Here is a 144,179-nt window from a genome sequence, read left to right as displayed (position 1 = left end):
ATTGCAATAATAGAACTAGTTAGAAGAAAGTTAATAGTCCAATAACTAAGGTGCTAGGGACTTAATTTCTGAGCTGAAAGATGCAAGTTCTTTTTTTTTTTTTTTTTTTTTTTTCTGTGACGTCGACCTCTGTAGATCTTCTGCCACCACTTTCACCATATGGTATGAGCCTGCGTGTAAGTGGAATTGCGGAAGTGTAGAATGTGAGGAAAGGAACGTTAAGAATGGCACAAATACCCAGTCCCCAGGCCAGGAATATTAATCATTTACAATTAAAAACCACTGACTCGGCCGTGAATTGAACCCGAGGCTTTCGGGTGACAGGCCAGCGCGCTGCCCCCTACGCCGCGGAGCCGGACTGCAGGTCGTGTTATTTTACTGCTGGATGCATCAGCGGACAATGGATCTGTGGAAGAACTAACTAGCTATGGAAGTTTCGTAAGGTTCAACATCAAGGAAATTTTCCCATCACTCACAACTTTGGAAGGTGGAAGTGCAGCTGGGTATGTGCAAACAATTAAAAAGGAACTTGAAAAATTGGCACTACAGAATGGTTGTCTGGCTCAAAGGTAGTTGCCATTTGAACTGATCGAGCTGCTTCTCTGCTTGGTCCATGAAAAATCCACAGCCTGTTTTCAGTCATTCGACCGGGTCAGGAATGGAATGAATGAAGCCCCCATCTAGCGGCGAGGATAGAAAATGTGCCGGCTGCCGAAGCCTGTCCCACTCCTCTGGAGCTATGATAAATGACTGGCAGATGAAATGAAATGTTAATGGAGAGTGTTGATGGAATGAAAGATGACAGGGAAAACCAGAGTTCCCGGAGAAAAACCTGTTCCCCCTCCGCTCTGTCCAGGACAAATCTCACATGGAGTGACCGAGATCTGAACCACGGTATCAAGTGGTGAGAGGCAGGTGCGCTGCCGCCTGAGCCACGGAGGCTCGTGCTTGGTCCATATGATGTATTAATTCATAACATTAGGCGAAAGGTCGAACATATTGTTGCTCTGCACTGGATAGCACATAGGCTTCAATTGCGTGTATTTAGTTCTGTAAAAAAGATTGTGCACTATGTTGATTAACTGAATTCGTTACTAACGTCTCTCTACAAATCCGACCAGAAGTCCCCCAAGAGTCTAACAGAACAGTCAAGAGTTCAGAAATTTTCACTATTTGCACAGTGTAAGATGGGTGGCCAGAAAGTTTGGTTGTGTATCAGCTCTACTGACTTCCTGGAAATGTGTCATTGTGCACTTGAAAAATGTAAGATCAAGCAGCTCCAGTGGTAAAAGTTCGACTTAGAAAACTTACTGATTTTAAATTTATTCATATGCTACACTTTTTTCTGAATTTTTTAGAAATCCTGAAGAATTTGTCTCTCCTATTTGAGAAGGAGCAGCTATTTTTCAGCACTATTGAAATACATGGAAGAAGTACAATACTAACACTTGAATAAGAGATGTTTGTAACAAACACCTCCATTAGTGGCATTTTCGAAAATATTCAACTGAAAGGAGTTAGACAGTAGAACTCATTCAGTTGTATAATTCAGGAAAGTATCTGATACCGTTCCATGACCAACTGGAACTGATGTGGAAAATTATGGTGATGATGTCATCTCAATGTTGGCCAAACAAGAGAGGGAGCAACTTGCAAATGGTGAAAACGGCGGGAACTTCATATAATGCGTCCAAAATGAGTGGTATGAGTTCGAAGTTCTTTGAAGAGGGAAAAAATTTTTTCAAACTATTGGAGTTGGTAGGCAGTGATATATTTTCTATTCTGGGGCAGCTACTATCTAATGCATGCGTTCTTCCAGTCTGTACAGCGTCATGTGGGTGAGGATTTATTAGATAAATGTTATAAAAGACATATTCAGATAGTCATTAGGAACAAAACATTGTGTGTGATTTGATGATGTACATTGTGAATGTACCTTCAGTAGATAAATTTCATCCTGGAAGTGCTGTGGACGAGTGGTTTTTAGTAGCAAGACCAAAGGACACAACCATGGTTGCAAACGACCATGTAAGAATTAGGTCATAAGATAATGGTAATTTCGTGTGGCTATTTCTAGCCGAGTGCAGCCCTTGTAAGGCAGACCCTCCGATGAGGGTGGGCGGCATCTGCCATGAGTAGGTAACTGCGTGTTATTGTGGTGGAGGATAGTGTTATGTGTGGTGTGCGAGTTGCAGGGATGTTGAGGACAGCATAAACACCCAGCCCCCGGGCCATTGGAATTAACCAATGAAGGTTAAAATCCCCGACCCGGCCGGGAATCGAACCCGGGACCCTCTGAACCGAAGGCCAGTACGCTGACCATTCAGCCAACGAGTCGGACAGGTCATAAGATTGTAAGTCTGTTCAGTATCTTCTGAATTTTGTAAAACAAAACCGACACTAGCGTTTACAGCTAATAGTCCTGCTATAGCCTGTTAATTTAATATTTATGTTCCGTTTAAATGTTAATACTAGGAACGGTAATACCGAGGTCAACGCTAAGTATCAGTTTGGTGGGATTCTTGCTGGCACCTAAAATTTTGGGCTGGCTCCTCAATTCAGAAAAAATCTCTGCTCCCTTTCTCTAGATACAAGAACCTCCTGTAGCTGGCAGATTAAATACTGTCTTTTATTACAGGTATTATGTTTTAATATTTTTTTAGATTATAAATTATATTCGGAAGAGTGCCTAAAATTGTACTTTTATATCAAAGTTTCTCCTTAAAATATCATTACATTAATGATGGATGCTTTCAAGGATAACTTCATATAAAAGTCAAAATATAGGCAGGCATTTGCACAAGTGGAGAAGCATCATATACAGTATCTCTCCTAGTGCACTGTCGCTACAAAGGAGGCTTGTAGACTTGTTTCAACAATGTACTAGCCTCCAGTGTCTTGGAAAGATGTTCCAATACAAGCAGTGTTGCCTACACCACCGTAAATAAAGCCACTAAACACACACAAAAATCCACCAAATTTAACATAGAACCCACTGATTTTTTCTCACTCGCTATATATACCCCTCAATACCATTATTATAAGTACAATTTTATTAAGGTAGCATAAGGCCCCACAGAGCTGTTACAACTGAGAAAATTCAACATTGAACACTTACCAAAACCAGAAAGTTAATAAGTTACTTCTGCAACTCCATCTTTCTTCGATTTCTGAAGTGCCAGTAGATGTTGAAGCTCGTGCAGATGTTGCTTTGTAGGCTTGTACTGTCCCAATTTGTTTTAACACTTGCTGAGACATTCCAAATCATGGCAACATTTACTAAGCCGGTCAAGCTCTAACTGTCAAGAATGACTGCAATGGCTCAGTCCCCATCCTATTTCTAATTTTGGTTTTTATTATGGTCATTTGACTGAACATCCCTTCCACCTCTGCATTCGACCAGGACAAAGACAACATTGATAATGCAAACTCGGCTACTTCTTTAAATGGATTTATGTTTGATGTATTTCTATAAATAATGACTTCAGACCAAACACTTCTAGAACTGCTGACATTCTGAAATTTAATTAAGTTTAGTGCACTCCACTCTGCCTGTTTTTCCTTTTACTTCGGGTGGAATGCTAAACATCTCCATTAATGGAATGAAAGAGTCTTTAATTTGTCGAAGATGACTGGAATTAGTCGAACAGCAGTTGTTAATATTTCCATATTTTTAGGATGTCTTCTCTGCAGTTTCTTGATCAGAAAAACGACAAAACATGCACAGCATCTTCGAATGAACGGTTCATTTTTTGCGGTGAGATTTTGTTCCGTCTTCATCTTTCCTATTTTACGTTCACGTAAATAGCCCAGGTATGGTTTAGGGTTAAGATGGTTTTCAAAGTCGCTACTGGTATACTCAAACTTAAATTCCAGTTCTTGACGTTGACAGCCGTGATTCCAATTTTGAGCGTACAGTTTAACGTACAATTACGTATTTTTAACCATTACATAAACCCATGTAAACCCAAACCAAACCAAACCCCATGGCACTACAGCCCTTGACGGGCCTTGGCCTACCAAGCGACCGCTGCTCAGCCCGATGGCCTGCAGATTACGAGGTGTCGTGTAGTCAGCACGACGAATCCTCTCGGCCGTTATTCATGGCTTTCTAGACCGGGACCGCTATCTCACCGACAGATAGCTCCTCGATTCTAATCACATAGGCTGAGTTGATCTCGAACCAGTCTTTAGGTCCAGGTAAAAATCCCTGATCTGGCCGGGAATCGAACCCGGGACCTCCGGGTAAGAGGCAAGCACGCTACCCCTACACCACGGGGCCGGCACTTAAAGAACTAGCAGAGTTTGCAATATCAATGTTACCTTTGCCCTGGTCAAATGCAGAGGTAGAACGGTTGTTCAGTCAAACGAACGTAGTAGAAACGATTGCATTATTACACCCTCCAACATACTGCAAAAAAAATTGCATTGGAAAAGCCACCAAAATACACACTGCGATAAGCAGACAAAACGACTAGATTTCGAATTGCCCACCATATGTTATGATTGACCCACTGACAAAGAATAAAAAATACTATATTTAGTGTGAAAAACACCGTGTTGGCAACACTGAATACAAGTGAGGAGCTCGCTACCACTCTGGGGTGAAAAGCTGATAATCACTATTTTTTCAAACATTTTTCGCTTTTTTAATATTTCATTTCAAGAATAGCACTTTCGCCAAAAATTCTGTCCACGTTATAGTCAAGTGTCTGTGAAATATTCTCTCAAAGAGCTGTTCAATCGTCCTTGAAGACTTACGTCAAACTCAAAGATCAATCACCATCGATCTGCATTTAGGTCAGCCCCCCAGGTGGCGGATCACCTATGAGTTGCCTACCTAGTCTTTCCTTAAATAACTGCAAAGGATTTAGAAATTTCTTGAACATCTCCCTTGGTAAATTATTCTAATCTCTAACTCCCCTTCCTAAAAACGAATATTTGCCCTAATTTGTCCTCTTGAATTTCAGCTTTATTTTCATATGGCTCTCTTTTCTACGTTTAAAAACAACCACTGAAACTTTTTAAAATGATATATTTGTTCGTGGCGTCGACCTCTGTAGATCTCTTGACACTACTTGCACCATGTGATATGAACCTGCGTGTAATTGCAATTTCTGAAGTGTAGAGTGTTGAATGTGAGGAAAGGAACGTTAAGGACGGCACAAACACCCAGTCCCCAGGCCAGGGATATTAATCATTTACAATTAAAAACCCCTGACCCTGCCAGGAAACGAACCCGGGGTCGCCGGGGGACAGGCGGATGCGTTGCCCCCTACACCGCAGGTCCGGACCCACTGAAAGTTATTCATATACTAATGTTATTCTACGCCATATCTCTACTGACATCCCGGAACATACCACTTACCCAAACTTTGCAACATTTTGGTAACACTACTCTTTTGCCGGAAATCTGCCAGAAAAAATCGAGCTGCTTTTCTTTGGTTTCTTTTTCCGATTCTCGAATCAAGTAATAATGGTGAGGGTCCCATACACTAGAACAATACACTAATTGGGCTCTTACCAGAGACGTATAAACCCTCTCCTTTACAGTAATTAACACTGAGAAGATATTACCTTTTGCTGAAAACCACGACCTGACTTTTAACCCCGTTTATCATCATACACTTGTCTGCTCCCCGTCTCACAATATTGTCGAGGTTTTTTCAGCAATCGCTCACAATCCTTTTAGATTATTTATTACTCTATAGAGTATAACATCATCTTCAAAAAATCTTATCTCTGATCCAGTTCTTTGCTAATATAATTTATATGCAGAGTGTTCGGAAACGTAAACTGGATATATGAGCGTTAGAGAATTGGTCATACTGAAAAGTAATTGAAAAATAATTGGATATCACGCACCATTGGCATTCTATCAGCTGCTGAAGTTAGCCAATCACATCTCTCTGCGGGCGACTTCAGATGGGCTTTGCGAGGCGGTGTTGCTAAATTTTCACGTGGCTTATGACCGGTTTGAGAGCGCAAACAGAAGAAATAAACTTCTCCAGGGGAGAGACTTGAAGAAGGACCTCCCTGCTGATAGGCTTGTCCCACAGCAAGCACGCTACGGTGGCACTGGATGAAACCCACGGTGTGTTAGTGTTTGATGCTCATTTGTCGGCATGGATCTCAAGCCCAATCAAGCCATGTGCAGATTTAGCAACACTCCATCGTAAGGTCCATTCGATTTCGCCCGCGAAGCGATCTGATTGGCTAATTTCAGCAGCTGATAAAATGACAACGGGCGGCGCGAGATATCTACGTAACTGTTTCAAGTTACTTGCGTGTATTATCAATGCTCTATCCGCCATATACTCAGTTCACATTGCTTCCGACCTCCTTGTATATAAGGAAATATAAAGATCCATATAGAGAAAGAGGAGCCGATAACAGAACTATTCAAGAGTGGTATAAGCTCCCGGGTATATTATAACTACCTGCAAAGAATCTCGGCATGATAATACCATTTCTCATTTAGCCATTCCTTAATAAGAAGAAATATAGCTATAGATACATACAGTGAATTAATTCGCAATCGGGATTCAAATGAGAGCCATCAATTGATGAGGGGAGGATTACTCTAGGCGTATGATACTTCCACTTCATCACCTCTCAACAGCTACCGAATTATTCGCTTATGATTATAGTCCAACACACAACTCTAATGAGAATTTATGGACATATTATACGTAGCTCTCCCCATCCATACGATCTCGTCTAAACCCCCTCACTTGGTGAGAACACGTGCTACCGCATTCCCTCCAAAACAATGACCCACGCGCCAACAATTCCACGGTCATGAGCTCGAAGGAGGAAAATTAAATTTTATAGTGCCATGGGTATAATATGCATAAACGTGGGTAGCCTATGCATTTGATTATAACACACGATTCCCTCGACAGGCTTGCATGTCCCAATGAAGCAGATAGCCGAGCCGCAGGCGCAACCATATCGGATGGGTATCTGTTGAGAGACAAGACTAAGGAATGGTACATCGAAAGGGGGGTAGCAGCCTTCCGGAAGTTGCAGGGGCGGCAGTCTAGATGATTGACTGATATGGCCTTGTAATAATACTTAACATGGCTTAGCTGTGTTGATACTGCTACCCGGCTGAAAACAACGGGAAACTACAGCCGTAACTAACTCCCGCGGACATGCAACTCTCTCTGTATGAATGATGTACTGATGATGGCTTCCTCCCGGGTAAAATATTCCGGAGGTAAACTAGTCTCCCATTCGGTTCTCCAGGTGGGGACTACACGAGAGGGGGCGATTATCAGGAAGATGTATACTGACATTCTGCGAGTCGGAGCGTGGAATGTTAGAAGTTTGAATCGTTGTGGTAGGTTAGAGAATCTGGAAAGGGAGATGGATAGACTAAAGTTAGATGTAGTTGGTGTAAGTGAAGTATGCTGGAAGGAAGAACAGGATTTTTAGTCAGGCGACTGCCGAATTATCAACACTAAATCAAACAGAGGAAATGCAGGAGTTGGTTTAATAATGAATAAGAAAATAGGGCAGCGGGTAAGCTACTACGACCAGCATAGTGAAAGAATTATTGTCGTCAAAATAGACACCAAACCAATGCCCACCAAAATAGTACAAGCCTATATGCCTACTAACTCGGCGGATGATGATGAAATCGAAAGAACATATGAAGAGAGAGAAGATTTAATACAATATGTAAAAGGTGACGAGAATCTAATTGTGATGGGAGACTGGAATGCAATGGTAGGCCAAGGAAGAGAAGGTAATACAGTAGGAGAATTCGGATTGGGACAAAGGAACGAGAGAGGAAGTCGGCTGGTTGAATTATGCACTGATCATAATTTAGTCCTTGTCAATACTTGGTTCAAACACCAACAACGACGGCTTTATACGTGGACGAGACCTGGAGACACTGGAAAGCATCAGATAGATTTCATTATGATTAGGCAGAGATTCAGAAACCAGGTGTTGGATTGCAAAACTTTCCTGGGAGCAGACGTGGACTCTGACCACAACTTGTTGGTCATGAAGTGCCATCTGAAGCTGAAGAAATTTAGGAAAGGTAAGAATTAAAAAAGATGGGATCCAGACAAGTTGAAAAAAAGAGCGTGATGGATTGTTTCAAGGAACATGTTGCAAAAAGACTAAATGAAAAAGCTGAAGGAAACACAATAGAGGAAGAGTGGATAGTCATGAAAAGTGAAGTCAGCAGGGCTGCTGAAGAAATGTTAGGAAGGAAGAAAAGACCAACTAAGAATCAGTGGACAACTCAGGAGATACTAGACCTGATTGATGAACGACGAAAATACAAGAATGCTAGAAATGAAGAGGGCAGAAAAGAATACAGGCGATTAAAGAATGAAGTGGATAGAAAGTGCAAGGTAGCTAAGGAAGACTGGCTGAAGGAGAAGGGCAAGGATGTCGAAGGTTGTATGGTCCTGGGAAAGGTAGATGCTGCATACAGGAAAATCGAGGAAACCTTTGGAGAAAGGAAATCTAGGTGTATGAATATTAAGAGATCAGATGGAAAGCCACTTCTATGGAAAGAAGACAAAGCAGAAAGATGGCAGGAACATATCCAATAGTTGTATCAAGGTGAAGATGTAGATAATTTGGTTCTGGAACAAGAAGAGGCTGTTGATGCTGATGAAATGAGAGACCCAATTTTGCGGTCAGAGTTTGACAGAGCTGTGAGTGACCTAAATGGGTGTTCGTGTTTGTCCCAACTCTCTCCCCTCTACATTCAGGCAACGCACCACACTACCAACCACCAAGGAAACACGCAATAGTGATTACATTCCTCCAAATATCTTTGGTGTCGGGAAGGGTATCCGGCAGTAAAAAAATGGCCAGTTTATCAAAATGAACAAACTTCTAACACTCGTATGTCCGGTTACGTTATTTCAGATTACCCTGTATATTTTGCTAGTTGCTTGGATATTTTGATGGATGAACTTTAATGCGGATTATATATCGAGAAAACCGGCCCGTGAAAGATATTCGTAATCATAAAAGGCGTGCTTGAAATAAACAGTACTGATGGCGTACGTAATAAAGTGCAGGTGCAGCCATGTCGTGATATTACTTGGATGAAACTTTATATTAGCACCGGGAAGCAAAGTACACGTGATGGAGGAATACAGGCAAGAATGGCGTAAATAGTAGTTTGTCCCTTAGTTTGATGTCCTCTTACATCGGATGGTCCTCATAAGATTTTCTCCTCAAATATCCTTTGATGACTAGTTGAACACAAGGATATGTGGCTTCCACCTGGTTGAATAACAATCAGAGACACAGGTACTGCAAGTGTAGAAGTCGATCGTGAGTTCTGTTCATAAGAGGAGATTTTTTTAACAATTGGGAAGGAAGCGGCCGTGGCCTTAATTAAGGTACAGCCCGAGCATTTTCCTGGTGTGAAAATGGGAAACTACGGAAAACCTTCTTCAAGGCTGCTGACAGTGGTGTTCGAACCCACTATCGCTTGGATGCAAGCTCACGGCTGCGCGCCCTTAACCACACGGCCAACTCGCCCGATAAAAAGAAATTAATGTATGAGGATAAATACTGGGGTTTTGCTTCATTCAACAGTCGAAATGCAAGTGTTGCGTTGAGCAGATATCGTACTTTGTCGATATTTAACCTGGAGAGTATTATACAATACGGGGAGATATGAGTTGAAAATTTAATTGAAAATATAAATAAAATACACTAGTTCAGTGACTTCTGTAATGTCATTGTTTGTTTCATGGTCACATCAACCACTACAACATCACTGTAATTAAGTATGGGAAATACAACAGTCTGGATAAGTTTAATTTGCATACTGTGTGGAAGAAGTGATTGGCGAATTTTGAGTTATGACATGACGTTTCGGAACCCAAGTACTTCATCCAATCCTGTATGAGAATCGCTGGTCTGACCCAAAATCAAAAAAATACTTTTCGAACCGTGTGTCGACGAGGCGTCTCTAATCGATACACGAATATCACAACCGTCTCCAAGACGCGAGCTTCCGGGAAATGAAATAAATTTGTTTGAAAGCATTGCAAGCTGTGCAAAGCAATGCAGTGTAAATTACATTTGCGGTTCAGTATAGGTTATTCGATCTGTGCAGCGTCTCCGATCTCACTAGGCTCGTTCTCCCGTAACTCACTTTATCCTACAAAGCGGGAGAGAGAGAGAGACAAGCACCTTGATCTCCCCGCACTTACAATCTCTCATCGGTTTAAAGTCATTTCAGAAAGATAAACACCACACGGAAGAGCAGAGCTTTTTAACTATAAAGAGCCTCTAAATAGTGCCCGAGATAATGACGAGGGTTCTTTAATCGGTCAATATTTTATAAGATTACTTTGCGTCAGGATCAAATTGAACAATAGAAATTCCTCTGATAGACGGAAACAAAACGAACACATAATAACAGTAATAATAATAATAACAATAATAATTGTTACCGTGTTTTAGTGGATCGCAGAAAGAGGTGAAAGAAGGTGCCGGGGTGAATGGGTCTATCTACAATATCAAAATTAACTTGAACTGAAGGTTGTATTTCTTCAAAACAACAAACTTAACAAATTTTCACTTAGTGAACATAACAATATGTCAGGTATAAAAGCAGTCTTGAAACAAGATTAGAAAATCCAAGATTAGTGAATTTTACAGATTGGGTTTCAAGCCCCAGATTTACAAGTTCTGAGCTGCAAACTCAAGTTTACAAAATTTACGATACAAATTGAGGAATAATTTAGGCAAAGGAATCCTCCAATTCAAGAGCACTTTGCACCAAAAGTTACAATCTCTAGCCTTCCAGAGGCACTCCTCAATATTACCGATCTTTAGGAAAGAAATTACATGTTCTCCAAATTTAACAATTATTTTCCATCCCTTACAATCTCTGGCCTCTCTAGGCGCGATTTACAATAGAAAATAGTTTTACACAGTGGTATGTAGTACCCCACCTACTGGGCCTTCGAGGAAAAAGAATAACAGGATAAATTAATAGACCGAACACAACATGAATGGAGGCGTATACTTGCGCTCCTAGATAATGAAACGTTAAAAACCTAACAGGGCTCTCGGCCCGAAGAAACAGGGGCTAGTCCCAAGCTACTGAGGTGACTCGCATGGAAATAAATTTAATACATTACAGGAAAGAAAACAGTTACGAAATCGTAGTTACCTAAAACCAAGGTGAAGGGGAGCTCGAGAGGGTAACTCACTCTCTATCCCCGATTTACAGTTAAAAACCTTATGAAATTTTACATTAGTCGAACAAAAATTTACATTTAGAAAAGGTTTGTTATATAGTTAAAATTTCGGACCTTCCCCTCGGATAAGCCTGCGGAGGTACCTACAGAAGATTAAGTCTGGTGGTCATTACCTGGCTGATGTACTGCCTGCCGAAGAATGAGGCGTCCCGCCTCCTGCTTTAACACACACACTCAGAAAGACGACGATCAAGAGACAAGGTATCCAGAAAATCCGCAGTTTATATACCCGAAGGGAAGGTTCGAGAGGATTCTGGACTAATCCGGATGCACCCTCTCAATTGTATTGGCCGAACCCAAAAGTTACACTCAAAACCGAACAAGAAACTTGTGATAGGCTGAAAATTAATTATGGAAAATTTTCATTGGCCAGATTCAAAACTGGCGGAATGAGAAAGAAGTGTTGCAAACCTAGAATTACATAAAACAAATGAAAGTTGAGAAAACTAAACACAAAATGTATTTCAATGACAAATTGTTCTTCCTATTGACCTGACTCAGTCTCATCCTTGGCTTTGACAACATGAAAATGCCGACCTCAATTCGGAATAGTTCAGGAAGATGATGATTATACGCTGTGTAATATAGTAATCGTACAGGAATTCATTGAAAAATCACATAATAAAAAATAATATTATTGTATAGGTAGTATAACATGATTTTTAGGATTAACATGAAATGTGTAGATTATGCATTAAAGTGTACGGGCAAAATCGGACCGGCGTGCGTGCCCCTTACCCGGAGACAGTGGACTCGAGTCTCGGCCATATCAGGGATTCTTACCTGAGGAGGATTGGTTGGAGCTCCTCTCAACTTATGTAAGAATAATTGTGAAGCTACTTGACGGTGAGATAGTGGACCCGGACTAGAAAGGCGCGATAAAATCACGTGTCTGATTAATCTGTAGGCCTTCAAGGCTGAGCAGTGGTTTGTTTCTGAGTATGATTCGTGCTGTGAACTATCAAAATGAGTAGGACTATTTCGGGCATTGTTTTTTAATTTAGTGCATGATGGAAAATTTAGTGATCGCATTTTGGACGGAGACTATTTTTTTGCTATTGGCTTTACGTCGCACCGACACAGATAGGTCTGATGGCGACGATGGGACAGGAAAGGGATAGAACTGGGAAGGAAGCGGCAGTGGCCTTAATTAAGGTACAGCCCCAGCATTTGCCTGGTGTGAAAATGGGAAACCACGGTTCGAACCCACTATCTCCCGAATACTGGATAAGGCCGCACTTAAGCGACTGCAGCTATCGAGCTCGGTGGACGAAGACTTTCAGACCATAGTGAGGTGGATGAAAATACCTTTCTAAATAACTGAATTGGACATAATTTTGACCCTATATGGTATATAATAATGTTCTCAGTTTGCGACATCATAGCAATGCGGAAATGCATGTTTGCTTAAATTCTCTTCTTTCCCGGGTCAGTACCTGTATTATGCATTTTGCAAGTATGGTATAGATCATGTTGTTTGAATATTTTAGCTTTGTATTGGAGAGCCCGAAATAATAATAAGCACCGAGTGATTAATTACTTGTAATGGATGTGGTTAAGTAGCATTCAAAAGAGAGAGGTGGTAGGGGTGAAATACTGACACTAAAATAATTTAAATAATACGTAAACAAATGTAAAAAGTTCATAAATTTTACATAAGTTTAATGATAATTTCAATTTCAATTATTACATTTTAGGTTAATTTTGAATTATATAAATTTACTTTTAATTTTAAATTGCTTTAGTGTTCAATACATTCAGTTTATGCAGTTGTATGTGTTGGCTTAATAGCAGGCTTCAATCAATCACCACCGAACTGCACTTAGGACAGTTGCCCAGGTGGTAGATCCCATTCATCTAGACTTTTCTTAAATAATTGCAAAGAATTTGGAAATTTATTGAACATTTCTCTCGCTAACTCCCCTTCCTATAAATGAATATTTGCCCCAATTCGTCCTCTTGAATTCTAACTTTATCTTCATATTAAGATCTTTCCTGCTTTTAAAATCACCACTCATACTTATGAGTCTACAATTGTCATTCCGCCCCATCTCTCTGCTGACAGCTCGGAACATACCACTGGTCGAGCAACCCGTCTCCTTTCTCACAAGTCTTCCCAGCCTAACACTATTCTTTTGTCGAAAATCAACTAGAACAAATCGAGCCGCTTTCCTTTGGAATTTTAACAGTTCTGTAATCAAGCATAAATCGCAGCCTGAGTCACACCATATAATAAATGGCATAAAAAATAAGATATAAAAATTAAATAGCATAAACCTTTGCAGGTGAGCAAATTTCCGCCATGCTTGTAACGGTGTTTAAAATAGAGAGGCATGTATTGAGGTGTTAAAAGTAGCGTATAGTAACAATTACAGCACTATCACACATACTTTCATAAAATATTTAGTGAATATCAACTACAATTTTTCATTATAAAGAGTGTAAACTAATAATTGTGACATACAGTGCCCACAGGAAATGTCTTCTCGACAGGGACGTAATATATTTTTTTTATATATATATACTGGCAATTTCTTTGTTCTCCTATCTAAATTTCTATTTTTCTACGTTTTATGTTATATTCCGCGTGTGAAGTTTTTCCTTTTCACTCTTGCTGACTCCCAACGTAACTTCGCGGAATAAAAGTTAGTAATCGAACTATAAAAATGTCTTCACTATGAATTCATTTCCCTCTAAGCCTGTCGCTTCCTTTACGTTACTTGTTAACAGCTAAATGTCTTCATGGTGAATTATGCTAGAGTTATTACATTTGAAATTGTGTTACTCTGCACAAGTACGTGGGTCGTCTTATAAGTCATTGGGTTAACATCATAACTTAAAAGATGGACTTTTTTTGCACATGGCCACCACTGGAGACAAGACATACGTGGCATAGTGATAACAGACGCTGACTCCGTCCGAAAACATTGTCCTGGCTTCACCACCAGATAGTATTTCATAATCATATTTGTGTTTTTTTACGTATCCTAACGTTATAATTTTCTCTCATACTAGTTAGGGGGCCACGTTGTAAGTGCCTTTAAAAAGACCACGATCGACGCAGTAATGACTTCAGTTACAGTTGTTCAAAAGGCTAATCCAATGAATCCTCACGTGGGTCTATTGTACGATGTTAGATCCTTTAAATCGACAACCATCATCATCGTCATCATGACAACTTTTCGAAGAACTCTTATACTGTATATCGAACTATGCCATAAATGCATGAGAGTTCGAGCTTCTTTTTCACGGCGATACGAAATTATCAATGACTTTGTGCTGTGTACAAACATATGCACTTTGGTGGAAGTAACATCATGCCAATGGTTTACGATATTTATAAATTAGCATTGTATTACAATAGTTTCATCATGTGGATTAAAGTCGTCTGTAATAAGCGAAATCTCATTACGAATCACTCAGGACATTGCTCTCCTCTTTCCAAATCCACGCCTAAATTAGTACCATCACAAATACGCATGCCGTGAGAAGAGAATTTTCGGTTACCACTCATAAGACTTTGTTGTTTAATGTCTCTCTAGGTTTTCGGCGACGGAGAGATGGGAAAGGACTAGGACTCGGAAAGTAGCGACCGTGGCCTCAATTAAGGCACAGCCCCCAGCATTTGCCTGGTGTGCAAATGAGAAAGCATGGGAAACAATCTTCAGGGCTCTTGACAGTGGGCTTCGAACCCATTATCTCCAGAATGAGGGCTTAGAGCTTCGCGACCCTAACCGCACGGCCAACTCGCTCGGGACACATAATAATCAAAGCAAAGCTAGCTCCAAACAGGCTACGAAGACGTTTGGAGCAGACGAATGTCAAGGCTTCCACTGCCTATGTTAGCCCTAAGCCCAATTATCACTGCCCTCAGGTAGGTATTAACTTGGTACTCGTTATTGTAGTAGGCTGAGTGAACTTCTGCAGAAGTGAAAATCTCACCTCTAACTGTTTTGTCTTTCTGACGGGGTTTCGAATCCGCATCCTTCCAGAATAACCAACCACAACTTTATCAGGTTTAAATTAGCTGAAACGTAGCCTACTCTTAGCCCACATATTACAAAACTGCAGCAAATGTTGCATAAAGGACGGGAGTTCTCAGAGGATATTCTCCTTGTAGTTAGGCTAACCATCCTACACGCTACGACCTCGATCTACATATAAAAAGAATTTACTAAAAACAGCTTTGGCAAATCTGTCCGTCCATTCTACTGGGCTATTTGCTTCATTTATGTTTTCTTCTCTCCGTAATTACCTGCCGGTGAATCCTGAGGCATTGCTAAGTCTCTAAGTTTTCTTCTCTCCGTAATTACCTGCCGGTGAATCCTGAGGCATTGCTAAGTCTCTAAGTTCAACCAGCTTTGAGTAACAATAAAATGATCACTCCATTAATTGCAGGCGAAGGCCGATCCTAACCCACAATACATTCTGTACTTAGCAGGTTGATAAGCGACTAACACTTTCATTAATATTCTGATCTAACTATGTGATTTTTATCCTTAGTAACGGCATTGCATGCAGCCATGTCTGATCACTTCCTGTTAAGCCAGAGGGTATACGCTTCGTCTGATGATGGAAGAATACCATTCTCTGCTACATACTCTTTAATTCTCTGACCTTTCCTAGCTTCTCAATATACTCAACAGATGGCAGAACGTTCCTAATAACTCACATGCTACTAGGAGAAAACAGTCTACGTACATACAGACGGGAAGGTATTAAGTCGACTCTCCTTCTGTATGACCATTAATTAATAAAGCGCAGGGACAAACTCTTGAAAAGGTGGGTATCTACTTACCCGAACCAGTATTCAATCACGACCAATTGTATGTTGCAATATCTCGGGCAAGATAGTTTGAAAATGTGAAGAACCAGATACGGCAGAATGGTCGAAGGATAGAGAACATGTGTTTTAAACTATATTACTGGCATTAAATGTTCATAAAACTATTGAAAAACGGCAGGCAAAACAATATGACTGCGAGAATCATATCGAGACGAGTTACTTGACCTGTTCATAAGGAATACTTCGGAGTTGCACAAGGTCCTATAGTTATATATTAAAACGTTCAGATGACAAACCATACTACAATCTTTCATCATCACTTTCTTCTTGATTCAATAATATTATTCTTCGAGAGGTTATGCAAACATTAAAATAGATCGATTACTTCTTTATTAAGATCACAATAGTATTAACTAAATTAATAATGACAGGTGACTGAATGGTCAGCGCACTGCTTTACGGTTCTGACGGACCAGGTTTGCTTCAGGCCAGGCTGGAGATTTTACTGCATATGGCCAATTCGTCTTGATCGGGGATGGGGGTGTTTGTCTTCAACTCAATACACTTCTCTAAATATATACAAAACACACCTCACTACTTACCTCCACAGAAACGTGAAATAGCAAATACGTTGTTGTTCTAATGTTTTCATCATTCCCAACCCTGAAGGGGTGGGGAAGGCCCATTACAGGGTAACGCTCTCTCTCTCTCTCTCTCTCTCTCTCTCTCTCTCTCTCTCTCTCTCTCTCTCTCTCTCTCTCTCTCTCTTTGTTTGCACTGCATCACGTATCTTCAACGTCTTTAATCTTCACCGTTTCGCAAGTAACACTAACTGTACCCAACTAAAGCAGTTCTTAACATCTCTCTTTCTGGAGGAGTACGCAAGAGGCTGAGATCAGGCATTCTTGTGTCGAACAATCAGGAATATGTATATTTCGAAGAAAATTGTTTCTCTGCTTTAGCTTTATATTCTTTAAACCCATGTAGTCCAGAATAACAGAAGGGCTTAATGATTTACTTTCTTACTTATTATATAATGTATGTCTTAACCTTACTGGTTTTGGTATCTGTATTTTCATTTTTTTTTAGTTTCTTGTTTAGTTTAATACTTTAATATTATAAAAATGTAGTTACTGTTTTCATAAATCTGCATTGTATTATAAGAAGACGCTGCATAAAGGGACTTTTTAGTCTCAGTGGCATGTAAATCATGATCAATAAATTCAATTCAATTCAATTCAATTCAATTCTCTCACTCTCTCTATCTCTCTTTCTCTCTCTGGCCAGGCGAATACATCCCTCCACATAGGGTTGGCGCCAGGAAGGGAATCCGGCCGTTAAACAGGGGCAAATCTAAATCAAAGCCAATCCTGAAATTAAAATTAAGGCCGGGATGCAGAATAGTGATTGGTGTAAGACATTATATATAATGAATATTGAATTTTTACGACCGCATCGTAATCAAAATATAATGTCAAACTTTAGGTCGTGTTACGTACATATACAGTATATACACGGGAGACTTGCACGCACTCTACAGTTTGATGGCAGTAGTACCAGACCTGTAGCTTAGATCCTTTCCAACAAAATAAATGAGATAGGCTAGCATAGCTCAATTGGTAGAGCATCTGACGCGAAATCGGGAGGTTTCGGGTTCGGTTCCCACTGGTATCCGGTTGGCCATTTTTATTCTGTACTTAACATCTCTTCAACTCATACTGTTTGTACGGATCACGACTTAATACGTTGAAAGTTTATTTCGATTAAATTATATATACGTTGTGAAGTTCAAACTCGGTGGCCTGTGATGAAGATTTGAATCGATATTCGTGGACCAGCACGACGGTATAAGGCCACGGATGGCCTGCGATTTCTAATTTGGACGGCCACTCTCCTGAGAGTGGGAGTGGTGGGAGTAGTGTGAGTTGGAGAGGTGTTTTGACTCTGTAGCGCCAACACACATCCAACTCGCTTGTACTAACGCTTTGACGACATAAAAAAACGCATTAATGGAAAATAATTGAGTTATCAACATAAAAAGGACGTACCACTTTGGTCCCATTACCAAGCTACACTGTCGGTCGGTCTTTCTTTCTCTCTCTCTCCCTCTCCCTCTACCTATGTCATTTTATTCTCCCTTATGGAAAAACCTGCCAACATGTCAACAATCTATAACTACTTTTTTCTTCTTTTATTCTCCACCTAAATCTCGTTTGAAAAATTTCTGTGATGTACTCCCTCGCCCCTTTAGACACCCTCAACAGAGAGAATGAAGTCAAACACTTCACCCCATAGGTCAAGACAAATACGGTAGACGAACCAATTCAATGGATCTTATTTTACAGGTCGAGTCTTGGTGATCATAGGAAATATAATATTGCTCATTGTAAATCTGCGCATTCTGTAGATTGTAGTAGGCTTTAGTTCAGAGCGGCCCAGGTTCGATTCCCGGCTGGTCTAGGGATTTTAACAGCATGTAGTTATTTTCCCTTGCTCATAGAAGGGGTTTGCATTCGTCTTAATACGCAACACATCACTCTGCAATAAACTAAAGAAACACTGAGTAGTGAAGATATCCCGCCATATAGGATTGACGATAGGAAAGTCTAACTAAAATATGATTACAGTAAAAACTTTACAAAGTTTACTACCTTTCTTTCTTATAAAAAGTCGTCAACTTACACAACAATTTACGAGCTGCTTTACGTCGCACCGACAAAGATAGGTCTTATGGTGACAAAGGGATAGGAAAAGGCTAGGATTTGGAAGGAAGCGGCTGTGTCCTAAATTAGGTACAGCCCCAGCATTTGCCTGGAGTGAAAATGGGAAACCACGGAAAACCATCTTCAAAGCTGCCGACAGTGGAGTTCGAACCCAGTATCTCCCGGATGCAGGCTCACATTCGCGCACTGCTAACCGCACAGCCAACTCGCCCGGTCGACAACTTATAGGGGGGGGTCATGTTGAAGGTATGAAAGTATATAAGTAAACTATGCCTTTGCTGGCAAGCCCCTAGTGTTCACAGTGCAATACGTCTTCTTGTGTGGGCAAGAACAAATGTGTTACTTTCTTTCTCCTGTCTCAGTCTCATCCTTGGATTTAACAGCATGAAAGTGACCGAGGTAAGACCGATTATAGTAATGCCATTCCTAATGCAGCCAGTCCCTGTTATCAATTGTGTGAAAATGTAGCTCATAGCGTCGGTTGTTGTGGTCATTTCAGTGGACTTGGCAGACTGGTATGTAATAGCCACTCTGGTTCACTGAAAAAAGCAACGGGAAACTGCTTCTCTCCTTATTTCCCTGTATCTCTCTTCATTGACGTCTGGGACACCTATGACGGCTGATGGCGAAGCTATTGAGGTCCAAACCAGCCTCCGGGCTGAACACTCAACATACACGTGAACTATACCTATTGAATAAAACTTACGGCATAAAATATAAATTTTACATAAGATGCACATTATTATTATTATTATTATTATTATTATTATTATTATTATTATTATTATTATTATCAGTCTTGCCTTCTGGGCATAGGTAGATTGCCTCTTGTTCCGAGAACCCGGATTCAATTCCCACGGATTTTTACCTGCATATAAGGGCTTGCTTCAAGTTCACTCAGCCAACTTGAGAACAACTGACGAGCTAGCTAGCACTGAGATAGCGTCCCCGGTCTAGAAACCCAAGAATAACGGCCGAGAAAACTCGCTGCTCTGACCACGAATCATCTCGCAATCTGCAGGTATTCGGGATGAGCAAATGTCACTTCGAGGTCATGGCCTAAGGGCGTTCTAATTCCCCGCAATTTGCATTATTATTATTATTATTATTATTATTATTATTATTATTATTATTATTATTATTATTATTATTATTATTATTATTACTATTTTTGAACATTCCCAGTTTCCTTGGTCGAATTTCTGGCAATGAGGCTTTCGGTTCAAAATGTCCCGGGTTCGATGCCCGGTCGAGTCCGGTTAACATTCTCTGGTACAGGAATTAAGAGTTTGTTTTTATCCCACTACGCATCTCACATTCCCACGCAACACATCATTCTATTGCCCACCATAGTAGTACGACGTGAATACATCGCTCCCCACAGGCTGGCATCAGAAAGGGCATCACGTCGTAAAACTGGGCCAGTTTCACAATACACCGCACCCAAGACCCGAACAGTGAGTCGGGTAAGCGACAGGAAAATAAAGTCAATGGTATTATTTCTGAACGTTAGGCAGTCCGATGTATTTCAAATTATGTGTATTGATACGCAATATATATCTATAAATTTTCATCAAGCGGAACGTTCATTACAACTTGTCAACTACAGTGACATAGTGTGGAAACACGAAGTGATTCACAAACAAATAAAGCAATACACACATATCTGTAATTCCTTTCTAAGGTACTTCATTGTGCGCGGGAAATTATAGAGGCAGAACTACTGGCAATAAATAAGTTTCTCCGTGGGAGGTGGGAGGGTGAAATGGAATACAATTCCGGACTATAAACCGTGCTGTTCCTCTAGGGAACGGCCATTTTTATTTATTCTTTACAGTTCCATCGCTTTTTTCTTTTTCATTTACCACTGGGGTAGCAAAAGGAGGCTGCTTATAATGAGTTCTAAGAAAATGAGAGTGGTATAAAAGGGTTGGAATGAAATATTGAAGTTTTATGATTTACTCGTTTGGCACGCAGCTGGGAGAGTTATACGGTTTTCTTTACAAGAGGGTTTGAAATATTTGAAGAGGCTTCTCTAACACAATTTATTCTTCCGCAATGCATTCCTCGCTAGTCATTTTATACGTGGCCGAGCTCATAAGTGTTTTTAAGTGTGAGGTTAGGAATGAAGTTCTTCGGCATTCTTTTGGTCCTAGTTTTGTCTTCTTTTCGGCATAGGGGTGTAAGAATGATAGGCTCACATTGAGTGTCACCGCGTCAAAGACGACCATTTTTTTTTTTTTTGCTAGGGGCTTTACGTCGCACCGACACAGATAGGTCTTATGGCGACGATGGGATAGGAAAGACTTGGGAGTTGGAAGGCAGCGGCCGTGGCCTTAATTAAGGTACAGCCCCAGTATTTTCCTGGTGTGAAAATGGGAAACCACGGAAAACCATTTTCAGGGCTGCCGATAGTGGGATTCGAACCTACTATCTCCCGGATGCAAGCTCACAGCCGAGCGCCTCTACGCGCACGGCCAACTCGCCCGGTAAGACGACCATTAATGATTTTAAAATATTACCTCACAGATTGACAAATACAAGCTAGTGAAACATCCAATTGCTTAATATCGCTGAGATAATTTTGTTGATGTATCATGATCAGTTATGAGGCATTGGCTCTTTACTTTGACTGCACAGGTCGGTGTTTTCTTGTTTCATTTTATAATTTACTCTACGTTCCACCGACACAGATATGTCTTATGGCGACGATGGTATAGGAAAGGCCTAGGAGTGGGAAAGAATCGGCTGTGGCCATAATGAAGGTACAACCCCAGCATTTGCCTGATGTGAAAATCGGAAACCAATCATCTTGAAACCTGCGGACAGTAGGGTTTGAACTCACTATATAATGGATGCAATCTCACAGGAGCGTGCCCCTAACTGCACGGCCAACTTGCCCAGTGTGCCGGTTGTTTCGTAGACCACGGAAAGGTACAAATAAATTCTCCTTGCCACTATCTATGAGGAATATAAACAAACAATTCGTCAACTGGTAACGTATGTGAGTGAAAAGACGAATTTATTGGATACAGACTTAGTTCATATCTGTTGTACTGAAAGAGTTTATACTTAAACTTATAAACAGAACTTAAAAACACCACTTATAAACACAACTCACAAACTTAAACATTTTGAAAATGTGTGCCTTCTAGAAAGATTTGTTATTTTAAAATTGTTGAATATTGTACGTTTATTTGTAAAATATCTTTGATATTCAAGGTAGCAAAAATCAAGCAAGTACACCAAGATATCGACAAACGTTTCTTTTCTTTTTTCTTGCAAGTTGCCTTACGTCGCACCGACACAGATAGGTCTTACGGCGACGATTGGATAGGGAAGTGCTAGGAGAGGGAAGGAAGCGGCCGTGGCCTTAATGAAGGTACAGCCCCAACATTTGCCAGGGGTGAAAATGGTAAATCACGGAAAATAATCTTCAGGGTTGCCGACAGGGGGGTTCGAACGCACTATCTCCGGAATGCAAGCTCACAGCTGTGTGCCCTTAACTACACGGTCACCTCGCTTGGTCATAGAAGAACACACCGGGTATGTACTACCAGGTAAAATAGCTTGAGAAGTTATGAAGAGTTATCGGTAATAATGGCTGTTACTGGAAGGGTTAAGCTATCACACACACACACACACACACACACACACACACACACACACACACACACACACACACACACACACACACACACACACACACACACACACACACACACACACACACACACACACACACACACACACACACACACACACACACACACACACACACACACACACACACACACACACACACACAAGAAATGCACCTTTTAGACAGAAAAGGAAAGAAAGAAATGAATGACGGATGACTGAAAAATTTGAGATCAAAGAGAGAAATTGTAATGAGTTGAAGAATAATGGCAACTCTACTCTCATTAATCTAATAATGGTAGGTTTGGGGAGAAAAGAAATGGCTATGGTCAATGGTACAGTTACGTTATATTAAGATGAGTTTTGAGACGAATATATCTCATTTCTTTGAATGAATCGTTAAAAGTGAGAAGATTGAGTTAAGAACCAGTGTTTGGAATATAATCTGTAACTAGGGCTGCCAGGTGTCGTGTATTATACAGGATTTCCCGTGTTTGATGGTCTGAAGTACTGTCCCTTTTCAGCAGCATACGGGACGCCCTTTTATCTCATACTAGCTGATGTACCCGTGCTTCGCTACGGAATTCTACATTGTATACAGAATTCTAGGTAGGTAGTGTACACATTGTGATTAGGATCGTGTAAAATTGCACAGCTCTTAACGTTACCCAAGAAACGCGACAGGGAAGTCACCAAACGTCTCTTCTTTATGTGAAGACTGGGTTAGGGAATTTGCATTGTGATGGTAAACCTCCTTGTCTACAATCAGTCACAATTAAGTAGGGTAATTTTCATTTTAACGGCAGACACTCAATCTCCACCTTCTGTTTTATAACCTCAGAAAACTATTTGACTTGGAGGAAAATTTTTCCTCCAAGCATGAGGACAAACCCCCTCTTAGCTGCTAATTTGGAATAAAATTAATATAGAATATAATATACGTGAAGAGGAAGAAGCTTTTCTTAAGAAACAGTTCTTTCCAGGTTTTTTGAGTTATTTAGTGAATTGTAGTGTAATTTGGAATAGGCCGAAGTATTAATTCTAGACCAGGGCATAAGTGAGCCTCTGCCATTATTCCGTTAAGTCAGCATACTGGTCATTCCAAATAACGCGTCTTAGTAGGAATCGAATAGCTGGGGTACTATGATGAACCCGTGTGTTACGTACCGGCAGTGTCAGAAAATGTATGAACCACAGGAATGACATGCTAAAGAAGAAAGTTATCTAACTCTGCAGCTATTTCCCGCCAGTTTTCAGGCAGGCTGTTATACTCGGTGCGCAGCAGTAATCCTATCTATCGGAGATGAGTGTCAGCATAAGAGACAAAGAATATCACAACTAACAATGGCCAATGTAAATGTTATTATTGATCAATTCTATGAGCTTTCGATATTGTAGGCCTTCACATTTAGTTTTCTTCCGACTCCGAAATATCACTCTTATCAGAAGCGGTACGGTAAAACTGAATAAACCATAAATGATCGGAAATTTTATTCTGTCCAACTTTTGTTATGTAGCACTTTTCGAAAGGACCAATAACATGGGTATTTAAAAAATAAATTTTAGGCGCCTTCCCTTAAACTACCATTTCATCCAGGGTGAAATTGTTTATGGCTTAGACTGTAGTTTCTTATTCCCCGACTCTATTACTGATTTTCAAGAAATTCTTTTTTCCCATTTCCTCGTGGCTCGGCGTTGATATGGACTTAGCAACAAAAATACAAATTCATGAATATCTGTGTTTATCACAGCCGGTACGGTAAAAATGTGTAAGACATGAATTATCGGAAATATAATTCTATATAACTCTAGTTACCGGTACGTAGTATTTATCCATGGGACCACTAATAGCATAAACATTTGAGAATTAAATTTTAGGCCTTCCCATATACTACCATTTCACTCAGCGTGAATAACATGATTTATAGCCTATATTGTAGTGGCCCATTCCTCGACTTTACATACCGATTTTCATTCAATTCTCTTCGGCCGTTTTCACGTGATGCGCGTGTATACATACATACATACATACATACATACATACATACATACATACATACATACAGACAGACAGACAGACAGACAGAAATTTATAAAAAGTAAAAAGTGCATTTCCTTGTTACTGTGGACAAGACCGATACAGAAATATCATTATTTTTAAATTCTGAGCAATGTACAGACAAAACAGGCTCACAGCTCCGCGATCCTAACCGCATGGCCATTTGCTCAGTCCAATTGAGTAACTGAATTACTTGTAACGATTATATTCTTAGATTTTTTTACTTTTAATCATTATATGTTATAATTTGATATAGGTTACATCGCACGGAAGCAGAAATGTGATTTTTTTTAAAAACGTTTTCATTTCTACTACAGCAGAACCAGTAGCTTCAAAGGTTCTGGATGAGGTACTGGCTTTCATCTCGATTACTTTCAAAGACACCGACCTCAATAGCTGCGGCCAGTATCCAGTATTCGGGAGATAGTCGGTTCGAAACCCAGTATAGGCAGCCCTGAAGATGGTTTACCATGGTTTCCCATATTCACACCAGGCAAACGCTGGGGCTGTACCTTAATTAAGGCCACGGCCACTTCCTTCCTAGTCCTAGTACTTTCCTACTCCATCGTCGCCATAAGACCTATCTGTGTCGGTGCGACGTAAAGCCAATAGCAAAAAAATACTTTCAAAGATATTCCAAATTAAGCACAGGTATTCTTTCAAATGCCCAATAGAGCGTCTTTTCAGTAAATGCAAAGATGTACTTCCCTTTTAAGACGTCGAGAATCAGTGATGAGAATTTTAAGAACCAATTAATTTGTTTGCAAAGTGAATGGAAAACAATTTTAAAATCTTAAATTAATTACAGAAATCAAAATGATGGAAAGAAATCATTTTGAAAATTCCAAAGTTTCATCTTTAGTTTTACCTGATGATAATGCTATTTGATTTTACGTCCCACTAACTACTTTTGACGGTTTTCTGAGACGCCGAGGTGCCGGAATTTTGTCCCTAGAAGTTCTTTTACGAGCCAGTAACTCTATTAACACGAGGCTGATGTATTTGCGCACCTTAAAATTCCACCGTACTTATCCAGGATCGGACCTGCCAAGTTGGGGGTCAGAAGGCCAGTGCCTCAACCGTATGAGCCATTCAGCCCTGGTCACCTAATATCACTTAATGCCTCCTTGCTAAAAGAAACCACACAGACACAAAATGTAGAAATATATTTGTTTTCCTTGCATGCTTTTTGTATTATTCCAGCCCCAAACGAAAAAAGCAGTGATTTCCTTAATACTAATATTCTGTAAATTAATTGTAATTTGAATTGTAATTATAGTGATTACTTGTTGAAAAGTAATTTTTAATCGTAATTCAATATTTCTCAAATAACCGTAATCGAGATCAATTACATTTTTCTTGTACTTTCTCATCACTGGACAAAGACACGACAACAAAGTTCATATGCAGGTAGAAACACACAACCACCACCACCATCACCACCACCAATACCACCACGAACAGCGATATATTTATTTCCCAGTCTAAAGCAGCGTGCGCTTTCTAAACGTGGACGATGGTTAACAGTGGATGGTGCCACAAGAAGGATATGTGACGACTGATCAAACATTCTCAGCAAGGACTAACTTGCAGTAGATGCTGTTCAGTACCCAATTCCTTTCCATTCTTCCTACTCTCGAGAGTAAATGAGCTACACATTCAAGCACTGACCACGCCAAATAATGTCTGTATTAAAAGAACTCACGTGATCTATGCTAACAGCATGACTACACTGTTAACTCCTAATTCAATAATTCGTTAACAACAAAAACAACAGAATTTCACCATTCACCACTGATCTGCATTTAGGAAAGTCGCCCAGGTGGCAGATTCCCTATCTGTTGTGTACTTAGTCTTTTCCTAAACAATTGCAAAGCATTTCGAAATTTATTGAACATTTCATATCCTCATCCTATAAACGAATATTTGCCCCTATGTGTCCCCTTCAATTTCAATTTTATCTTCATATTGTGATCTTTATTACTGTTAAAAGCACCACCCACACTTATTCGCCTACTAAAGCCATCCCACGCCATCTCTCTACTGACAGCTCAGAACATATTCACTTAGTCGAGCAGCTCGTCTCCTTTCTCCCATGTTTTCCGAATTTTGTAACGCTACTCTTCTGTCGGAAATTACCCAGAACAAATCGAGCTATTCTTTGGATTTTTCCCGGTTTTCGAATCAAGTAATCCTGGTGAGGGCCCCATACACTGGAACCATGCTCTTGTTGGGTCGTACCAGAGATTTACCAGTATATGCCCTCTCCTTTACATCCTTACTCATCATCATCATTTTCCATCTCGAGTTTCCCGGGTGTGGTGCATAAGCGCTCGCCATATCTCCCTGTCTGCATACATCTTCTGTTCCAGGACGTCCTCCCATTTGAGATCTCCCTCCTCCACATCTTATTCCACTGTGTCTATCCAGCGTTTCCTTGGCCTATTACTTAGTCTTTTTTCCGTGGACTGTAAGATGGAAGTATTTTCTGGCAGCTCTCTCGCTCTTCATTCTCATAATGTGCCCATACCACTGAAGAGTCCGTCTCCATACCTGAATGTTAGCGTGCTGGCCTTTGGTATGTGCTTCCCAGGTTCGATTCTCGGTAGGGTCGGGAATTTTAACCACCATTCATTAATTCCGCTGGCACGGGCGCTGGGTTTTTGTGTCGTCTTCATCATCATTTCATCCTCATCACGACGCAGAGGTCGCTTTCGGATGTCAAATCAAAGACCTGCACCTGGAGAGCCAAACAAGTCCTCGGGCACTCCCGGCACTAAATCCATACGCCATTTCGTTACTTCTGAAGACACGCTTCTTTATTACATTGGTAATAGGAACCTCAATACCTTCCTGTTTAATTCATTCCTGATTTTGCCCTTTCGAATAGTTTGATTCCTAGTTCTAATGAATCTGTTGCCTGAAATCTGCTGTAGTCTAAACCATATGTGAGAATCGGTATGAAATAAGTAGGCTACAGTACAGGGCTGTTTTTGCTTTTTGTTGAATTTTGCAGTCCAAGAGTAGATTTCCTTTATCTTTTGTAAACCTTTTATTCACGTCGCACCGCCACAGATAGGTCTTATGGCGACGATGGGATAGGAAATGCATTGGAGTGGGGAGGATGGGCCGTGGCCTTAATTAAGGTAAAGCCCCAGGGTTTGCCTGGTGTGAAAATGAAAAACCACGGAGAATCATCCTCAGGACTGCCGACAGTGGGCTTAGAACCCACTACGCTCCATTCAAAATAATAGAGCGTCTTATCAGAATTCCAAAAATTCTAAAATCAGCAAAGCCGAGCGCCGGGACTAGCTTCGGCTATACTACTCTTCTTTATTATTCTAGTATTTTTATTACCGAGCTCGATAGCTGCAGTCGCTTAAGTGCGGCCGGTATCCAGTATTCGGGAGATAGTAGGTTCGAACCCCACTGTCGGCAGCCCTGAAAATGGTTTTCCGTGGTTTCCCATGTTCACACCAAGCAAATGCTGGGGCTGTACCTTAATTAAGGCCACGGCCTCTTTCTTCCACTTCCTAGCCCTTTCCTATCCCATCGTCGCCATAAGACCTATCTGTGTCGGTGCGACGTAAAGCAACTAGCAAAAAAAAAAAGTATTTGTATTCTCATCGTGAGCGTCTCAAAATTAAAGCGAACGAGCGACGTGAGGAAAGTTCCGCACTTCAGGAGTCCGCGCCAAGCAAATCTGATGTCCGTCCCATAAAAAATAAAATAAATCCCCCTCGTGCTATCGGCCCCGAATTCCCTCGAGATCTGGGCCTGAGTGCCGCATTCAATATTATAACTCATTATAATTAGTGCCCCATCCTCGCAGTTACGCAGGATGCCAAGAGGCGTCAGTTCGAATCACCTGCACAATGCCTCTCCGGAGGTCATGCGCCATTATTATTATTATTATTATTATTATTATTATTATTATTATTATTATTATTAAGAAAATATCTTAATATCATTGGGGTGTTAGGTTATTCTGAGAATTTTAGGATTATAAAACTATATGAACACTGATATGAGGGTGTGATGTAAACGATTAAAAAGCTCTTGGCTTCCAGACGGATGAAGCTACAATATTGTTAGCATTAACTAGACCTGAACAGATACGTCAGGGACCCATCCATGATGCTATCCTTTTTGAATAATGACATGGACGCATTGCATCGCTCCCAATAGTGGTTAAATTGAAATGGGTAGAGAATAACAGTTATCCAGAACTCGGAAAGGGCGGAGCACTCCAGGGCAGGTAATGGTTAGACACAATTGGGACTCGCAGCTGAAACATGGCAAGTGTATACAGAGTTACCCCACGAATTTCCACGCAAAACTTTTGCACGGTATCGTGCGTATTACTATTACAAACCAGAAGATTTTATTTACAGGGTGCTTCAACAGAAATACCCGAAGATTACTTATTTTTGTACATACTCCAATTCCCTCCGCAAATATGTCGTGGAAGTTGTCGGTCTCAAAATGCTGTGTTAAACTCGGCTAGAAGTAGTAGGAGTTTTGATGAACAGAATAAAATCTACTCTACGTCATATCCGTCTCCACGGATGGACGGTCAGCACAGTAACTTCGGTTCAGAGGGTCCTGGGTTTGATTCCCAACCGGGTCAGACAATCTGACGCTGTCTGGTTAACTGTCGATGTCGGTGTTCCTCTTAGTACACACCTTCATTTAAATACAGTATCTCACAATACAAACCACCACAGAACCACGTAATTGTCAATATATCCTTCCACATAGGCTTGGAGTCAGGAATGGCACCCGTTCTTCAAAATGGGCCAAATCCATAGAAAATTCCGTCCCCAGGCAACTGGAAAAATGGTCAAGGAAAAAAAAAGGCAACTCCAGGTCCTATGATGTCGGCATTTACATAATCTCCCGTGAAACACTCAAGTTGAACGCAACAAAATGCTTAATTTTAGATTTATCTGGCGTTAAAATGTGATTCCAATGAATTTTAATGAACGTCCTTTCTGGAACTGACAAGCTTCACAAGTCGATAAGCAAGACTTGTCAAAATTAATAGGTCTAATGGAAACGATGCGATAGGAAAGAGCTAGGGGTGGGAAGTATGAGGCCGTGGACTTAATTAAGGCACAGTCCCGGCATTTACTGGATGTTAAAATGAGAAACCACGGAAAACCAACTTTAGGGCTGCCGACAGCGGGTTTCGAACCCACTATCGCACGCACTCCTAACCACACGGCCATCTCGCTGGGTCAAAAGTTTAAGTTCAACTAGCAATGGAGATTGGGAGGTTTATCTATGTCCTACTTGTGACTGATGTAGCTGCGGGTGTTTGTACATGCATTCTATCGTCTACCAGAACTGGTTCGATCTATAAATTTCCCAGTGTTGATTCACAAATTTCGAATCCAATGGAAGTATTCTTAACGGCTCATACCAGAGCTGATAAATTCGAAGAGCTTTTTCCTGAGCTCCCACTTCCTCCTCAGCCATTTTAAAGAGATGGGGGAGCTGGATTAAGGATGTAGGCTACTATGCGAAAAATTTTAGATTCCGTAAAATAAGTTCTGCACCTTATTGATTCCCAAGACGCAGTTTCTATAGAAACAGCCAAGAACATGTTTAAGAATGTACATCTTAATAGTGATATTTCCCACATCCAGTGCAACTTTCCACATTTATGGCTTGCTATTAAATCTTTAGAGACATCAACACTCTCAGCTAGCCTTGGTGTTGTTCGCTGAGCAGTCACTTCCCACGAGAGTCTAGAAGGGCCAGTTGGAGCTGCACTGAAGAACAAATTCTCTTACAGTTCGGAAAAAATTCCCAAGATTCAGTACGATCGGTTGTATTAACAGGAAACTAAGTGAAGTCAGCGACGAACTCTTTCAATTTGATTACTCAGCACACTATTTGTGGATGTTCAAATATGTACCAATTACTTCATGCGACATGGAAAGGTAATTTAGTCAATACAAAGGAGAAGTTAAATATTTGAAAATTTGAAACATACCTTTGTTCCTTATTGTTACGGAGATCGCAACTTAGAAAACTAGCAGTGCATTAATGTAACATAATAATGTGGTCCATAATGTGTAACTAGATACGGTACTTCTTAAATTACTTTCATTAGCGTAGCCATGATCGACCTAGGGGGTGTCGAGAATAATTAGATAGACGAATAGAAAATTTATTTTTCCTGGCAATGTTAGGGACAGCTGTCTTACACTTCCAGTATCAAAATTAGGTCGATAACTAATTAATTACATATTGTTAAAAAATAACCTGTCATAAACTCAAACTATGTAGAACTATAGCTATTAGTTACTACTTGTACACTGAAATGAAAAATTCAAGAGGTAAGACCACGATAATACAGAAACGGAGTACAGTTTTAAGATATATAAAAAAGTAAAATTGTAGAAACAAAAATAGAATTACTAAACAACATAGAATTATCTGTGAAATATAACTCTCATCCTGTGAGTTTCCACCGAAGTTGAGAAAGTCACAGGGGAAGGATTAAGTAGACGGGAGGAAGAGGATTTAAAAGAAAGAGGACGATGAAGTAGGAAAGTGATTATGACCTGCTGCCTTGCTATTCGTATCTTTTCATCAGATATTTTGCACATGCACTTGTGAAGTACACAGTGATAATCGAACATAAATAAGATGCACGTACGTGTGTGGTGCGCGCATGAATGAGTGCTATTCTAAAAATACAGGTGATTGATGTTGATATTCAGATTGCAGTACCGGTATACTACAAAACCTTACATTAAAATTCTGAACAAAATCAGTATGATCAAGGTGAACCGTTTTATAGCGAATAGTATGTTCAGATTACAATCTAAAATCCAATTTTCGAGGCTACATAGAAAATACATTAGAGAACCTGTTGGTTCTACAAGTACGTCTCTGCGAATGTTCAGAAAACCAACCCATTGAGTCGACGTTCACTTGTATACTGTCCGTTTCTGTTTATTTTATTTTGTAAAAATTCGCTACGTCCCTGAATATTTTACTATGAAGTAATTTACAATAAAATAGGACAGGAAAATTCATAGTAAAATCTTACAAAATTCTTAATATATCCATGTTTTCGTTGCATATTTCAGTATTTTTAAAATACTGAATATCTCGAATAAATGACAATAAATACGTATTTATGTGATTATAGGGCCATGGTCAGGATATATCTATATACTCTGGGTGGTCAAAAGTCATAGGAAGACCATTATTGTGATGCTCAAAAGAAATTGCTCCTCCGCGAGCCCTCCAAACGGCAGCAATGCGGCGAGGCATCGAATCTACAAGGTGTTGGAATTGCTCAGGAGGGATCTAGACCCAGGTATTTTGCACTGTTACTCACAAGTAGTCTTGTGTAGTTGCTGCGGAGTTCATGGAGCGTACAGCATCATCGCCACCATCCCATAAATATTTGACTGGATTAAGATCTGGAGATCTAGACGGCCAATCCAGGTCATAACTTCACTAGAGTGCTCCTCCAACCACCTGCGTGCCACCACAGAGCGGTGACATGGCACATTGTCCTGCTGAAACATGGCAGAAAGGGATGCAGATGTTCTGAAAGAATGCCCACATAACGGGCACCTGTCAGCACTGCCTGAAGCTAGAAAATAGGGCCTAATTGTGACCATGAGACCGCCACCCAGACCGGAACTGAGCCACCCCTCGCCTGGGCACAACCTCGTTGACACGTAGGATCCATAGCTTCATGAAGCATACACCACACTCGCACGCGCCCATCAGCTCGATACAACTGGAAAGGGGTTCATCGGACCATGTCGCACGCCGTCACTATCCCATGCTCCAATGCCGATGTTTGTGGGCCCATGTACTTCGCTGGGCTCTGTGTCGAGGTGTCAGGAAAGGGCACGAGTTGGTCGTCGGTGAAGCCTATGCGGTGAAGTTGCCTCCTTACAGTCATGACAGAAATAGGTTCCAACATTCAACTGGGCGGTGATCTGACCCATAGCAACCCGTCGAGCACCCAGTATGGTTCTGCGGAGGAGACGTGATGTCCATTCGTTAAACACCTGTGGTCTTCACATGCGGCATTTTACGCGGGTGATAACATTCTCTCGGCAATATTGAAGATTCACCCTCGACACTGCTAACCTCGGAAACCCGAATTCGCGTGTTATCTCGGCAATGGTATGACCCATGCGCTGTACGCCGATGACCATCCCACGTTCAAAGTCGGTTAACTGGCGACGTGTTGCAGTCTTCACTACACTGGTGTCTGTGACAGATTGCTCGGCTACGCCGCAGCTAGCTGCAACCCTCAAAGGTCATGCACGGAACATTTTCTAATGGTGTGATAGTACATATATCACACCCCCGAATTATATGTAGAAGTTAGAGATATTATTGTCAGTATTCGATTTATTATTATTATTATTATTATTATTATTATTATTATTATTATTATTATTATTATTATTATTATCAGTATCATTTGTATATTTTGCCATTTATATTTGTAAGCTGGAAGGTATGAGTAATTTGTTTTGCACGAGTGGGAAAACATTGCTTTAATAACTCTGGTAATTTGGATGAGTCATGTGGCTACCCCAGTGTTTGTTGTGATGTACTTGTGTCGGGAAATTCCATGAGTCATGTATATATCCCAGCCTGATGAGATGAGCTTGTTGTATTAGGGAAGTTCGTTGACTCATGTAATAAACCCCAGAGTTCGTTTATCTCTTGGGAGCAAGGAGAAGTTCAGGGCATGGTCTTGACAAGAGGTTTACTCATGATTGGCTGGCAGGCACCAGTCCAGACGTATCATCTGAGAGGTGGGGGATGTTGATGTCTATAAAGGTTGATCATACGGCAGCAACCTGGAGATTGTAAAGGAACGAGAAGGAAGACAACTACAACCAGTGACACTGTATAAGAGAACCACTCGGTACGGACAAGAAGGATAACTGACGCACTGTACGAGTAGGAAGTAGTGCTGGATATACGGTATTCGAGTGACACGGCTGCAATGGACTGGACTTCAAACGTTCATGGAACGTAGTCTTGTTATGTTCGTGGAAAGTGGATGATCAACAAATTGTTGAGGGCGTATGCATTAAGTATTGTAGTACTGATGGAGGTCTGGCATTATGTGTTGGTGAAAGCTATCTCAGACTTTCCATAATTTATGTTGAGGATCGACAGACGTGTGTATATATCTTTACAACAAGTGTTAAAATATGTGAACACAGTATTACAAGGTACAGTATCTGTGTGATGTGATAACTGCCGATTTTGTGAATCGGTAAGTCGAATTGATATAGAGACAGTGAAGGGTATTTATCTCCATACATGTACATTGTTCATCGGCCTATCTACAAATGGTAGCTTAGTTCTCGCTTTCGTTTTCCCACGGTTTTCATTATTGTAAATATGGAGTCTCCCAGCAATATTTTGTGTGTGTATTATATGTATAATGTTGTGTGTTGATGAGGTGCTCATGCACGGATTTTGTTAAGAATATAGTTAGCTATTTTAGAATCAGTGGAGTTATTGATGAACCTAGGTGCAGTTCGTACCTATTTATTCTTTTTCAGGAGGTTAGGTAAGGCCTGCAGCAGATGTACCAGTACGCAGCATTATGTACACGCCCTGGGATATAAAGTTTATCATGTTCTATCTAAATTCGAGGGATCCATTCTGGTGAACTCTGGCGCCCATACTACGGACATTTCGATTAAATATTTTTATTAATTTATTTCAAATATTTTATGAAGTTTTTGAGCAATATTTTTATTTACATATTTTATTCATGATTTTATTTATTAGTATTCATCAATAAGTTACAATGGGACAACCCTTCCCGTGACTTTCGGCCACTCAGTGTATGTTACAAGATGTACGAAAAAAAGATAACATGTCATATATCCTGGCCCTGGTATTAACGTACGCTGAACGAACCTCGTACCATCCCTCAAGTCCGTGGTAAAAGTCCCTGACCTGGACAGAATCGAACCTGGGGTCTCCGAGTGAGAGGCAGACACGCTACCCCTGGAACCACTGGACCGGCTGATTTTGTGTAGGTACTCAATGCAGCATACCAAACTGTTACAACAAGAAGTGCATTTCGAAGAACGTCAAAATATGGCTTTACAAGACTGTTGTCAGATCCCAGTCCTTACATGCTGCGGAGACCTTACTGATGAACAAGAAAGGCATCATGGACGACCTGGAAAAAGTCGAAAGACGTATCTTCCAGAAAATTCATGCGCTAAGAGTGCTCCCGAATGGAACCTACAGCTGGAAAGGGCTAAAAATGACATGCGACGTAGGCGGCTGAAGATTTGCGAGCACCTTCTGAGAACGGACAACGGCAGGCTTACGAAGATCTCGCTCCCATCAAATTTGTAAGACTGGAATCACGAAGCTCAATAAAGTAAGAAAAAGATTTAGATTCCGCTGGGATTTCTGATACTGATATCTTAGACCGCTACAAATTTTGTAAAGTGGTAAACTCGTGGTCTCCTCTACCTAAGGTTGTCGATTCTTGCAAACCTCTTTCACAGGAAAGGAAGGAAAATCTAATGGCACGTATTGGGAACGAAAGCGAGCATTCAAAAGGAACTAGTCGTAAACGCTACCTAGTGGGTTTAAATCACTAATAATTACTTTTGTTTTGTAAGTATGAGGTTCCAATCCCTTTTTTTTTTTGCTAGGGGCTTTACGTCGCACCGACACAGATAGGTCTTATGGCGACGATGGGATAGGAAAGTCCTAGGAGTTGGAAGGAAGCGGCCGTGGCCTTAATTAAGGTACAGCCCCAGCATTTGCCTGGTGTGAAAATGGGAAACCACGGAAAACCATCTTCAGGGCTGCCGATAGTGGGATTCGAACCTACTATCTCCCGGATGCAAGCTCACGGCCGCGCGCCTCTACATGCACGGCCATCTCGCCCGGTCCAATCCTTTTTAAAGCTTCCTGTTTTTTTTCAGCATCGTATGGTACTATGCTTATAGTTACCGAAATATCATTGGTAGGTGTATACAGTATGTTTCAGGTTGAATAATGCAATATCGGGAAGCTTTAGTACTGATTATTTAGAGTAAAATCATCATTCTCCAAACAGGTATCAGGTCATGTGACCTGTTACGGATGCCTGTACGTCTCATGAATCTCATTTCAGCAGCTGAAGTAATATGTTTCGCAGGACTACAGAGGGTTTCATGGCCAAATTGATGGTACGTATGGTTATATTAAATTTTGCAATGTTGATACGGATATTGGTATTATTGCCAAATAATAGGGACTAGCCTACAGGGGCGTAGGAAGTGGAGGGAGGGTACGGGGGGTTAGAAACCCCCAATAACATTTTTACGAAAATAAACTAAATAAACATTCAGATACAGAATTGCAGAACCAACAGATCTGTTGAATCTATTTTCTAAGAAGCCTCAAAAGTTGGATTTTACATTGAAATCTGAACATACCATTCGCTTTAAAACTGTTGGTCATATTGATCTTTTTCTGTATTTTAATGTACGATTTTATAGTGTACTGAAATATGAATATCAACATAATTCACTTGTACCAGTGTCCTTATAATGACAAGTAATGAATGCGCGCACCACATCCGCACAAGCAACTTCATTCTTTATTTTCTAACGATAATCCCTCACCCCCCAACCCTACCCCACCTCAATCAGCCGATCATGGCTAGTCGAGGTAGTTGGAAGATTTAATACCTTTAACTGGCTTATTATTCAAGATAATTTTACAGGGAACTGGTACTTTTCCCTTCAAGGTCATTAGGGATGTTCAAGGAAGGTTTGTTGAATAGGAATACAGTAAAGTGCCTTGACGACGTTTGGCTACTTGGATGGAAGACCTGAAAATTATGTGGGAAAGAGAGTACCGAGGCTGGAGGAATATTTGTGGACCCATATTAAGGAAGAGATACAATAACATATGATCTACTGGGATCAAGAATTTGGACGAGAGACGGAACCCTAAACAGAGAATAGTGGACGACAGAGGAAATGGTGACGTCACATACAAGTGGAATAACATTAACTTAATGAAAACGAAAATTGCAGTACGCACTACTAGATATATTTCTGTTTATGTAAACGTACATTTGGGGTATGCACCACTCACTGTAGCTGCTGTTTCCTAGTAGAAGATGTCTGTCTGTTAGGTCATCAGCCCAGAGGCTGGTTGGATCCTCAAATAGCACCACCAAAGGTTATGCGGTTATAAGGAAACCGCACAAACCAATGGCAGCACGAAAATGAGGCATACTAGGCAAGACGAGGAGTGAGGTAGTTTGCCATTGCTTTCCTCACTGGGTCAGAAAGTGCTATTGCAGCACGACTGACCCTATGAGCAACACCTTTCATAACACTCAGATGCACTAGTCGTGCTCTGCATGGCATTACTCAGCACCACCCATACCCCAGCAGCTTCCATATTGTCACAGCCATGGATGTTGACTGGGACTTCGGTGACAGCTACACTTTACTCTGGCCTGTGCCAAGAGATGGATACAAAAGTACTGTATCCATCAAGAAATAGCAGCAGGCAACCAGTAGAAGATACTCCGGTAATTCTTATAACACACGTTTTTGCTGGTGTTAAAATAATTATACAGTATATCTTGAGATATATTGGTTTGGCGCCATTTATACTGCTGTATCTCAATTTTGACATTTACATCTACTCTTCCAAATGGTGGAAAAACTGGACCACTATTGGACGATCTAGTGACTATCTGTTTTAGTTTATATTTCCCAGATGATGTGACTTTACTGGCTGATCAGTAAATCACTCCCAGTAGGTGAAGATGTTATTCGCTAGAGTACACCACTTAGTTAATAGATATCTACTGGTGCAGCTGTTCTATCAATAGCCTCGTTAGTGGTTATCGTTTGGTATACGTAAATCTGCTAGCAGATACTTTTGCCGTTACTCTAAGTGTTACCTTACCGACAACAATTACAGCCAGCTTCTCTTGGCTGATAGATTTACTTAGTTAATAGCTATTGTGCTAGCAACTGGTTGGCGTGTGTAATCCAGTTAATGGTCACTGTAGGTATTACTGATTGGTATGCTATCTTATTAATAGCTATCGATCGACAATCCGCAGCGAAGCATGCAAGAGGTGTCTAACTGATTATACGATCGATGACTCATCTGTACAAGTAATTACAATCGTACGCAAAAGCAGAATAAACTATTGCAACATTTTCTACATTAAAACTTATATGTATTATCATACTCGAATGTCGATAAACAGGGTGAAAGGGTGAAAGGAAATGTTGTACCGCGACCATACAGGATGACAGAGAATATTATATTTTTATCTTACGAACAAATAGTACGGATTGAGTTGATATGTAATAGAACACAATATTTTTACGTAACGTAATATAATTGTAAAGAAACGCGCCGTAGTACAGCGGCTTACTTCTGTATTCTGCGAGTCACACGAATAGCAACGGCAAGCGGCCTGTTGTGACAAACACAACGCACCTGGACGAAGGTCAGTCTAATAGAATGAATCACATCAAGCACACGGACTAGTTATCTAACTTTATATTTTCAAACAGCCGCTGTGTGTGATAGACACCAGTGCCATGGTTGGTTGGCTGACGGTCACACGTGTGAGGTGTGTGCAACATAAAACAAAGCGGAAAACATTTACCTTTGTCCTTCTGCATAATCATAGGACAGCCTCATAGCAGAACTGTTGTCCGGTCTAGGTTATACTTGTTACTCTTGATAGTAAGTTTACATTCTAACCTATAAATACCTAAACATCCGATCTCTAGATATGAAGTAGGCTGGGTACCACCATAACGTGTGAATACGCGGCAAACATTAGTTCCGTTCCCGTGCTCGTAAAGGAGAATTGTCAGTATTGAATAAACAGCCCTCTTCTTTCATGCCGTGTCAAATTTAATTTGTTTACGTATTAATGTGTGAAGAGGAACTTTAGATGACAATAATTGCTTACCGCTCTTACCTTCTATCCATATAAAAATACAACACCAGAAACATCTGTAAATGCAAGAAAAAGAGTTACTTAAATACTTATCAGGTAGGTAACTGCCTCATGTGGGCGAGTCGATTTATACTTGTTTATCGACTGATTCTTTCCTGGATGGCGTCAACTGCTTGAATGGTGGGCCCTGGACGAGCGATGGAAAGGATGACAATATCGACAATTAAACATTAATGTCAAACCAAACTCAACGATATGTATACAAAACTGAATGATCAGTATAGTGTGCTGTGGGTACCGGATTCGATTTATGAACCGTCTGGGGATTTTACATACCTCTCGTTAATTCCTCAGGGTAGTGATGGGATCTGGAGGAACTACGTAGCAAGAGGAGTTACAGCAAGTCAAAATGTGATCGCGAATGATATTTTGGCCACAGCTGCCTTGAGCTCAATGCTTAGAGCCAATGTTTTGCAATCAATGTATCGTCACAAGTGTTAATGTGAGACGTGATTTTTTACATATTTTACAATTTATTAAATTTAAAATTTTCTCACAGGTGCTCTGTTTCATATCCTCATTATCTGAAGAAATAATACGTTTTTGTTTGTTTGTTTATTATTTATTAACATGCCGCAAATTTGTATGTATTGCAAGAACTTGAATGTAAATTATTTGCTCACCTTTGTTACACCGTAGTTTTGTTTAACGGAATATTTTTATTTCTCGCCTCAACCTCTGCGCTCAGTGACTTATTTGTAATCCTTGCCGTATGTTCTGTGCACGTGCTTTTCCCGAAAGTGCCAGGATTAGCACAGTTTTACCTTTAACCTTTAACTTTTCTTCATCGATGAATCTAAGACTTACATTGTCAACCATTCCACGACGAATCATTTGCCTGTATGCAGCTAAGCAGGTGCAGGTATCGCGCTAAAAAGTTATGTATAGAAGTATTTATTTCAATAGTATAAACATGTATTTTTCGTGCATATTCTGAATGGAAGGTACAGTAATTTTAATAAGAGTACGAGTAGATTTCGGTTTAATAATAATAATAATAATAATAATAATTTTATTATAATATTAATATTAATATTAATAATATTAATATTTTATTATAATATTATAATATTTATTATAATAATTTTATTATTATTATTATTACTATTATTATTATTATACAGAAAATCAAATTTGCCGGTCTGACTCACTGGCTGAATGGTCAGAGTTGAGGCCTTCGGTTCTGAGGGTCACGGGTTCGATTCCAGGCCGGGTCGGGGATTTTGATGATGATGATGATGATGATGCTTGTTGTTTAAAGGGGACTAACATCTAGGTCATCGGCCCCTACGGTACGAAATTAGACGAAATGGGATTACAATTTATAAGTACAAATTTCATCCACTGATACGATTTCAAAATGTGATCATGAGGAATGAGTTGATGAATATGAATGTAAAACAATCGGTTGATAAGACGCGCAATGCCTCACATTCCCAGAAACAATATTACTGACCAAGGGACTGCTTCCAAAGCCCAATCCGGAATCTATGATGCTTGTCTGAATGGGTCAATATCTATATCAACGATCCTGCATAGTGGCACTTATCGCTAGTAAAGGAGAACCATGATATTTCTCAAGCTACGGTACTAATCAAAGGCAGCGTAAACTCACGGTGTTCCAAACATTAAGGTACTACTCACAAGTATTGTACGTCGTAAAGGTAACGCAGACCTATGGTGTTTCCTACACAATGGCGCCACTCATAGCCAACGCAAACCGATGAGGTTCCTCACCTAGGTGTACTAATCATGAGCGCCGGTATTCCTGTGGTGTTCCTCACATAGTGGGTACTAATCACAGGCAACGCAGACCCACGGTGTCGCTCATATAGTGGTACAACTCACAGGCAACGCCCAGACCCGCGGTGTTGCTCACATGGGTACGACTCGCGGGTACTGGAAACCCACAGTGAACCCCGCATGACTGCTACGAATCACAAAACTATTGAGTACCTAACAGAGTGGTACTACTCGCAAGTAAAAGCGACCCATGGTTTTCCCCGCGTGATGGTATTAATCAAAAGCAGTTTCATGGTTCTAATACAATCATCCCTTGGTCGCCCCTTTTAGTCGCCTCTCACGACAGGCAGGGGATACCGTGGGTGTTTTATTCGTCTGCGCCCCCACCCATAGGGGATAGAGAGAGAGAAAACAGAAGAAAAACGAAGGGATCCGTCACTTCGAAAAATGAAGTAACGGACGAAGAAAGGCTAGGACCACGAAGGTCGTGAAAATGAAAGACTCCCTAGGCCTCGAAAGCTCTAACACCGTCGGGGTCGGAAAAGAACAAGAGTTGACCAAGGCAGGTCGGACAGAATAGACGAAAGATGAGCCTGGCACAAGTAAGTGGAAGCAATGCCAGGACTCAGCTAAGGGCCCCGTGGTCGCCAATCCACACTCCCAAGTTGAGAGCCCATTGGGCCCCTTTCAGTCGCCTCTTACGACAGGCAAGGGATACCGTGTGTGTATTCTACATGTGCGTCCCCCACCCGCAGGGGGTGGTAGGGGATTTTAATCGCGTCTGATTAATTCTTCTGACCAGGCTACTGGGTGTTTTTTCCAACACTTTCCTCTTTATATTCCGACAACACACTACACTACCAACCACCACAGAAACACGCAATAGCGATTACATCCCTCCATATGGTTGGCGTCAGGAAGGGCGTCAGGCTTTAAAACAGGGCCAAATCTACATGTGCAACACAGCGGAAGAAGAAGAAGCCTTCAGAGATAAACAGTCCCTTCTATGTCAGAAAACAATGTCCCTCTCCTTACGTAAAAGAGTAACGAAATCTTATGTTTCGTCTGTTGTGCTGTATTGTGCTGAGACCTGGACGTTAACTAAGAATTAAGAGGCTAGAAACCTTTGAGATGTGGTGTTGACGTCGGCTGCAACGGATAAGTTGGGTGGAGAAGAAGACCATCACTGAGGTACTGAACGTTGTCCAAGAAAAGTATTTTTTATTTGCTAGTGGCTTTACGTCGCACCGACGCAAATAGGTCTTATGGTAAGGATAGGATAGGAAAGGTCTAGGAGTTGGAAGGAAGCAGCCGTGGCCTTAATTAAGGAACAGCCCCTGCATTTGCCTCGTGTGAAAGTGGGAAAACACGGAAAACCATCTTCAGGGCTGCCGACAGTGGGATTTGAACCCATTATGTCCCGGATGCCAGCTCAGAGACACGCACCCCTAAACGCACGGCCAACTCGCCCGGTCTCAAGAATAACAGATGTTGAGTCAGAATAGGAAGAGACAACTTTCTTGGATGGGACATACGTTTCGACAGAGGAACGTGTTGATGAGAATTTTGGAAGGTAACATACCAGTGAAACTCCCTCACGGAAAACCGAGAAAGACATTCATGATGACACTCCTTGTGAAGTCAGATGCAGGAGCTATGCAGAAGCAAAACTTTCTGCACAGGATCGTCCCGGTTGGAGATGACTCATCGCAGGTGTAAATTAGTCATTAGACTATATTACTCGAAGAATAATATGTTGATGGCGTTGCGTATTTACTGTATATTCTAAGTTTTTTATCATACGTTTACGAGGGTAATAACATTTTGGTCTGCCGTGTCAATTCATGGATATACTGTGAGCAGAAAAAAAAGTGTCGCGGAACACTGGCTTAGAGTCCGATCTAACCTATTACTTCATATTGGATATCTATGTTACAAGTACAAAGTGAGGTTTTACATATTAGATGTCAATAATATGCGATACATTTTCACCTTCTAAATAATAATAATTGAGTAGCCATTGCTATAGAATGTTCTAGTTAGAAACTCAAGTTCACCGTTTACCTTACCATTCTCACAAACGTCGATGGGTCGGCTGATAAGAACGTTACACGCAGTGCGCTTTTGTCAAGGATGGCAGTGAGAAGACCCACAATGGTATCTGCAAATTATGGGTGGGTTTACGGTAAACCGAATTCTCTTAACGTTCATCAGGAACCCAAACGTCCAAGAATAGCAACAACCTCCACGTTCAGTTTGGATGTAAGCTGTTCAAGTGATCGGAAAATAACACGAGTGTCATCGAGATATCTCAGTCAGATGGAAGGCTTGATTGTGGAGGACTACAGACAGCGCTCCTCAAATTCCTGCATATAAAAATTAGCGATAACTGGTGCTAATGGCGATCTCACAGCAACATCATCTATTTGTTCACATATTGTACTATATGGTACTATATGAAACGACATATATGGTGGTGAGCAGAGCAAATGAACACCAGGTCATTTTTGATTAAATATCTGTAATCTGTAAGAAGAAAGGATTCCTTTTTTTTTTTTTTTTTTTTGCTAGTTGCTTTACATCCCACCGACGCAGATAGGTCTTATAGCGACGATGGTCTAGGAATGGTACGGAAGCGACCGTGGCCTTAATTGAGGCACAACCTCAGCATTTGCCTGGTGTGAAAATGGGAAACCACAGAAAACGATCTTCAGGACTTCCGACAGTGGGGTTCGAACCCACTATCTTCCGGATGTAAGCTCACAGCTGCGCGCCCCTACCCGCACGGCCCACTCGCCCGATCAGAAGAAAGGTTTTACACCAAGAATCATTCATGAAGCGGCAGCAATTGCTAAACACCCCAGTGATTTAAACAAAGGGAATGGCTATTATACTGAGTAATTCATGGCTGCCGCCGAGTCTTCAACATGCAGTCGAAACAGTTTATTGCGACATTACTTTTGACGACGTATTGGATATAACTGCGAAAATTAACGGTCCCGTCTAAATCCTATTATAAACATTGTACTTTAAAAAATCGCATAGTACGACATAGCTTATTACGACATATCGGTATAAAATGGAGTATTTTATCACATTTTCGGAGAAATATATCGACTATAACGTCCAATGTTGCTTTTTGTCCGTTACGCCTTTGGGGACTGGTAGCAACAATGTAAAGCTTTTTTTTTTTAAAAAAATTACAGTTTTCAGTAGATTTAAAATCAGTCCGACTCGTTGGCTGAATGGTCAGCGTACTGGCCTTCGGTTCAGAGGGTCCGGGGTTCGATTCCCGGCCGGGTCGGGGATTTTAATCGCTTCTGATTAATTCTTCTGGCTCGGGGACTGGGTGTTTGTGTCCGTCCCAACACTCTCCTCTTCATATTCAGACAACACACTACACTACCAACCACCACAGAAACACGCAATAGTGATCACATCCCTCCATATAGGGTTGGCGTCAGGAAGGGCATCCGGCCGTAAAACAGGGCCAGATCCACATATGTGTGACGCAGTTCGCATCCGCGACCCCACAGGTGTGGGAAAAGCGGTAGGAAAAGAAAGAAGAAGTAGATTTAAAATCAGACTGTCTGTTAAATAGGCAAGGCAAGCATCGCTGTGAAGATGTTTCAAAAGAAAGGGAAAGGGTTGAATATTGAAGAAAAGTCGCAAATAATATGGCAATTACAAAATGCTGAAGCAAAAGTCAGCGTGGCCAATTGACTGGGTGTATTACACTCAACATTTTGTACTGTTTGGAACAACAGAGAGAACACCTCATTTATTAGCCAAGACCGTGTGTGACATTATTTATCAATTTATATCGTTGCTACTTCTTTCCTCGCTTATCATTTAATACTTTGCTGATATTATTGCTGTACGCACTGTGTAAAGATAAGAAGAAATATTCCTCTCAGTACCACTCCACAGATACTGCATTCCAAATGCAGTACTTATTTCGCTTTGTTTTTCGAAGTTTTAATTTTATTATGTTCATTAACCATGTAACTGTACAGCCTAAAAGTTATAGATGTGAGATTTTTAGTAACAAAAATAGTTTGTGCGACTATCGCCTATAACGACTGTCGTTATAACCGGTATCCACTGTTTTTCTCCTTGACTCCGGAGGCCCTGGAATGAACTTCATTTCTGAATGGAACTTTTTATCTCGAGTCTTTTTACAATGGAGTGACAATTTCTAGTGATCGGTTTCATTGTTATGGCTCTGAAGAGGATCTTGGTTGCAAAACTGAAACGCGCCCGATTGTAATAATTATAACCCGACTTAATATCCCCGACTCACCATTATGTTGCTGGGAAACGAATTACGAAGCCCTGTATATCTCGTTTAGACTTCGCTACAGAGAACAGGAAATTGAACAACTTATTCAGTGCCTGTGTTCATGTACAGTAATTGAGTGCCTTATGTACATGGTAAGTAGGGACCGCACACAACAAGCACTCCGTATGATGATCACGTCTGTAGTTAACAGTTGCAAGTAGTGGTGCAGGCAACCTCCTCCCGTCAACAGTTCGTTTAACAGTCGCTTAAAAGCTTCCACAAGATAGAGGTGAAATACTGTCAATATATGATGTCCTAAATATGCCATTAATATGACACTGCTGATCGCTTACTGCAACTACGTTATCGTTGATATTATAACCAGTAGCCGTTAGTTCTCGAAATTATTGCTTATAATCTTAGAATCATAGAATCACAGATAGGTCTTATGGTGACGAGGGAGCAGGAAAGTGCTAGGAGTGGGAAGGAAGCACCCGTGGCCTTATTATGGTACATCCCCAGCATTTGCCTGGAGTGAAAAAGGGGAAACCACGGAAAACTACCTTCAGGACTGCCGACAGTGGGGTTCGAACCTACCATCTTCCGAATACTGGATACTGGCCTCATTTAAGCGGCTGCAGCTATCGAACTCGGTCTTAGAATCCTCAAGATTCAGTACGTAAGTAAAAATGAAATGACGTATGGCTTTTAGTGCCGGGAGTGTCCGAGGTTATGTTCGGCTCGCCAGGTGCAGGTCTTTTGATTTGTCTCCCGTAGGCGACCTGCGCATCGTAGTGAGGATGAAATGATGATGAAGACGACAAATACACCCAGCCCCCGTGTCAGCGAAATTAACCAATGATGGTTAAAATTCCCGACGCAGCCAGGAATCCAACCCAGGACCCCTGTGGCCAAAGGCCAGCACGCTAACCATTTAGCCATGGAGCCGGACAGTACGTAAGTATTTAGGCGTATACTTTTAGAATCTTTAAACTAAATGGGTTGAAATCTCAACAATAACACTATTTAATTACTACAGAGACTGAACTCTTGAGTGTTTGGGGGCATGATTTGTTTAGCTCTTGGATTTCTACTCTGACGTCCAGGTATTAATCTCAGTGCAAGTCGGATTGGAAATCCAGTCTGAAAATCCATGCGGTCAGGAAGGCCACCTGATTTTTAAATCGTGGCCAAAACTCATTATGGAAGGGTGCAGGCATGGCAACCAATTGGCATCTTCAATGGCTTTTGACCATTGCGCCCACGGTTTGAATCCTGGACAATGCGTGCTTCTGAAACGTAAATATACATTACTGTGGCTCGGATTTCTTGTAAAATTAAAGATCACGTGGATATAATCCTGATATAATCTGTCAATTGATTCGTAACTATTTCAGATATAAACCAGACAGAAAGCAGCTCTATTCGTACGAGCAAAGAACAGGCGCTTCCCAAGGCATTCTACAACTTTCACATTGCTGGCAACGGGTGTTACACAACCCTAATGACTGCTTTGAGAGGGGAATAAAAAATCGAAAGAGGCGTACATGCTGCAATCACATACATTGTAAAAGAAAAAACTCCGACCGTGCGAGTTGGCAGTTCGGTTAGGGGCGCACATTTGTGAGCTGCATTCGGGAGATAGTGGGTTCGAACCCTACTGTCGGTAGCGCAGAAAATAGTATTCCGTGGTTTCCCATTTTCCCACCAGGCAAATGCTGCGGATCTACCTTAATTAAAGCCATGGCCGCTTCCTTCCCACTCCTAGCCCTTTCCTATACCATCGTCGCCAGAAATTTCATCTGCGTCAGTGCGACGAAAATCAAATTGTAAGAAAAAAAAGCTTAGAATGTAAAGGGTGCAATGCAAAAATAAAGTTACAGAATGTTGTTTACTGCATCATAGAGGACAATGCCTAAATGTAATTTATTACAAACTAAAATGATTTTACGTAGCCTCCGTGGCTCAGGCGGCAGCGCGCCGGCCTCTCACCGCTGGGTTCCGTAGTTCAAATCCCGGTCACTCTATGTGAGATTTGTGCTGGACAAAGCGGAGGTGGGCAGGTTTTTCTCCCGGTACTCCAGTTTTCCGTGTCATATTTCATTCCAGCAACAATCTCCAATATCATTTAATTTCATCTGTCATTCATTAACCATTGCCCCAGAGGAGTGCGACAGGCTTCGGCAGCCGGCACAATTCCTATCCTCGGCGCTAGACGAGGGCTTCATTCATTCCATTCTTGACCCGGTCGAATGACTGTAAACAGACTGTGGATTTTTTCAAATGATTTTCTCTCAATATTTAAAGTCAATAAACAGTAATAATATTGCTAAAATTTGTGGGTGTCTTCTAGGAGAACGTTGTCCCTTCTTCACTTTACCCCTTCTGCCATTGTTCACAATTCTTACACGTTGTGGCATGCTTGTGATTAGTAATCGTACATTGACATCATCTTGAGAAATAAGGTCCCATTTTATTTGTGTTACTCTAATAAAATCTCGGAGTGTCTGCAGAGGTTGTGGACGATCAAAAATAGCCAAAATAGCCGTTTTCGACCTGTCTTGTCCATGCTAAATGCAGTTCATTGCCGGTGAATTAGCTGGCCAATTCTCGCGGTTGATGATCGCCTCTCTCATCCTCTCTCGTCAAGTTCCTCGATAAGGTCGAGCATAGTCGTCGACGAAACTAAATTCTTCATTATATTTATCCATAAAGGATTGTACAAATGGTCGAAGAATTTCGTCGATATACCACTGGACACGTAACGTTACTCGAATAGGTATCAAAGGTGTAAGATGTATGGCGGCTGTGCGTATTTCCAGATCAAAATATGAAACCACCTCCTGCAATTACACGCACATCCTGAACATGCTGGTACTTTCCACCGCCTCCTTCAAGTCTCCACAACCTTTGTCGTTGTGTATCTGGCCTAAGTGATAACAGTGTGTCATCTGTGATCATGACATTACGCCATATTTCCAACCCACCATTAAGGTGCTGTACGGCCCATTTTCTCCTCTCAACACGATGACGATTCTATAGTAGAACACGTCCAAACGGTCGAATTGATCTTAATTGGCCATTATGCAGCCGAATGCTTAGATTTTGTGCAGATATACTGATCCCTGTTGCTCCAAAAATGTAATTTCGTAACTCTGAGCAGTCGAAGTTCGTCCCTTTGCGCTGTTAGGTGGCTATATCGATGTTGAAGTGGCGTTGTCACCCTCAGTCGACCTCTCCACAACCTTTGTCGTTGTGTATCTGGCCTAAGTGATAACAGTGTGTCATCTGTGATCATGACATTACGCCATATTTCCAACCCACCATTAAGGTGCTGTACGGCCCATTTTCTCCTCTCAACACGATGACGATTCTATAGTAGAACACGTCGAAACGGTCGAATTGATCTTAATTGGCCATTATGCAGCCGAATGCTTAGATTTTGTGCAGATATACTGATCCCTATTGTCCCAAAAATGTAATTTCGTAACTCTGAGCAGTCGAAGTTGGTCCCTTTGCCTGTTAGGTGGCTATATCGATCTTGAAGTGGTGTTGTCACATTCAGTCGACCATCCCTCGGTCTGTCAGTCACATCATTGGTTTTATGGTGAAATGAAATGAAATGGCGTATGGCTTTTAGTGCCGGGAGTGTCCGAGGACATGTTCGGCTCGCCAGTTGCAGGTCTTTCGATTTGACACCCGTAGGCGACCTGCGCGACGTAATGAGGATGACATGATGATGAAGACAACATATAGACCCACACCCCGTACCAGCAAAATTAACCAATGATGGTTAAAATTCCCGACCCTGCCGGGAATCGAACCCGGGACCCCTGTGACCAAAGTCGAGCACGCTAACCATTTACCCATGAAGCAGGGCGGTTTTACGGTACTTTTTCCACATGAAACAAACATTATCCGAAGATCATACTGCAGTATATAAACTACTATCCGTCTTCACCTTGAATGGCATAGTTCACCCGGGGCTCAACACAAGCCGTAGGCAGCAGATCTGTTGTATTGTAAGCACGCAATTGAATTGTTTGTGTGTATATAACTTGCAGCGACCTCTGCCCCTTACAACAGGACCTACCACATAACGTGCCTAATCGCACAATATTCCAAACTTTTCTAATTTATTTATTTATTTATTATTTAATCGTATGGTGATTATAACTACAAATTTATAAGTCCAGGTCGAAGTGTTTCAGCCACTCTACAGCACTTTTTGAAAGATGAAACAGGTCGCTGGGGCTTCCGGAGTAGGCATGAAGAGGGCAGCGCAGGATGACATGGTCCATGGTCTGTTCCTCTTCATTGCATTCACACATTTGAGAATCCATCCAACCCCACTTATGGCGTAATAAATTGCAGCATCCATGCCCAGTTCTCAGTCTGTTGAGGCGACACAATAGTTTTCTTGGAAGGTCGAATCCCCTCATTTTCAGGGTTGGATTTAAGTCACGAGCATTTGTTCCAGATGTTGAAATTGACCACTCATCCCGCCAGCTCTCGTTTAGAATAAAATTATCCCTCAAGAGTCGGCCAGCGAGTATACTTGCTGGTCTCCTAGATCGAAGTCGTCGTTGCGATGGGTAACAAAATTCCTGGTGAACTGGTAATGAGGGAGATGACCAGATCTTCTTTGCTTCTCTCAGCAGAGCTTCCTTTCTCCTCAGGTGGGGTGGTGGAATAGGCTATGACTAAGTACGGGTAACCAGTGGCGAGGTGTTGACTTTACAATACCAGTTATGCAGCGCAAGGTATCATTCAACTTAGTATCCACTTTATCCACATGTGCACTTTCCAGCCATACTGGAGCACAGTATTCCGCTGCAGAGTAGACAAGACTGATACCCGTTCATCGTAAGCAGTCAGCCGAGGCTCCCCAGAAACTGCCACAAAGCTTTTGCAGGATGTTATTCCATCTATCGATTTTGTGAGAGAGTTTGGTGAGATGTTCTTTGTAGCTCAGAGTTCTGTCCAGTGTGACTCCTAGATATTTCGGGAACGAATTAAACGACATAATGTATCAAACTTTTCTAATTGTCGCTACTCCAAACCCCGTATAAGCATTTGGGTTGCTTGCTTGCTTAGCTTACTTTCAAAACCCGAAGTGTTCCAAGGTATGTGGACTGATTTCAGAATTATCTGAGATAACCTGAAGAAAGTCTTCGCTTACAGAATTGTTACATTCAGTAACCACCCGGCGCTCTTACGTCACATCGGCTCTCCGACGTCACACGTCAACCACTTGGTGGACACTGATTTCTAGTTCATGTAATACTCAGCATTACATGAGGGAATGTCCTTGGTCAGAATTCTAAGCTGAAATATTATCACACAGTCGTTTTTCTAGGCGTAACAACGACATGCTACGCCAGCGTCTAATGGAGAAGAAAGAATTACTGAAGGAAAGCAAGCCTCAAATCTAAAAGACGATATTCGTACAGACTCTTACCTAAGAATGCTGAAGTATGGACTATGCTGGAGAAGCATGAAGGATGAGTGACAGCCTCAGAGATGTATTACCTGCGGAAGAAATAAGACCATTAAAATTAGAGCGGGAAATGCAACAATCAGAGAGAAGGGAGTTAAAGGTGGTATCGGCAATGCATCCCAACCAGAAGTAAACACTGAGATAAAAAAAAGGTACATTACAGCGCTTAATGAAAAAATAAATCCGGAGCAGTCATTTGAGGCCAAGCCCGAAGGTATTTGAAGAGAAGGTCGTGCCTGGAATGAATGAATCCAGTACGCGACAAAGAGGTATGGAAAGACTCTGCAACAATCCAGGTAGCTCACTAGGGACAGGAGTGAATACAGTTTGCTGACAGACTCGACGCCGAGCGTCAGAAAAAGTAGGTAGAAAGGAAGAAAGAGAAGCGCTGATACAAGTTACATTGTTTTACTGTCCTTCTCTGCAGGTCATTCGTTGTGTAACACCCGGTAACAGCAAAGTCCAAGTCGTAGGATGATAGTTGATCGTTTGAATGGAGTGATTAACTCCCTGATGAATATCTCGAATAATTCGGGTCGAATAGCGTGAAGTGTTTTCTTCATATTAATGCTTTTCACGGCACGGTCGAAGGAGAAGGCGTTCAGAATTAATATCTAGACTGTAAAATACTTCTCAGCCTCAATACGTCGAAGGTTGAGGACTTCATTGGCCATAAACTTGAGATCATAAAAATGGGAAGCATACGAGAAAGTCCAAAGTTGGTCACCTGATGGCTCTACGAGAAGGGCTAATATTGTTCGCCACTAATCGTCAGCCAAGCAGAGAAATGACTCTAGGGACACCTAACTACCGTATAATATTTGAAAGAGATCTATACCAGGTTGATGAGATTTAGTGTTAGGAAGCAGAGATGACATCTCTAAACTGAAGTGGAATAGCCTAAAGGATATTGAGATTACCCTAAATGTATTAAAGAGTGTCCTCATGGGAACGATCAAATATTCTCTGAGCATTCTGCACCATCACCTCTTTTTCAACTGAATCGAATAAACTCCCAATTTTGATGTTTGGTTAAGGAAATTTGAGTGTTTCCAATATTCGTACGTAATTTCTCATTCTACTTTTCAGATTATTTTAGCCAGGGTAAGGAATTACTCTTTTTCTTTGAATACCCCTGAGGTCATTCATTTTGTATGAGCTGATGCCATATCCGTAGATAAATACAATTATTATTATTATTATTATTATTATTATTATTATTATTATTATTATTTGTTCGCATCGGATTACTAAGTACCACGTTATTTCAGCTGTCTTCTCTGAGCTTTGATTTATGTCCAGTGCTCCTCCATTCGCTGCTGGTGTTGCTCTTTTCTTTCCTCCGTCCACGTTTTTCCCTCTCCATCATTGGCCTTCCTTGAAAACCCTGGTGGTATTTTAGTTTCCTCCTGAGTAGATTGCATTCTTCTATACCTTCATAAGTGATCGCTACCTCCTGTAGGTCCCTGTCGACCTTGGCTGGGTCTTCTTATCTATATATATAAAATAAGAGTTTTGTCTGTACATTGCTCAGAATTTGAAAATAATGGTATTTCTGTATCGGTCATGTCCATAGTAACATGAAAATGCACTTTTTACTTTTCCGTAATGTATGTCTGTCTGTCTGTCTGTCTGTCTGTCTGTCTGTCTGTCTGTCTGTCTGTCTGTCTGTCTGTCTGTCTGTCTGTCTGTCTGTCTGTCTGTCTGTCTGTCTGTCTGTCTGTCTGTCTGTCTGTCTGTCTGTCTGTACACGCATCACGAGAAAACGGTTGAAGAGAATTTAATGAAAATCGGTATGTGAAGTCGGGGGATGTGCCTCTACAATCTAGGCTATAAATCATTTTGTTCACGCTGAGTGAAATGGTAGTTTAGGGGAAGGCCTAAAATAGAATTCTCAACTATTTATGTTATTAGTGGTCGTATTTTAAAGAAAATGGGTATGCAAAGTTGGGGAATAAGTTGCTAAAATCTAGCCTATCAATACTGGTATTCACGCTGAGAAATATGGTAGTTTAGGGGAAGGCGTAAAATTCAATTCTCAAATATTGTTATTAGTAGTCCTATGTTGATGAAAATCGGTATGCAAAGTTAGGAAATAAGTCACTATAGTCTAGGCTGTAAATTATTTTATTCACGCTGAGTGAAATGGTAGTTTAGGGGAAGGCCTAAAATGTAATTCTCAAATATTTCTTATTAGAGGTGTAACCGATGAATGCTACATAACTAAGGTTATATAGTATTAAATTTCCTATTATTCATGTCTGATACATTGTTACCGTACTGGCTATGATCACAAAGATATTCATGAATTTGGATTTTTGTTACTAAGTACATATCAGCGCCGAGTAACAAGAAAATGGGTAAACAGTATTTAATGAAAATCGGTATGTAAAGTCGGTGAATAAGAAACTACAGTTTATGGTATAAAATATTTTACAAATCACAGAGTCGAAAGAAAACTAAATGTGAAAGCCTACAATATAGAGAGCTCATAACATTGATCAACAATAACATTACATTGACCATTGTTTGTCGTGATGTGCTTTGTGTCTTCTGCTGCTCCTCATTTCCGGTAGATAGGATTACTGCTGCGTACAGAGTATTTTTTATTTGATTTACGTTGCACCGACATAGATAGGTTTTATGGCGACGATGGGATAGGAAAGGGCTAGAAGTGCCTTAGGCCTTAATTAAGGTACAGGCCCAGCATTTGACTGGTGTGAAAGTGGGAAACCACGGAATACCATCTTCAGCGCTGCCAACAATGGGGTTCGAATCCATTATCTCTCGGATGCAAGCTCACAGCTGCGCACCGCTAACCACACGGTCAACTCGCCCAGTCGTACAGTGTGTAACAGCCTGTCTGAATATTGATGGGAAGTAGCTGGGGAGTTAGATAACTTTCTTCTTTAGCATGCCATTCCCCTGGTTTATAAATTTTCTGATACTACTGGTACGTAACACACTGGATCATCATAGCATTCGGGCTATTCAATCGCTACTCTGAGGCACTGATTGGAATGAACAGTGCGCATATTTAGCGGAATAATGGCAGATGAGTGTTCATGGCAATCTGCAGCCTGGTCATCCCAGCTCTGGAACTTTGGACTATTAGATTGGCACCGCAATCTAACCGCAGCACTGTTCGTTAAAAGTGATAAAACGCGCGGCTTTTCATTTGATCGAGTATTTTATATGATAGCATTGCTTTTAATCGCTACATTCATACTTACGTTTTTGTAATGACCTATGTTGATTTCAGTTAGGAAAACCACAAAGTCAGTCTTTCTGATAATCCCGTAGCGAAGCACGGGTACATCAACTAGTCTTTAAAATAAGTAAAGGTCTGGTTTCATTGTCAGCAAGGGCCCATAAAATTCAATACGTATTCTTATTATTATTAAACTTCTTATTATCGATATACTATTAACAGCTTTTCCAGTCCGTTCGGCCGTTCTACTGGACCGATTTGCCTCATTTTCTTAATTCTCGCCTGAACTACCTGCCGGTGAATCATCAAGAGATCGATAGATCTCTAAGTTCAGTCAACTATGAGTAATCCTAAAATCAAATCAAAATGTGGGTTGCTAAGCAATCAACACTTGCATTAATATTCTGATATACGGGATTTTCATCCTCAATAATGTGATTGCATGCAAGCAGGTTTGATTACCACCTGTCAAGTCAGAGAGTATACACTTCCTATGATCATGGAAGAATATTATTATTTGCTAGCACGTTCCCTTCGGCAGTGGATTTTGGTATTTAATTTTTCGTCGTATCGGCCCACTTGTGACCCGATGCTGCCTTTAGTTATTATCGGTTCGGGTCACCGGTGACCTGCCGAATTTTACTTTAGTTAGTCCCTACTATGAAACCCGAAACAATGCTGGAACACTTGTTACGTGAATTATTGTTGAGGGGACATTCAGATGTATTTACCTCTGCGACAGTTTTCCGATTCAACAAGTGCGTGACCCAGGAATGACCCAGGAACTGAATGTTAGCTTCTGGTTATTTTATCTGTTTTTATCGGAGTATGATAGGCCTATGTTAATTATTTTCATATTGTGCTTAGTAATAAAATAATGTCACAAAAGACGATGCTGTACGTAGGGTCATCATCATCACTTTCATCACTTTCTTCCCAAATAATGAGCAGTTCGTCCAGGATCCAGTGTCGTCCTAAAGCTCTTTCCTTTCCGTGCCACCGGTGTGTCAGGATGTGAAGGCTCCGAGCCTAAAGAAAGGACGTTAACTTCCTTGAAAATATTATCTACGGAAGATACTAAACATATCAATAAATCAATAACTACTCCAATAAATTAAATTTTGAAAACTTATATTCGCTTACTTGAGAGCAAGGACGTCAGGATGATGATACTCCTCGTATTAAACAATAATCTGCGATCTGAATGCAACAACATTGCCGGATTCATTCATCGTAACCGTGCAAGCGATTTCTGCGTAAAAAATATAGGTTAGACAACAATCTGAACACAGGTGATCCGAAGCGATATGAATGGAAAAAAAGCAAAAAGGTAAAAAAAAAAATCCTTCGGGTCACCGGTGGGCTGATCGAAACTAGCAATATGCCTCGATCCTTTACTTCAATAAGAACATTACGTTGGCATCAGTTATCAGAAATTTGTATCTAGGACGTAGTTACTTACTCCGCAGTTTTGAAAAGTTCGCATCGACGGATAAGAGTAGCATGTTTCGGGACGCATAGTGACCCGAACCGCAAGAACGTGCTAGGTACTCTTTGATTTGCTGACCTTTCCCAGCTTCTTAATATACTGAACAGGTGGCAGAACGCTCCTAATAACTTACATGCTGCTAACAAGGGGAGGTCACGATGTCCGCATAGCCGATTTTGTTCAAACTTTGTAGGTTGGTAGTACTAAATCACAAAAACACACTGGCAAAGTAGTAGCACGCAACTCTCAGAAATTTCCGAAAAGAGCGATTTTGAAAATGCAGAGAAAAGTTACGAGAGGTTAGCATGCCAGGTACCATCAAGCGAGAGAGAGAGTGCCATTGTGGTCGTGTGGGTAAGGTTCTCCACTTCAGTTATAAAGATGGCAAGTTCGAGTCACGCTCGTCTTACCTATTTTCCCCTACATATCCTGATCGTCTATTTCCTCGTGTTGCGAATGAGAACAGCAGTTAGTCACTGTCTGACCGCGTTGTGTCCAGTAGCGGTGGTGTGTGCGATGTAACCAGACGTGCTCCTTATAAGTTCGATCGGCATGGAGATCTCGCATGTTCAGTTATGGTCGAACGGAAGAGTTCTTGAATGTGAAGCTACGCAAAGTGCAAACGAGTTCACGGGATAGCAAAAACAAATAAACATATGAAAAGGGCCATGGCTTACGTAGAGTACCTTCGTTGTATAAATTGCTTACTGGATCGCGGTGATTCTGTAGGGATTGCGGAAGAGGCCGAATTATTGGGAAAGAAAATTTTAAAATCTGTTTTGACAGTAATAGAATAAAATAAATTTGTAATAGATGAAATAGGAAGGAGGGGGGGGGGGGTAAAAAGCTGGTAGCAGCGTGACTCGAACTCACCATCTTCATAACTGAAATGAAGAACCTTAACTAGTCGACCACCACGCCACAGTCTCTCACTTGATGGTACCTGGCATGCTAATCCTCTCGTAACTGTTTTAGACATTTTCAAAATCGCTTTTTTTCGAAAAAAATTAGAGTTGCGCCCTACTACTTTGCTAGTGTGTTTCTGTGATATAGTACTACCAACCTACAATGTATGAACAAAATCGGTGATGCGGACATCGTGACCTCCCCTTGTAAGAGAAAACAGTCTACGTACGGACAGATGGGAAGGTATCATGTCGATTAGGCCTCTGTATGACCATTAATAAAGGGCGGGGACAATGTCTTGAAACAGTGGGTGTCTTCTTACTCGAACCAGTATTCGGTCACGGCAAGTTGTATGTTGCACTATCTCAGACAAGATCATTTAAAAATGTTAAGATCGAGATACGCTCAAATGGTCGAAATTCAGTGAATATTGTATGGAAAGAAGTGTTACGAACTAAATTACGAATGAATCAGTTATCATGTATCGATATTAAATTTTCATAGAGCTATTGATAAAGGCAGGCAAACAATATAAATACGACAGGCTTATCAAGAGGAGTTATCTCACCTATTTATAACCAATACTGCGGAGCAGCACGGGTCCACTAGTTATTATTATTATTATTATTATTATTATTATTATTATTATTATTATTATTATTATTATAGTTACGGAGAGGCTACTAAAAATATAAGATTTGTTAACAATCCCTCCGCCGATACTCTTATTTTCTTAATAGATGAAGAATATTTCCACCTGTCAATTGGCACAGACTAGAACAAAATGTAGCTTCCACTGAAAGGTCGTCTTCTTCTACTTCTTCTTCTTCTTTTGCTTTTTTTCTTCTTCTTTATCTGTTTACCCTCCAGGGTCGGTTTTTCCCTCGGACTCAGCGGGGGATCCCACCTCTACCGCCTCAAAGGCAGTGTCCTGGAGCTTCAGACTCTAGGTCGGGGGATACAACTGGGGAGGATGACCAGTACATCACCCAGGTGGCCTCCACCTACTATGCTGAACAAGGGCCATGCGAGGGATGGAAGGGATAGACAAGGAAGAGGGAAGGAAGTGGCCGTGGCCTTAAATTAGGTACCATCCCGGCATTTGCCTGGAGGAGAAGTGGGAAACGACGGAAAACCACTTCCAGAATGGCTGAGGTGGGAATCGAACTCACCTCTACTCAGTTGACCTCCCGAGGTTCAGTGGACCCCGTTCCGGCCCTCGTACCACTTTTCAAATTTCGTGGCAGGGTCGGGAATCGAACCCGGGCCTCCGCGGGTGGCAGCTAATCACACTAATCACTACACCACAGAGGCGAATCCACTGAAAGCTCAGTCTTATTTATTGCTGGACGGTACGGAAGTTGCTGAGGTATGGATAGTGTTGAGTAATGGCATGCAGATCACCACCAGTGTGTCTGGTGCTACTCAGAGGTCAGGTCGTGCTGCAACAGCGCTTTCTGGCAAAGTGAGGAATGCAATGATAAACTACCACACCCATCATCAAGCTTTGTACGCCTCATTTTGTTGCCACCGCTCGTTTCTGCTATTTCCCCATAACCGCATAACCTTCGGGATGGAGACTTAACAGACATATAATCCTAGAGGATTTCCTTCAGTTATTTCTCGGATTAGTAATGTTCATCGTATTATCTTTACTTACTGCAAAGGACATGGAACAGCTTAAATCTCAATCCGCTGACAACTAAGGATAGGAAATCTGCTAGGACAGGTAGGAAAGAACTGAGGTTGGCCGAGTTAATTGGTTAAGTATTTATAGACTGATCACGACACCGTAAGACAGCTTGAAATATGCAAATGATGAAAGGGCGCAGCAACCCGTTGGATGAGACTGTGAAACAGTGCACATTGTATCCGAGCTTTCCTGTCTTGCATTGCCGCGTCTCGGTTCGCTCGATACGGGCGGAGGGCGTCGCTTATCAGCTGTGCCTGCAGCCCTGTGGGTGCTTGTGCACGGTCCAATTAACTACACACAGCCTGCTTCAGGCACTCCACTCTCTGCTGACTTTCGCATCACCTCGCATAGCGACGCGTGCCTCTACCTTTCCCTGCAACAAGTAACGATCTTGCTGACTCGCACATACGAACTCTCCTCAAATGCAAATGGACTAAATTGAAAGAGTTTCTTTCCCGCTGGGAAAGCCACTTTGTTTTCTTCCAAGCAATTCCTTTTGATAGCGATTTTGGAATACACTCGCAGTGAAAAGAAAACAATGAAGATTGGTTTACCAATCAACTTGAACATAAAAAGGTAATTCATAACATTCCCAAAATGAAACTGTGGGCTTATTATTGTGGAAACCATTAAATACTCACGACTTCTATTAGTTTTAGGAAGGTAACAACAGTAGTAATAATAATAATAATAATAATAATAATAATAATAATAATAATAATAATATAAACTGTTAAGGTTATCCGGTCTAGAAAGCCAAGCAAAATGGCCGAGGGGATTCGTCGACACCTCGTAATCTGCAGACCTTCGGACTGAACAGCGGTCGCTTGGTAGGCCATGGCCCCTCGGGGCTGTTGCGCCATGGGGTTTGGTTTGTTTAATGTTATCGACTTTGCGTCCCAGTAACTACTTTTGCGTTCGAACCCCACTGTCGGCAGCCCTGAAGATGGTTTTCCGTGGTTTCCCATTTCCACACCAGACAAATGTTGGGGCTGTACCTTAATTAAGGCCACGGCCGCTTCCTTCCCATTTCTAGGCCTTTCCTATCCCTTCGTCGCCGTAAGATCTATCTTTGTCGGTGCGACATAAAGCAAATAGCAAACAAAAAATATCTATTTTTGCGGTTTTCAGAGACGCCTAGATGCCAGAATTTTGCACCGCAGGAGTTTTTTTTTACGTGCCAGTAATTCTATTGGCACGAGACACGTATTTGAGCACCATCAAATACTACCGGACTGAGCCAGGATCGAAATTACCAAGTTGAGCTCAAAAGGCCAGCGCTCTACCATCTGAGCTACTCAGCCTGGCAGTACAACCGACTGCTTGGCTGAATGGTCACCGTTGAGGCCTTCGGTTAAGAGGGTCTCGGGTTCGATTTCCGGCCAGGCCGGGGATTTTAATCTCGTCTGATTAATTCTTCTGGGTCGGGGACTTGCTGTCTGTGTCTGATCGTGTTTTACGTCGCACGAATACAGATAGGTCTTATGGCGACGATGGGATAGGAAAGGGCTAGGGGTAGGAAGGAAGCGCCCGTGGTCTTCAGTTAGGTACAGTCCCACCATTTTCCTGGTGTTAGAATGGGAAACCACGGAAACCATCTTCAGGTCTGCCGAAATTGGGGTTCGAACCCAATGTCTCCTGAATGCATTCTCACAGCTGCGCGACACTAGCCGCACGGCCATCTCGTTCGGTTTCTTTCTGCTTTAACCTTAGGTAGCCATGGCCGCAGGAAAAACAAACACGTACGTTTTATATGACGTAACGATAAGGTATAGACCCTGTCGTGACCTACCTGTCCTGTGAGACGATCTCGTAGGTTGGTCACCAGGCACTTGGATGTTGAAGTATTACCTGACCTGCCGAGCGGAATGTAGGGAGGTAATTTTTAGGTATGACTCGTCCCGCAACTCCCGAAATAAAAGATGAAATGGTTTCCCTGTCCTTTATTGCTGAGGACACTAAAACTACTATGTACAGTATATTTACAAGTCTGAATGTAATGATCTATAGTGAGAGCGAGCTTGTTTCACGCGCCTACTGTTCTACTACGCGTCTATCTGAATCTTGCCCTGCGGCACTTGGGCTATGCCCGAACAGAATATCGTTCTGACAAGTACGAACTACTGGCTGGAAGAAGGCCCCGCGCCATCTTGGCCAGGGGTTATATCTCCGCTCCTGAACTCAAAGTTCTATCCCTACCTCCTTGGGTCTTACGGGCATTGCTAAACTGATCATCCAGTCACTAGCGCCCTCAAGTGGCTATTCTCAATAGTTGTCACAGTAAGTGCTGCTACCTAGGCACTCTGTCTTCTGTCTTACTTTGTCCTCATCTTTCCTTGTTTTCCTAAAGCGCATCTGTAATGGCCTTGACTGGCCGTGTACTCACTTTGTCCCTTTGTCGGTTTATCGGGCGGCCGCCTGGCTCGCCGGCATACTACCAACTTTGTTTGTTGACACACAGTAAATATCTTATTGTAGTCAACAGCTTTCGTAAGCTAGCGCGTTTCACAAACCGCTCTCCAATACTTAACTGAAAGCTTCCTTCTGCTTTCCAATTATTAAATCTAGCTATAATTATTATACTTATTATACAATTACTCAATTACTACAAGGTGTCTCCTGTCGATGACTATCATTATTCTAACACTAATTAATCTCCTCTGACACCTTGAGCTCTAGACTCGGCTGCGAATCCCGGCTGCCTTCCACCTGGCAGTCCGCCGGTTCGAGTCCGTGGGAGGTCGGTACACGACATCTCCCCCCTTAGGGAAGAAATGGATGCAACCATACGTTGCGTCCATTTCTGTCCTACACTATTTATACTCTGATGTTGCCGGTACGTAAGGATCGGCGACCCTGTGGTGAAGGGGAAGGTTGTTCTCTACTCTGATTATCACTTGCGTCTATTTCTATTGCTTCTATAGATCTCACAGGCGTACTAGGGCGTCCCCCAGCAGGCCTGGAGTGTAATTCCATGATCTCCGCAGACATTTCCGAGCGTCCCCGGATCCGCCTGGGACGTTGGAATATAGTTAAATCCTCATCTGAAGTCTTAACCTTATCTCCCTTCGTGATTACCGTTTGTTTTATACATATATTAGGGCAATGAGCCCGTGCATCATCAAACCATCTCTTTGCTGGAAACCCTAGTTTTGGACAGCAACAATTACAACAATAACAAATTAAAATTAAACTTGTGATACCAACAACTATCCACACAATATATCTGTATACATTAATATGCTGATAGACCATTTGTCTTTGCAGTTCTTCTTCTTTTTGTCTCACCATATCTTCCACTTCTTGTGTCTTATGGGTAGCCCATTGTAAATCGTTAATGTGATTTAGCAAATTATTTAAGGACAACTTATTCATTTCGGGTATCTGTTCTAACTTGATTTCACTACCTATTTGTTCACAACAGTCATAATCAAGTGTGACTTCTGGTACAAAGTCTTTACTTTGTGTAGTGTTCACTTCACTTACACCTTGTATTTTACTATGTGGTCCATATACTGTGCAACCTGCACTTAAAACAAGAATACCAGTGCCTGTTAACCTGATATCACTGGTGGTATCCTTACACATACATGTTACTTTAACTTCTTCTGGTGATACGTATATATATCTGTTAGCTCTGATAGGTATCCACATGAGCTGTTGAACGGGAAGTATTCTTTTATCACAATAATCTGGAATGTGACTAACTCCTAAGATAAGCTGGACTGCACAACTCTTTTGAGTGTACACTGTATTAATAGGGAATTTAACATGACATAGTTTCCAACTGGGTGTTACTACCTTACATTGATTTACCTGATCTTTATCTAACTGAACATAAGTTTGTTTCTCTTTGTCCATAAGGATATAGTCCTTGGTCTCTTGAAGATAAACAAAATGGTGTGGATTACTCTTCATATACGTGGGGAATGGAATCATGTGAAACATTGTATAAGTTACCCTATCTGTAAGGGGTGTCTTGATGACGTACACTAGATAATTTTTGTTGGCGAACACTTCCACTGTGGCTACCTTGTAAATCAAGTAGCCGTAAGCTGATTTTAAATCAAATGGCAAGGACAATCCTTTAGGGAAATCTCCCTGAGCTTTCTTATAACCTTTAATAATATCATCTGGTGAAATTATTTGCACCTGAATGACTCCTACGTGAGCATTCATTATACCTGATAATACAACACTGTAATGCTCATACAGTTGTATGAGAAGGCCTTCAATCTCAATTAAATGCCTATTCACTGAGTTTTCTAGTTCTACTTGCTTAAGTGCTTCTGTAATCTGAAGCGTGCTATTGGCAAGATAAGATCTAATTTCTGCAATGTTTTGAGTTAATCTCTGCTCATTGGCTGTGACATCGTAAATGGTGCTGTTCATAGATTGCAATGTTGATTTTACTACTATCATCTGGTCTTTTGCAATTTTCATAATTGAAAGCTGTTCCTGCTCTAACTCACTAATTTTTGACTCATATTTATCGGCATCCTCTTGACTTAATGTTCCAAATAATGCCTTTGCGATGGAACCTACTGCGTTAATTAGGCCTCGTTTTCGCCTAGTGTTATCCGTTTCCCCTATTGGTTTAGTAATCCTCGTAATTAATTCCTTCGATTCCCTAATTCTATCTAATTGTGCACTTAGCATTTTAACATCCTGTTGACATGTTAGGTTAGTACTTCTTTCTAACTGTGTACATATTAATTGAGTCCAGTGTATGTGTCTCTTGACATTTGAAAATACATCACTTAATTTATTCAGGTTTACATAGGTAACTAGTGTCCATTCCGTATGGTATAACTGTATCTCACCCTGATTGTCGAAGTATGCCCCTGGAGTACTCTCATATGGTGTCACCTTGACATCCAGTACTTCTCCGGCTATTCTGTAGCGGTGTGACGTCACGACTATCACTGCTACTACGATGGACAACAATTCTAGCATTCGCGCCATATCTGCTGTCTACCTGCAAGGTAAGACAGGATGTGTGTTACCATTCGCTTCCCAGTTCTCGTTTCTACAAGTACAATTTCAAACGATTCTTATGTACCTTAACCCTTTTTCCCTTCTTGTTCATCTGTAGGGTGCAATTCACCCCTGAAACATCTACTATTTCGTACGGACCTTCGAATGGTGGGCTTAGCTTTCTGGATTTTCCTCTTCGCAATGCGTCATTGCGCAATAGAACCTTATCGCCTACCTGAAAGGTGACCTCATTTTGCTTTTTGTCGTAGTGTTCTTTCTCTAATTCTTTTCGCTCTATTAAAGTCTTTCTGGCGGCCTCGTGATTTCGCCTAAGTTGTGCCGTCAGTTCCTCCACCACGTTCTGGTGTTCATTGTAATTCATTTCAGGTGGCTTTTGCAGCACACCTGGGATATTTGCCTTCCTTCCAAAAATTAATTCGTAGGGTGTGAACCCTGTACTTGTGCTCTTTGTGGTATTATACACAAAGCTAGCTGTAGGCAAATACTTGTCCCAGTCATTCTGCTCCCCTGAGCAGACATAATGCCTTAGGTACTCCGTGAGTACCTTATGGGATCTTTCTATACTACCGTTCGATTGTGGCCTGAAGGCCGTAGTGTGTGTTTTCCGAATGCGCAGCGTTTTACACAGCGTCTTAAACACATCACTCATGAAATTACTACCCTGGTCAGTGAGAATCTGCTCTGGTATCCCGTAGATACTTATTACGTTATTGATTAGCGTCCGTGCCACGGTTTCTGCCTCCTGATTAGGCATGGCACTCGCTACTATGTACTTTGACAGCTGATCTTGGCATGTCATTATGTACCTGTTTCCTGCCTCTGTCAATGGAAGAGGTCCAACTACGTCTAGGGATATTTTCTCAAAGACTGTGTTCGGGGTATCCGTAATTCTCATGGGAGCCCTGACGTCTGGTCTGGTCCCTTTATTCTTTTGGCAGGAGGGACATGTGCGTACATAGCGCTCAATGTCCCCTTTCATGCCCTTCCACTGAATTCGTTCACGTACCCTGGCGTACGTGCGCGCTATTCCTTGGTGGCCTCCCACCAAAGAATCATGACATTCTTTCAAAATGGCTAGCTTTTCAGCTTCGCCTAATTCGTTCTCTTCCTCAGATAAGCTACCTTCGGGCGAAATCTCCTCTGCGTTAGCGTCCTCGGAAACCTCGCTACCGTCCGCTTCAATTCCCTCTGCCGTAGCGTCCTCGGGTTTTGAAGACAGTACCTCCTCCCTATTCTCGTCTGAGGCCTGAGTTTCTACTGTTGTCTCTGAGTGAGACCTGTGCTGAGCCGAGTTAACCACTCGCGCTTGGCACTTGGGTTCAGTGGGATTCCTACTCAGGGCATCTGCATTGCAGTTCTGTTTGCCCTGCTTATATACGACGTCGAAGTCGTATTCCGCTAGCTTCAGCCTGAACTTTAGCAGGCGTGAAGACGGATCTTGCACGTTGAAGACCCACTTCAACGGCTTATGGTCTGTCACAACAGTGAATTTTCTACCAAACAGATATGGTCTGAAATACTTTACTGCCCACACTATTGCCAACAATTCTTTCTCAGTTACGCTATAATTCATTTCTGCTTTATTAAGCGTTCTACTTGCATAGGCAATTGGAAGGTCTTTTCCGATAGGTCCTTGTGACAATACTGCCCCAACCGCTTCGTTGCTCGCATCAGTGGTAACAACGAATGGTTTTTCAAAATCCGGATACTGCAATATAGGTTCCTCAATTAACTTTTGCTTTAGTATCTGGAACGCTTGTTCCTGATCGTCTCCCCATACAAAGGGAACGTCCTTTTTCACTAACTGATACAGCGGTTTCGCGACTTTGCTGTAGTTAGGTATGAACTTCCTATAGTACCCACTCAGTCCGCAGAACTGCTTGATCTGGCGGCTAGTGGTCGGCCTCGGAAAGTCCTTAACGGCCTGTACTTTACGTGGGTCTGGTAAGACACCTTCGTCAGTGATTACATGTCCTAGGAATGCTACTTCAGTTCTTAGGAATTCACACTTATCTGGCTGGAGTTTCAGCGTGTTCTCTCTCAGCCTTTGAAATACGTCTCTTAGCTTCGCATTGTGCTCCTGGATTGAACTCCCGTACACAATGACGTCATCCAGGTAACACAGACATTTTATACCCGTTAATCCTGTGAGCACATTGTTCATCAGCCTCGTAAACGTGGCTGGCGCGTCTTTCAAACCCATGGGCATTTTCCTGAATTCGTACTTGCGTCCTAGCGCAGAGAATGCTGTCTTTGGCCTGTCTTCAGGCTTCAACAACACCTGGTGATAGCCACTCGCGAGATCTAAGGTCGAAAAATATCTCGCCTTGCCAAGGGCGTCTAACAGTTCTGAAATTAATGGCAGGGGATAACTGGTTCCTATCGTTATCTCGTTTAATTTTCGAAAGTCGATCACGACCCTCCATTTTTGTTTCCCTGAGGCGTCTAACTTCTTGGGAATTAAAAGTAATGGCGCATTCCAGGCTGATGTGCTAGGTGTGATAATTTCATCATTCAGCATCTTATCTATCTGAGCTTGTATCTCCCCCTTCTGTGCTTCGGGAAGTCTATATGGTCTTACATTAATTGGAGGTTGATCTTGGGGTGTAGGGATCTCATGCTGTAGTACATCAGTGTGAGTTAGTTTGTCTCCCTCAAGATGGAAGATATCATTGTACTCAGCACAGATGGCGTATATCCCTTCCTTATCTACCTGCGTGAGGTGATCAACTCGCAAACAGTCTATCACTCGCTGTGATCGGGGCTTCTGGGTGGCCGGTTCTCCGTTTGCCACTCTACTGTTCTGCTCTACCTTTCGCACTTGTGCTAGGCAGGTCTTATCTACCTCCTGTATGTGCACTCGTGGACTGTGTAAAGTCACTGCCTTTTCAGTGGTATTCATCATGCTAACCACTGCTTCGTAGTGCGCTGATTTAGTCAGGCACCCTGCGAGGTACACCCCTGGTATCACCTCTTCCTTCTCAATAATTCCTAAGGGTAGATTCCGATCTACCTCTATAACAACGACCTTTTGGGTTCTTGGTTCGAGACGGATCACCTTCGTCTCTCGTGCCCCCATAGGGTATTGTCGCCCTCTTATGGTGACATGACCTTCCTTATAGTCAATCACACTATCTGTCAGGATGTCTCGTCCAATTATACCATCCTGTGTTAATTGGAAATCACTCCCTACCACATGAAACGTGTGACTTGTGTTTCCAATGGCAAAACGTACAGTACCCTGGGTGTAAATTATTCCCTTACTTACACCCGCTAATTCAATTGATTTACTCCCGTCAATCAGGCATTCCTTGGGTACCGATTGCCTCTTAACTAGGCTGACATCGGACCCAGTATCTATCAAAAATCTCAACGGTCTTCCTTGGTTTGCGACCTGGATCAGCACCGTGCCTTCTACGTCAGAATTCTTGGGACCTTCTGGTGTGCGGGCCTCCGTAACTGTCCCCTTGCTACGGGCCCATTCTAGTTTGCCGCCTGAGCCGCGGAGGCTTTCGTGGCTTGCGTACTGCCGCCCTTCTTTTTGAACCAACAGTCTTGGGTTCGATGTGACCACCTATCACAATGTTCGCATTGGGCTCGGTATCTTACGGCCTTGCCCCTTATGCGATCACTCTGAGTTTGGCCTTTCATGGCCATGTTGCCCGTGGACTTGCCTTGGGCTTTTCGACAATTTCTCTGAATGTGGCCCTGTTGGCCACACGAATAGCACCTACGGCTATCCGTACGCATCACCGGAGTGTGTGCACCTTGAGTGCGTGAACCTTGTGTGTGTGCACCTTGAGTGTGTGCACCTTGTGTGCGTATACCTTGTCGACAATTCACCTGTATGTGTCCTTTCTGACCGCAACGATAACAAGTTCTGTTTTCCTTTGTCACTGTGTTTGGTTGTGTGCGTACTATGCGCACTGTCTCTCGTACTTCTGTTTCCTTATCCCTTTGTTTCTTTCTACATTCACGTTCGATGTGCCCTGTCTTTCCACAATAGCGACATTTTAATTTACTGAATGTGCCCCCTGTAGCTGTATTGGAACTAGTGGTCTGTGTGGTGTGAGCCCCCTGCGTTCCTGTGTTCTTACAGTTCCTTGCTATGTGGCCTTCCTTGCTACAATTGTAGCAGACCACCCTAACACTAGCATGTGTTGGCTTAGTATGCCACTTTGGTGCTGCACTGCGCTCCTGTTCTGGTTTGCGCTTGCTAAACCCTGAGCTACGTTTGTGTTGTAGACCTTCTCGTGCCTTCTTTGACAATATTACGGTTTCTTCCTGCTGTGCAAGTGCAACGGCCCTCTCAAAAGTAATGCCCTTTTCTGACTGTACCCTAGCTTGTATTCTAGGGTTGGCTAACCCTTGTATGAAACTAGCAACACATATTTTTCTCGTTATTTTCAACTGCGCGTCACGATCCTCCTCTAATTCATCCTCAAGTATTGCCTCTCTAAAAGAAGCTGACAATGTTTCTATTTTGTGTGCCCAAAGTGCTACTGATTCTCGCGGGTCCTGCGCTGTTTGGAACATTTGACAAATGTACAAATCTAACGTGCCTTGCTGGCCATAATATTCTGTTAATGCCCGCTTGGCTTTCTCCCAATTATGTATATCACGTCTGTACAATAATTTATCTCGGGCTCTGCCCGTAACCTTAGTTAAAATATACTTGAAAAACAACTCTTGATCTTCATCCTTAATCATACGAACAGCAGCATCTACGTTAGCTATGAACTCATGCAATCTATCTGGTTGACTGCCATCAAACTCTCGTCCAATGAGACGATGTCCTTCTACTACTGTAACAAAAGGCCCACTCATACTTACTGATTTCACCTCGTCAAGCATCTCAGTGCCTTGGTCTGCTGGTACTGAACTATTTTGTCGTGCCATTTGAAATAAATATTCAGCTTACCTTAATCTGCAATGCTGCTTCACTGCTGGGCTGGATGAGTAGTCAGCTGTAGTGCTGCGTCTCCACCGGATTGCGTTGTCTGCTACTGGACTGCTACCCCTCTGCTGGGCTGGCTTAGTAGGCTGCGGTAGTGATGCTCCTCTTCTGCGATGCGCGGCACACGAACGAAATTACGCGGAAGCGCGGTTCGGACAATCTTCTGCGAAGTCGCGGTTCTCTTACGGACAATCTTCTACGAAGTCGCGGTTCTCTCACGTTATTTCGGTGAGTTGACACTGTTCGAGGATCGAACTCTGGACCCTGCACTACCTGACACCAAATTTTTATACGTGCCTGTCGTGACCTACCTGTCCTGTGAGACGATCTCGTAGGTTGGTCACCAGGCACTTGGATGTTGAAGTATTACCTGACCTGCCGAGCGGAATGTAGGGAGGTAATTTTTAGGTATGACTCGTCCCGCAACTCCCGAAATAAAAGATGAAATGGTTTCCCTGTCCTTTATTGCTGAGGACACTAAAACTACTATGTACAGTATATTTACAAGTCTGAATGTAATGATCTATAGTGAGAGCGAGCTTGTTTCACGCGCCTACTGTTCTACTACGCGTCTATCTGAATCTTGCCCTGCGGCACTTGGGCTATGCCCGAACAGAATATCGTTCTGACAAGTACGAACTACTGGCTGGAAGAAGGCCCCGCGCCATCTTGGCCAGGGGTTATATCTCCGCTCCTGAACTCAAAGTTCTATCCCTACCTCCTTGGGTCTTACGGGCATTGCTAAACTGATCATCCAGTCACTAGCGCCCTCAAGTGGCTATTCTCAATAGTTGTCACAGTAAGTGCTGCTACCTAGGCACTCTGTCTTCTGTCTTACTTTGTCCTCATCTTTCCTTGTTTTCCTAAAGCGCATCTGTAATGGCCTTGACTGGCCGTGTACTCACTTTGTCCTTTTGTCGGTTTATCGGGCGGCCGCCTGGCTCGCCGGCATACTACCAACTTTGTTTGTTGACACACAGTAAATATCTTATTGTAGTCAACAGCTTTCGTAAGCTAGCGCGTTTCACAAACCGCTCTCCAATACTTAACTGAAAGCTTCCTTCTGCTTTCCAATTATTAAATCTAGCTATAATTATTATACTTATTATACAATTACTCAATTACTACAAGGTGTCTCCTGTCGATGACTATCATTATTCTAACACTAATTAATCTCCTCTGACACCTTGAGCTCTAGACTCGGCTGCGAATCCCGGCTGCCTTCCACCTGGCAGTCCGCCGGTTCGAGTCCGTGGGAGGTCGGTACACGACAACCCATCTATTGGACTGTTTATGAGCAGGTAGCGCTCTAGAGAGATATATCACGAATTAATGGAAGTAGTAATGGTTGCCCGGGGGCCAGGTCCATTGAATGCCTGCTTCTGTTCAACTCTGGTGTAGCAGACCCCAAGAAACGGTGGATGGACTGCAATAGGAAGAACTTGGAATACATGGAACTTACGCCGAAGATGATCCAATTAAGCCAAATGAAGACGGATGTAGCAAAATCGAACGTTGCTACAGAGTGGAAGTAATGCCAAGAAAAGGAAGAAAAAGGAGATGATGATGATGATGATGATGATGATGATGATGATTATGATGATGATATTTTATATAGCCTCACGAGGAAGAAAATGCAGTACAGTAAAATTTCTCTCCAAATTCTCTAGTAAGTAAACTCTTGGTGCAGCTCTTTAAAGTCATACCCGCAATGCAGGTGAGCTGCATGTACCATTTTAACCATACACCAGCCCTCTTGCCATTCTAAACATTTCTGGTAGTGCCGGGAATCGAACCCGGGAATCCGAGGACGGTTATAATTATTAATTATAATTATTATTAATTAATAATTATTAATAGTGCTGTTACGTTACGGAGGCGGACTCAAAATTCTATGTTAGAAATGTATGTGTAATATCTATTGCGTAAGTTAAACGCTTATAGCAATATGTAGAAACATCCTGGTATAACATATACAACAATAAAAGGAATAGCCCTATCGTTAAATTAAATGTACATTTTTATTCCCTCATTCCCATTTTTTTATTTTCGGTTGATGATACTGCTCCCTCTATTACAAGCGAGAACAGAACAAGTTTAATGAAGGCTATTATTTGTCTCGAACGATAAAATGACTTTTCATTGGCCTAGCACGAAACAATCCAGCACTGAAAAATATCAAAAAAAAGAGTTTTTAAAAAATACTAAAAACCTGTCGTATGATGAGCACTTAATAAAGAGAGGTGCAGGATAATGGGATTTTTTAACCCAGTGATTCGTTGTATGGATGGTGATATTACGCAATGCTAACAAGTCGTTAGTGTTAACGTTAATAACATGCACCTATCAAGCACGTTTTGATGTACAATACGTCGAGAGTTTTGGGTGGTGAGCGCTACAAGATCATGAAACTTTTAAAATCGAAATAATTTTGAGATCACACATGCGATGACAGTTCAGAATCTCGTTGTAAACAGGGAGGACGTTTGTGTCTAATAGCAGGTCTCGTATGACGTTATCGGATGACTTAATATAACTGCCGGGCTGAGTGGCTCAGACGGTTAAGGCGCTGGCCTTCCTACCCCAACTTGGCAGGTTCGATCCTGTCTCAGTCCGGTGGTATTTGAAGGTGCTCACATACGACAGCCTCGTGTCGGTAGATTTACTGGCACGTAAAAGAACTCCTGCGGGACTAAATTCCGGCACCTCGGCGTCTCTGAAAATCGTAAAAGTAATTAGAGGGACGTAAAGCAATTATTATTATTATTATTATTATTATTATTATTATTATTATTATTATTATTATTATTATTATTATTATTATTATTATTATTATTATTATTACTCAATATAACTGTCATATTGTTGTTGATGATGAGGTTGTTGTTTGTGCCATCATTCTATAAAATTGTTTGATGCAGCCACCCTATCTCCTTCTAACCTTTTTATTTCTACGTAACTCATGCATCTGCTCTAATCTGTTTGTCACATTCATGCCTCGGTCTACTCCTACAGTTCTTACAGGCTACACTTCCCTCAAAAAATAAACTGAACGAGTCCTGGGTGTCTTAAGATGTGTCCTATCATTTTGTCCCTGCTTCTCGTCAAATTTAGCCAAATCTTTCTCCTCTCACCAATTCGGTACTGTACACCTTCATTCGTGATTATATTCAGCCGTCTCACCTTCAGCATTATTCTGTAACACCACATTTCAAAAGCTTCTCTTCTCTTTCTTTCAGGGATAGTAATTGTCAATATTTCATTTCCATACAATGCCACGCTCCACACGAAAGTCTTTTAAAAATATTTCTAATTCATACCCTGCTGTCTGCATCCGTAAAGATTGTTTCCAGTGGTTTCCCATTTCCACACCAGGCAAATGCTGCGGCTGCACCTTAATCAAAGCAACGGTCGCTCCTTTCCCAGTCCTAGCACTTTCCTCTACAACCGTCGCCATGAGATCTGTCTGTGTCAGTACGACGTAAAGCAAAACCAAAACCCAAATCAAAGGGCTCAGAGAGAGAGGAATCAAATGCTTACCATGTGTTATATAGGAGAAATCCCTCACTAGTCCCGCAAATTGGTACAAGGCATATATCGAGTAGCTACGGTACTTCTATTTTAACATACACGTTAAGCATACTGCCAATGGCCGTAGCCGTGTTGAAACACCGGATCCCGTGAGATCTCCGAAGTTAAGCAACATTGGGCGTGGTCAGGAGTTGGATGGGTTGCCACGCGCTGTTGGTGGGGGGTAAGGGAATGGAGGAGCGGAAAGGAACTGGCCACCCTACCGCACGTAAACTCCGGCTCAGGAACACCTCTGCGGAGGTTCGGACCTGCCTTCGGGCAGAATAACCCTTACCTTAAGCATACTATAGACCTACTCTCTGAGGCAGGACATCCATAAGAAGCGGTCGGTTATTCTTACTTACATAAATTGTCCGGCTACCTGGTTAAATGGCTAGCACGCTGGCCTTTGTTCACAGGGTTCCCGGGTCCGATTCCAGGCAGGGTCGGGAATTTTAACCATAATTGGTTAATGTCGTCTTCACCATTTCATCATCATCATCATCATCATCATCATCACATCGCGCAGGTCCTACAGGCGTCAAATCGCTGCTGCTGCTAGTTGCTTTACGTCACGCCGACACAGATAGGTCTTATGGCGGCGATGGGACAGGGAAGGGCTGGGAGCGGGAAAGAAGCGGCCGTGGCCTTAATTAAGGTACAGCCCCAGCATTTGCTTGGTGTGAAAATGGGAAACCACGGAAAACCATTTTCAGGGCTGCCGACAGTGGGGTTCGAACCTACTATCTCCCGAATACTGGATACTGGCCGCACTTAAGCGACTGCAGCTCTCGAGCTCGGTACGTCAAATCGAAACCTGCATCTGGTGAGCCGAACTTCTCCTCCGGCACTCCCGGCACTATCCCTTGTATATTTTCTTTCTTACTAAATAAATCATTATTTTGAAAACGCTCATATTTCATTGTCATTACTTACATAAATACACAGACATTTAATTTATTGTTGCCACTGATGATTTCACGGCCCGTACTTATAGATGATACTGTATAGACTTTTGGACTTATGCCGTGTTCAAGAAAATAAGGTGAAATTCTATACGTTTCGCAGAGAACTATGCTCTGGGACATCAGAAGAAAATCTCGACTGTCCACGAGAAAGGCTTGTGAAACAATGACTTTCTGTAATTTAGACGTTATAATAGAAGTGGAAATGCTATTTTTTTGCTACTTGCTTTACATCGCACCGACACAGATAGGTCTTATGGCGACGATGGGACAGGAAAGGGCTAGGAGTGGGAAGGAAGCGGCTGTGGCCTTAATTAAGGTACAGCCTCAGCATTTGCCTGGTGTGAAAATGGGAAACCACAGAAAACCATTTTCAGGGCTGCCGACAGTGGGGTTCGAACCTACTATCTCCCGAATACTGGATACTGCCCGCACTTAAGCGACTGCAGCTATCGAGCTCGGTGAAGTGGAAATGGCACGTTCATTCGTCACCAGATGGCTCCCCGGACGTGGCACAGTGCTAGCGCTCGAAGCGGAAGCTGACCGGGAGCGCAGCGAGGGATCCAGTCGGCCGTGACCGAACCATCAGAATCAGTCTAAAAGGGTCACATAACGTGTGTATGTAACACGGCCGACTGGATCCCTCGCTGCGCTCAGGAGCTAGCTAGAGCGACGCATCAAGTAGGCCATGGTACGTAACATTGACAGCAGCCATCTGGTGATGAATGAACGTACCATTTCCACTTCTATTATAACGTCTAAATTTTAAAAAGTGAATTACTTAAGAAGCCTTTCTCGTGGACAGTCGAGATATTCTTCTGATGACGCAGAGCACAGTTCTCTGCCAAACGTAAAGAATTTCACCTTATTTTCTTGACACGGCATAAGCCCAAGTATCAAGTCTATTTAATTTTTTTTTTCACAGGCGTTCTTAACCTTGTTATCGGGGCACTATTGCTCTCATTAAATGACACTCGGTGCCCTCGTAATGCGAGTAAAAGGCTGCTCGCGAGCTCGAACGATTCGCAGGACGCTCCTTCAACCTATGCTTGGTGTATGGACCGGAATAATATTTTTGTTACTGATCCATTATACTGTGTTAGTCTTCAGTGACTTTAAAGTTGTTAGTTCACTATGCCACCTACAGTCTAACCTAACGCTCTGTTTCACAATATTTTAAATCTGAAATAATATGCGTGCTCGTGCACAGTTTGAATTGACTTCCAACTCTCCTTAACGATGAAATGTTTGTTCGAAAAGGAGTATTTCATAGAATTTTTCGAAGCAGAACATACCAGAAGGTTATAAAAATACTGCTGCTTATTTCTCGCAAATGTTTGGCTATGTTCACGATGAACTCACATATGAAATACTGCAATTCCAGAACAATGCAGTATCATGGTTAACTGTTTCGCAGTTGTAAGGCTGTTTACGTGTAGCTATAAGCGACTTCTCCTTGAATACAACTGAAAACTCTGAGTAACATTCAGGCTGATGGATCTTATAAAAACTGTAACCATTTTCAAAATTATTATTTATTTATTAAGAGAGAAAATTCACAAGGAATAACAAAGGGTACCCTACAGTAACAGCATCAACTGTATAGTAATATATTGTAACGCCATTAAAATTTTCACACAGTTTTTGTAGGATAAATGAGCTTACATGCTTAATTATAAAATTCCCCTGTTGTACAGCTATCCCCGACGTGGAATACTTTATTTTTCCTTGAATATACAGTAGAAATTGTGATTTATTATATTCGTAGACAATGAATTACGTAAAACATCTAAAGAAATATCTTTTAAAAACGAAACAGGAATACTAAATTAATTAGTTAATTGATTTATTTATTTGTTATCCGTCTCTGCCACCCCCGAAGGCGCGGGTTCGATTCCTGTATCTGACACGAAATTTGAAAAGTGGTACGAGTGTTGAAACGGGGTCCACTCAGCCTCGGGTAGTCAACTGAGTAGAAGGGCTTCGATTCCCACCTCAGACATCCCATCTTCCTTTCTTTACGTACACTCTTTTTTCACATAATGTGTATCAGACATAAAACAAGAAGGTAAGAAAGTGATTTTCTTCCGCCTTGTCAAATGAGAACTGTCGAAATGGAAAACTTTACTCGTTTTCCGTGATTTCTCACTTCTCCAGGCAAATACCGGGATGGTACCTAACTTCAGGCCACGGCCGATTCCATCCTTCCTTCCTTCCTTCCTACCTTCCTTCCTTCCTTCCTTCCTTCCTTCCTTCCTTCCTTCCTTGTCAATCCCTTTCAATCGTCCCATCCCCCTACAAACCCCTTGTTCGGAATAGCAGGTTAATCCACCTGGACGAGGTACTGGTCCTCTTTCACAGTTGTTTGTCTCACGCTACAAGACACTGCCTTTGAGGAGGTAGTGGGATCCCTCGTTGAGTCCTCGGGAAAAACCAACCCTGGAGGGTAAACAGATTAAGAAAGAATTTATTTTTATTTATTTATTTATTTATTTATTTATTTATTTATTTATTTATTTATTTATTTATTTATTTATTATTTATTTATTTATTTATTTCAATGAGTTTGCATGCTTACAAATGAGGGTGGTGTTCACAAACTTAAACAGTGTGAAAGACCCTACCTTACGGTTTACAAGCTGATATAATCTGTGGAAACCACTGGTTTAGAGCATGATCTTAAATATAGGAAATTATTTTGAGAGAATCCGTGCTCATTACAACTGTTTATGAAACTTGTTCAGTTTTACGCTCACTTAGAAAGCACAAAGCGACAACAGTGTAAAACAGTGATACAAAGACAAGGAACCTTTCGAAACTGTAAATGCACCTTCTTATATCCGTACAAAGCTGTCTTCGTGTCTCATCAAACATTCAAATACAAATAGGATTTATATGTAAACTTATCCACTTTCATCATTTGTAAAAGTTCCTCCTCTTCCATTCCTTTGTCTTCTCTTGAAGTTATATAAAATTTTATAGAATACAAAAGGAATATGTAATACAATATAATTCCAAATTTGTTCTGTTGTGATGTTTCCGTCTTGTCTCTAAAGAACTGAGAGATACTCCGTAGGCTTTAAAGCCTTCTTTACAAATATTTCTTCTTTCTTTCTTTTTCAAGATGACTGAATTACGTAACTTACAAGGTTCATTCTTCTTCCTTTCTTTCTCTTTTTTCACATAAGGTGTATCAGACATAAAACAAAAAGGGAAGAAAGGTGATTTTCTTCCGTCTTGTTAAATGAGAACTGTCGAAATGGAAAACTTTACTCGTGTCTTGTCTGTAGATAATGTAGCGTAGCATTCTGTCCTGACCCTAGCGTCGGCTGTGAACGAATTTTAAAACAGCTCTAGCAGAATTTCTGGCTTCGTCGCATTCGAACAAAAGGAAAGAAAGACAAGAGAAGACGCCTGACTGTCTGTTTCTGCACATTTCAACGCTTTGTGAACTTACTGGATAACAGAACATGCGAACTAACCGAATAGGAAAGCACTGAAGTAGAGGCATCATAAAGTATTGTCAGGTATCAAATGACTCAGGGGTCGCAATAAAAATTCTCCCAAAAGTTTACATTAATAAATGGAAGTCGCAAAGGAAGAAGCTAATTTCATTAATTATCAAGTTTTATTCGTGGCTTGTTAGATGAATTCGGCGGATACACAGTATATTCAGTTTCAGTCTGTGTTGAACAAAATTTAACATCTAAATGTAAGCTGCTGTTCTCGTGGTATAGTTACGTCAGAAATGGGAGTAATTAATATTTAAATTAACCAGAGATTGAAATTTGAAAATAGTGTATAATGCGACAAGTTTTTTAACTATCGATGCTATACCGCCTTCAATGTATCACCCTTGGACGCCCACACTTTCATGTCAATGTTACAACACTATTGCAAGTTTTCTGTAGCTACCTCCACCGGGCTGAATAACTCAGGCGGCGGAAGACTGACTTTCAACCCTCATGTTCGCGAGTTCGCTCCCGGCTAAATCAAGTGGTATCTGAAGCTTCTCAAGTACCGCCAGCCTCGTGTTGGTATATGTTCAGGCACGTAAGAGAACTCCTTGAAAATTCCAGCACCTCGGGGTATCGGAAAACCGTAGACGTAATTAGTGGGACGTAAATTCATATTTTTTTTTGCTAGTTGCTTTACGTCGCACCGACATAGATACGTCTTATGGCGACGATGGGACAGGAAAGGGCTAGGAGTGGGAAGGAAGCGGCTGTGGCCTTAATTAAGGTACATTTTACCTGGTGTGAAAATAGGAAACCACGGAAAATCATTATCAAGGCTGCCGACAGTGGGGTTCGAACATACAATCTCCCGAATACTGGATACTAGCCGCACTTAAGCGACTGCAGCTATCGAGCTCGGTATTATTATTATTATTATTATTATTATTATTATTATTATTATTATTATTATTATTGAGGGAGATGTTAGTGATTTATTTTTCTGTTTTTATTCTGACCACACTCTTAATACCGTTCCCTTTTACACACCATTTCCCTCAATATAAATAACCTGTTATATTAAACTCCACCCAGTCGTTTCCCCTCGATGTTATAACTGACAAACAAATAAACAAACAAACAAACAAACAAACAAACTGACAAAATCAAACTGAACTCATCATTGGCCATTACTTGTCCTGTCCAATATAAAACCTAGTATCAGGTAAATATTTTTTTTTAAACCGGCTGAGTGGCTCAGATTGTTGAGGCGCTGGCCTTCTGACCCCAACTTGGTAGGTTCGATCCTGGCTCAGTCCGGTGGTATTTGAAGGTGCTCAAATACGTCAGCCTCGTGTCGGTATTTTTACTGGTAAGTAAAAGAACTCCTGCGGAACTAAATTCCGGCACCTCGGCGTCTCCGAAAACCGTTAAAGTAGTTAGTGTGACGTAAAGCATATAACATATTTTTTAAAATTATTAAAATATTTTAAAAGTAGAATAAGATGATGATTTTGCGTGTTAATTTTAAGACCTTGAGTGTCTCAAAATGTGTCTAATAATCTGGCTTTTGTGATGGCTGTTGTAGTGCTTGTTCTATATCTGTAATTATTAAAGTTAGCGTTTTGGCAGACTCCCAAGATTTGAAATAAGGTACTGTCCCAGCATTTTCCTAGACAGTGTGGAAGTCGTCAGAGGAAAATCATCTTGGGTATAACCTCATCATTATACTGTATACTGGCTCCATCATTATTGACTGTGCTGGGCTCCTTGGCTGAATGGGCAACATATTGGCCTTCGGTTCATCGGACCCTGTGTTTGATCCCTGGAGGGGTCGGTGATTTTAATGTTAAATGGTTAATTCTTTGGCACGTGAGCTGGGTATAAAGCAACAAGCAAGCCAGCAATAAGCAAAATTGAGGAAGCAATTGATGCCTAACAAAAAAAATCGTATTATTAGTCAATCACCATGTTTCTTCACATTTAGAAAGCAATTGCATCTTCTGATCAGACGGAAATGTGATCGTTTTGAAAACCATCCACCTTGCATAACTCTAACATAAAATACTTTAGTGATTAGTCACCGCGTCTCTTTTGCACACAGCGAGGAATGAATCTTCGTCAGCAGAATACCCCTAACGCTCTCATAATTACGCTTCATTAAAATCTGCCGCCTTGACGAAGTACGAGGAAAGCCCCAAAACACTCACACCACTGCATCATGTCTGTTCTGTTTGGATTTGAAATAAACCCAATTATATCGACGCTTTCTGCCATCACATCCTTAAGGGGTTTTCATAACCGGGTAGAGAGTAATTGGAAAACATTCTGTAAACACAAGAAGGTTTATTTTTCGTCTAGATCGTTTTATGTGAGCTACTTCAATTTCTTTGGAAAAGCGCGAGATGTGAGAATTTTCGTCAGAAGTCCTCTCTTTTTATTATAATTATTATTTTCACTCTTCCTTACCATGATAATGTTCATTAACAGACTTCAAAGGTTTCCGGGATTTCTTTTTATTTCATCTGCAGGAGCTGAGTTTATTCATGCAATACTTCAAAGGAAAATACGATGCAGCCATGTTCCTCTGAGAAGAGAAGCAAAAAATAAAAGTACCTCCCCAGACGCTTAGTTGTTAAAGAACAAAACTAAAAGTGATTCATCTGCTGCACTTCATAAAGCTGTTAGGAGCAGCCTAAATTACTGAGTAAATTGCTTCCTTTGACAGACAAGGCCCAACCACATTCTGGTGCAGCGAATACTACCGGTACCCTCTTGTATTTCACTTGTGCTTTTTTCCTATCATTCGGTAATCCGCAGGTATACTCACGTTTCACGACGTATAATATACACTATCTGATCGCTTCGATTAACGCCTATCTTAATGTCTCAGACCATTCCTATGTTTTCCTGACCTCCATTTTTTAAGGACCAAAACCAACCTCATGGCACTACAGCCCTTGAAGGGGCTTGGCCTGCCAAGCGACCGCTGCTCAGCCCGAAGGCCTGCAGATTACGAGGTGTCGTGTGGTCAGCACGACGAATCCTCTCGGCCGTTATTCTTGGCTTTCTAGACCGGGGCCGCTATCTCACTGTCAGATACCTCCTCAATTCTAATCACGTAGGCTGAGTGGACCTTAAACCAGCCCTCAGGTCCAGGTAAAAATCCCTGACCTGGCCGGGAATCGAACCCGGGGCCGCCGGGTAAGAGGCAGGCAAGCTACCCCTACACCACGGGGCCGGATTTTTTTTAGACTAGTATTCTGAAATTAATTGTTGGCATTAGTGTTTCTGGCGTGAACAAGTGAATTATGGATGAACTTTTGTTGAAACATACCGTGACCACCTCTAGACTGTCAAAACGAGTACATTTTCCCCTATGCATCCACTGAAAAAAAATTTTCTTGGTAATAATATCGGAGTGGTTTACCACTGCCTTCCCCTGCACAGTCATAATGCCCTTGCCGTTGACACCTAGGTGTTCATCAGCCTTAGACATTCATCTACACTGCTGCTGCCCAGCAATAAGAGGCAGCTGTCCTTAACATGGAGAACAGATGCTGCTTTATGGGTTCATGTGCCATTTCCTCCACCCAGGGGACCATTATACCACCCGAAGGGACTCATCCGCCTGAAGCCTTTGGTCCCCTGAAGGAGTCGAGTTATTTACCGCCTCGCAACACTCGGCGTTGAGTTGCTGTCTGTATGGTCTACTTCATTACCGTAGAATGATGCCCTGGCCAGACATTGAAACAGACACCACCCTCACCATGGAAAAACTAAAGGATGAAGTGTGGAACAGGACAACTTGAAGAGCGCTGATTCATATAATCGCCAATGGTCTGATTCTACTGAACGGATGACATCATCATCACCGACTATATGATATTTACTTCACCTGCAATAAAAATCTTTAAATGAACAAAATAAGATAAACATTATTAACAGTGATATCTTCCACTATAACCCTATTGCACTAAAGAGACTGTGGTGACATTAAGTCTAATCATGAGCTGTACCTCTCCAGGTCTCTCGATCTTGAGCTATGCGGATGACTTCGTCCATTATGTGATAAATGTGACCCTTTGCCCGAAAAGAGACCCAAAGTCGGCAATGGAAATTTTACAGCAGAGCTTATCATAGTCTCTGTGGTGTAAAAATTTGTATTTCTATGTTTTGACTTCTTGCGCAACGTATGGGTGTTCTTAATAAACTAAGTTAAGCAGCAGTCCGAGTCTTCAGCACTCGATGTCATGAAAATTTTGTACAGTTGGTAACAAAATTAGTGAAAGCTGTCATTTTGCGTTTTTCTCAAAATAGTCTTCTTAACAGCAATAGTCAATAATCAATATCTTCTGGAGCATTGCACCTAGAAGCACGGACATTTTTTAAATGCTCAGTATCTTATGGCAATTTTAGAACCACAAATATTTCGAGGATGAAAAATCCGACTTTAGGTCTGTTTCCGCTCAACAGCTCACAAATAAGTGACTTCATCCGGTCTGTCCAACGACTTGTAGATCTCATTCTCTAAGATGTTTACCGTCCATTTTGCCTTCAGAAATTAGTTCTTTTCGATCATTGGTTCTTCCAAAATGTATCAAAAATATCAAAGAAATGACTGATCAACTTTCGTGGTAGTTTTCAATTGTTAAATAACCGATACATTAGTGCAGTGCTGCGTCAAGAGTATTCTCAACATCCGCTTTTTCACTTTTTAAATATTTAAGTGTATGGCTTTAATGTCTAAGAATGTTCGAGAGTATGTTCGGATCGCTAGTTCTGTACCTGCTTTTCCATATACACCCAATGCAGTGATCTGTGTGCACCCCAGTGTGTGAATGTAGGTGTAACTGTACGGGCTAGAAATAGGAAAGAAGCGTCCGTTGCCTTGAGAAAGCGAAGCGAATCATCCCAGAAATCACCTGATGTGGAAATGGAAAATGCAGTGACACTACGAAGTAGGTTGTGAGTGTGGGTGTGTGATTCCTTTTTCGGATTCTCATCGCGGTAAATCAGATAAGTTTTCGACAACGATTAGATAGGAGAAGGCTGCGAAGGAAGGGGCCGTGACTTTGAAAATAGCCCCAATACTTGCCTCTTGTAAAAAATGGGTAAACTCTGGTAAGCAATCTTCAGGGCTGTCGATTTTGGGTTTTGAACTTACGATCTGCAGTATGCAAGCCTACATCAATATGGCAATAGTACTCGTTCGATTACAGAGTACTATAGCCCTTTCAGACCTGAAAGAAAACCGGAGGTGTGAATTTTTGTTTGTACGTCAAGAACTGAATAAAATGCTCCTCAATACACATATTAATAGTTTATTTTACAAAATAAAAACTAATATCCGAAAAACAGGACCCACACAATTGTGCGTATCAAAATTCAAAACCTCGTTGTATCACGTACGATGGTGTAGCTTCAAAATTTACGTTCACTAACCAATGTACACACTTCATTGAATATATTCCGGTATTCAGTAAAGCTTCTAGATTAATATAAACGCAGTAAATAAACACTTACTTTCGGCACTACTGCTTCCTGCCATCTCGCCGATCAACAGTGCTTTTTAAACTCTTCTTCCTTCGCCCTGGCGGTCAAGCGCATACTAAAATCAATTGAAATACACGCCACGTGTCGTGCACAATCACTGCAGTCCGGTGTAGCGCCGAAAAAACATCAAATACGGTCAGGGATAACTAAAATACGAACCCGCACAATTGTGCGTACTCGGTCTGAAAGGGATATATTCATCTTCCCTTCGCCGATGTTATTGGCGTGTCGCTTTACTCTCAATAATATTAAATATTAATTAATGTTATTGACATTACGTCCCACTACCTACATTTTCGAGTTTCGGAGACGCCGAGCTGCAGAATTTTGTACCGCAGGAGTTCATTTACGTGCCAATAAATCTACCGATACGAGGCTGACGTATTTGAGCACCTTCAAATGTGCCGAACTGAGCCAGGATCGAACCTGCCAAGTTGGGGTCAGAAGACCAGCGCCTCAACCGTCTGAGCCAGTCATCCCGGCGTATAATAATATGATATTTTTTTATATCCACATAAAGCGATGTTTCCATCTGCGAGCAAGGCTTGCTCATACTTAGCCATATTTGTCTCTGTGTAAGACAGACAACAGCTGACTAACATATGGCACGCGACTTTGTTTTACGTCACACCGACATAGATATGTCTTACAGCGACAATGGGACAGGAAAGGTCTGGTTGTGGGAAGGAAGCAGCCGTGGCCTTTATTACGGTACAGTCTGGCGTGAACGTGGGAAACCACGGAAAACCATCTTCAGGCCTGCCAACGGTGAGATTCGAACCCACTAGCTCCCGAATGAAAGCTCACAGCTACGCGACCCTTACCACACGACCATCTCGCAAAGTCAAAGAATAACATAGAAGACACTTCTGTTTCCATTTTCGAACTAAAAGTGAAACGATGTCTAACTAAACACCGAATGAACATTTTTATGCAATGGAACACCGCACGTAACGTAGACGTTGTTTAGGTAGATATTATCTAACGCTTAAATCAGTCAGTGAGCAAGCAAATAATTAATTCGTCTTTAACCGGGCGAGTTCGGCAGCACTGAAGAACGTTTTCCGTGGTTTTCCATCTTCACACCAGGAAAATGCTGGGGCTGTACCTTAATTAAGACTACGGCCGCTTCTTTCCAACTCCTAGACATTTCCTATCGCATCGTCGCCATAAGACCTGTCTGTAAAGCAACTAGCCAAAAAAACGCCTTTATCCGTTTCGAAGTTAGGGCTCAAGGCTCTCCCTTGCACTTAACCACAACATTTAAAAACTATTTCACAGAAATTTAATTTTAACATTTTTAAAATACAACAAATCATTTTGAAATATAGTAGTACTAATAGCAAATGTGGAGTACTAATAATAGAAATAATTTTAAAAGTACAGCATGACAATTATTTCATAATTTCTACGTTTGGGACAGTATTTTAAAAACCATAACGCTACTAATTACAGTATATTGAGCGCTACAGTTACCTCCGTGATTTCTCCTTTAATCTGAGGAACCTATCCTACTCTGCGACTGAAACAAAAAAAGAAATGAGACGCGAAATCGGTAATCTTTGTGGTACAATACTTACTGCATACTGACTTCGTAATACGTGTGGAAGTTACGCGTGACAGATAAATACGCAACTCCGTACTCTAATTTTTAAGATCCTGGTAGTAATCAGTGTATGAGAAGGAGGTGTCATGAAAAATTACATCTTTGAATTTATCTGTGAAAAAGAATGGAGTCCAGCGTGATCAGGATTTCCAAGCATCCCCTTTCAATTATTTGATTGTGTTGTCCTTAATTGCTATTTCAAATGATAACGTTCAAAGAACATGTCAATTTAAAATATTTTGCCATAGTTTAAGAATGTTCAGGTTCATTTTCTCTGATATTAGCCTCGTTTAGTCATGGGGATGCTGACGGTCATTGCAAAATTACAGTCGAAACCGTTATTGCGACATCGCTTATAACGAAGTACTGGATACAACGCGAAATCAAACGGTCCCGTCTAATTCCCATATAAACACTGTATTTAAAAAATCGTTTAGTACGACGTCGCGTATTACGACATATCGAATGAAACGACGTAATTGGATCACATTTTCGGAAAAATGCATCGGCTATAACGTCCAATGTTGATTTTTGTTTCGTGTTTGGGGATTGCTTATAACAATGCAACGCTTATTATTGTAGTTTTAAAATTAGCCTGTCTGTTAAAAGTCAAATACCGGGCGAGTTGGCCGTGCGCGTAGAGGCGAGCGGCTGTGAGCTTGCATCCGGGATATAGGGAGTTCGAATCCCACTGTCGGCAGCCCTGAAGATGGTTTTCCGTGGTTTCCCATTTTCACACCAGACACACTAGGCTGTACCTTAATTAAGGCCACGGCCGCTTCCTCCCAACTCCTACGCCATTCCTATCCCATCGTCGCCATAAGACCTATCTGGGTCGGTGCGACGTAAAGCCCCTAGCAAAAAAAAAAAGGCAAATAGGATATGTCGCAAAAGAAAAGGTACGTATTTAATACGGAAGAAAAGTCACAAATTTTATAGCGATTAGAAAATGGGAAAACAAACGTCAGCATCGCGAAGGAATACGCCGTGTTACACTGAACGATTTCTACAATTTGGAAGAACAGGCAGAATATAAGATGGTTGAATCAGCAAAGAACAAGTGGTGAATACTAGTGTTAATTCTGATCAGCAGATACGGAAGTTTTACCATCTTGACATGCAAAACGTAACTAGCGACTCACTTGGTACTTACAACAAAATGTAAAAATTTACTCAGCAATAGGATATCCACAAGAGGTCTGATTATACCGCCACCCCGTAGAGTAAAACGGAACGAGAAATTTACACGGAGGTTGCCTAACTGGCACCAAATATAAATATCTAGCGATGTGGAGCCATACATTATTATTATTATTATTATTATTATTATTATTATTATTATTATTATTATTATTATTCTAACATGTACAAAGTTAAAGAAGTGTGATTAAATGTAACAGGGCACCATGAGTCCTTACATCGCCACTGCGATTAAAGGCAAATCCGACATAAGTTATTATTATTATTATTATTATTATTATTATTATTATTATTATTATTATTATCATTATTGTTATTATTATTATTATTATAAATTCCTTTACGTCGCAACGACAGAGACAGGTCTTATGGTAACGATGTGAAAATGCTAGGAGTGGGAATGAAACGGTCGGACTTAATTAAGGTCCAGTCCACAGCATTTACCTGGTGCTAAAATGGGAAACCACGGAAAACCATCTTCAGGGCTATCGACAATGGGGTTCAAACCCACTATATCCCGAATGCATATTATTATTATTATTATTATTATTATTATTATTATTATTATTATTATTATTATTATTATTATTATGTGTTGTTTTGTATAATTTTACTTTTAGTTTGTAAGGTAAGATTATGGATATTTTTCTCACAGGTACACAGTTAAAGAAGCGTGGTTAACAGTAAGAAGCGACCATGAGTACTAACTTCGCCACTGCGAATGAAAATGAAAACCTACAACCTGTTTTCCAGTCATTGACCGGGTCAGGAATGGAATGAATGAATGAAACAGATATAGGCTGTTAGTACGATAGGGTCGCCACTCCCAAAGTGATTTAGTAATGACTGATAGATGCTATGAAATGAGAATGGAGAGTGTTGCTGGAATGAAAGATGACAGGAAAAACCGGAGTACCCGGAGAAAAACCTGTCCTGCCTCCGCTTTGTCCAGCACAAATCTCACATGGAGTGACGGAGATTTGAACCACGGTATCCAGCGGTGAGAGGCCGACGCGCTGCCGTCTGAGCCACGGAGGCTCCCGCCACTGCGAATACAAATATAAAATAAATTATTGTTATTACCGCCGAAGTTCTTAAAATACAAGAATGTCTTCACTGAAGTTCTATAATTTACTCGCGATCTCGAAAAGAATTATTGAATACTAAATTTTTAGAAACAACTGTTACATTGTGATATATAACAAAGTATTTAATTCTCTGTGACTTCCTTCATTCAGAAATGCATTGGGAAAGCGTTTCAACAGATCAGCCACTTAAACAGATGCTGCTATAATGCTGTTATGTGTAACGAAGTTCGACCAGAGGCATTGCTGTAAGATATAAGCGGCACCATTGTTCCCATTAACGCAAAGGGAATCATCCACCAATAGTGACTGAATGACGATTGCATAACTGTATACAATTAACACTAAGCCAGCAGGACTTGACTGACTAGCTCTAATACCGTTGCACAATAGAATCAAAAGCTAACCGAACAACGTAGCAGAGAGCTTCTAGTATGGACTGCAAGGACAAAAAATTCATATCTGGGAAGAGGGACGATGTGGAATTAAATGAACCCACATTAATTGTCCACAAACGAAGAGCTTATTTCAAAAATTCCTTGTATCCATTATACAACAAACTCCAGAAATATGTTTGAACATGGACGTGTTTTTGGGCAGTGATTATTGTGTGCGAACGGTATAAATGCAACGGATGAAAGCAACAAGAGTGATGGTGATGAACAAGGTGCTTCTTCAGTTCTAGAAAAACTGAGATAAGGTCATGTCCTAAATTTGTAATCAAAAACATCAGAAGTAACTGGCTAGGTAAGCTATATCTTTTGGAAGACATAACGGGGCATTTTGAAAACTATCGCAGGAATAAATAAGAAAAAACATTTGTAAGATTGCAAATATTATGTTTTAAAAGTAAGTAAATTCCGTACCGTATGTAAAATGATTAATATTTCTTTTAATTGCTTTAATTACAAAATAACTCCATATATTCATACGATTTTTATTATTTTTGTCACGGCATATGGCTTTTAGTGCTGGGAGTGTCCGAGGACATGTTCGGCTCGCCAGGTGCAGGTCTTTTGATTTGACACCCGTAGGCAACCTGCGTGTCGTGATGAGGATGAAATGATGATGAAGACGACACATACATCCAGCCCCTTTGCCAGCGGAATTAACCTATGATGGTTCAAATTCCCGACCCTGCCGGGAATCGTACCCGGGACCCCTGTGACGAAAGGCCAGTACGCTATCCATTTAGCCATGGAGCCGGACTATTTTTGTCATAATTGTAGGTGATAGTTCAGCATACTATAGGCGTAATATACACCAATTGATGTATAATGTGGCTATTTTATGATTAAAATTTATGTAATTAGGGTGTTTTTATCTCTTATGCATGCAATGAGGAAAGGTAACTGGAACACTTGAAAGTTAAACTTTCAGCAGTTCTCAGGCTGAACGTTACCACGATTGGAAAAGAAACAATCAGGGGAAGCCTGTCACGTTAAATAATCGGAACTTGTCCCAAAGTTACAGATACAGCAGGGTCCACGTGGTGTCGTAAATAACGACTCTGTAACGTCTCTCCTTATTACACCAGCGACATTTAGGCAGAAAACCGGGCTGAGGGGCTCAGACGGTTGAGCCGCTGACGTTCTGAACCAAACTTGGCAGGATCGATCCTGGCTCAGTGCAGTGGTATTTGAAGGTGCTAAGATACGTCAGGCCCGTGTCCGTAGATTTACAGGCACGTACAGTAAAAGTACTCCTGCGGGACAAAATTCTGGCACCTTGGCTTCCCGAAAACCGTCGAAAAGAAGTCAGTGGGACGCAAAATCAGTAATATTATTATGATGACTTTAGCCATTAATAGATTAGAACGAAAACTACTTTGGTTATTAGAAAGAGTCATTTAGTCTGCTCTCCTGTAATGTCGCTAGTGAAACATAAATTACAGGGGTTCGGATCGACCGTACCCCTACTGTTTATGCAAAACTCATAGCATAACCGTTGTGCAACATAGGGTAGGCTATACTTGCTACCCGATTCACTAAGCTTGCATCCTGAGCTATCATTGCCTATTACCTAGAAATCCGGACTTTACTCCTTATTCTACCCTATGTACGGCATCCTTCAAATAATAAGCTCATCCACAAGGCCTTCAGAATTGATTTAATAAAATATACACTTCCTTTCTACCACTAACCGGAGATTACTGCGCTTGAGAGCGAACACGATCGATTAAACTACAAAGCACTTCTGCACAGAAGTTGGGTTTAGAAGAAAATGAAATGGAGATCTCCCGCAATGTGCGCCCTTCGTTGGGCATTAAGACAGCTGCTTCCGGTGGAGAGAATGAAACGTACCTCATGCTAGCTAGTTCCTTGTACTTTAGAGATCAGACTTGCGATTCTGTCATGAAATACACAAACTGAAACAGGATTCTCTTCGGAAATTCGTGGCATTGTAATTTACCACAGTACCACCCACTGATTCGCCCCTACGACTACGAAGGTTTTGAACGTAGCGTGCAGCGATCTACCCACAGAAATTAACAGGGGGTTTCATCTTGGGAGCATGCGTTGGCACCCATGGGTCCCTTAGCTGAGTCCGGCATTGCTTCCACTTCATTGTGTTAGGCTCTTGGCCTCCATCTCTCTATCAGACCTCTCTTGGTCAACTCTTGTATTTCCGACCCTGGTGGTACAAGATTTGCGAGGCGTATGGAGTCTTTCATTTTCACACCCTACGGGGCTCTTAGCTTATCTTTTGAAGATACCTTCATTCTTCGAAGTGTCGGACCTCTTCTGTTTAGTATTAAAAGAGGACGGTTGCCCAGTTGCACTTTCCCTTTAAATATTAAACACCACCACCACTTAAAATTAAAATCTACAACCTGTTTCCAGTCATTATTCCAGGTCAGGGATAGAATGAAGATCCCATCTAGCGTCGAGAAAAGGAACTGTGCCGGCTGCCGAAGCCTGACGCACTCCTCTGGGGCAACGATTGATGATTGACAGATGACACAAAATTATATTGGAGAACTAGCAATTACCCGCGGCTTCGCTCGCGTGGATTTTGTAATTTGAACAAAGTAATCGTTCCTCGGCATTGTGCTAAGACATTACCGGTATCTGAAAATTCATGAAGTATAAAATCTCACCCAAAAATTGAGTTTCATTTAACCCAGAAATTCTTTGTAAACCATGTTTGTGGTATTACCTTTTGGGGCTAATACGACCGTGCGATATAGAACTGTACATGCGAGAAACTGTCTTCTCTTAAGTCGAAAATATAAATACATGTTTCTTTATGTTTAAATGAGATTCCAAATACCTATTCCGAGATCTGTAACATGTTCAGTTCTTGATATATACAAAAGTATTCCCATATAAATAATTCAACCCCTCGATCAGTCATTCCCCCAATCCCACCCCCATCTAAGTGTATTTTCTGAAAATTAAATTCGTGTTCCTTTATTTTTAAAAGAGGCTCCAAATACCAATTTTCACGTCTGTAACATCTTCAGTTTTTATGATATAAGTATCCTCATAAAAAATAATTCAACTATTTTTCACTTCTTTTCACCCCGCGTTAAGTGGCTTCTCCGAAAACAAAAAGGTACATGTTCCTGTATATTTAAAGGACTCTCAAAATACCAACTTTCTTATCTCTAACATGTTATTTTTGACATATAATGTAAATATACCATTACTCATTTTAAAAATTTACCCGCTTTTCAAATTCTTTTCAGCCCCTTAACTGAATTTTCCGAACACTACAAAGTACGTGTTTCGTTATTTTTAAGGAGATTCCAAATACCAGTCTTCTGTACGTGAGTAACACCTTCAGTTTTTGAGATAAATGTATAGGCCCCTACTTATAATAATAATTCAACTTATTCTTCTTCTTCTTCACTTTTTCCACCCCTCTCCGCCTTAAGTGGACTTCCCGAAAACAAGAAATCGTGCTTATTTTGAAAGAAAATTGAAAATACCAACTTTCCTGTCTGTAACAGATAAAGAATTCTCATAAATACCGTACACTATATTTCAATTCCTTCTTCACTTATTTTCAAATCCACAACCCTTACGTCGATTTTCCGGAAAAGAAACACATGTGTGTGTTTCTTTATTTTTAAAGGAGATTCCAAATACTAATTTTCACGTCTGTAACATCTTCAGTTTTGAGATATAAGAATCCTCATAAAAGTAATTCAACTCCTTTTTCATCCCCGCCTTATTTCCTACCCGTTAAGTTGATCCCCCCTCCCAAAAAGTGCGTGTTTATTTTAAAGGAGATTCCAAATACCAATTTTCACGAACTTAGCATCTTCAGTTTTTGAGATATAAGTATCCTCATACAAATTCAATTCCTTTTTTCAATTTTTCAATTCCTTCATTTTCCGAAGACACAAGAACACGTGTTTTTTACTTTGAAAGAAGGGTGCAAATACAATACAAATGTTCATGCCTCTAACATCTTAAGTTTTTAATATATAGAGGAGAGTCGTATAATATGGAATACCATTTACTTTTGGCAGTATAACTTCTTACCGAAATCAGTTATGAAATATAAATAAATATGGTTTGAAAATTCAAATAATTAGCCAATATTCTCTATATTTTTAAATTGTAAATTGTTAATGTCTTCATGTCAAAATTATTTCTTTCAAAAAGTTGCACTTGGTGGGTAATACGGAATAGTTGGCTAATATGGAATAGTAGGGTAAATAACATGTAAATTAAAATACAACTTCAATAATTTTTTTTCAGTTATATTTAAGGAACGTTCTTACAGGTGGACAAACAGAAATTTTAAAAAAATCGAAAGAATAAAATTGGTAATTAACTTAAATGATAATCTGTATACACTAATTATTCAGAGTTTTCTTTTTACAATCACTTGTTCATTCAGTGAGAAAAGTCACAGATGCAGAAACTGAGATCTATAGGTAATTAAATTATATAATATACCAGGATTAATGAATTTTAATTAATTGTAAACGTCATTTTACTTTGAAACTAAAACAGTATTCCATACATCCCGACACACCATGTTTGAATTAAAGGATTCGTCATGCCATAAACTTTGCACAACAGGGAAGTTACACTGGTGTAGCAATATAAGCAACTCTTGTAAAATATGTAACATGGGATTTCCCAGGACTAAACTCAGTTTTGGTAATTAATACAAGCTTTAAATGAATTACCTGCAAAAGCTTTTCAAATATGAAAATCAAATATTCTTGCTCCACGCACTAACCTCACTCACGAGTATGTCCAAAATGAATACAGAGCATCATGAGAACATGTACCGTAATTCGACGAGTTTCCACCTGAGAGCAGTACCTTACAGGCAAGATATTGTGGTATTCCTTATTGCCCGACTATTCCATATTACCCGATTCCCCTCTAAGTATCCTCATAAAGAGGATTCATCCCAGCCCGTTAGGTTGATTCCCCCCTCCAATAAATGCGTGTTTCTTTACTTTGAAAGGAAATTCCAAATACAAATTTTCGCGTGTGAAACCTAAAGTTTTTGAGTTAGACGTTTCTCCATAAAAAGAATACATTTTTTCATATCCTTTCACCCACACCCCGCTCGCTTAAGTCAGTTTTCCGAAAAACAAACGTACCCGTTTCTTTATTCATAAAAGGGCTTCCAAATGCCAATTATCATGACTGTAACATCTTCAGTTTTGAGAGTTGAATTCTCCTAAAAATGCGTGTTTCTTTATTGTTAAAAGAGATTCCAAACACTAATTTTCACGTCTGTAACATCTTTAGTTTTTAAGATATAAGTATCCTCAGGAAAGGAATTCAACTCCTTTTTTCACGCCACCCCCGTCCGTTAAGTTGGTTTCCCCCCACTCAAAAATGCGTGTTTCTTTATTTTTAAAGGAGATTCCAAATACCAATTTCCACGTCTTGTAACCTTCAGTTTTGAGATATAAGTTTCTCCAGAAAAAGAATTCAATTTTTTTCACTTCCTTTCATACTCCCCACTCAAATGAACTTTTCAAAAACAAACAGTACACGTTTCTTTAGAATAGCTTCCATATACCAATTTTCACGACTGTAACTTCTTCAGTTTTTGAGATATATGTATTCTCGTAAAAGGTATTCATCTCCGTATTCACCCCCAGCAAGTTGATCCCCCCCAACAAAATCCGTGTTTCTTTATTTTTAAAGGAGATTCCAAGTAACAATTTTTACGTCTGTAAACTTTTAAGTTTCTGAGATATAGATATCCTCATTTTAAAAATTCATCCCCTTTCCGCCCCCTCAGCGACGGAATGTCCAAAAAACCTCCCTTAGTGAGCACCTACACACTAATATAAATGTCCAGAAGTTTTGGCTCGTCGATGATGAATCAGGCAGTCAGTCAGTCAGTCAGGACATGTTATTTTATATATATAGACGTTGCAGGAATGAAATATAACAGGGAAACCTGGAGTATATGGAGAAAAATCTGTTCTGCCTCCGCTTTCTCCAGCACAAATCTCACATGGAGTGACAGGGATATAAACCGCGGAAACCAGTTATGAGGGGCCGGCGCGCTGCTGCCTGAGCCACGGAGCCATTCGTAAAAATGATTCTATTATTGCTATTGTTATTATTATTATTATTATTATTATTATTGTTGTTGTTGTTGTTGCTGTCGTATAGCCTCAGCTATCGTGTACAGCCATTTTTTTAATGTCATCTTGGCTGTCTGGGTGTCAATTTTGATGGTCCATTTTACTCCACCAGGTTGCAGAGGAATGAATCGCTGCTGGCTGATTTGTACTTCATTATGTCGGGTGAACATCAAATGTGTTGACAGCTACGTGACCCAAACCACACAGCCACTCGTGATTAGGATTTTGTGACCGTCTTAGTATTCTGTGTGATTTGTTGCAGCCATTTTCGGTGAGTCACTATGCAGTGTCCATATTTTTGGTATATAATATCGTTGGCTTTATAATTCTTTCCCATTATTATTATTATTATTATTATTATTATTATTATTATTATTATTATTATTATTATTATTATGATAGTGTTGATACGCCATATTTAACTCCATAATAAAGAGAAAGGAAGATTGAGTGACTGTCAATAATGTAATCATGGCCATTGAATTCCCAAATTGTATTTTCAAAGATCACAAATGCCTTTGTCTTGTTTTGAACCGTGACCATCTTTGCTGGAAGCTAGTGATGATCTCACTCGGGTGTCATGTCAGTTACATTTTGATGAGTCTTAATCCACTGTGTATGTACGTACAATTCAGTCCTTTATGTGTATTAAATTATGAAATTTTTGAATCCTTTCCATGCCTTTCAAGGAACTTTACAATTCATAGTGGATAACTCATATTTCGACGCCTTCTTTTTATGTGCTAATTGTCCGGCCCCATGGCTAAATGTTTAGCGAGCTGGCCTTTGGTCACAGGGATCCCGGGTTCGATTCCCGGCAGAGTCGGAAATTTTAACCATAATTGATTAATTCCCCTGGCACAGGGACTGGGTATATGTGTCGCCTTCGTTATCATTTCATTCTCATCACGACGTGCAGGTAGCCTACGGGGGTCAAATCGAAAGACCTGCAGCTGGCGAGCAGAAGTCCTCGAACACATCCCGGCACTAAAATCCATACGCCTTTATTTATGTGCTAGTTTTTTTAGACGGGCTGGAAATCCCGCTATTCTGTTCCTTAAAACGGTAATAGCTACACCAGTAACCACCTTCAAGAAAGGATCACCCCATCTTTAGTATCTATTACAGAAAGTTAGGCCTATATAAAATAATGGTGGACTTGCCGGGCTGAGTGGCCCAAACAGTTAAGGCACTGGCTTTCTGAACCCATGTAGGTTCGATCCTGCCTCATTCCTGTGGTATTTGAACGTGCCCAAATACGTCAGCGTCATATTGGTAGATTTACTGACAAGTACAAGAATCCTGCGGGACAACATTCCGGCACCTCGGCGTCTCTGATAGCCTTCAAATTAGTTGGTGGGAAGTAAAACCAGTAACATTATTATTAATGTATGACTTTTAAAACCGTGTCCTAAACTTTTCTTAAGATCCTTGGCTTACAAAGACCAATCAATCAATCATTCAATCAATCAATCAATCAATCAATAAATAAATCAATCAATCAATAAATCAATCAATCAATCAATCGAAGATCTACAGTTAGCACTGTGGCCCAGGTGGAAGATTCCCTGTCAATTGTTTCCCTAACATTTTCTTAAACGGATCTCAAAAACTTGGAAACTTAACGAACGTTTCCCTTGATAAATTACTACAGTCCGTCACTCATCGCTCTACAAATGAATATTTGCCCCAGTTCGTCCTATTTAATTTGAGCCTTATCTTCATATCATGATATTTCCTATTTTTAAAAGCTCCGCTCAAGCTTATTCGTCTACCAGTGTTATTTCACGCTATATCTTCACTGACAGTTCGGAACATACCAATTAGTCGAGTATCTCGTCTCCTTACTTTCAACTCTTCCTAGCCAAAGTTTGCAACATTTTCGTATCACTACATTTTTTTTCGAAAATTACCCAGAACAAATTGTGCTGCTTTACTTTGGATCTTTCCCAGTTCTTGTATCATGTATTCCTGGTATGGGTCCTATACACTGGAACCATACTCTAATTAGGGTCTTACCAAAGTCTTATACACCCTCTGCTTTACATCCTTACTGCAAACGCTAAATACCCTAATAACCATGGGAAGAGATTTTTAACATTCTTTACAATATCGTTAATGTGATAACCCCTTCCCCATGAAGTACTATCATCCCATCAACACATTGCTTTCCGGACAGATACCAACATTCTTTGCCGGAGAATGTCACGTGGTCAGTTTAGCCGTATTCCCTGGTTTTCTTGACGAGTCCATTAGTTATCATAACAGACAACTCCTCAGTTGCTAATCACGAGGTATCCGAGAACAAGACGAGAATGAAAGCCAGGTTCTGTAGGTAGGAGGGAGTAAATCCATCCCTAGATCAGTTTTAGAACTTCAGAAGTACTTAATTTCATTAAGGAATAATACAGTAAATCAGTTGAGCAAGTCCACGTCTTAGGAGAAGGAATGGTGTGTCTCCCCTCACAGCCCGTCCTGGAGCAAGGGAACTACAGTACGGTACGAGCATTGTACATCCCGTGCGCCCTATTCACATATGCATAAAGACTAATTTGTATTCATTGTTCCGCCCAAAGTGTTTCGCTTACGACTTTATTAACTCTTCACATCAGGAAAGGGAATGGTGAAAGTTAATGAGTTACTTGAACGCTTACTGTACAGAGAATCCTTGTCACGCTATATGAATCATGATTATAACCATAACCTCTCTCTAAGATAACACATCTACTTTATAATATGGGTCCTCAATAAATTTCCTCTCTTCCCTGCATGAGTCTGTGTGGGTTAGAGAGAGAGAGAGAATATATATTTTTTAATACCAGTATGGGGGTAAATCTTCTTCCCTTCAGGTTTGGGGGGGGGTGTGGGGAGGGCTAAACGACCGAGAGAGGGAAGTGATGTCGCATCCATTACCCCCATTGGATCTTACTCGCTTCCGGTATGAGTGCAAGAGGGAGGGTTGCCCCTCACGCTCCACTCCACTCATTCCCCCTCAAGCCCTGACACCCACCCTTTCGACCCCAAGTTCCTGTCTCTCTATCCGGGTAAAGCGAGAAAATGTATGGGGCATGAGAGGCGTAACGCTACTCTCAAGACAGAGAGCCAGAGAACATAGCACTTCTGTTTCAGCACCTTGTAGAGCAGGTACGTGAGCCTGCTGGAAGAAAATACAAAATTCTTCTTCTTATTCTCCTCTTCTTGTGCCTTCTACTAGGAGTAGTTTTTTAACGTAGACGACGGGTACTTGGAAAGAAATATTTGAAGACGCTTTTAGTATTTGGGTAGAATGCGTATATCGTTGAGGGTATTTAACTAACGATGATGTTGAATGGTGCCGGCCCCACGGTTTAGGGGTAACGTAACGATTCCTGGCGAGGTAGGGATTTTTACCTGGATCTGAGGGCTAGTTCGAGAACCACTCAGCGTACGTGATTACAATTGAGGAGCTATCTGACGGTGAAATGGCAGCCCCGGTCCAGAAAGCCGATTAAGTGTTCTTACATGGCAAAGGACACCATTTCTAGAACTACAAGTTCTGCTGCAATACTGGCATGTCAAATCTACAAAAACTCCTTGTTGTTATTCCCGAAAATATGGCGGGCTGCGGCCATCTTTCGCTTTAGCCTTTGCGCCAGCTCTTTCATTTTCTCCCTACGTTTACGTCCGCACATATTGCGCACGGTGTAGGTCATACATCCAAATTCTCGCAAGGACTCGGCCAAACTGTCGCGAATAGTGTAATGGCTGACATTCCGAAGACATTCGCCGTGCGAATAGAAGCCAATCACTTATGGAAGTTTAGAATCGCCTCTGTTTTTTCGAATGCCACTTTCTCTCCCGATCAATTAATTGACTGTCGAAACTCCTTAAGTAGCTTCACCTATTCTTATCTGATAATGAATATATTACTGAACAGTGGATATTACTCCAACAGTAACACTACCTGAATGTTGCCCAACTACTATCTTTGGTGTGATTTCTTAAGGACAAAGGACACAATTCCTCTGGAAGCATTCCTTATTTTGCGTGCCTCTGTGCTGTTGACTGAACATCTCTAATAATTAACTCCCATATGTGTACTATCACATGGTTGTGATTACTTATATTTTATGACAGAAAATTCCACTCTATTTCAAGTTCTGTCAGGAGCTTCAAAATCTGCAATGGAAAAGTGAAACAAGTGTGGCGTTGAAAAGAGTGAGAATGTTCCAATATAGAGTTCTAGTGACTCAACTAATATCTTCCAGCAGTGAACGTTTGAGTTTCCCACTGGCATCGATGGATATCGGTTTATTGGTTTTATCCAGTTAATAAAGAAGAGGGTGTTTTAAATAAAGGAGTTTTTAAAAACACAATATCCACAAAACATGGTTTAGTTACTGAATGACTGAACACCCCACACTCCACAGCGGTGCAACCTGCGAGATTATTAAACAATGTATTAGCACAGGATGGACCGTGAATGTATATAATTTACAGTGTACCCATTTATATGATTTTTAAATAAATATATGAATTGCTTGTTTAATGTCCATTGTCAGCAAAAATAGCATCTAATTCTTATAATTAGTCTGAATATTCCCTTGAAATTAACTTTCCAAATATGTTAACATGTTGTGAAGTCATCTCTTATCCTACTTCCATAGTCAAAGGGAGTTAGGTCGCTTGCCAGTGCGATGAGTATCCTCGGGCTCAAACAGATGGATTCTAATTTCCTTTTGTGTATGTGTGTGTTTTTACTTGTTTAATTTAACGTCGCACTAACACATCGAAGGTTTTCGGAGAAGCGAGGATAGGAAAGGATTGGAAAGGTAGTGGCCGTCACATGAATTAAGGTACATCTGCAGTATTTGCTGGATATGAAAATGGAAACCACCGGTAACCATCTTCAGCGCAGCCGACGACGGTATTCGAACCCACCCTCTCCCAAATACAATCCATCCACACTGGTCAGTTCAATATCCGCCTTCAAAGTTTGCGAAGGATACCGGTATCGACTATTTCAATAGATGGCAGGCAATATATCACTCAACACAGGGAATAACACGAAAAGTCAAAAAATTTGTTTTCAAGGGAAGCATACTTTAGTTTGGTTTTAAAGAATACGAGATCACTGATTGTCACCAAACGTTGTAGGAACACTCTGAAATATATGAAACAGCGCTTTAAAACGGAGTTTGTTTTTGACTTTGTTTAGTTCCAAAAATTAATAACAGTTTTGTATTTTGACTGAAACTGACTTCTCCTTTAATGACCAGGCATTATTTTCTTATGTGGACCAGGTAACAGCAATGTTTTATAAGTCACACTTGCATACTCTTAGCTAGTAAGATTTAGCAGTTCTCATTAAAAAAAGGCAGCTTTCAAATCAAATACCAATAATGTATTTACAATGTAATAATATACACGTCCACAATAACAAAAAAAATATACTACACACAAGAAAAACTGACTTACCAAGTTGAAGCCAACAATACTTTTTTTACAACATTCAGAACATAAACAAAATAACTCAACTCATTTGATTCTTACTGGGGACTGTATTGTATTATTGAATAATCCAGAAGTAAAGTTTGACTATTTATTCAATATTATGTTGAAATTATGTACATTGTTGGTCTCAAATGATGGAGAGTGGTGGAATTTAGTAGATTACCTCAAAAAGAAAAAAATCGGGGAAAATGACTTATCTGGTTCTTCCCCGGGACAAGTGACATATGAATTGACCACGATTCTTCCCAACTAGTCCAAGAGATGGCCTGCACGGAGCAGAGCCATAGTTTGGTGATGTCAAAGTAAGGCCCATTAAAACACAGGAAATGAAGACAATTTTCCCTCCATTCCGTGAACTGTGCACAGAATCTTTCATATATCTTCCTTTCCTTTTGCAGCAATAAGTTGTTAATAACATTTTCCGGTGGTGCTAATGATTTGAAAGCAGTGTCACTTTCAAAATTCGCGCTTGCCATTTTGGACGGCTCCGATCGCTGCTTTGAAAATTTGAGAATTGTTCAGCGTACGCTATTAATTGGTATCTGGTATGGTTAGTTGGATCAACTACATAAATTCAATAAATGGCAGTGTTTTATTATGTCATTAAGGTACACGTAATTAGCATATTCTAGTATGATCGACCGAAAAGCTATTACAATGCTGTGTCCGAACGCGGCCACTACGGTTTTAGACGTTGAATACGTTTATCTACCTGTATATTACAGCAGTCCGATGAAAAGTAAAATAACGCATTGACTGAAATATGAATTTAATTTCACAAATTATTACACACTAGATGTAGAACTCGTCACTGACGGGGAAATCATATACCAGGTGCAAAGTTACCTAACTCCCCAGCCACTTTTCGCCAATATTCAGGCATGCTGTTTTACTCAGGACGCTGCAGTACTCCTATCAATCGGATGTGAGTCAAAACAGGGGAGATAAATCACATCACAACATTGGTTAATGTATTGTTATTGTTGATCACTCTTATAAGCTTTCGATATCGTAGACTTCCGACTCTCGAAATTAGAGCATCTAATGTAAAGGCCTCTTTCTTTCAGTACTCCCACTTATTGTTGTTCCCTATAACTTTTGTTGAAGGACGTGGGTTCGAATCCCCGTCAGGAAGTCGTAAAATGTAAGTAACGAGATTTCCACTTCAGGAGGTGCGTATGGCCCTGTGGTTCATTCAGGCTACACCAAAAATGAAAACCAGGTTAATTCCTGCGGGCAAAGGCGGCCGGGCGTAGAGCTAACTACTCTACCCCATCAAGTGCCGAGGTTAACAATGGTGGAAGCCTTTACCTTCCACCCCTCCAAGGGCCTTCATGGCCTGTACGGAGGTTACTTTGCTTTTTAAACTTTTGCAATGTATTACTTTTCGATGGGACCAATAACATAAGTATTTAAAAAATAAATTTTAGGCACCTTCCTTTAAACTACCATTTCATACAGCGCGAAAAATAATTATTTACAGCCTAGATCGTAGTACCTTATTCCCAGACTTTACATGCCGATTGTCATTCAATCATGTTCATTTTCTCCTGGTTCGTCGTTGATATGGACTTAGCAACAAAAGTCGAAATTCATGAATATCTCTGTTATCATAGCCGGTACGGTAAAAATTTATAACCAGGCGAGTTGGCCATGCGGTTAGGAGCGCGCAGCTGTGAGCTTGCATCCGAGAGATAGTGGGTTCGAACCCCACTGTCGGCAGCCCTGAAGATGGTTTCCCGTGGTTTCCCATTTTCACACCTTGATTAAAGCCACAGCCGCTTCCTACCCATTCTTAGGCTTTTCCTGTTCCATCATCTCAATAAGACCTATCTGTGTTGGTGCGACGTAAAGCACCTAGCAAAAGAAAATGATAAGATATAAATGATCGGAAATTAATTTTAGTTATATAGTATTTATCGATCGTAATTTATTTATTCTTTATGAACAGAAAGTTGGGCCCTTATATTTGTCATATTTTTATGACCAATCATGTATATCTTGTATTGTTTTGCCACTTGTCCATAAATTAACACAAATATGTCTGATTATCTGGGATTATGCTGCTGTTCGAGGTCGCAAGGAAACTCATACAGATGGACCGGTATAAACACTGTACATTTGTCTGTCAACTGCAATACGAAACGCAGGAGACAAGTTCAGTCTATCATCAAGCGTGGCGAAGCAGAAATACGTTGTCGTGTAATAATGAGCTATCAGAGAGGCCAGTCTTCGAAGAAGAGAGAAAGTTGATGATTTTCCATTATAAAACAGGAAAAACATTGAAAGAAATTGGCAACATTGTGAACAGAAGTCATGTTTAGTGCTCCAAAACTTGCTGTGATGGTTGAGGAACATACAGGGAAGAAAGCCCATCCAGAAACAATTAGGCGCATTATCAGGAAAAGTAATAGGCTTGGAAGAGTAAGTAGGAAAAAAAATATTGGTCAACAAACTTAACAGAAATTAGAGACTACATTTTGTTAGAGAGCACATGGGAAATGGTTTTGACTTCTGGAAAACGGTAATATTCAACCTCTATTGATCAGGTGGGAAAGTTACTGTCTGGAGAAAACAGAATGAAGAGCTAAAACCTATCAATATGCGTCCAAGTGTTAAATACGGTGGAGGAGGTGTTAATGTTTTGGGGCGTATCGAAGCTAGCGGCGTAGGGAAGTTGACTTTCATTGACGGGATAATGGACAAAAATGTGTATTTGAACATACTGAAAAAAATTGCCTGCTAGTGCTAAAAAACTTGGTATACATGACCAGTACAAGTATTATCAGGAAAATAACCCGAATCACAAAGGTCACTTAGTGAGAATGTGGCTCCTGTATAACTGTCTAAAGGTGATGGATAAATCCTCCTCAGTCACCAGACTTAAATGTTATAGAGAACTTGTGGCATAATTTACAAGTAGCAATAATGAAACATCATATTTCCAACAAAGATAACCTGAAAGCTGCTTTACAAGAAGAATGGGAGAATATAAATCTACCATACTGCGAACAATTGGTATGATCCATGCCTGCCCATTTGAGAGATGTGAGACAAGCCAATTGATATTCAACAAAATACTGAATTTGTAGGTGATTGTGTGTTATTTCGAGCTTCAAGGACCTGCACCACAGGGTGTATGAGTTTCACTGTGATCTCGTTTTGTGCACGTTTGAGAAAATATTTTAATTTCCTTTGTAGGAGAAATGTATTTATGTTAATTTTGAATACTGTAGTAGAAAATTAGGTATTGTATATAACAGAGTAAAAACCAGCTTGAAAGAAAAATGATACATTTTTGTTGGTAAATGCTCAAAGAAATGTTTTGCTGATGTATGAGTCTCATTGTAACTGACTGTACATAAATTAGCGGAAAATGAAATCCCAACATCACGAAGGAAAAAATGAAATGGCGTATGGCTTTCAGTGCCGGGAGTGTCCGAGGACAAGTTCGGCTCGCCAGATGCAGGTCTTTTGATTTGACTCCCGTAGGCGACCTGCGCGTCATGATGAGGATGAAATGATGATGAAGACGACACATACACCCAGCCCCCGTGCCGGCGAAATTAACCAATTAAGGTTAAAATTCCCGACCCTGCCGGGAATCTAACCCGGGACCCCTGTGTCCAAAGGCCAGCACGCTAACCATTTAGCCATGGAGCCGGACACATCAAGAAGGATTTGTGTAAGATAAATGAAATTCGGGAGGTGTACTTACACATCTGAAGGATTATGCCTATTCATATTTGCGCGCTAGTCAAGAAAGGGTGGTGATGGTAGCGCCATATATGACCTTGCAAAGCGAGTTTGCTTTAAACACGCGCTGTACAGTTCGTGAATGTTAGTAATCGTTCGGTGTTGACGATGTGAGGTAGGTGTGAGTCAAACATGCCTTGCGGAGACGAGAAAGCCAGTAACTTGCATTTGGGCAAAGTAAAACGGGAATGAGTAAAGGCAATTGGTTACTTTGGCTTAATCGTTATTAATGTTTTATAATCTGAAGGCAAAGGGCATTTCAGGCTTATTGCTACTTTCATTCCTAATTGAGTACTTTATGAATTATTAATTCTCCGGCAGTAAAATTTCTTATTACACGAATATTATTCCATCCGTAATAGTATGGCACATGATTACTCTACTAATTACAGAACACATAAGAAAAATGTACCGTCAAATTATAGCTCATTTTTCAGTCGATATAAGTATTTGTCATTAGTCATTAGTAACCAGGAGCGTATATTTCTTCTTGTAATCATTCGAAAATTCGACGTAAAATATTATTGGTCTAATTAGCCATACGAGGTATCTTCCCTGGTAATCTCCACATTATCTTACGTTTGCGTGATTAAGATGTTTCCCTTAAGAAGATAAAACGAAATATTCAAACAATCTGAGCTCGATAGCTGCAGTCGCTTAAGTGCGGTCAGTATCCAGCATTCTGGAAATAGTGGCTTTGAACCCCACTGTCAGTCAATCAGCCACTACTGATCTGCATTTAAGGCAGTCGCCCAGGTGGCAGATTCCCTATCTGTTGTTTTCCTAGGCATTTCTTAAATGATTCCGAAGAAAGAGGAAATTTACTGAACATCTCCCTCGGTAAATTATTCCAATCCCTATTTCCCCTTCCTATAAATGAGTACTTTGCTCCAAATTGTCTACTTGAATTCCAACTTTATCTTCATATGGTGTTCTTTCCTATTTTTAAAAACACCACTCAAACTTATTCGTCTACTAATGCGATTCCACGATATCTCTTCACTGACAGCTTGGAACATACCACTTAGTTGGGCAGCTGTTCTCCTTTCTCCCAAGTGTTCCCAAACCAAACTTAGCATCTTTTGTTGGAAATCACCCATAAAAAATGGAGCTGCTTTTGTTTGGATTGTTTCCACTTCTTGAAGCAAATAATCCTGGCTAGGGTCCTATACACAAACTCTAGTTGGGGTCTTACCGGAGACTTATATGCCCTCTTCTCTACACCTTTAATACAACCCCCAAAATACGCTCATAACCATGTGAAGAGATCTGTACCCAGTATTTACAATCCCATTTATGCTATTTGCTATTTGTTTTACGTCGCACCGGCACAGATAGGTCTTTGGCGACGATTGGATAGGGAAGGCCTAGGAAGTTGAAGGAAGTGGCCGTGGCCTTAATTAAGGTACAGCCCCGGGATTTTCCTGGTGTGGAAATGGGAAACCACGGAAAACCATCTTCAGGGCTGCCGACAGTGGGGCTCGAACCCACTATCTCCCGATTACTGGATACTGGCCGCACTTAAGCGACTGCAGCTATCGAGCTCGGTCAATTACATTTATGTGATTACCCCAAAGAAGATCTTTCCTTATCTGAACACCTAGGTACTTACACTGATCCACGTCAGGAACTTTCACCCCATCAACGCAGTAATTAAAACTGAGAGGACTTTTCCTATCTGTGAAACTCACAACCTCAATTTTAACCTTGTTTATTATTATACCATTGCCTGCTGTCCATCTCAAAACATTATCGAGGTCATTTTGCAGTTGCTCACAATCTTGTAATTTATTTTACCTTATTAAGCTATACAGAATAACATCATCCGTAAAAAGCATTATCTCTGAAGATGATTTTCCGCGGTTTCCAATTTTCACACCAGGAAAATGCTGAGTTTATACCTTAATTAAGGCCACGACTGCTTCCTTCTCACTCCTAGCCTTCCTGCCCAGTCGTCGCCGTAAGACCTACCTGTGTCGGTGCGACGTAAAAAAAGGCCATGAAGAGAAATATAGGCACGCTTGTAGTCCCGTAAATAACAAATTCGATTCATATAATTCCGTGTCTATGATCACATCTGCCTCTATGGATCAAAGGTAGAGTGGCCGTTTCACCTTCTCAAATTCACGGGTCCAATTCCGGCCGAGGTGTTCGATATATGAAAGAAGGGCATAGATCTTATTACAGATGGCTAGAAAATGAAAGATTGCAGTTGTCGTAAAACTGGTTCTCGCTTGACTCGTGTGATACAACATTTTACCGCAAGGTTCGTACTTCGAAGATATTAGTCAACTGTTTACGAGGAAGACTTCTCCAACATTACTGGTGTACGGGCCGTGAACGCATCAATGTTAACAAGCGTTTTCTTGATTCTCGAGCTTTCTGGTAAGTTAGTGAATAATAGTAATGACAACATTTTTTTACAAGTTGCTTTAACTCGCACCGACACAGAAAGGTCTTATGGTGGCGATGGGGCAGAAAAGGGCTAGCAGTAGGAAGGAAGTGGACGTGGCCTTAATTAAGGTACACCCTAGCATTTGTCTGATGTGTAAATAGGAAGCTACGGAAAACCATCTTCAGGACTGCCCACAGAGGGGTTTGAACCCACTATCTCCCGAATACTGGATGCTGTCCACACTTAAGCGACTGCAGCTATCGATCACGGTAAACGTAATGACATTAATTACGTAACGTGAACATTAAAAATGATTCACTGTTGTGTTCCTTATTGCAAATCAATTGTCGCATAGGGACGATATGTTCTAAATATTTGTGAAATACGATGAACTTGAAAATAAATATTATTTGTTAATTTCTCGTCGAGATACCGGACTGAGGTCCCTGTGGAACTCAAATGTATTTGACACTGATTGCAGCAAGAATTGTAAAGCCACATACAATAGTGTCAGCACAGCAACAAAAATCTGCTTCCAAATGTCATTACATCTGTATTCGAAAATTTTTCATAGAACAAACAAATACATTCATATACAATAGCAATACAGTTATGAAAAGCTATAGAAGCTCAACTCTGTAATAGGGTTGGGCACAGCGGAACAGTGAGCTGTTCCGAAACATTAGGAGCTTGAAGTGGAGTGTTTCGGTATACTGTGCCGGCACACCGAACTGCAACTGCGCGGAAGGGAAAACTTCGTGAAGCAACATGGCATGCTCCACGTCAGCGGGGAAGTGCCTGTACCGGACGTGCTGTGTGTAGTTACGGCCAGCGTAAAGCTGCAGGGAACGTGAAGGCACAGTCGAAACACTGAAATTCGCGCCCAGTAATCACGTTCAAAGGGTGCTTTTTGGTTTTGATTGTGAAGTCAATATGAAATACACACATCACGGTTATAGCGACAGTACAGGTGTTTAAAACTAACTATTTCAAGGATATTTTCACCAACTGAATCGTATCGGCCTGTATTGCCAGGATAAAGTTTCACGCTACTTGCGAAAACCAGTCGGAGCTCTGAAATATACACCCAAACAAAATCAGGTGTAATGTTGCTTTTAGGATTAGAATGTTTTCATTCATTCTGAAGTACATCTGTCACAGTTAAACCGACAGTAGATGTGTTTACAAATATCACAAACAGGACTCCGGTGTGATATTCTGCAAAGCTACCCTGTTTTGTACTGTATACAATATGTTACTAAGCTTCAATGAGAGCACTCTCACAGAACAGTTGAAAACAAAAACAGAAGCCATTAAATGATTCGCATGTACAGAAGATCAGAGGTTTGTGCAAAGGAACTAGCATAACTAAGAGGATATGACAGAACACAGAACACTGCAGCGCGTGGCGGCACACATGCGAAGTGCAGTGCACAGTTGCGCTCTTGACGGGACAGCGAGTCGTTGTCTCGGTCTTGCATGAGAATGTTTCGAAACAACTGATACTCGTTGTTCCGGAACAACGGAACATAACTGTGCACCGGCACACTTCAGGGTGCAGAAACAGAGACATTCTACCCAACCCTACTCAGTAAGAAAATTGCGCTCTATGGGGATCCGACCTCATCTACAGTCTACTGTTCATCAGAAGCTTACAGTGATGCTTCGGCACAAAATGTTTTGTTCAAGAAAGGAAACTGTAGTACTAAATTAGGTCTGAAACTGAAAAATTTCATCACAAACTGTAGAAAACTAAGGGACTTGCAGTGAAGCAGGAAAATATAATTTGAAGGAAATTGTGTGTTAATCGGGAAATGGAAAGGATTAATGCGGATTTTATGATCAAGTGAATTACAGAACTAGATGAACAAGGTGATTTAAAAGAAAATTTCGCATATTCAGACTTTCGCAAGCAAATTTCATTTAACGTATGGCTTTTTGGATAAGTTCTGAGAAACATAATTACATTCATCACTATAAACAAACATTTATTTCTTGGATGTATCTGATAGAATTCGGGGTTGCCATTAGGAATTCCTCATATTCTCCTCCGTAAGCTCTATTTCTACAGTCTTCCCTAATATGTCTGAATGGTCTACCGTGGTGCACCGCAGTCACATGCGGGTGAGGATTGCACTCCCCACTTGAAGAGTGAGTCTCCACATCTTCCATACCCTGTTATCAATCGACTGAGTGTTATCCATACCTTGCGAGGTAGATCAAACCTAGGGACCGTATCAGAGATGTAAGGTAACCGATGACATGTTTCTGGGGCATTTTTAAACCATTCTCTTCTCCAGGAACCAATGATGTTGAATCTAGTGGGATTATTTCCAAGTGTGAGAGAAGTATGTCTTGAACTAAGTCTGTTGATTCTGAGGGCAGGAATATCAGAACGCAGCGGTAGTCCAGGGTTTGCAAAGATTTCATTGTATTCGCTAATAAAAGCTTTTTTTTCTTCGAATATTTGATGATGACGCTTGTTGTTTTAAGGGGCCTAACAGCGAAGGTCATCGGCCCCTTCGAAAATTTGGGGGTGCTATGTGACTTAGAACAGGTTCTCAGATGGTAGGTGTAGACCTGATTATTCCTGAAATAATACGCATAGTATTATTAAGTTGGGTGTCACTCTTGTTTACACGGGCACTGTTCACCAATACTGGTGTCCGGCACAATGGCTAAATGGTTAGCGTGATGGCCTTTGGTCACAGGAGTCCCGGGTTCCCGGCAGGGTCGGGAATTTTAACCTTAATTGGTTAATTTCGCTGGCACGGGGGCTGGGTGTATGTGTCGTATTCATCATCATTTCATCCTCATCACGACTCGCAGGTCGCCTACGGGAGTCAAATCAAAAGACCTGCACCAGGCGAGCCGAACTTGTCCTCGGATACTCCCGGCACTAAAAGCCATACGCCATTTCATTTCATTTCTTTTTTTCACCCTTACTGGTGCACAATATTCCGCCGCAGAGTATAACAGGCTCAATGCAGAGGTCCGCAGAGTTGTTGCGGATGATCCTCACGTGACTCCACAAAGTTTTAGAATGATGATATTTCTTGTACTAAGTTTAGGGGCAGTTTTTGTGAGGTGTGATTAATAAGATTATTGTGGGTAAGGCATGTACCATCCATATACACTTCCAGTGTTCTATTGGATTCTCTGCTATTAGAATGAAAACAAGACACTTCAGTTTTAGCCTCATTAGGAGTGAGTCTCCATTTTCAGAAGTATTCTGCTAGTACAGGTGGCCTCCGTGGCTCAGGCGGCAGTGCGTCGCCTTTGCACCGCTGGGTTCCGTGGTTCAAATTCCGGTCACTCCATGTGATATTTGTGCTGGACAAAGTGGAGGAAGGACAGGTTTTCTCCGTGTACTCAGGTTTTCCCTGTCAACTTTCATTCCAGCAACACTCTCCAATATCATTTCATTTCATCTGTCAGTCCTTAATCATTGCTCCAGAGAAGTGCGACAGGCCTCGGCAGCAGGCACAATTCCTATCCTCACCGCAAGATGGGGGCTTCATTCATTCCATCTCTGGCCCGATCAATGACTAGAAAACAGGTTGTAGGATTTTTCTGCTTGTACAGACGGATCAGTTATCAGTACTTCTTCCATGGTTTCAAACAGAGTTTGATTGTTGCTATGGCCCAGTCGTCAGCGTAACCAAATTGATTATAGGCTGTTTCTGGCATATCAGCAATGTAGATGCAAATATGTACGTTCAGAGACAATACCATAAACATCTTCATATTACTACCGAACAGGTTACCTTCAGGCTAGAGGCTCCCAAGAGATCCTACCACACAAGAAATAATCAAAAACTTACACGGCTGTCAGAATGGAGAGAAGGAAATTACTTCTTACAGTTGGTCCGAGATCACCTGATTGATGAAAATAAATCCTTACAGCATAGAAATGAAAAAGCTGGTTCTCTCATCACAGATGAGATGATAATAAAATACGCGGTAGTCTTTGGCAGGAGCATGGACATATAGAGAGTGATGCTATCGATACTGATGACAAGCTAGCTAATCAATTGCTGTGCAGACTGTTTGACGGTCTTTCCACACATTAGAGAATATTCTAGCGTCACATTATTTTAAACACAGCGTGACAGGCGATTATCTAGTCAGATTAACACTCGAGGCCTCGCAAGTTGTGGAAGACTATGAATACCAAGTCGGCCGAAATGTGACAGACAACCGTCAAGTGTATGGCGCTCCTCGAACATTAAATTCGGCACACATTAGTTTCCAGCAGATCTTTGGTTTTAATCCTCGCCGTGTAAACACTGGAGGATCACAACACTGGAGTAGGAATTTGAAGATAAAATATAACTTTGTAACTGCAGAACATGTGAAAAAGCTGCATCATATACGGTGGTGGTGGTGGTGGTGGTGGTGGTGGTGGTTGTTTAGAGCTTAGAAGTTTAGGCACAGTTAATTGTTAAAATAAGCAGGCGAAAGGTACACATAACTTACAAATTACGCAACAAAATTTAAAAATAGGCAATTTAGATCATATCATTTAATGAATAGTGTCCATAGTAATGAAATGGCGTATGGCTTTTAGTGCCGGGAGTGTCCGAGGACAAGTTCGACTCGCCAGATGCAGGTCTTTTGATTTGACTCCCGTAGGCGACCTGCGCCTCATGATGAGGATGAAAATGATGATGAAGACGACACATACACCCAACCCCCGTGCCAGCGGAATTAACTAATTATGGTTAAAATTCCCGGCCCTGGCGGGAATCGAACCCGGGACTCTCTGAACCGAAGGCCAGTACGCTGACCATTCAGCCAACGAGTCGGACAGTGTCTATAGTGATAAGCACAGTTGTGGGGGACGTTCAGCGTGAGCGGGAGATATGGTTCGAGAAGTTGAACGAATGGGACGAAACCTGTGTAGCCAAAAGAGTCCTTGACGTTCAGCTACCTGAGGTTCGAAGAAAGGAATGGCCTAAGAACATCTAGACCCACCAGATGAGGCGACAACAACAACTTTACGGCTTTAGTGACGTTGAAACACACGCAGCTGTCAACAACAAAATGCAAGTGCGTTCCGCTAATCCTGGAGGAACGCACAACCAGGACGTCATTAATGAAGTTTTTTTGCTCTTTGTTTTACGTCACACCGACACAGATAGGTCTTTTGGCGACGATGTGATAGGAAAGGCCTAGGAATGGGAAGGAAGAGACCCTGGCTTTAATTAAGGTATAACCCCAGCTTTTGCCTGGTGTAAAAATGGAAAACCACAGAAAAGCATCTTCAGGGCTGCCGACAGTGGGGTTCGTACCCACTATCTCCCAGATGCAAGCTCACAGCTGCGCGGCCCTAACCGCCCGCCTAACTCGCCCGGTCATCAATGAAGACACATCAATGACAACGTGAGGAAGAAGACTGACATCTTAAACCAACGAGCTAGAATATAACAGCAAAAATTAAGTTCCCGGAATAAAACCATAATTTAATTCCATCCATTGCAAATGTTAAAAACATTTCAGCCCTTTAGGCCTTTTCAATCGTGAAATTACCAGAGTTTCGCTCCAAGAGGTTTGAATTCAAATTTTATCTTCATAATGTGATATTTCCAACATTTAGAACCACCATTCACATTTATTCGTCTACGAATATCATTTCACACCCTCTCTCCACTGACAGCTGGAACATACCTCATAATCGAGTAGCGCGTCTCCTTTCTCCCGAGTTTTACCAGCCTAAATTTAGCAAAATGTTCGTAACGCTACTCTTTTGTCTGAAATCGCCCAAACTAAATCGACCTGCTTTCCTTCAGATGTTTTCTTCTCCCTTACATCCTTACTACGAGGGCTGAAATAAAGTAGTAGTAGTACTGATAGTACGCAATATTTAATTAACTAACAAGTACAATTGTATTACATTCCTTCAATGAGATCACCCGCAAAGTCAGTTACCTTTTATCAAAAATCGGGAAGACGTTGAGGACCGGTGGCAAGGCGTTCTCTGTTGATATCAGCGACGGAGCGTCCTACAACGCGAAGTACAGATGCCACGTTAGGAAATCGGCAGCCTCGCATGGGTTCCTTCAACTTCAGAAACAGATCGAAGTCACAAGAACTCATGTATGGTGAGTACGGAAGATGTTCTAAGACCTCTCCATGCCACCGTTGCAATAAGAGCTTGACATTGTTTGCGATATGACGTGCGTTGTCATGCAAAAGGACAGGACAATCGTTTCGCATTAAACGTTGATATTTGCGCCGCATAACCAGACGCAGACGTCACTCCAGAAATCGGCAATAGTAGTCACTGTTGACGGTTTGTCCCTCAGGCACAGCATGCGTAAGAATAACACCCTCGTAGTCGTATTCCACAATCAGCATAAACTTCACCAGACTGGATTCCTGTCGAAATTTCAGTGGAGATGGTGAACATGGGTGACGCCATTCATTCGATTGACGCTTTAATTCAGGCTCGTAGGATCGTACCCAAGTCTCATCAATGGCGATAATCCGCTGTGAAAATGCTTCTCCTTCGCTGTGGTATCTGTCCAGGTGGATGCCAGCCAATGCATACCGGTGCCATTTCTTTACGTCGCTGAAACGACAAGGAACCCAACAGAACGTAATTTTCCTCATGTTAAGACATTTCGTCAGTATGTGGCACACCGTTTGATGACTGAGACCAAGCTCTATGGATAATTCCCGGACAATCCATCGACGGTCAACGGAAAAGATACCACTCACGATGCCAGTCTGATCTTGAGCAATCAACGGCCGACTGTCTGTGTAAATCCGCAGTCTCATTCCGATCCACACGAAACGCCTTGACCTTTCGTGCAACCGCCCTATACGGCAATGTATTCTCGCCAGAGGCTTCACGTAATTCTCCATAACATTGTTATATATTCTTGATACCGACAATATAATTTTTAATCCACAAATACTGATCACCTTTTGAATACATGCTATAGAGCAGGGAAATAGACATTCATCGCTTCAACGCCACACATCAACAACACTTCCAACTGGATGTCCGTCAAATGTACATTACAAGTCGACAACAATGTCACCTGACCACTCCCATATCTTATTTACGCATACCCGACCTCCTGCGACTGCGTGGACTTGTTGCTACTAGTTTAATTACAGCCCTCGCATAACTCCTCAATACCGATGATACTCCTCAATGCCGATGATATTGTCATTCTATCTGAGACTGCAGAAGATCTCGAGATGTTGCTAAATGGTATGGATGAAGTCTTGGGTAAGGAGTACAAGATGAAAATAAATAAGTCCAAAACAAAAGTAATGGAGTGCAGTCGAACGAAGGCAGGTGATGCAGGAAATATTAGATTAGGCAAATAGCTTAATATGATAATAGTGGAAACTCTCTTCACTTAGCACGCAGAGCAGCGGCGACAGCACGTAGTGATGCCATCTAGCGGCTCGCAGGGAACACTAACATAAAGCGCTATTCAAACACTACACATTTCGACTTCCAACCCAACGAAATACAGACTTTAAGACGTTTGCGTCGTTCTTGTAATATAATATAGGGAAGGAAAATGGTTGCTGTTGATCTGAATGAACCAGTAATAAGAATAAAATAAATGTATTATCAAATTAAAACATTAGATCGTCATGTTATGATTAGCGCCTACAGTCTTCAAGAGCAAATCACACATGCAATATCTTTTTAAACTTGGTGTTTTTACAGGTAATATTTTTCACTGCTGAGTCATTGGTTCTATTCACATATGTCTTTATAAGGACTTTGAAATACTTGTCAGTCAGTAATTTTGCACAGCTGTTACATATACGTACACTACATTCATTCAGCCCTCCCGCTGATCCTTCTGAGGATCATATGACAGTGATGACTTGATGAAAATTTCATCAAATACCGGTGAAATAACCTTCTCCTCCCTTCTCATTTTCTTAGTTTTTATTTCCAGCAAGCTTAGAACTATTTTATTTACTCCAAGTTCCACTTGAGCATTTTGTAACCAGCTTCCTTATGACCTGGTACTTGGCAAAGAGAAATGCTTTTGCATGAACCTTTAATACTTTGGTGAACAATAATGCAAAGCTAAGGCAAAACTTTTGTCAGTACTTGAATATCTTCGACCCTGAGCTTTACGGTTCCCTTGATTTAGTTGAAAATGTATTAAGTTGTGAGTAGCACTGTTATCCACAACACTTTTCTCACAGTTACACTTTGACTGATTTTTCTGCAGCACACACAATTTTCTTCTCAAACTTTTATTCACTGATCTGTACTTGGATAGCAACTTCTGAGAATTCCTATATTTCAACATTAAGTTTGAACAGCATTTACTCAGTCTCTCTTCTGCGGGCACTTTATCATCTTCCTGGACTGCACCTTCAGCCGGCCCTGTGGTGTAGGGGTAGCGGAGGGCCCGGGTTCGATTCCCGGTCAGGTCAGAGATTTTTACCTGCACCTGAGGGCTGGTTCGGGTCCCCTCAGCCTACGTGATTAGAATTGAGGAGCTATCTGACGGTAAGATAACGGCCCCGGTCTAGAAAGCCAAGAATAACGGCCGAGAGGATTCGTCATGCTGACTACACGATACCTCGTAATCTGCAGGCCTTCGGGCTGAGCAGCGGTCGCTTTGTAGGCCAAGGCCTTTCAAGGTCTGTAGTGCCATGGGGTTTTGTTTGGTTGGACTGCACTTTCTGCTGGTACCGGTAACTCATCTGAAATTTCTGGAGTAGATTCATGCTCTCGTTTCCCTTTCTTCGGGCTACTCCTCAAGTTTGTTTGATATTGTAGCATAACAGTGAAGGCACTGCACCTGGCCAAATTCTGTAACAAACATAAAGATTTAATAATCAGGCATTCACTAGTGATAAAAGTCATAATGATGGAAAAATGCAATGTTCGTACTTCAAGAAAGTTCATAAGCAAAGCCCGAAGAAAATATAATATTATATACCTACCCTTGGCTTAAGAGATTTTTGTTTCTGAAAACCTTTTCTGAGAAGTGGTCCGATCACACTACATAGCTTTTATTTAAATGTTCTGGTCCTTTGGACCTCAGAATTTCATCTAAATCTGCCCTTCTGCTCTTCACAACCCACTGAGTACACCTACAAATAGATTAAATGCATAGGTTTAATCATAACAATATTTTAAAGAAAGTATGTTCTCATAAATAGAAAAAAAATACAGGCACAGGTAGGCCTATACTCACAGGACTTTGTTGTTAGGAAATCTGTAAAATGATTTGGCGATCACATTGTCTTCTGTAATTAAAACACCCATACATAGCACAGATAACTCCTCTTCCTGCCATTTCCAAAATTGTGATACATAACAAGCACAAAACTATCTGAAGTACAAATAAGACACTTGTGGCATGCACAGCTGACAGCAGTAGCAAGAGTAGTTAGCCTCTCGAACCGCTAGATGGCACGCATAAGCGGTGTCGCCAGTTTCTCGCAGGAGTTTCCACTATTATCATATTAAGCTATTTGGATTAGGAAATGAAGTCTTAAAGGAAGTAGATGAATATTGTTACTTGGGTAGTAAAATAACTAACGATGGCAGAAGTAAGGAGGACATAAAATGCAGACTAGCACAAGCAAGGAAGAGTTTTCTTAAGAAAAGAAATTTGCTCACTTCAAACATTGATATAGGAATTAGAAAGATGTTTTTGAAGACCTTCGTGTGGAGCGTGGCATTGTATGGAAGTGAAACATGGACGATAACTAGCTCAGAAAGAAAGAGAATAGAAGCTTTTGAAATGTGGTGTTACAGAAGAATGCTGAAGGTGAGATGGATAGATCGAATCACGAATGAAGAGATACTGAATCAAATTGGTGAGAGGAGATCGATTTAGCTAAATTTGACGAGAAGAAGAGATAGAATGATAGGACACATCTTAAGACACCCAGGACTTGTTCAGTTGGTTTTTGAAGGAAGTGTAGGTGGTAAGAACGGTAGGGGTAGACCAAGGTATGAATATGACAAGCAGATTAGAGCAGATGTAGGATGCAATAGTTACATAGAAATGAAAAGGTTAGCACAGGATAGGGTGGCATGGAGAGCTGCATCAAACCAGTCTATGGACTGATGACTCAAACACAACACCCTCATAAGCATATGAAAAAAGCTGTAACCTTTATTTAAAATCCCGTTTATGCGATTACCCCAATGCATATCTTTCCTTCTGTTAACACCTAGGTGCTCACTGAGATCTAAATTAGGAACCTTCAGTCCATCAATATAGTAATTAAAACTTAGATGACTTTTCCTGTTTTTAAAACTTACAACCCGACTTTTCATCCCGTTTACCATTATCTGGTGTCCATCTCACAACACTGTCGAGGTATTCATACAGCGCAGTCCTTTTGTAGTAGTGCGCGCGTAATAAGCTACGCTAGGCACCTGGCCCTGTTGACTGTGGTTTAACGTTACAATAACGAAGATACGCTGTTGGTTAAGACTAGGAAGGAATCAGCCTTCACCTCAATGTAGGTATAAACTTCCAGTATTTGCCTAATATGAAAATATGAAAGGATGGAAGGCCATCTTCAATTCCGTCACGGGGGGTTAGTTTTATCTACACAGCCTGTACCACGTAGCTTCATAACCCAGTGTATCTGCTCTATGCAAGTATAAATTTAAGTAGAATGTCTTGCGAGGGAATCAGTATCCCATGAGTACGCCCTATTTTGTCCTCTGAATATATCGTCAAATACACCGAGAGAGATATTACTCGGCAAAGCATTTCAATATGCCTTTGATTTCAACCGAGATTTGACACTTGAAGTTATAGTGATTTCCGATGTTTTCTTCATGCTCCACGTAGGTGAAGATAAAATTTGAGAGTTGTATATTCAAAAGAAGAAAGCTTTCTCTACAGTAACTGACACTTACGTTTGAGATATATTGGCAGATGTTCTCTAGTGCATTGCATTTTTTATGGAGGTTTGTGTCATTCAAGATATATGAAATGGCTTTCAGGAACCATCTACTATGACAGTAAGACTAGTGTGTATGTTACCGCATAATGTGCCAGTTTTCAGCTCAGTTCGTGCTTCCGGCGTATTGAAGATGTCTCCTGAGATATCAACATTTTCACTAAAATACAACACAAACACACACACTCTCAGTCACTCACTCTCTCCTTCTCTCTACTACGGGAACTGTCGTCTACTTCGCCATTTGGATCGGAATTGTAGGATTCAGGCCTCCCTGTTACATGTCTTCTAAGATGTTACCCATCCATCATTTCCGAAGGCCTTTCCCGTAGCCAGCGCTTCCTGGGCCTCGTCGGACGACTGTTTTTATTACTAACTTACTATGAACGCCATAACCATACCACCGGAGTAGTCCCTATCCCTTTCAGACCTGAAAGAAAACTGGAGGTGTGAATTTTTGTTTGTACGTCAAGAACTGACTAAAATGCTCCTCAATACACATATTAATTGTTTATTTTACAAAATAAAAACTAACATCCGAAAAACAGGACCCACACAATTGTGCGTATCAAAATTCAAAACCTCGTTGTATCACGTACGATGGTGTAGCTTCAAAATTTACGTTCACTAACCAATGTACACACTTCATTGAATATATTCCGGTATTCAGTAAAGCTTCTAGATTAATATAAACGCAGTAAATAAATACTTACTTTCGGCACTACTGCTTCCTGCCATCTCGCCGATCAACTGTGCTTTTTAAACTCTTCTTCCTTCGCCCTGGCGGTCAAGCGCATACTAAAATCAATTGAAATACACGCCACGTGTCCTGCACAATCACTGCAGTCCGGTGTAGCGCCGAAAAAACATTAAATACGGTCAGGGATAACTAAAATACGAACCCGCACAATTGTGCGTACTCGGTCTGAAAGGGATAACTCAGTTGCTTTACGTCTAGGGTACAGGTGTCAAAGCTCGCCCGCCGTAAGTGCAGTTCCCGTGCTAGAAATACCTGTGCACGCGAGCGCAACTCGGCTTGTACTTTCCCACGTTGCTGACAAGGTTGTGCACGCCTACTGATGATAGGATCCAGTTAACTGGTTTGGTGTTCGGCTCCATGGCTAAATGTTTGGCGTGCTGACCTTTGGTCACAGAGGTCCCGGGTTCGATTCCCGGTAGGGTCGTGAATTTTAACCATAATTGGTTAATTTCGCTGGTACGGGGGATGGGTGTATGTGTCGTCTTCATCATCATTTCATCCTCATCACAACGCGCAGCTCGCCTACGGGAGTCGATTCAAAAACCTACACCTGGCGAGCCGAACTTGTCCTCGGACACTCCCGGCACTAAAAGCCTTACGCCATTTCATTCAACTGGTTTGGTCTGCAAGTTATGGTTGCATTGGCTCTGGCATTCGGACTGACACATTAATTTGTTAGTGTGTGTTTGTATTTGTGAAGATATGCTAATTTTATCATAACCGAATTTATTTTGTATAAGTTTATAAACGTGAAGTTTTGCTGCAGAAGCGATATGGTAGCGGCATAGTATTCGATATTATTGTGCTTTATAATATTGTTCATAGGAGAGTCGAGCATGCTAAGCCCCTAAAATAAGTAAATGCCTTTTATTTTGCCATTCATACTTCATGTCAACCTTTAAGGTAAGGTAAGGGTGTATTCTGTCCGAAGGCAGGTCCGAACCACCGCAGAGGTGTGCCTGAGCCGCAGTTTACGTACGGTAGGGTGGCCAGTTCCTTTCCGCTCCTCCATTCCCTTATCCCCACCAACAGCGCGTGGCAACCCATCCAAATCTTGACCACGCCCAATGTTGCTTAACTTCGGAGATCTCACGGGATCTGGTGTTTCTACACGGTTACGACAAAGTACCTAGTTTTTTTATTTTCCTGATACATGGTTATTACAAAGCATGTTGCTCGGCACATTTAATACAAACACCGTCTTGAACACATTTAATTATGTACCGGTACGTCCTTATATGAAAGAACATATCGTCGCTGCCGGGACAAAACGTCCTAGGTGATAATATTTTTGGAGATATACTGACCCGCGGCACATACATTATGTAGAGCGAGAATGCCGTGACAATATTCACACAATATGGCACCTCAGATGAGAGAACCTTACCGGCCAAAGTTCTAAGCTAAACTATTTCACATAGGAGGTTTTGTCCCGGCAGCGATGATATGCATGTATTTCAGGGAGTACCGTAGTTATGCAAGTGTAATGAACACCCCTCCAGGCTTGAGCTATCTATCTGATAACGACCTGGGCTAGCGCTCGTAACAGCAATTTTTCTCATGCACGCAGAGTTGTAAGTCAGCTTGTGACCTTGATATGTCTGGTCTAGGGCTACACCAAGGTCCCTTTACATGTCTTTGCTTCTGGTATTTCCCTAGCGAATCATTCGTACTGCCCATCACTGTGAGAAAACAGGGCTAATAGGTGTCCGCCTCTCAATAGAATTGCTTAGCACAATTAGTACATGGTGATTAATAACCTAATTAATTTCGTTATCGTACATGTTTCCAGAAAATGATCATTTATCCTCTTCAACGATAACAGAAGCCGAAAATGATCAAGTTCATTAATACATCACACCATTCTCATCTGCATAACCAAACCAAACCAAACCCCATGGCACTACAGCCCTTGAAGGGCCTTGGCCTACCAAGCGACCGCTGCTCAGCCCGAAGGCCTGCAGATTACGAGGTGTCGTGTGGTCAGCACAACGAATTCTCTCGGCCGTTATTCTTGGCTTTCTAGACCGGGGCCGCCATCTCACCGTCAGATAGCTCCTCAATTCTAATCACGTAGGCTGAGTGGACCTCGAACCAGCCCTCAGGTCCAGGTAAAAATCCCTGACCTGGCCGGGAATCGAACCCGGGGCCTCCGGGTAAGAGGCAGGCACGCTACCTCTACACCACGGGGCCGGCCATCTTCATAACAAACGGGTTATATTCTTACTTTTTAATCGAAGGAAGATACTGTATTCCAAAGAGAGCTACAAATGTAATCAATGTCTTATAAAATTTGACCTTCAAGTACTCAGACGTAATCTTATCACAGAGAACATTTGGAATATGTTGGACTCACTCTCGGCCTAGAACGAACCTAGTTATTTCTATTCCTACCCGATTGGGCAGGCGGGTTGTCAGCCAAACCAGTGGCTGTTGGGCCATACTAAGAGAGGTATTTCTGGCTTATTGAATTTTGAATATTGGGATGTATGTTTGTACACACGCAGCTGTATGTTATTCAATTTTGTTTTCTGGCGCAGGGATCACCGCCATTAACGGAGGGGCGCCCCAAGGCAAAACCGCAACACACCGCACCCGCCATAGTGGACCCTGCTAGCAAACCCCCTCCCCAATTTATTGAGCAATTTCTTTACAATATTTACATATATACAAGCATGAACAATATTGTATTTTTATTATCAAAATGCCTTTTGCTTCTTCTTCGGCTAATTCACACACTTATGAATCAATCAATCAATCAATCAATCAATCAATCAATCAATCAATCAATCAATACTGATCTGCATTCAGGGCTTTCGCCCAGGTGGCATATTCCCTATCTGTTGTTTTCTAGCCTTTTCTTAAATGATTTCAATGACATAGGAAATTTATTGAACATCTCCCTTGGTAAGTTATTCCAATCCCTAACTCCTCTTCCTATAAATGAATATTTGCCCCAATTTGTCCTCATGTATTCCAACTTTATCTTCATATTGTGATCTTTCCTACTTTTAAAGACGCCACTCAAACTTATTCGTCTGTGTTACGATGGGCTTAAATATCTGATGTGATCAGAGACCCAGAATACTTTTTTAATAATGGGTGGTATTTTCTCGGTTACGACAGTCGGTGGTGTTAGTACCATTTGATTGGGAGCCATATTCTATATTGGCTATTTTATTTCAGCCCATTGATAAAATTCAAAGAACAATTTAAAATATTGTACAACATAGGATAATCTTGTTTCGGCACCGCGATGTAAGGATAGCGTGCTTGCCTCTTACCTTGAGGTCCCTGGTTCCATTCCCAGCTAAGTCAGGGATTTTTACCTGGACCTGAGGGCTGGTTCGAGGTTCAATCAGCCTACATGATTAATTGTCGAGCTATCGGACGGTGAGATGGTCGCTTGGTAGCCTCAGGGCCGGTGGCACCGGGGTATTATTATTATTATTATTATTATTATTATTATTATTATTATTATTATTATTATTATTATTATTATTATTATTATTATTATTATTATTATTATTATTATCAAATTGGTGATATACTAGCCTATACTTTTCCGAACTTAGAGAATGTTCAAGGTAGACCACGTCACCAACAAGAAAGACTGCGTCATGGCCGGGATTCATGTGAAGCTCTAAGCCTAACAAAAGCAGGAAAGCTGTCCGAGTTTATTTCGACAGTTACAGCCTCATACGATTGATGAGAGGAGGTGAGATAGAATGGAAACGTGCGTGTGGACTGGAAAGATTATCCTTGTGTACACCAAGAGTTCAATATTGCACGAGAAAGCCTATAGTATCAGACGTGTATTTTCTCCTTAAAAATCCATCAACAATCTTGGTTAAAATATAGGTACAAGGAACTCAATGTAAATTATAATAAAATTTTTAATAATAATAATAATAATAATAATAATAATAATAATAATAATAATAATAATAATAATAATAATAAAAAGAAGAAGAAGAAGACGATGAAAAAGATCTATCATCATCTTCATCATAACCGAGTAAAATTCCGTAACACCACCATCATAATTACTCATAAGTCAAGGGACCTGCAGTTTTGTGTGGAATAGTAACCACTGGGTAAATCTATTCCTTTCCAAAAATTTCACTGCATTGACCAAGAATAAAACCATGGATACTTTGTTGACAGCCTAGTATTAAAAGCAATGGCTTATCACGCTATCAAGCCCAACAGTCAATAATAAGAAAAATGCAACAGTCTACAAGAAACTGGAACGCGTAATGAACACAATCAGGAAGAAATGAACCTCATTCCTTGGGCATCTACTCAGGACACCAAAGAATAAGATCAAGAGAAGAATTATAGAAAAATTATGGAACAGCAATAGCAACACAGAATCAACTGAAATCAAGGAAGATAGGATGGAATTGGAAATTACAATAGTAGAGTTTTAAACAAAACAGACTAAATCAAGGAACTCAGAAACAAACCAGACTAGAAACCAAGATTAATAGACGAACAATGGGACGGATGATTTCAGCGAAGAAAGAAAGTTAAGATCCTAGGAGATTTAGAAGTACTGGGCTGCCCGGAAACTGAAAAACCTTTATAAAATTCACTTAAGTGATCCAATCTTCTTCTTCCTCGTTTCTCCCACTTTATCCCAGTGGGATCGCGGGTGCGAACAGTGTCGCATATGTGGAATTGGCCCTGTTTTATGTCCGGAGGACCTTCCTGACGCCAATCTTAAATGGAGTGATGCAATCACTATTGCGTGTTCTTCTGGTGGTTGATAGTGTAGTAGGTTGTGTGAATATGGAGAAGAAATTGTTGGAAAAAACACAGACAAACCCAGTCTCCGAGCCAGAAGAATTAATCAGACGCTATTAAAAGCATCGATCCGACTGGGAATCCAACCCGGGACCCCCTGAACTGAAGTCCTCAACGCTGACCACCCAGCCGAGGAGTATGCTACTAAAAGTATCCAATGAATGCCATAAAATATAAATATTATAAAGAAGAGGAAGCGTTGTAGTTTTACGAGACATCTGACACTGTGACCATAGCTTAAACGTATCTTTTACGCCAAATTTTAACCGAAGGGATGTGATGTTTTGTTTCAAGAACCCCACTTGCATGACCGCGATTCGAGCCACTGTCACTTTTATCAGAAAGCCGTTATGAAGACAGATGCCTATAAAGCCATTAATAATAATAATAATAATAATAATAATAATAATAATAATAATAATAATAATAATAATAATAATAATAATAATAATAATTTACCGGGAGGTACACCTCAACTCCGCTTATTCAAAATAAGCGCCTTAATGAACTCCTCTATCGAACAAAAGGTGAAATTGATAGGCCTACTACAACTTTAATCGGAAGATGTCACTACTGAAATATTAATTCATTGTGTTATTGTGAAGTTTCCTAAACTGATTGAATTTCTCCTTGTTTTGTCTCTCTATACATCAAGAAGTTTCGACATTTTTCCGCAGATGACACTACCAAAAATTCTGATCATGCACTCTGGTGCAAGGTGAAATAACTCATAACTTAAAGAAGTTTCGTATTCCTAGATTTTCATAACTGAATCTGTGTTCATTTATTTTGGGGTTGGTAAAACTTATTTGTCTTTCCGCCAGTTCTGAATCTGACCTATCAAGAATTTTTGTAATTAATTTTCAACCAATCCCGCATTTCTTATTCACTTTAAATTAGCCAATAAAACCTTGAGAGGGTGTGTCCAGATTAGTCCTGAATTCTCCCGAACCTTTCCTGAAGGTATATAAGTTGCGGTCTTTCGAATTTTCTTGTATATTGATCGTCGTCTTTCTGAGTGTGTGTGTGTTAAGGCAGGAGGCGGGGCGCCTCTTTCTTCACCTGGCAGAACATCCGCCAGGTAATGGCCACATAAATTCAATTTTTCTTTCTGTTTCCGCATACTTATCCGAGGGAAAGGTCCGAATTTTTAACTAAGTAACCGTTTTAACGTAAACTTCTTCCTTTTCATGTAAAATTCCATAAAGTTTATAACTGTAAATCAGGAATAGAGAGTGAGTTTCCCTCTCGAGCTTCCCTTCATCTTGGTTTGAGGTGACTACGTTTTCGCAACCTTTCGTTCCTGTAATGTATTAAAGTTATTTCCATACGAGCCACCTCAGTAGTTTGGGACTACCCCCAGTTTCTTCGGCCGAGAGCCCTGTAGATTTTTAATTTTTCATTATTACGCCTCCATTCAGTTTGGGTTCGGGCCGTTTATTTAACCTGTTCTTTTTTCGCAAAGGCCATGATTGTTGGGTACTAGATACCCCTGTGTAAAACTATTTCAATTTGTAAGGTGTGCCTTTAGAGGCCAGAGATTGTAAGATTTTGATGTTTCCTTGAGTGGGCTGGAAGAAACTGAGAGCCTGTTAGCTCTTTTCAAAAATTTTTAATAGTAAAGGGTGCCTCTGGAAGGCTAGATGTAGCTACATTGCGGAATATAGGGAGCAATTGCTCTTGAATTAGGGGATTTGTGCCCTTGACTAAATTATTCCTCATTTTTTAGTTTAAACTTGAGCTGGTAGCTCAGAAATTGTAATACTAGGGGCTTGAAGCCCAAAATTGTTAAAGTTCTGAATCTTGAATTTTTCCCCAAGTCTCGTTTCAAGATTGGCATTGTACCTGATTTTTCATTGTGATTTCACCTAGTTTTTTTTAATACTGAAAGAAATATAGGCCCTAACCTTTGTTAATATTTTAATCCAATTCTTGATATTGTAGTTAGACCAATTCAAGCCCTCACCTTCTTTCACCTCTCTGCGTTCCACAGATACCCCGGAACAACGACAATAATAATAATAATAATGGTTAGCGTGATTAGCTGACACCACTGGAGGTCCGGGTTCGATTCTCGGCTATGCCACGAAATTTGAAAAGTGGTACGAGGGCTAGAACGGGGTCCACTCAACTTCGGGAAGTCAACTGAATGGAGAGAGGTTCGATTGCCCCCTCAGCCACCCTCGAAGTGGTTTCCCGTGGTTTCCCACTTCTACTCCTGGCAAATGCCGGGATGGTACCTAACTGAAGGCCACGACCACTTCATTCCCTCTTTATTGTCTATCCCTTCCAATTTTCCCATCCCCCAAGATATTCCTGTTCAGCATAGCAGGTGACGCCGCCTGGGCTAGGTACTGTTCCTCCTTCCCAGTTGATTACGCAGACCCAAAGTCTCACGCTACAAGACACTGCCCTTGAGGCGGTAGAAGTCCGAGGGAAAAACCAATCCTGGAGGGTAAACGGTTTAAGAAAGAAATAAGAATAAGAACAAGAACAAAAACAAGAATAAGAATAAGAATGTCCGACTCGTTCGCTGAACGGTCCGGGTACTGGCCTTCGGTTCAGAGGGTTCCGGGTTCGATTCCCAGCCGGGTCGGGGATTTTAACCTTAAATGATTAATTCCAATGACACGGGGGCTGGGTGTATGTGTTGTCTTCATCATCATTTCATCCTCATCACGACGCGCAGGTCGCCTACGGGTGTCAAATAGAAAGACCTGCACCTGGCGAGTCAAACCCGTCCTCGTATATCCCGGCACTAAAAGCCATACGACATTTCATTTTTTCAGAATAAGAATAAGAATAAAAAGAATCTCCAATACCAAGACATATTACAGTAATTAAATTTGTATTTTAATTTTATGGATAAGTCGACATGGCTTCTACAGTAAATGTTAGATCTCATATTGAAATATATATTTGATTTGTATTCAATCGTTCATAAATATAGATTAGACGATTGCGTTTTTAAACTAATATGTGTTTGTTCAATGCGTTCAATTGAACGCATTGAACTCGTGCAGCTATAATGTACTATCTGGAAAACAACGAAATTAAAACAAAATAATTCAATATGTTTCGAAAATCGTGATGTGATAAGAGCTCGGTCACTTATCTGTTGGCTCTAATGTTCTACAGCAGAGGCAAGCAAAGATAGGTAGGAACAGTGAGCTTAAGTTCTCCATTACCGAGGATTACACAGTCTAATATTATATTCCTCTAATCCATTTTTTGTTGTTAATGTTCCATTTTATGCCCCGACAGTGACCTTTCTATTCATTAAAATGAGGAGTTTGTTTGATATATTGTTCCAAGCTATTTAATTCTTCCGAATACAGCAATTGCGCCAGTGGCGTAGAACCCACACTCAATCAGCGAAGATCAAATCTCCCACCCGGGGAGCCCAACAGGGCACAAGAGAGAGACAGTATGTGTGTTCCCGTCTCATCCCAGGATTAATAGAAGCATTCCCTATGGAGCAAGAGGGGTGACTGGCTAACAAATGCTACTGCCTTCTCTAAATTGTTTAATATGAGGGGTCACAAAGGACACAGAAACACGATTGTCGGATTATCATGCTGGAAAATACGGCGATTACCTTTATTTAGAACCCTATTGTTTCTGCCCTTCAACCATTCCTTTTCTGGACGGAGAGAAGAAAAAATGAATTATGTGGTTAAAATTCCCATACATGCCGAATGTTTCAGTGCTATTGAACTAATGTAATATGTATTTCCTAAGTTAGTTAATGTTTAAATATAACGTATTGCTTATATTGACTTAGCTTATTACTACCAATTCTGCGACGATAAATTCTTGTACACATTACATTACCTGCAAATATCTATAACACTTACGAGAGCAATCTGTTTGCTTTATGTTACTTTAGCCAGCAGTACATAAATAATTGCCTATTCATACTCAGGAATAATGTTCGCCATTGACTAGGAAATTATTCTCCATCATGATTAAATACACTCTATTAAGTGAACAAGACTCAATAGACAGGAAAATAACATCTCTCTCTATAATAATAATAATAATAATAATAATAATAATAATAATAATAATAATAATAATAATAATAATAATAATAATAATAATAATAATAATAATAATATCTGACTGAATGGCTGAATGGTCAACACCAAGGCCTTCGATTCAGAGCGTCCCAGGTTAGATTTACGGCCGAGTCAGGTTTTTTAACCACATTTGGTTAATTTCTCCCATTTGGAAATTGGGGGTTTGTGCTTATCCTAATACGCTTCTCTTCGTACAGAGGCAAGACAGTATATTATCAACCACCATAGAAACACGCAAAAGTGAATACATCCCTCCTTACAGGGTTGTTCCAGGAAGGGCAACCAGCCGTAAAACATGATCTAGTCCACGTGTGTGTTTGTGTGTGACAATTCATATCCGCAAGTCCATCACACTATGGGAAATGTGGAATAATAATAATAATAATAATAATAATAATAATAATAATAATAATAATAATAATAATAATCCGTGCCCAGTGGGTAAGTTCATGTGTAATGGTGCTGCGTCATTTGTCGGCTTATACAGAAGAACTGTACTTCTTTTATGGCTTCCCAGGAATAATAGTAGTTCTACTTGTGGTGTTACAAGTGAGTTAGTGTTATCTTGTGATTTTGTTGTTATATAACAAGGTTTTTGGTTAATATTTAATATGAATTTCATGCCGTAAATGTCCGCCATCTTGGTATATACGACAATTATTCCATAGATAACACGATCTAGAGGTCACTTCATATATCTAGTGAACATTTTTGATATAACTGCACTCATTTTGTTTCCTTTGTCATCTATTCCATAGAAACCACGAATAAGATATGCAATATTCCTTTTACTATCAGCGTTGCCAAGGCCACACTGCCGGCCACTATATTGTCAGCCATTTTTAAGCCTGGCAATGTGACGCATATGTAATGGACAGCATAATGCATTATTACCTGGTCAGCTGACGTGGGGGTTTAGTTCCGAATTGAGTACGAACTAAGCATAACCCTGCGTGAGACACTGGGATGGGGCCCTCAACCCCGACACGGCGCGTCCCAATGGCTAATAGGGGAAGTCTCCTGTAGATATACAGGACAAGTGTGAATAAGACGTAGTCAAATAAGCACTCGCGGATCAACTGAGGAAACTAGAACTGTGGTCAACGGCTTCGATGGCAGAAGAGGACATATGTCTCAATGGCTGAGAGGGCGGAAGAACCAAAAATAAAATCCACCTCGCGTCTGACTCGGATCGAGCGGTGAAGTGGTCAGCGTCTGTTTACGTAGTAGGTACGGCTGTATAGTTACGTTCCAGGAACTAGCAATCCCTGGTCCTAATTTCCCAGTGGAAACACTGGATCAATCTTTGATTACAAGCTATGATGATTCGTGAGAGTAAAATCAGCATTACCCCAGGTGGTAACCAATCCACCCGTCATGAGACGGCTACTGGGTATTCGGATTCTGGGGAACCCAGGCAATCACGAACACAGAGAAAGTCGGAGTTCTCTGGCAAACTAACATCCAAAACCTTCACATACATTGGCATGTTCAATGTAAATACCTTAATCCAACCTGGTAAATTGCACAATCTTGCAACAGAACTAGATCAACAGAAAATTCAGATACTTGCCCTGCAGGAAACGAGATTCACTGATGAGGACACAGCTGATTATGGAAACTACCGTATCTTCAAGAGTAAAACGGAGCGGAAAGTTGGTAAGGGAACTCCCTTCCTAGGAATGGCCTTCATGGTACATAAAAGTATTGTAGATTCAATAAAAGAAGTTACTCCCATAAGTAATCGGCTCATGACAATGCGAATCCAATGTGCTAACAAGAAATATACAATAGTGAATGTACATGCACCCACTAACGCGGACAATAAAAAAACCGCAAAAAACTGATGCATTCTGGGCTAAACTTGAGAAAATCATGGCGAAGATTCCAAAAGAGGATACAAAAATTTTGCTGGGCGACTTTAACGCACAAATTGGTAAAGAAAAAGAACATCAGAAAACTGTTGGCAAATTCCCTGCTCACAAATTCACTAACAAAAACGGGTTGACACTCGTTGAACTGTGTCAACAAAACAATCTTAAAGCCATGTCAACTTATCTGAGAAAATCTCCACGGAAACAGAAGACCTGGAGGTCTCCCGTTCCAGGGATCGGTGAATTTCAAATCGATCACATTGCCATCTCTCATCCCATGCAGAGAGAGGTACACGATGTACAGGTACGCCGAGGAGCAAACGTCGATTCCGATCACTACCTAGTGAGAATAAAGGTAAAATTCACCCCGAAGAAAATTCATCATAAGAGGTCACAAATACCGAAGTTTGATACGACACAGACTGGAAATACTAATCTGCAAGAAGTGTGGGAAAGGGAACATGCAGGCACCTGGGAGGAATTCCGCAACAAAATCATCCAGAAAGCTCGAGAGCAAATTCCCCTGAAAAAGAATACTAAACACCCTTGGTGGAATTCTGAATGTGAACGTGCCTTGAAGGAACGAAAAGAAGCATTTCAGAAATACAACAGCAAGAAATCACCAGAAAACCAAACATTTCAATGAAACTAGAAAACGAGTAGCCAAAATCATCAGGCAGGTCAAGAGAAAACACTTGAAGCAACAACTGGACTCGATTGAAGACAACTTTCGTAACTACAATGTACGAGATTTCTACAGGGAATTCGGAGGACAAGTCCGTGGGTATGCTCCTCAAAACCTGGCTTTCAAAAGATCAGATGGAAAACTTGCATTCAGTAATCAGGATAATTATCAGGAATTAGCACTTTACTTCGCTGATCTCCTCAACTGTCCAGAGCCCTTCACAAGATTCTCTCAAGAACCCCCAAGGCACACTTTCCCAGAATCTCCACCATCGACAGAGGAAGAAATCCGCGGCCACATCCTCAAACTTAAAAACAATAGGACCTCCGGAGAAGATGGCATCATTGCGGAACTTCTGAAAAATATTGGACCTAACTCCCTCAAGGAGCTCACTCAAATCATTACAGATATCTGGCAATCGGAAGAATTACCTCAGGACTGGAAGTGCGCCCTCATCCACCCATTACACAAAAAGGGAGATAAGACTGACGTAAACAATTACAGGGGCATTTCTCTTCTCCAAGTGACTTACAAAATTATTTCAGCTTGCCTTTTGAAGAGAACGCAAGAACAACTTGAACAAAGTATTGGCGAATATCAAGCAGGCTTCCGCCCTGGACGCTCGTGTGCAGAACAAATATTCAACTTGAAGGCAACACTTAAATACAAAGCATTGAGGAACAAACCGGTCATCTGCATTTTTGTTGACTTCAGGAAAGAGTACGGCTCGGTTGATCGACAGTCTCTCTTCGTTATTCTTGAGGAACTGGGGCTTGATTCCAAGACCCTCAACCTCATCAAGGCAATACTCACTGACACTATCTCCAAAGTTAAATTCATGGGGGAGATCTCTGAACCATTCCCGATTAAAACTGGCGTCCGACAAGGTGACGGCTTATCTCCGCTTATTTTCAACCTCGTCCTAGACAAAGTCATCCGCCAGTGGGAAAAGGTATTGAAAGACATGGGATACTGGCGCCCCATATGACTAGGACGACCCAAAGACGGTACTGAGATATCATGCCTCGCTTTTGCAGATGACCTGGCCATACTTACAGATGATGTATTCACAGCCGTTAAACACATTGAAACCCTTAGCGAATGTGCTGGAAAGGTTGGCCTACAAATTTCCTTTGAAAAGACCAAGTTCATCTGCTCTAAACTTGACATCCAAAATTTGAACACGACACATGGGCAAATCAACCGAGTACCACACTTTAAGTACTTGGGAGAAATACTTGAACCAACGAGAGGCGAGAAGGCTGCCCAGAAAATTCGCCTACAAAAATTTCGGAAAGCCTACAGTAGGGTTCACAACATATACAATAAAAAGTGCTTGTCTCGCCATGCAAAGATCAGACACTATAATACAGTAATAAAGCCCGAAGTCTTATATGCCAGCGAGACCCTTACACTAAACGGGAAAGGTGACCTAGAAAATATTTTAAAAGAAGAAAGAAGAATCCTGAGGAAAATTCTCGGCCCCCGAAAAACAGAAGATGGATATAGACTGAGGTCACGCAAAGAGACAGAAGAGCATTCCAATATTGCAGCAGACATCCGTAAAAGACGTCTGAAATTCTATGGGCACGTCCACAGATTGCCGGCAAGTAGACTGACACACAAGATTTTCACCTACATAGAACATCTAAAAAATATTCCATGGGTACTAGAAGTGAAGAAGGATCTGGAAAAAGCCCAGATAAACCCAAATGACACCGCGGACAGAAACCTTTATAGGAAAAAAATTAATGGATGGAAAGTGCAACCAGAGAACGAAGTGAAAAAGAAGACTGGAGCAAAGTGGACAGAAGAACGAAAAAGGATCCACGGAGAAAGGATGAGAGCTGTTTGGCAACTCAGAAAACAGAATCGTTAGAGCTTTGCGTGATCCATTGGGTCCATACGCACATAATAATAATAATAATAATAATAATAATAATAATAATAATAATAATAATAATAATAATAATAATAATAATAATAATAATCATCATCATCATCATCATCATCATCATACGACCAAGCGGAGTGGCCGCGCATGTTAACGCGCTACAGCTATGGATCCAAGCTCTGCATTCGGGAGACACGTGGGTTCGAACCCCATCGTCAGCTGTCCTGAGGATGACTTTCTGTGGTTTCCTATTTTCACTTCCAGGGAAATGCTGGGAGAGCTACAACTCATAGACCACAGCCTATTTCTTCAACCTCTTTCATTCATTTCATCTTCATTCGCTCCTCAGGTGATGTTGGCGTCCGGAAGGGCATCCGGCCGCAAAGACATGACAAATAACATCCCATCTCATCCTCAACTCCATATCAAGAAATGGGAATAAGAGACATGCATAAATAATAAAGAAGAAGAGGAGGAGGAAGAAGAATATAGTTGTGCCGAAGGGACGTAAAGCAAATTATAAAAATAACTGTAATGATTATAATAATGTTATTTGATTTACGTCCCTTTAAATAGACGCTGCCAAGGCGCTAGAATTTTGCCCTTCAGGAGAAATTTTACGTTGCAGTAATTCTGCTGACACAAGGATGGTGTATTTCATCACTAAAAGCAATATGCCTGGCCGATCACTTGTCTATTATTATTATTATTATTATTATTATTATTATTATTATTATTATTATTATCGTCGCCATAAGACCTATCTGTGTCGGTGCGACGTAAAGCCCCTAGCAAAAAAATTATTATTATTATTATTATTATTATTATTATTATTATTATTATTATTATTATTATTATTATTATTATTATTATAGCTGCCTCTGTGGATCAGTGGTAGAGTGACGGCCTCCGGATCCCAAGATAGTGGGTTCAAACCCGGCAGAGGTAGTCGGATTTTTGAAGGGCGGAAAAAAGACCATTGGACACTCCATGTCGTACGATGTCGGCGTGTAAAAGATCTCTGGTTCTTCTTCTCCTTCTTCTTCTTCGTCTTCTCCCAAAATCTCTTCATGAATTCGCAGTGGTGTTTTTCAGCTCTTTTGTCCACTGTTTTTTAGGGGTCTTCTTAGCTTTTTCCACGAGTCTATGATTTGCAACCAGAATTCCAAAGACTTTACGATATTTGTGTTATCATCTGTAGCGTTTATTTCCTGTAAGTCCTGCTTAATTTCTTCCAAACAGTTGATCTTGACCTTATACGAATCGATTATAGTTAACAGTTTTTAGTCAATCTGGTATTGTCCATTTTACTGATGTGACCACACAAATTCAAGCGTCTCCTGCGTATGGCATACGTAAACTTAACTGTTGATGTGTACAGGTCTGTAGTTTTTCATTCAATCCATATGCCATTTGTATATTATTGGGGATCTGAATAGCACAATTCCCATCTACATGGCCGAGGTTCGAATCTTTGCGGACCTTGCTGTGAAATTCTCACCCTGGAAAAACAGGTGGCATCAGGAAAGGCAGCCGGCCTCAAACAACAGTCCAAAATTCAAATCCAACTAAGGTGGATCCATTAACCCCAGATATACTGGAGGTAGGCTAAATATTTTCTTTTTATTGGTTTTACGTCGCACCGACACAGGCAGGACCAGTACCTCACCCAGGCGGCCTCACCTGCTATACTGAACAAGGGCCTTGTGGGAGAATGGTAAGATCGAAAAGGATAGACAAGGAACAGGGAAGGATGCGGCCGTGGCCTTAAGTTAGGTACCATCCCGGCATTTGCCTGGAGGAAAAATGGGAAACCACGGAAAAACACTTCGAGGATGGCTGAGGTGCTCCCTCCCCTTTCTATTCAGTTGACATCCCGAGGCTAAGTGGACCCTGTTCCAGCCCTCGTAGCAGTTTTAAAATTTCGTGACAGAGCCGGGAATCGAGCTCTGGCCTTCGGGGGTGGCAGTTTATCACACCACAGAGGCGGACAGTAGTAGTAGTAGTAGTAGTAGTAGTAGTAGTAGTAGTAGTAGTAGTAGTAGTAGTAGTATGTAACTGAAAACAAAAAAAAGGAAAATTATGTTGTTCTCTACTATGCTGAGCTTTCTGTGAGCTATAAGACAGACGCCAAGTACTGAATGAGGTCAGGCTGCTAATCCTGATTATTATAACGTCGCTCCAGAAGGATAACTAACATTAAAATGCAAATCCATTAGTTATCTAGGGACATATTTCCTGATTATTGCTAGCAATTAGTGCTTAAATGTAAATATCTGCCTGTTTAAACAATGTAACGGTGGTTAATATGACGTGTCCGCTGCAAAACAGTAATTCAATATTGATCTCAATATTTTGCACATAGGGAGCTTTCTAGTGAGTTCATGTTTCTTTAAGATGAATTGAAGGCATCGATCTATGGAAAAATAGGGCGAATAAAATATCCATTGTTGATGTGAAAAAAGGTGTTCTCCGAAGTACAGTCCAGTGCAAAAAAAGATTCTGAGAATCAAGCCACAGAACATAACCAAAGTGTGGGAAATGTTGGGTTGCAACACACATGATATCGATCTTCCCAGTAATGTGAGTTTGCCTAGCCGTAGGCCAGTACAATGTTAAGATGTAATAGTGACTGTTGTTTTTAAGACGATAAACAACGCCCTTATCAGCCCATCCAGTTGAAGGAAGAGGAAGATTTTTTTTATAATTCTTCGAACAATAAGAGCAAAGAAAGGCGGAAAAGTGAAAGCATTGAAAGCATCAGGGGAAGGCGACAGTCAGGGCTATATTTGAGGGTTACGCGGGTATACTCCGTATGCCCTCTTGTTATCTCCGCTAATTAGATTATGCTTTCTGATTTCTTCCGTATGGTCCGACTCGTTGGCTGAACGGTCAGCGTACTGGCCTTCGGTTCAGAGGGTCCCGGGTTCGATTCCCGGCCGGGTCGGGTATTTGAACCTTGATTGGTTAACTCCAATGGCACGGGGGCTGGGTGTATGTGTTGTCTTCATCATCATTTCACCCTTATTACGATGCGCAGGTCGCCTACGGGAGTCAAATAGAAAGACCTGCACCTGGCGAGCCGAACCCGCCCTGGGATATCCCGGCACTAAAAGCCATACGTCATTTCATTTTTTCTTCCGTATGCCTTCTAATTTGGCCTCTTTTCTTTTTAATTTCGGCATTCCATCAGTGAGTTTTATCTCTCCAGCTACGCTCGTAATCGTGAACCTCGGAGGTTCAGCTTGATGAATAACATCATCAATCATCACTTATATTTAAAGGTCACCACTATTCTTGGCTTACGTCTCCAGTCTTGACTGCACATATTCAAATTCCTTATCAGTTGACCGATTTAAGTCTGAGAAATAAATGAAGTCGTGGATGAAAAACCACTGTATTGTAACATATATCAATTCAAGAGTTTATTCCAGTAAAATGTGTGATTGTGAATGAAAAGAGGCACCTTGGATTGTGTTTTTCATAAATAGCTGGAAGTAGGTCCAGTAGAAAACTACTGTGTAAGCAAACTATTTTTAAAGTGGTGCATTAAAATATCGATATCTTCTTTGTCATCACAAAATATCTTACATATGCCTGGTTTTCGCCAAATTGAGGGAGGTTTGTTGTAACTAGCTGTAACCCACCAATTTAAAACCTCAGGATGTTCTGCAACCGGAATTTGTCATGCCCTGTCTTAGAGTATACCCTGTGGGAATTTTGAGACTACAGCGCTGGTGACAGTGAAGAGTTTGACACAAGTATGTAGAGACGACATCAAACTCAACTGAGGCCTTGTTATGGACAATTGAAAACCACCCTGTTACGTCGAAAACACCATCCACGAACACATCGCTTTGGATCGGTGGAAAGAGATCATTGAACAAATTTCTGCTAGTACATCGAATTTTCGGCTAATATCCCTTTTTCCGTCCTTTGCTCTTTCCTGATGAATGCAGCGTTACTGCATCCGTTTCCTGACGCAGACCAAGCAAAATGCAGCTTCGACTGAAGTCTCAGTCACATTTATGGCTGTAGCTGTTTGGAAGCTGCCGAGGTATGGAAAGTGCTGAGTCATGGCACCCGCAGAACGACTGGTGCCTTTGGATGCTATGAAAAGTGTTACTTACACGGCCAGTCATGCGTGTATATCGATGATCCAAAACATAAGAACATATCCAAAGTATTATTGGGAATCTGAAGCCTAACTGCACGACAATTTCCTTAAACTGCTCTAGTTGTTAAGATCGATGTGAGTGAACTAATTACTTTACGATATACAGTAAGTACTCAGCATGATTAAGATCTGATGAATTTGGAGGCCAAGATTACATTTTAATTATTGCCTTATTTTACACATGCTTATGAGACAACCTGTGCACTTACTTGACTGAACGATACGTATCTCATTGCCGATTAAACTTGTCGTCACCGGGCGAGTTGGGCGTGCGGTTAGTGGCGCGCGGCTGTGAGCTTGCATTCTGGAGATAGTGTGTTCTAATCCCACTGTCAGCAGCCCTGAAGATGGTTTTCCTGGTTTCCCATTTTCTCACCAGGCGAATGCTGGGGCTGTACCTTAATTAAGGCCACGGCCGTTTCCTTCCAACTCTTAGGCCTCCCTTATCCCATCGTCGCCATAAGACCTATCTGTGTCGGTGCGACGTAAAGCCATCAGCTTAAAAAAACTTTTCTTCAGTGATATTCTATCTCTTACCCTTCGTTTCCCGAAACTTGTTGCCTAAACCACTGGACGACCTATATGAACTTATTATTAGGCATGTTCACACAGGTGTCATCACTTTTATTCATCAATGCTGGACACACAGGATAACATCGTTCTCATTCTATAACTACCTGTCATTCCCGGCGTGGACGGATTAGTCTTGTACATCTGCAGCAGTACTGCAGCCTAGCGGAGATGAGTGGCAACACAGGATACAGCACAAACATATCCTTTCCATGGATTTGGTTGTTGTACACTTGTTGTTGTAGTAGTTTCTTGGTGGAGGGGGGTAATTTTGTTTGAATTTTATTATTACACTACTGTAAGTAATCATTGCCACCGGGATATTTCCTAATTGCGATGCAATTGTTAATAATAATAATAATAACAACAATAGTCTATCAGTATAATGTCCTTGTCGATGGACTTTACGTGCTTAGGAAGTTGTAGGGCATTACTGCCAACTAACCAAGTACGTCGAAACAAACAGCCAACAATAAATGATCATAGTCACGATATCTCCAGTTTTGTGTGTAAGCCGATTCACAGCGATGTGAGCGTTTATTTAAAAAATTGCACCGGCCAAGGACCGAACCGTGGTAGCTTTGACGAACAAACTGCCATTCAGATATCACTTCCTTCCGTGTCGAAACATATTTCATAACCGGTGTCATAGTGGTGAGATAATAGTACGTGTAGACTATTGTAATTTTAATTATTACTGTACGTCAAGGATGTGTGGGATCTGGTAAATGCAGCACGGGTGAAGTTTAAGAAAGCGGAGATTGTTATTAGTGGAATACTGTGTAGGAGGGATACTGACTGGAGGGTGATTGGGGATTTAAATGAGACTATGGAGTGGGTATGTGGGAAACTGGGAGTGAAATTTCTAGATCCTAATGGGTGGGTAGGAGATAGGGATCTGCGCTCAGATGGCCTTCATTTAAACCGCAGTGGTACATATAAGTTAGGAAATTTGTTTGGAAGGGTAATAGGGAGGTACATTCAGGGAAACGGGATGGCCTAGGGAGCGGTGATAAGGGAACAGGGAACTGGAAATCAAGTAGGGATGACATAAAATTGTTAGTGTTGAACTGTAGAAGTATTGTAAAGAAAGGAATAGAATTAAGTAATTTAATAGATATATATTTACCAGATATTGTAATAGGAGTTGAATCATGGCTGAGAAATGATATAATGGATGCAGAAATTTTCTCACGGCACTGGAGTGTGTATCGTAGAGATAGGATAGGAAGGGTGGGAAGGGGAGTGTTCATTCTGGTGAAAGAAGAATTTGTAAGCTATGAAAAAGTTAAAGATGAGACACATGAAATTCTAGGTGTAAGGCTCATTTCTAAAGATAATAGGCAACTTGATATATTTGGAGTGTACATATCGGGAAAGGGTAGCACTGACGCGGATTCGGAATTATTTGATAGGATAGTCAGCTATGTGGGAAACGACATGGAAAGAAATGTGATTGTAGCGGGAGATCTGAATTTGCCAGATGTCAGTTGGAAATGCGAACGACAGGAAGCATGACCAACAAATGGCAAATAAGTTAATATGGGAAGGACAGCTGATTCAGAAAGTGATGGAACCAACCAGAGGGAAAAATATTTTGGATGTGGTGCTGATAAAACCAGATGAGCTCTATAGGGAAACTGAAGTAATAGATGGTATTAGTGATCATGAAGCTGTTTTTGTGGTAGTTAAAAATAAATGTGATAGAAAGGAAGGTCTTAAAAGTAGGACTGTTAGGCAGTACCATATGGCTGATAAAGCAGGTATGAGGCAGTTTCTAAAAAGTAACTATGATCGGTGGAAAACGGTAAATAAAAATGTAAACAGACTCTGGGATGTGTTTAAAGAAATTGTTGAGGAATGCGAAAACAGGTTTGTACCTTTAAGGGTGGTAAGGAATGGTAAAGACCCACCTTATTATAATAGAGAAATAAAGAGACTAAGAAGGAGGTGCAGACTGGAAAGAAATAGAGTTAGATATCGCTGTGGAAGTAAGGAGGAATTGAAGGAACTTACTAGAAAATTGAATCTAGCAAAGAAGGCAGCTAAGGATAACATGATGGCAAGCATAATTGGCAGTCATACAAATTTTAGTGAAAAATGGAAGGGTATGTATAGGTATTTTAAGGCAGAAACAGGTTCCAAGAAGGACATTCCAGGAATAATTAATGAACAAGGGGAGTGTGCATGTGAAGATCTTCAAAAGGCAGAAGTATTCAGTCAGCAGTATGTAAAGATTGTTGGTTTCAAGGATAATGTCGAGATAGAGGAGGAGACTAAGGCCAAAGAAGTAATAAAATTTACATATGATAACAATGACATTTACAATAAGATACAAAAGTTGAAAACTAGAAAAGCGGCTGGAATTGATCAGATTTCTGGGGATATACTAAAGACAATGGGTTGGGATATAGTACCATATCTGAAGTACTTATTTTATTATTGCTTGGTCGGAGGAGCTATACCAGATGAATGGAGAGTGGCTATAGTAGCCCCTGTGTATAAAGGAAAGGGTGATAGACATAAAGCTGAAAATTACAGGCCAGTAAGTTTGACAAGCATTGTATGTAAGCTTTGGGAAGGCATTCTTTCTGATTATATTAGACATGTTTGTGAAATTAATAGCTGGTTCGATAGAAGGCAATTCGGTTTTAGGAAAGATTATTCCACTGAAGCTCAACTTGTAGGATTCCGGCAAGATATAGCAGATATCTTGGATTCTGGAGGTCAAATGGACTGTATCGCGATTGACCTGTCTAAAGCATTTGATAGGGTGGATCATGGGAGACTACTGGCAAAAATGAGTGCAATTGGACTAGACAAAAGAGTGACTGAATGGGTTGCTATATTTCTAAAAAATAGATCTCAGAGAGTTAGAGTAGGTGAAGTTTTGTCTGACCCTGTAATAGATGAGAGGGGAGTTCCTCAGGGCAGTGTTATCGGACCTTTATGTTTTCTTATATATATAAATGATATGAGTAAAGGAGTGGAATCGGAGGTAAGGCTCTTTGCGGATGATGTTATTCTCTATAGAGTGATAAATAAGTTACAAGATTGTGAGCAACTGCAACGTGACCTCGAAAATGTTGTGAGATGGACAGCAGGCAATGGTATGTTGATAAACGGGGTTAAAAGTCAGGTTGTGAGTTTCACAAATAGGAAAAGTCCTCTCAGTTTTAATTACTGCGTTGATGGGGTAAAAGTTCCATCTGGGGATCATTGTAAGTATCTAGTTGTTAATATAAGGAAAGATCTTCATTGGGGTAATCACATAAATGGTATTGTAAATAAAGGGTACCGATCTCTGCACATGGTTATGAGGGTGTTTAGGGGTTGTAGTAAGGATGTAAAGGAGAGGGCATATAAGTCTCTGGTAAGACCCCAACTAGAGTATGGTTCCAGTGTATGGGACCCTCACCAGGATTACCTGATTCAAGAACTGGAAAAAAATCCAAAGAAAAGCAGCTCGATTTGTTCTGAGTGATTTCCGACAAAAGAGTAGCGTTACAAAAATGTTGGAATGTTTGGGTTGGGAAGAACTGAGAGAAAGAAGAAGAGCTTCTCGACTAAGTGGTATGTTCCGAGCTGTCAGCGGAGAGATGGCGTGGAATGACATTAGTAGACGAATAAGTTTGAATGGCGTTTATAAATTAGGAAAGATCACAATATGAAGATAAAGTTGGAATTCAAGAGGACAAACTGGGGCAAATATTCATTTATAGGAAGGGGAGTTAGGGATTGGAATAACTTACCAAGGGAGATGTTCAATAAATTTCCAATTTCATTGAAATCATTTCGGAAAAGGCTAGGAAAGCAACAGATAGGGAATCTGCCACCTGGGCGACTGCCCTAAACGCAGATCAGTATTGATTGATTGATTTGATTTGTCGGACTCGTTGGCTGAATGGTCAGCGTTGAGGCCTTCGATTCAGAGGTTCTCTGGTTCGATTCACGGCCATGTCGGAGATTTTAAACGCGTCCGATTAATCCTTCTGACTCGGGGACTGGGTGTTTTTATTTGTTCCAACAATTTCCACTTCATATTCAGACAACGCACCACTCTACCAATCACCACAGGAATACGCAATAGTGAACACATCCCTCCATAGTCCGACTCGTTGGCTGAATGGTCAGCGTACTGTCCTTCGGTTCAGAGGGTCCCGGGTTCGATTCCCGGCCGGGTCGGGGATTTTCACCTTCATTGGTTAATTCCAATGGCCCGGGGGCTGGGTGTTTGTGCTGTCCCCAACATCCCTGCAACTCACACACCACACATAACACTATCCTCCACCACAATAACACGCAGTTACCTACAAATGGCAGATGCCGCCCACCCTCATCGGAGGGTCTGCCTTACAAGGGCTGCACTCGGCTAGAAATAGCCACACGATATTATTATTATTATCCCTCCATACAGGGTTGGCATCAAGAAAGGAATCCGGCCGTAAAACAGGGCCAAATCCAGCTGTACGACACATTTCGCACCCGCGATCCTACAGAAGAAGAAGAAGAAGAAGGAAAATAAAATTAACTGTAAGCCAAGGATTTGGGTAGGTGCTCTGGGACTTATAATAGGATACCCTCCCAGAATTTTTCGGAGAGTGGGGTATACCTCAGGATTATTATTATCATTATTATTATTATTATTATTATTATTATTAGTATTATTATATTAATTCGTATTTTTCATTTCAAACGATATTATAACCAATTTTTGCAGATATATAAGTCATGGCTCCTCGTTCTAGAAAATAAGTTCAGTAAGAAGGTCAAAGAATGCTCTTTTAGGAATTGTTTTTCTTTCAATCTACTTTATGTCGACCGAGACAGATAGGTTTTCTGGCAACGATGGGATAAGAATGAGCTACGACTGAAAATGGAGCGGCCGTGGCTTTAATGAATGTACAGTCCCAGCATTTGCCTCGTGTGAAAATGGGGAAACCATGGAAAACCATCTTCAGGGCTGCCGACAGTGGGCTTCGAACCCCCTATCTTTACGACTTGCACAATATTATGTGATCTATTCGAATATTAAACAAAGGTAGGATACAATTTTTCATTATACATTCAACCCGAGATTGTCTGAAGGCTGGTTAGATCCTCAAATACCACTACCTGAGATAATTTGGCTTTGGAGAAACCTCGAAAACGTATGGCGGAACGATAAAAAGGCGATGATGAGGAGTGAAATAGTTTGCCAGTGCTTTCCTCATTGCGCCAGAAATTGTCATTGCTGCACGACTGCCCCTATACGTAGCGTAGGTAGGGGCAGTAGATTAACACCCACGGTATCTGCTACCTGTAGTTCGAAGCGACTAAAAATGGCTTCAGGGGCTCTTAACCTGGGAGCGTGTGTTGGCGACCACGGGGACCTTAGTTGAGTCTTAGCATTCCTTCCAATTATTTGTGCCAGGCTACTCTCTTTCATCTATCCTATCAGACCTGCCTTGGTCAACACTTTTTCTTTTCCGATCCCGACTCTATAAGGTCCCGAGGACTAGGGAATGTTTCATGTTCACGTCCTTTGTGGCCCTTGTCTTTCTTTGGTCGATATCTTTATTTTCAAAATGTCCGACACCTTCCATTTTGTTCCCCTGATTAGTTTTAATTGAGGATGGTAGGTCAGTTGTACTTCCCCTTAAAACAGTAATCACCGCCACCAACACCTATCAGTAGCACATTCCATAGCAATGTCATTACTCAGCACCACTCATATCTCGGCAGGTTCTATACAGCCACAGCCTTAAGTGGGACTGACAGTTCTGTGGAAGCTACAATCTGATCCATCCTGTGCCAAGAGACACATGCAAAAAACACAAAATCAAGCTGGAAACAGCAACAAGTAATATGCAATTCTGACAGGAATGAAAAATAGCATATTTCCTGCTTTTATGAATCTAATCATTTCGTGACAGGTACTTCTCGGGAGCAATATACGAATGCAGAAAAACTAATCATCTTCGGCCCTGGGCAACCGTTATTTATTTATTCATTCATTCATGAAAATCCCCAACTTGCAAAGCTCACTTTAAGACGCAGTATAGGCCTATATTCAAAATGTAAAAAAATTCGAACATATTCAGGATGTGATATCTGTTAGTTATAATGTAATTGAAAAACACCAAATTATAACCTAACTAATAAAAAATTATTTTTTACATGTCTTAGCTTAGTAATTTACAGATATATCTTTTATATATTTTTTAATACTGAACTCTTCATTGGTAATTTACAGATATATCTTTTACATATATTTTTTAAAACTGACCTCTTCATATAAAGAGCAATATACAATTAACGTAAACTATAATTAAATGTTGTGTACTACACAGGTGAACTGTGTTAGTCATCGCGTAAAGGCAGAAGCAGAATGAGTCTGTCACTTGCACGTAGCGCACAAGAGGCAAAGCATAAAGAAGTATTGAGGTTGGCATCTCTTCCAATTTAAGTATATTACAAAAGAGAAGGGTCATTTGAAGATATTTGTGAACGAAATCCATTACGATTTCCAGTAGAAACCCGACACAAATAAAAGAAGATTGATTTCTTTTCAGGCAGAACGGCCTGAATAAGGCATCGACTTTAAATCCTCCATTTGCTTGAGTGAATTTTATCCACTGATAATGGAATACACTTGTAACCAGTACGAGGGTTGTATTGGTACGGTGCTTACAAATAAAATGAAAAACAGGAGAACTTTACAGTGTCCATTTTACTCCGCTGGACTCTCGAGTTTCTTTGCTGCCTCGTGAATTCAATAGAAGGCAGGAAACAAGAGAACATCAATAATGTTTCCTCGATTGTTTATATAATTTCCTTCATAATAAAAGCCATAGCAGTATATAAGGTTTCTTCTAACAAAAGCCCATATCCCGAGTAGAATATAACAAACTGCAGAATTTTTTAAATGGGATAGCATTTAAATTATTTGAAGAGAAAACTTACTGTGCGAAGAGAGTGATTTATGTAGTTATAACACTTTCAGATCAGAGTTGTTTTCTTTTTTTGCTATTTGTTTTTGTCACAGACAAGTCTAAAGGCGACGGTTGTATGGGAAAGGGTTGGGACTGGAAAGGAAGTGAATAAACTACCGTCGTCTTAATTAAGGTACAGCCAGGTGTGGAAATAGGAAACCACGGCAATCCATCTTCCGGGCTGCCGATAGAGAGGGTTAGAATCCATCATTTCCCGAATGCAAGCTCATAGCTACGTTTCCCAATCCCCACAGCCAACTCGCTAGGTCTTCGGATATGAACTATTCCCCTCTAGATGAAAATATATAGACTATTTCGCTGTGAAATTTGATCTCCTGAACAGACATCAATTGCGATTATTTATTTATTTATTTATTTATTTATTTATTTATTTATTTATTTATTACTAGTCTCTTTTCACACACAAGCAACGTAGAAAGCTATAATTAAGCATTAGTGCATTATGTTACACGGAAATTAAATTAGATGAATATCTATCCGGTACAACTTATTGGCTGAATGGTAAGCGTACTGGCTTTCGGTTCATAGAAACACGGCTTCGATTCCCTGACGGGGTCAACGATTTTAACTGCGCAAGGTTAATTCCTCTGTCCCGGGGACTGAGTATTTGTCTTAGTCACAACACACATCTCTTCATCTACATTCAGCGCACCACACTATCAATCACCACAGAAACACGTACTAGTGAATACATCCATCCAGATAGGGCAGGCATCAGTAATGGCATCCGGTCGTAAAACTGGGCCAAATGCAAATCAAGTGCCGACACCAAAATGTTGGGAAAGAGGTCACGAAGAAGAAGAAGAAGAAGAAGAAAGTAGATTATTATTATTATTATTATTATTATTATTATTATTATTATTATTATTATTATTATTATTATTATTATTATTATTAAATGCTACTTGTTCGGGGAGTCGACCCCCTGACCCGGCCGGCAATCGAACCCGGGGCCGCCGGGTGACAGTCGGACGCGTTGTCCCCTACACCGCGGGGCCGGACATTATTATTATTATTATTATTATTATTATTATTATTATTATTAATTTCTATACTATGACAAATTATTTTATCCTCATACGGCAAAAAAAGATTGTCCCGTGTTCAGTAATGGTTTCAAGAGTTCAAATTATCGATAAGTTATAATGATTACCGCCGAAAGGGAGTTCGAAAAAGTTCATGAAGTCGTAAAAGAATATAAAACATTCTGAACTCAGGTTAAATGTTAAAGAAAACTACAAGAATATATCTACATTATAATAGATACCGGGTTTGAATTGGGTTAGTGTAATTTTAATCTTATAAACAACCGGTTCAATGGCTAAATGGTCAGCGTACTGCCCTGTGGTCCACGGGATCCCGGTTTCGACCCCCCAGGCGGGTCGGAGATATCCTTCATTGGTTAATTCTACTGGCTCGACGGCCGGCTATGTGTTTCGTCTTCATTATGAGATCTCACAATAGATGGGGCACAAACCTCATAGACGCGCAGGTCGCCTATTCGGCGTCAGCTCGAAAGACCTGCACCAGGTCTCTTTGGAGGCCACACGCTATTATTAAAATACCGTAAAATAAGCAAATAAAACCTTCCAATAAGTGTAGACTTCTACACATTCGTAATGTATAGCGATTTTAAAGCGGAAATTAACACAACTAAGAAATATAATAGGAGTGGCGAGAAGAGAGAAGTAGAAAATGTAAATTACTAACTCAAAGCTCCGTTTGTAAAATTTGGAAGTAGTATTATCAAATGAATTGGATTATAAAAACTGAAAGTACATTATTGCATTATTAATTATTATTAAATGTTATAAGACAGCAAATGTTTTCACAAAAGTCGGTAGCAATAAATAGGTTGTATTTATGATGGGTCTCAAGCTCTTTGAGAAAGAGAATAGTACACAAATAAACTGTCCGTCGGAAATCAATAACTCATTTTACCAAGAAAAAACACTCGTAACAGTGCAATCTACATATCCCTGCTGGGGTGATTACACGGCTAATTTTATGAATATTGAATATTCACGACCATACTAACGTCATATAACGTTATCAGCAATTAAGGTCATGTCGTGTACATTACATACAATGCATGCCACGTAGAGTAGATGATTACTTCATAGTTATGACAGCATATAACGATCCGGAATCGAGCAAGAGACCTTTCTGCCATTGTAAGAATATCTTTTGACATCACAAATGAACAGTTTTAAGACCTAGTACTCTTACTTTAATAGACTTTATAAACATGTCACACGTAATCGGTCTGGTTCTATTCACCCCATATCGCAGACGAGGTTTCCTCTATATGGAGAAAACTTTTTCCTCTTTTAATTTGGCTTCATGTCGCACCGACACAAATAAGTGTTATGGAGACGATTGAATAGGAAAGGGTTAGGAGTGGGATGGAAGCGGCCGAGATTTAATTAACATATAGCCCCAGCATTTGCTTGATATGAAAATAGGAAACCACGAAAAACCATCTTATAGGCTGCCGACAGTGGGATTTGAATCCACTAACTCCTGAATGCAAAGTAACAGCTGTGTGCCTCTAACCGCACGACTAACTCGCTCGGTATAAGAAGAAACAACTGCTGTACAAACACGACTCCATCGCATTCTAAAAATTTACATCCAGTGAATTCTGAAGTACAGTACTGTAAGTCAAAAAGTAACCGTTTGATTAAAAAAAAAAACGGAGCTTCTCCAGCTTATGTATCCTGAAGTTTGTTGTCCCATCGATATTTGGCGCACAGATTCATATGTCTGTGAACTGCACCTTGACTTAGTGACAGTTACAAAATTGCTAAGATTCTGAACGGGTGGTGATGGAAGGAGATCTGAGCAACGATCTGTTTTCTGAAGATGGGAAACATGAAACCTGCCTATATCCACATGAAAATTTCGTGTGTATAGGGAGAGAATGTGCTGTTGCGCCAGGAATTTTCAGAGAATCAGATAAAAAAAAAGAAATGGCGTATGGCTTTCAGTGCCTGGAGTGTCCAAGGACAAGTTCGGCTCGCCAGATGGAGGTCTTTTGATTTGATGCCTGTAGGCGAACTGCGCGTCATGATGAGAATGAAATGATGATGGCGACGGCACATATACCCAGCCCCCGTGCCAGCTAAATTAACCAATTAAGGTTAAAATTCCCGACCCTGCTGGGAATCGAACCCGGGACACCTGTGGCCAAAGGCCAACACGCTAACCATTTAGCCATGGAGCCGGACAGATGACGAAGTGGAACAGAAGTCTGCGGCACGAAAAACCTATTTATGTACTTCCTCATCCGACTTTGGGGTCTTGTTGTACCTGGGGTGAGTACGAGTGAGTGTGCTCTGACTAGCTCGTACATGCCCAGTCACCGCAGTCTCGCTTCCTTTACCTTGTCTGAAATGGGAGTAATTCTCAACGTGTTCCTTAACAGTATCATTAATGCTATAGCGATTCGTGAGTCTCCCGTAGACTACCTCAGTATCCACGACTCTCTTGTATGAAACATCTATGCCCGTCTCTTCGTCGTTGGCCAGTATTCAGTCCCTTGCCATAAAGTGCTACAGGACGGAGGGTCATACGGTAGATCTTAGAGTAGAGGATTAGTGGGATCATTCGGTCACACAGGACATCTATGGTGATGATCACTGTTTGAAGAGGAAATAAATCTAGCGAAACAGTAGGCTCGAATCCCACCGTAGGCAGCCCTGGCAATGGTTTTCCATGGTTCCCTATCTTCACACTACGCAAATGCTGGGGCTGTACCTTAATTAAGGCCATGATCGGTACCTTCCCAATTACTGTGTTGATGGAGCGAGAGTACCTCATGAAGAACACTGTAAGTACCTAGTATTTAATATAAGGAATAGTCGTCATTGGGGCAAACATTTAACAAGGCTGTCAAGAAACATTGCAGATCTCTTCACATTGTTATGAGAATGTTTAGGGGTTGTAGTAAAGATGTAAAGGAGAGAGAGTAAAAGTCGCTGATAAGACCCCAGTTCTAGTGTATGGGACCAACACCAGGACTACTTGATACGAGAAATGGAAAAGATCCAAATGAAAGCAGCACGGTTTGTTCTGGGTGATTTCCGACAAAGGAAGACTGTTACTAAAATGTTGCAAACTTTGCGCTGGGAAGACTTGGGAGTAAGGAGACGAGATGTTCGACTATGTGGTATGTTTCGAGCTGTCAGCGGAGAGATGGCGTGGAATAACATTAGTAGACGAATACGCGTGTGTGTGGAGCTTTCAAAAGTAGGAAAGATCATAACTTAAAATAAATTTGAAATTCAAAAGGACAAATTGGGGCAAATATTCATTTATAGGACGAGGGGTAAGAGATTGAAATAAATTATCAAGGGAAATGTTCGATAAATTTCCAGATTATTAGAAAACATTTAATGAAAAGCTGGGTAAACAATTGGTAGGCAATCTGCCACCTGGGCGACAGCCCGAAATGCATATTAC

The sequence above is a fragment of the Anabrus simplex genome, chromosome 7 (assembly GCF_040414725.1).
Source record: "Anabrus simplex isolate iqAnaSimp1 chromosome 7, ASM4041472v1, whole genome shotgun sequence".
Lineage (NCBI taxonomy): Eukaryota > Metazoa > Arthropoda > Insecta > Orthoptera > Tettigoniidae > Anabrus > Anabrus simplex.
The sequence above is the reverse complement of the archived record's forward strand: the minus strand, read 5'-3'. Positions refer to the sequence as shown.